The following is a 144,179-nucleotide window of genomic DNA, read 5'->3' on the forward strand; positions in this document are numbered from 1 at the left end:
ATACATTTCAAACATCTCCTACAACATTCACCTATGTTTAAAATTACCTATTTATTATTCACCAAATAGTTTCCTCCCTTGGAGCTTTGCTCAAGCTGTTTCCTCTGCCTGGAATATCCTCTCGTGTATTTGTCCATTAAAATCTTATTCATCTTTGAAGGCTCAGTTCAAATTTGAACTTCTCTATAAAGGCTTCCCTGGCCCCAGGGTCAGGATTATATTCTCTCTATGAACTCCCATAGCTCTTTAAACTTCTATTGCAGTGATTCTCAAAGCGTGTTCACTGGACCAGCAGCATAAGCATCACTTGGGAACTTGTTAGAAATGCAAATTCTCAGGCCCCATTCCAGACCTAGTGAGTTAGAAACTCTGCGTATGGTGCCCAGCAATCTGTTTTCAAACAACCCCTAGATGATTCCAATGCATCCTGAAACTTGAGATTCACTTCGCTAATGTATTCTATATTTTATTATTGCTTTATTATACATCTTAATTTCTCTACCAGAATGTAAAGTAAGTTTCATGAGAACAAAAGGAGTGTTGTCATCATTTGCATCCTTTGCAGTACCAAGCACAGTGCTTTTCACTTGGCAGAACACAGTAAGTCTTGTTGAATTAAACTGCTATTTCTTTAGAATCGAAGTCTATGTATGCAAGATGAGCAGATTGCAGTGCAACAATTTTTCATTTTAATGATGTTTAATAACCTTTAAAGGTTGCAGCATGATTGATTCAGATGCAGAAACACACCAATTGTAAAGATGACTAAAATAAAGAAACTGATTGTCCTTATTTTTCAACACAGAAACAAAGCCTCTTGGTTTTGTTTTAGGCTTCTTAAGTTTAATACTTAAGATGCCTCATAAATGTTTACTAATAATAAGAATAACAATCTTATCTAGAAGTTTCCCTTCTTCTTTACTTGTCTCTAAGGCCTTTATGCTTAAAGAAAAATTTCTAAAGTTTTTCTAAAAAATTTCCAAAAGTAAGTGGGCTTCAAGTTCACACTGTATCTATAAATAAATTAGATGATAAACATTGTTTAGAGTGCCTATATACTACTTATTAATAAATAAATTTGAGATATAATTCATTGAAAAATAAGGCAACACAGTTTTCGCTATAGTAAAAGTCAATATAACAAAGTTTTAGAATTCACCACTTTGAAAAACAAGCCGAAGGAAAGTAACAGTGTATATTGATTAGTGTTTCATTTATTGTTGTTGAGAGTTATACAACAATGGGTTCAGACAGCTATTGAATTCCTAAAAATCTCTAGTAAAACCAAACAATATTGGTGAATAATCCACACAATAAACAGATTCACTGACCTAGTGCTATTTTGCTTTCAAAGAATACCTTTATTCTTGTTAAGAAAATATAAAAATGAAATTTTAAATTGGTTCCTGTCAAAATCCAACCGAAATTCAATGAATAACCAAATAATTATTTCTAAGTGCAACTTAATTATCAACTTATGAAACAAAGCCACCATAAAAGTTACTTTTCACGAAGTTACAATATAATGGGAAAATAAACTAGTCCAAATATTTTGTTGCAAAACAGTCAACAAAGCTGATCAAATCCAAGAGAAAAAAATCTGAACAATTATGAACTAATTTTTAAAACACAGAAAACATGCTTTGTAATTAGGTGTCTTTATATTTTGTTTTATTAATATAAGAAGGTTTTTCTTGGTTTATTTTAAAAAATACCATCAAATATTCCCAGAAAAGACTTCATTTCATCAGCTTCATCATCAGGATGATACCTACTGGGGGAAAAAAGTAAATGTAAAAATAACTATTTTTTTAACAATTTATTTTAAAATACACAATAAATAATGTAATAATAAATAGAAAATGGATAAACTTGAAGATTGCTGAGAGGTTAATATATCAAATGAACTTCAATATGCATAACCTTGTAGGAAGTCTGTGGGGAAAAATTAGACTTCATAAACCGTGAAAAGGAGGGATCAAATCTCTTAGATATTTTGTTAAACTTATTGGAAAGTAATGTAATTTAATCAATGTGTAAACAGGTCTATAAACTTTGACTATTCAAGAGGGAGAGGGAAACTGCTACAGAGTTACCCATAAAAATGACCAGCAGTAGGAGCACGGATTACACTTGATCTGACTTTTTCTTTGATACTGTAAAATTGTGAAAGAACTGGTTGGCTAAAATACAACCTGAACTTTTGAAAAATTAGCTGATCTGATTTGGATTTCTCAAGTGACTTTAACTTTATATTATCAACATACTGTATTCAAATCAGTAAAAAAAAGTTTATCAACACAATGTAATGTTTTAATTAAAAGCATCAAACATATAGGTTCTCAAAAAATTGAGATATTTGATATTATGAATTATCTAAAGGAGCTTAACTCACCAGGGGTCTGAAATTTCAATGTCTTTAAGTAAATAAAATATTTAGGTTCTGATCTTTAAAATGAACCAGGAAAAAGGAATGCTGAAATTCTTTGTAAAAAGGAATGCTGAAATTTTTTAAAGAGTTCTTACCTGAACTCAATTTCCTTTTTACATTGACTGTTCCTAATAAAGAAATCCACTTTCTTAACAAAATTTGAAGAATTTGATATTTTTTCAGAGTGAGGGAAGCATAGCTTTTCAATCTCTGGTGACAGACTTTGTTGTTTTCTGTCTGGTAATTGGACCTATATTTTGAGGAAAAAAAAAAACCAGCGATCATTGAAAGTTTAACTATTCGGGCAGAATTACAAGAAAAACAAAGTGCATCTTCTTACAATATTTGCATTTCCAGCTTGTTGAGGTGACTTTGTCATGGAGGATGCATCAAACTTGAACATAGAAGAATTTGATACATGTGGCTTCCCATGTGATGAAACAAAACTAAAAATCAAAATGAATTATTTGTAAAATATGGCAAAGAAGAGAAACAAACCATTCTAATTTAGATTATTAGTGATTCTTTGGAGAATATAATTAAAGTTTGTCATATTTATTACCAAAAAAATGATGTTCTGTTTCTTGGATTCATGGAGAACTTGGTATATCTCCTTTGCTTTAGACAAAACAAAAACTTATATATTTCAAACTAAATAAGAATAATATTTTTAAGGACCTACAGAAATATCATTCAACAATTTTCTTTAAAATTGAGTCTTACGCTTAATTGTCTATCAGCTAGCAGTCTGTAAATCTTTTCTAAATCCCACTTGCTTAACTTTTAATCTCCTTTCCCTACTCTGGTCTCACTGTAGATAGATGTCTCTAGTTATCTTCCCATGTACAACTGTACACTAGAATTCACCTTTAATCTTCTGTATTAAATTCATTCATTAAAAAACATTTATCATTCACTACCATATGGCAAATATTGTTCTAGGAGCTGGGTATAAAGTGGTAAACAAATCCTCAGGGAGTTATCATCTAGTAGAGAAGCAGACAATGCAGAAACAATAAATACACATAATGATAGATCCTGAAGTGATACGAAGGAAATTAACTGAGTGATATTATAGGAAATAACAGTGTGGAGGCATAAACCCACTTTAAAAAGATAGTCATGAATGTCTTTCTGAGGAGGTGACAATTTAAGCTGACACTTAACAGGCTAAAATGTGACAGCCATGCAAGGAGCAATAAGCAGCAGGCAGGAGTAGAGGAGAATCACATGTATTGATAGAATTAATGATACAATTAAGAATGACAGAATTAAATCTTTTTGTCTTTGATTAATGGCAGGGAATTAGGAGTACAAAAGGAGAAGCAGGGCTCCCTCCCACCCCGCAGCCCCAGGTCCTGCAGGCTTTCTTCCCAGCAGCAACCTCTGGCACCAGTTTCTCAGAGGCTTCTTGATGAGATTCCTTTCTAAACTCAGTTATCTTCTGCCAGTCACTTTTAAACTCTCTCAAAATTATTTGTAGTTTTCTAAAGGTGTGGCACATAAAACCATTCCAGTGCCTTGTTATCCTCCCACTTGTATCTTCCTACTTCCTACCTATTTTTTGCTTCTCTCCACCCAAAGCTTTGTTCTACTTTGATATTTCTAAGTATCAAATAATAAAAATCTGGGGGCCAGCCCTGTGGCCTAGTGGTTAAGTTCAATGCACTCCGCCTCAGGCGCCCAGGCCCAATTCCCGGGCACAGACCAACACCACTCTTCAGCAGCCATGCTGAGGTGGTGACCCACAAACAAAATAGAGGAGGACTGGCACAGATGTTAGCTCAGGGTGAATCTTCCTCAGCAAAAATAATAATAATAAAAATCTGTTTATTCTGTATGCCTCAGAGTTAGAACCAATGAATGGAAATAAAAAAAATTTTAGGCACATATTTTTTAAAGCTATTGAATGGTCTGAGAGATCCGAACACAGAACAAGAATTTTGGAGTGAATGAGCTACTCGTCACCAGAGTTATCTTGGTAGAGATGGCATGATTACTTGTCTGTGATGTTGGATGGTGATTCAAGGATCCAGCAGTGGGAAGACTAAATGACGCTTAAATGAAGCCCCCTTCACAGCTCTGGAATACTCTGAGATCTATGATTTTGTGATGTTGATAATCAGTAGAATAACCAAATAATAGCAAAAATACCAAAAGACACCACAAATGTAGTATTTTTTTAAAGCAGGAGAAATAAATAATCCTTAAGTAAGTTGGACCCTGAATAAAAAGTTGTCAGTATTTCCTCTCTTTGGGAAAGTTTTGACTGTGGGTATAATTTTCTCCCTTGACTTCTAATCAAGTCCAACATCCAAATGCACTGTGTATTTCTGCAAAAATACTTCAAGCTGAACATTTCTAAAATGATTGTTTTCTTTTCCAAATGTCTTATGTGTCTTACATTCTCAGATAACACCTCCATCTACTCACTTGCCATTTATTTTTCCCTCTTGCTCAACTACAATATCCTATCAATTGCTAAATCTAATCTACGTTATCTATGAAATGTTTCAAAAATTCAACTCTACCTCTCAATTTCCATCCTCTGCCCTGGTTTAGGCCTCATCATATATGGCCTGCCTTTCTCACTGGCCACCATGCCTCTGTCAGTCCCACCTTCTACAATTCATTCTGCATATATCATACATATCATTATACAAATCACTAGAATGATTTTTTTTCTTGTCAAATTGTTTATCTTCTGCTCAAAAATCTTGGATGTCTCCTCACTGCCTACTATGGAGGTCAAAAACTAGAGGCCCCTAGGCTACTTCCGGCCTACAGACATTATTTTTTTGAGGGATGTGCTGCAGATTATATCACATTTTTAAAAATTAGTTGTCAAAATTTAAAAGTCAGGAGAATCACATAAAGATTTAGATTCTTAGCTTTTTTTTGAAAATGAAAAATTTGACACTTGACACTCATTTCTTTCACAGCAACAACTAGTTGGAGCTGAGTAGTGGTTGCACCCTTCAGATGGGACACTCCACAGTTGGTCCTGGCCCACTAAATCCTGAGGGGAGTTTGAGTTTGTGACCCCTGACCTACTAGACACAGTATAGGTGTCTAAATATGGCATTCAAGGCTCTTCACAATCAGACCTCAGCAATCTCAGTCTTAAAGCTGTGGCCACACAGACCATACTTTACTGACCCTTGAACATAGAATGCCTTTTCAAGCCTTATCCCTTTACACACGCTTCTACCTGTCAAATCCCTCCTCTTTTCTACCTATCAAATTCCTATGAAGTTTTTTTGTTTTTTTGGTTTTTTTGGAGAAAGATTAGCCCTAAGCTAACATCTGCTGCCAATCCTCCTCTTTTTGCTGAGGAAAATTGGCCCTGAGATAACATTCATGCCCATCTACTTTATATGTGGGATGTCTGCCACAGCATGGCTTGATAAGTGGTGCATAGGTCCGCACCCAGGATCTGAACTGGTGAACCCCGGCCACTGAAGCGGAGTGCACGAACTTACGGCTATGTCACCAGGCCGGCCCCTCCTATTAACTTTTTAAGGTTTGTGAAAAACGAAGATTCCTGGGCTCCAGCCCCAGAGACCATGGTTCAGTAAGTCTAGTGTGGGGACCAGAAATGTGCGTTATTAATATGCACCCCTAGGTGATTTTGATGCGGGTGGTCTGACAACAACCTTTTGAGAGATACACCTCTAAGATTAAAAGAGAGTTTAGGATAGCTAATACCTTACCGCTTCTCTGACATCTAATGACTTGATCCCCATCTCCAATTACATCTCAGGAGGATATAAACTTGTAAGTATTCCAAACCAAAGTTCTAAAACTTGCCTGTTTGACATTTCTCTTTGGAATTTGCTCTTTGACTCTTGGAGGGATAGCTTACTTCCCCTGGTACTTGAATTCAAAGTGTTTCCAAATCCTATGTAAAGAGAGAACATTTTGAAATAAAATGCCAGGAAATGGCTGAATGGAGCTTTTCATAAGTTCCACAAGGGCTCTCTCCAACAGATAAGATGTGGTTGAAGAAGGAATGAATAATTCTTCTCAATAATCAAAATTTAATTTGCATAGAGAAATAAGGGAGTAAAATTACAAGACACGCAGGTTAGCTTATTAGTCACTACATTAAAAGGTTCCCAACCACTATTATTTATTTATTTATTTTTAATTCATATAAATGATCAAGTCGAAGTTCATTCAATATGTTTAATGGTCTGCATGTAATTAAATTCATTTAAAGTGCTCTATACATGGGGAGAAATGGTATTTATTGAAACTGATTTTCCCAGCACCAAAGTTATGCCCTCATAGGATGAGGCTACCTCAAAGGATCAGTACAAATCGCCTCTTCACTTGCAGTACACAATGACGTTTAGTTTTGAGGTAGGGACTAGTAGTTGTCCAGTGATACAGAAAATTGTGCCTATTGACCCCATGTCACAGATTTTCCTGGCCTATTTTGTGAAGGTGGTCAAATCCTATTCCTCCTAGAAGGAGTTTTAGCTCTGTGAGAAATTCTTAGGAGCCTGAAACAACAGTATTTCATCTTCTGTTTCCCCTAAAATTATTTTTTTAAAAAGAAGATTGCGGTGGGATACATTAAGAGGCAACTATAACTCTGAGGGACTGATCAGGCCATCATGAGAGCTATCTTGTCAAATACTTACCAAGATGTGCATTTCTCTGTTTTAATGAAAGAGAATGAATTTACCAAGTTACTCAGTGAATAAGTCCCATTATTTTGGGGTTGTTATATGATTTAAATACAATATCCAATATAGGAGAAACTAATCTTTTCCTATTTGTTTATTTATACTTGAAAAGTCAGTATTTCTACGAGAAATAAAAGTTATCTTTTATTTTCTTTGCTAGCAGATGAATACTTTTAAAAATATTAAGAATATTTCTGTCCTTCATAAACATTAGCAGACCATGTGTGATCTTAGAACGGAGAGCTGGATAGTCTGTTTTATGAGGGAAAATTCAACAAACAATCTGAATTTGAATAGGGCCTTTAACAAGATAGGGCAGCAACAGAATAGAGAAAGCTCATTTGCTACATCATCATCATAGAATAACCTTCACCTCTGTCCTTAGGGGACGGAAATGCTATTTACGGAAGGGTCACATTATAATTTTAACAAATCAAAGCTAATTAAGCAAGCATATAAAAAAGGCAATAAAATTAGTCCCAGAGGCTGAACTGAAAAATATTCAAAGAATTTCTCATGAAATTACTCCATGCTAAAATACAATTTTACCTGATGTTTTTGTCTTCTCAGTATCAGCTGAAAAGTTAGTAACTTCTATTAAGTTTTCATCATCAAAATCATCCCAAACATCATTTCCCAATTCAAAGTTCACATTCAAAACTTCTGAAAATGAAGAGTTGCTTTTATCCACATCTGTCAAATTCTGGTTTCCAGATGCATTAAAATTTCTGTTGAAGAGCACTGTTTGAGGGGCTTTCTCATTTGAAATTGTAGAATAGTTCCATCTGGAAAAATCTGACATGTGTATGTATAAAAAAGCATAGACAGTTTTTAAACCATAAGCGTCATTATCTATTGCTATATCAAACACATTTTCAACTATTAAACAAACAGAGGTCTTGAGTAGTAGTTTTGAAAAGCATTGGGTCAAGCATTGTTGAATACTGTGTTCAACCAATTCTGTTTACTGAATTACATATACTGATAGTTGCACTAAATTTAATTTTCAATGGATGTTTTTAGATCAAGTTAATTTTCTCTCTTAATTCCTATATCAGAATAACACTATTCTAAGATTGGATCATAATAGCTTCTAAAATTGTCTTCCTCCTTCCTGCTCTTCTCGTTACAAGTTAATTTGGAGTATTGTTATAAAATATATTTGTCCAAAATATACCTTTTCTCCTGCTGAAAAATCCTCAGTGTTATCCATTGTTTAAAGCCTGGGCTTAGAGCCAGACTACCTCTCTCACTTACTAGTTGTATGATCTTAGACAAGTAATTTAAATTCTCTGAGCCTAGTTTTCTCCTCTGCAAAATGAAAATGATAACAGTACCTACCTTACAAGATTGTTATGGGGACTAAATGCCTTCTCTTGTGCAGTTTTCCATGGTAGTATGCTAATAAACACTTAATAACTGCTTCTCAAAAAAAAGTATGCATATATATATACATGTTTATTATATGTATTTATTATATGTAAAGGATGTATAATACAATTTACAAATAACAGTAAAATATACAGCATGCTTAATTACAAATTCTGTATATCTAATTGATTCTCACTGAATGTTCTGAGTTTTGCTAAACTCTTGTATCTATAGTCAACCTATGGTTGCAACTGACGTATGAATGTTCTCAAATAAGTATTTTTTGTTGACTTCAACAAGTAAGATGAAAGTAAAACAACAAAGACATATATTGAGACTTCACTCATTCATCCATTCCCTTAAGCAACTTCTTTGCTGAATTAGATAATAGTTTTCAAATACTAGAAGAATATTCCCTCAGGCTTTCTGTGCTATTCACAATGTAAAGGCTACAGACACAAAATACTGTTAAATTTAATCTGCAGTACTAACATTTTCTCTAACACTTTCTTAAGATTAAACAATAAACAAAACAATAAAGCAAGCCCTGATCTGTAGTGTTTGCTGATTTCCGTGGTATAAATACTCCCACTATGGTTGATTTCAAGCTACCAATGTGACATCACTGAATGCAAAGTTAAGAAGAAATGCATAGTAGGACCCCATTATATAGTATTTAGACTATACAGACATAAATATAAATGCAAATAATCTAAAGAACACAGGTAACAGTAAAATGTAGTAGAATAATTAGGAGATGACTAGCTTTGAACATTTACAGTCTTTGCTTTTAATATAATTTATTTAATTGAAAGTTTATATAATTAAACTTTTAATAATGGCCTAAAGACTCCCCAAAATTTAATAATCATCCCTCACAAGCCAGTACAACCTTGCTCCAATACAGCACTGAGTTTCCTTCACTTTAAATATCCTCTACCCTCATCTTCACTTATCTAAATCCTACCTTATCCTTCAACTGTACCTACAACTCCAATTCACATTATTCTACTTTTGTACATTGATATACATATACAACATGATATCTAATAAGAATAGAAGTAGGTATAAAGTGCAATGGGAATGCAAAGGGAAAGGACCTGCTAAACCTACAATGGAAGTCAGAGTAGACACCTCTAAGATGGTAACATGGTAAGATGGTAATATTGAAATTTGAGCTTGATAGAGCTGTGATTATGGAGCAAGCCAAGAGGGAAAGGAAAGATATTCCATGAAGGGAGAATGACATGTGAAAGGTAAAGCAGTATGAGAGACCAGACAATGTTTGGAGAACTACACGGTTTCAGGATTTCTGGAGCACAAAGTAGAAGGAGAAGGCAGAGCCCATTGAGACTACACAGGCAGTTAAGTACCAGATTATGCAGAAGTTTGTTTGCCGTGTTAAGGAGTTCACCTTTTTTACTTACAGGCAATGGATAACTATTGAAGATATTTTAGCAAGAGGTTTACATGATCAGATATGCCTGTTAGATCACTTGGAATAGATATAGATTGGAGGATAATGAAACTGGAATCAAAGAGAAAAGTAAGAAAGCTATTGCAATAAATAAGAGGCAAAGGATGCCTACGCTAGAGTATCAGCAGAAAGAACAGAGGGGGAATAAACATAAGAGATGTTCAGGAGGGAAAATAGATAGGATTCGGTGATTAATTACATATGAGGTAAGATATTTAGGATGACTCTTTTTTGCCTGTAGCAGCTTAGAAAAGAAGAGGCTTCATTCACTGAGCCAATGAAAAAAGAAAAGGAGCAGAGTGAGGTATGGAGTAGACAGAAGAAAAGAGTTCAGATGGTGATGGGTTAACTTTTAGGTGGATATGTCCAGAAAGGTAATTGTATAGATGAGTCAGAGGCTAGACGGAAAGATCTGGATGGGAGATACAGATTCAGAAATCATCCGAATATGGTTAGTAATTGAAGACATGGGCTTGAGTGACATTGTCTAAGAAAAGTTTATAAAGTGGTAAGAATAAAGAAGCAAAACCAGAATCCTTTTGAAACATCAACAGGAATAAAAGCCCAAGCAGTTCAAGAAGTAGTAGGAGAACCAATAGAATGGTGTAACTGAAACCAAAGGGGAGATTTCTAAAAAAATAGAAAGACCAGATGTGTCAAATACTATAAAGACCAAAGAAAACAAAAGTTGGCAAGAGTTTACTGAATTTAGCACTTAGGAGGTCACTAAATGGCCTGAGCAAAAGTAGTTTCAAAGGAGTGATGGAGAACCCAAATTTTAGTCAATGAAGAGTGACTAGAAGGTAAGAAAGTGAGTGTAAACTGCCCTTTCAAGAATTCTTGTTTTGATGGAAAATAAGAGATACAGGGTATAAAAACTCTGGTGAGTCTGTTTTTTGTCTGCTTGGCATGCTTCTCCTTCTTTCATTAAGAGTATCTTTCCTGTCCTTTTGGGAAACTGCCTCTACCATTCTATTGGAAAGATTAAGATTACAGGTGGAGAGATAAACCTTGAATCGAAGAAAAGACAAACAGAGAGTTAAGAATGGGTGCACAGAGAAATACATAGTTGCAGGGTGGAAAGTTGAAAGAGTTCATATACTATAGGTTCTGTTTTCAATTCTCCAATGGTAACTAAAGTCAATTTCATTTTATAGAAATGACATTGGACTGGGAATCAAGAGATGCGGAATCTACTTCAGGCCCTGCCATTAATTACATATGTGATTTTGGGTGAGTCATTTAATCTTTCAGAGTCTTGACTTCTTTTACCATAAAATGAGAAATCACACAAAGGTCCCTTACAATTTAAATTTTATGATTCAACATGCTTTCTTACGTAATTTCTAGCAGTTTTTCTTCTTCCTTTCTCAAAGTTGGAATACAGATGCCATGTTTTTCTTAAAACATTCTCAAGTGCAGTATTTGAATATATTTAAAATATGTTTTGCCACCAAAGACTAATGTGTGAAAAGTATAACGAATACATCCAATTACTAATAATAACAGTACCAGATACTATGCTAAGAGCTTCACATACATTATCTCATTTAATCCCAAAATCTCTAAAATATAACCAGATGAGGGAATTGAGACAAAGTGGGTAAGTATACCATGAAAGATTACAGAACTACTAAATGGTAGTTAGAATTTGAACCTAGACAGATTATTCCTAAATCCTGTGAGTTTAACTACCATACTATACATCGCCTTCTTTAAAAGAAAAAAAAAACAGTGGTCCATTTGGTAAAACAGAGATACAGTTATCATTGGGGGTTAAAGTATCTAAATGAGACTTTTATATCACAATATAAGTTGTATTTGGAATAGTGCGTGGGAAAGAAAAGTAGGAAAAACCATGTAAAGACAATATGGAAGTAAGCAGAGAGAAGGATAAACTCTGGTGTAGAGAAGAGCAGGGAACAGAGTGGCAGTCAAGGAGTACGTTAGATGGCTATAGGTTGAAGGGAGATAAAAATAAGAGGGTTGACAATCTTATACCTTCTGTCCATGTTGTAAAGATATTCAGGCTTTGAACAGGTTAGATAAATGCTCTGATACTGTAGGTAAGATTAGGAGACTTTTCTTGATCTTATATTGGGCCTAATGGCTGCCATGGCGTCATAAGAGATGGTGGGTACTCCAGCCCTTGCCTACTTAAGATCTTAAATTATGACTAGAGGAAGCATAAAGCGACAGCATGAAGGAAAGAGTGGTAATAGATGCCAAGGCCACACACGTGAAATCATTTTCAGAAAACCCCAAGCTTACCATTTCTACATATAGTTACTTGAATGAACAATTCACTGGCCAGGATTATTTCTCACACGTTTTAACAGACTGACTATTAATAGCATGACCCAGAGAAATGATGCTATTAATGGTAGGATCCAGAGTAATGATGAACCAGGCACAATACTGAAGAATTTATATGTATTATCTCATTAATTTAATGACAGACACAGATAAAAAGCAAATCTAAATTACGCACCAGCTATATCCCTCAAACCAGATTATTTTCTCATATTATCATAGAAATTGTAAGAATCATAGGTTTCAGAACTAGAGAGACATTAAAGGTCACCCAATTTAATACTCTAATTTTAAAAATAAGACTGAGGCCCAAAAACGTTAAATAATTTTCCCAAGGTCACATAGCTATTTTGTAAAATTGTACTAATTTTATAAACAGAAGATTATTTTAAATAATTCTAAAGATATATAAAAGTAATAGTTCAGCATTTTATTACTTTGTGTATCCAAGATCCCTTAATTCTCAGCTTTTCCTCACATTATCTTTACATAAAATTAGTCAACACCATGTAAGGAAGAGATTTTTTTTTTTTAATTTATGGCAGACATAGCAAGACCATCTGAAATAACAGACCCAAAGAATTTGAAATTGCTTCAATAACCCAAGAGAAAAATGTTGCCAAGCTAATAATCATAATTATTTCAGATGTTGGGTTTTTTCCATAATATTATTTGTCATCTGAAGTAACGATAAATCATATTCTCTCTCAAGTCAATCTCAACAGTAATTTACCTTTGTCTTGATATTCCGATGGTTCTTGTTGTTGAACTTTTGCACAGATTCCATGCTGATCTCTCTGCTCCATTATAGACAATTCAGGTATGTTTAAATATTCTGACCTTTATAAATAAAACCATAAAAGTGTTAAAAAGAAAACCCTAAAATTAATGTGACACTGAAAACTATTTCTTTGTATAATTGAAAAACTGTGGTTTATTTACTTAACAATTCTACGATAAACTGCACCAGCCTGGGCAGTAAAGGGTAAAAAAATAGGCAAACACCAATGTAAGCGACAGATACTTAGCTATCTTTTCTGCCCCCAATATGTAGCTATCTGCTGTGAATAGCCTTAAAAATCTATTGTTAATGCTACTTTCAGTTAGATTTCTTGAAGTAGTGTTGGCATGTGTTCTGATTGGCCACTGGCTGTTCTGTACTGGTTGACAAGTATATTAAACGTCACCCTGCATATAGAATGCCCTTATCTGGAAGAGAAATGACATATACTACTGCCCCCTGGGCTCATGATACAGGAAAAGAATGCTGACTTATCATCTAGGGCTTTCTTCTTATTAACTAGGGATATGAGCTTCAGTTATTTCATCTATAAAATGGGGTAATAATACCTCATTTTATGAGCCAAGTTGTTGTTAAGATCAAAAGAGATAATGCACAAAAGTGCAATTTTTAAATTATAAAATATTTTATAAATCTGAGGTGTTATTAATAGAGACTGGGCCCCTAAATGGAAAATATTAGACTTTGTACACCAACATGATTACTCTTTTTAAAGTATACTCTTGTCACCTGTTAAGTTTAGAAGGCAGAGAGTGCCTGAGGCTTGATTCATAGGACGGGTAGTTTCTCAGGAAAGAGATGATTCAATGAATGTTAACGTATTCTACGACTGTAGAGTTCTAAATAAGTTTAGGGTATGAAAGATTAAAAAAACTCTTATGATGTCATTACTTCATTATGGAACTAAACAATTACTGTGATTTGAAGGCAGCCAGTGACCATCTTTCTCTGAATAAATGATTATTTGGAGGAATAGAGAGTTTATGATGCATATTTTACCTCAGATATTAACATTATATTTATACCTTGATACGCTGGGAAGAGAAGGTTTTGCAGTAAAACCAAACTCTTTAAGGTCCACATTTTGAGATTTATTCATTTGCATCTATTAATGAAAAAAAACCAGTTTAACTATCAATTTCACATCAATGCCTTTTAAACAACGAACCAAACAGCAAAATTCCTGCTGGTACATAAAATCAAAAAACCAATGAATTATGAGAAACTCAGGATAGTTCTCAACTCAAATCTCCTTCTCAGGCCCTTCTTAAATGTTGATACTCTTCATGGTTCTTTACTAGGCCTTTTCTTCTCACTCCACAAATTCTCAATCAAATATCACATTTACTCCCACGGCTTCAATTATCATCTACATGTGAATGACTCTCAAATTTATATTTCTAGCTCAGCTCTCTTTCCTGATTTTCAGTTATATTCAACTGTCTGTAGAACATCTTTACCTAAACATCTTGCAGGCCTCTAAATCCAATATTTCCCAAATTGAACTTATCATGGCTCTACTCCTCCAAACTTGCTTTTCCTTTAGAGTTCTTACCCTACTGAGGCCCCACTTGTTTCCCAGTTGCTCAAGCCAGAAAGCTGGGCATCATCTTTTTTTTTTTTAAGGAAGATTAGCCCTGAGCTAACATCTGCTGCCAAGCCTCCTCTTTTTGCTGAGGAAGACTGGCCCTGAGCTAACATCCGTGCCCATCTTCCTCTACTTTATATTTGGGACACCTACCACAGCATGGCATGCCAAGAGGTGCCATGCCTGCACCCAGGATCCGAACTGACGAACCCCAGGCCACTGAAGGGGAAGGTGCACACTTAACCGCTGCACCACTGGGCCAGCCCCTGGGCATCATCTTTAACTACTCCTTCCACTGCTCCCCTCATAACTAATTACGTACCAAGGTAGCTGATTCTATGTCTGAAAAATATTTTAAACCCAGTCACTTCTCTCCACTGCTGCTGTCACTACACTAGACTAGGCTATCATCTTGCTTGGATTACTGCAAAACCCACCTAATGAGTCCTTGTGTTCCTTTTCTATCATCCTCTAATCCATTCTCTACATTGCATCCAGAATGAACTTTATAAAATGCAATTCTGATCATGTCACTGATTAAAGCCCTTCAGTGGCTTCCCAATACTTTCAGGATAAAGTCAAATCCTTAAAATAGCAAAAAGGTCTTTATGATCTAGCTCCTACTTTCCTCTTCAGACTCATCTCCCTCCACTTCCCTACTTGTAATAGAACTCCAGACATACTGTATTACTTCGGTATTTTAAAAGATCTCTATCTCTATGTCAGCTGTGCACCGTTGCATATTCTCTCTGTCTGGAATACTTTCTATCCGTCTCCATCACAGCTCTGGTGCCCACCTCTCCATACCTGCTTATGCCTATATATCCTTTAGGTCTCAATCATGTTTATTAGGAATCCTTTCCTGGCCTATCAAATGTGGAGTAAGTACACTTTCTATCGAAGTTCAAGTTATCTTACACTTCTGTCACAAATCACTCATTATACTATATTGAAAAGCCTATTTACTTATTTGAATCCTTGACCAAACTATAAGCTCTATGAGGACTGGAACTAAAACTGTCTTATTCATCACTGTATCTTAGCACCTATTATAGTACTTGACATATTCTTGGTCCTCGATGAATATGGAAGAAAAGAAGGAATGAAGGAAGGGAGAAAAACTTGGGTTACTAAAATGATATTATCTCAGAGAAGGTGCCTCTCCCTGTTTCCCAATATTCCCTTTGTTTTAGCCTCATGACTTAGAATCTTCATTCTTATAAAAGCTCTAGAAAAGAAACAGGCACTTCCATTTTCTTGGCTCTGTTCTGTGGCCTGATCAATTATTTTGCCCTGGAAATGATGACTCAGCCTTAAAATAAGTCTGCTAGTGACTAGCTTAACAATGAGTAGGAACTCCCATTCCTTCATCACGTGGGAGGGAGGCTCTTGCTCAGTGCTCATCTAGGTGCATGAGTCAAAATCAGCTTCAGACTTCCCAGCCCTGTGCAGCACAGATGGAGCCAGGAAAGGGCAAGAATGTCTAGTTTCAGTTGCTGAACCAAGCCAACCTACATATCCCTCTCCATTTCCTCTTCTCTAGTTAAAAAAGGAAAAAAAAAAAAAAAGCTAATGAGGGAAGGGGCTGTCTAACTAAGTCCCAAAAGCGGATTTACAGATCGATTAGTAAGAACTATAATATCTTTTCCTTTAGAAACAGCATTAGGAATAATGGTCATATTCCTAGTCAAGCCCTCAGGTAACCCTAAAGTACACTGCGGATACCCACCTAAGTGATACACAGAATAAAGGGATACTCACATACATTTAATTACAGAACAAGGGATAAATGCTATTAAAACTAACCTTGAGACGTTTAACCGGAGGAAGAGAGGAAACAGCATTCCTGTTTCTTAAATCAGATAAATACAATGAAATTGTTGTCTCTTTCATTTCTGACTTCTGTGCAACTCCAGTTTTACCTATGAAAAGAAATTCTGGATTCTTTAGTTATTGTTCATATAAAGCCAAATTTCTTCAAAATCTCTAATCTAATATTTACTTTTTTATGTTGCCCACAAAAGAAAATTATTTGTTATAAGCTGCATAATGTAAATATCATACATAGATAATTGGGAAGTCATTACTATGCATCAAAAATTGACTTTTCAATTTTTAAAACATGAAATAATTTGTTTTATGGAACTTACAGCAGTCATGTCCACAGGTTTGTTTATTTTTACAGTGATGATTACATTCTCGGTTCCCAGGTTTTTTGCAGGCAGTCATTCCTAAATTAATACAAGAAAACAAACCTATTTTTCACTACATCTATTGTTATAAATTTAATATAATTAATTTCTATCCAGTCTTTCTTTGCAGACAATACAAAAAGATTACGATTTTCACACTTCCTCAAATGTTAAACCATTTAATATGTAACTTTTAAAAACATATTTCTGATAACAGTTAGTCACATATTTCTGATAACAAAAGCCCCACCCCAGCTTTTCACAAGGAGCATCGAGCCACCTATAATCTTCTCTTAGCCTTCCTGATATAAACAGAGTCAAATATCGTAGAATATCAGCAACTCTTGTGCTGAATGAGGTAAGACTGAGGGTGGAGTTTTGAAACTTTTCTGCTGCTTTATACTTATGCCTGAAGAACCTGGAAAGAAGCATGCCTCATGGCATTTTGATGGCATCAGTGGGAACTGCTAATAGTTAGGACAGCATACATAGGTAATAAATGTTAGAAATAAGTTGTTTAGAGGTATAAGAAATTTGTTACATGAATTCATAGAAAGGAGAGATTGCTTCCAGCTTGACCCCTCTAAATTAGAATTAATATATCCAAATATCTAATTTATTCTTCATTTATTATATTTTAAGTAGGCTTTTTCTTGATCTTAGTTCTCACTAGTAACGTGGGGGAAGGGAGAGACATTTGAACTGGTCCTTCAAGGATGGATAGGATCTAGACATGAGACCAGGGAAAGATGTTTCAGGCAGAGGGCATAATACCCAAAGGCAGCAAATCACAAATGGTAGAAACGCAAATCAGTTTATTTTTACTGGAGCATAGATTTTAAGTGAACTAGAAATGTTGGAGATAGCGAAAACCTTTGAAAACCTTTAGAATTTTTCTTGGTCCTTTACTTTTCATTTTCAGAGCTGTTGCTCAAACAACCTTTTTCAAGGCATGGCACATCTAGACAAAATAGCACCCTGGGGCCAATGGATAAGGCTGCTCACCATATGAGGCAACTGGCCCGGCACTGTAAGGGCTGAGCAGATCAATGTATCGCTTACTGATAAAGTAATAAAACATCCCTGGCAGCTGGAAACTGACAGCTGAACCATAGTGTTCCCAACTGAACATAAACAACGTTGGCAGAATATAAACCACAGTCAGATAAGGCCACTCTGACTGTAGTAGAAGACAGAGATAAGACTGTGGTGTAATTATGTCTGAAACTTGGAGACAAGGACACTCAAGAACCACAAAAATAACTAAACATCCCCCTCTTCTGGCTAACACAAATGACTACTATTTCTTTAATCCTCCCATCTCCGAGATAAGATATACTAAAATATCCAAAACCACACTTTCTGAAAGCACCCAATCTAGACGTGATCTCTGCTTTTCCTAAACCCTCCTAAGCAGCACCAGTACAAGCTGAAATCCTATAAGCTCCTCCCAGCTCCCTGAGATGACCCACAGTTCTGCCAGTGCTGTGCTCTCCTTTGCTGCAAGTTAAAAAATACCTAACTTTCCTCCAATACAGGTGAACTCCAGCGATAACTGGCTGAAAGTTTTCGACCTTTTACTTTGCAAGGTATGCCATGGCTTACTAGTTGAGAAGGTTTGCCCCAGTTCATGATCTCATCTCTCACGAATCCAGTCCTTGAATCCAGTCCTACCATGCTACAATTTATTCTATATGCTGTTGCTTAATTAGTCTTCCTAAAGTTCAACTCTGATCAGATAGATCTCTTGCCCACTTGGAAATGTTAGTTACTTTCTGCTGCCAACAAAATTAATTCCACATATAACGTCTTCTATAATGTAATTCTAGCCTCCCTTTCTAGAACCCATATTAACCCTACCATCCATCAAACCACATTCACTTGTCATTATTCAGACTCTCAAGCCTTTCTATGGTTGTACGTTTGATATTACCTCTTGTCTTAGAAGACCCTCACTTGTCTATCAAAAGCCTGTCAACTTTCAAGGCCACTCAAATGGCACCTCTATCATGGAGATCTATCCTGATCACCTCACCTGGAAGTCATTTCTCTCTCCCTTGAGCCCCTATGGAATTTTCTTTGTCCCTCTTGCTTATTGTATGCTGCCTTATATTTAATGTATTTACATGAAAAACACAGTGCTGAAGTACAGGGCACCCCACCCTAGAGTAAGAAAACATGAGTCCTACTAGGAGCTCTTATCTGAAAAAAAACAAAGATTAAAAATAATACCTGTTTTTGTTTACCTCACAGAGATGAAAAGATAAAATGAAGTATGTGAAAACATTTTAAAATTAAGTGGTAAACTAATTATTAGTGTATCTCTATCTCTAGTATTATATTAATTACACAAGTAATTATAAAATGAAAATTGTTCTGAGTGCTATGAAGGAGAGGTATGCTTTATGATAACAGGGGGAACTGTCCTGGTCAGGAATGTCTTGGAAGCCTTCCCTACAGAAGTGACAACTGGGCTGAGGACTAAAGAAAGGGGAGGTAACAAGGCAAAGAGGTAGGAGAAAGTGTTTCAGACAGAGACAGCATATGCGAAAGCTCTGTGACATAGGAAAGCATGCCACATTGGAGAAATTGAAAGAAGGTCAGTGTGGCTGATGCTCAGCAAGTAGAGAGTACGAGATGAAACTGTAGTGGTAGAAAGGTCAGCCTAAGTTTGTAGGGGAACTGTTCCATCATGGCACCCTGGCAATTGCACATCTCCACATAGGCCATCTAAGGAAGGCTCAGCTATTACAGAATGCCCTCTGATCCTTATTGGGACATGTTAAGACAGGCATGTCTCCTATGAGGAGCTGTTAAAGGTCATTTCTCATCTGCCTCCTTAGCTTGCAAGACGCTCCCTATTTTGCATGAGGCTGCCATGAGGCAGTTTCTAGTAAGACATAGGACTTTCCACCCTGCCCATTTCAGGGACAGCTACAGGCTATAAAACTGCCCAGCTGTAGACAGGGTTAACTCCTCAAAAACAAAGCAACCCACCATTCGTGTCATCTGGCCCTTCCAGTTCAGTGTCATCCTGCGGGATTAGGGATACAAGGAGCTGATACCATGCCGATCGTGTTTTGCTGTTTGTTTAAGTAATAAGATGTCTAAATCTATTTGGGTCTCATGTCCTCACCAGCCAATTTTATGGAGATGAGGCAACACTACATAGCAGCTGCCACTCTACTGCTGCTTCGGGACTGACTGACCATGTGGTACTATGGAACTTTGTAGGCTATTAATGATTTGGACCTTTTATTCTAAGAGCTGTGGGGAAGTGTTTTAACCAAAGAAGGGACATAACTGAATTTTCAATTTGAAAAAACTCTATGGAGTGCAACACGGAGAATGGATTTGAGAGAAGAAAGAGTAGATGCAAGAAAACTAGTTAAGAAGCTACTGTAGGAGTCCAGGGAAGATAATTACGGTAACTCAGTCTAGAGTGGTGATAGTAGTAGTCAAAGAGAATGGACTTATTTGAGAGCTATATAAAAAGTAAAAATATTTTTAATGCAGAATCAAATGGGGTGCTTTTCTTTCTTGAAAAGCATATTGTTTTCCCTGAAGTTTTACTGCCTTCCTTTTAGTATAGCAGTATATACCTGAAGTTCAAGTTCATTCAATATTTCTAAGATAAAGGCAAATATATGGAAACACCTCACCCATTTATTCCCCCCTCATAGGTACCCTCCCCCCTTGAGCCCTCCCCGCTCCTCCTAGTGCAATCCAGGCCTGTCCTAGAGTTGTCATTCTGGAACTTTATTAAGCGCCTGGGCCGAATCCACTATTTCTAGATTCTTTGACTTCTTCTTTCTTGGTTAACTGCTTTGTTTTTTATTGGGTTCATTCTCAAGCAACTGCTTAAGAAAGGATGTGTGAGAATTAAACTTTCTGAATCTTTGAGTGTATTAAGATATTTTTATTTTACTTTCACACTTAATAGTTTGGCTGGGTACAGAATACAGGACTGAAAATCCTTTTTCCCTTGAATTTCTAAGGCCATTGCCTTCTAGCATGCAGTGTTGCTGATAAAACTCTAACACAACTTCAATTTTTGTTCCTTGGAAGCATTTATGATTTTCTATCCATGATGTTCTGAAATGTTGCAATTATGCCTCCTTTGTAGATCTTCTTTCATTTATCCTACCAGCCCTAAGTAAGCCTTTCTGATGTGCAGATTTATGTCCCACTTCAAGTCTAGAAAATTTTCTCAAATTATTTCTTCTGATTTGTTTGTTCTTTCTTTCTGGAACACTTATTAGTCAGCTACCAGACTCCTAGATTGACCCCTTTGTCCCCTACATTTTCTGTCTCCTTGTCTTTATGCTTTTATTTACATTGTATGGACTTTATCTTCTGGCCCTCAAGGTAAGCTATTTTTTTTCCAATCACAGTTTTTACTTCCCTGTACTCACTCTTGTTCTCTAATTGCCCTTTTTTCATGGCATCCTATTCTGTTTTATGGTTGCAATTTAATCTTTAATTTCTCTGAGGCTACTAATTAGCTTATATTATGTTTTGTTGCTTTCCTGAATTATCCTGTTGCTCTTTCATCCACTTACTCTTTACTTATTTGAGGCTTTATTTCACTTTTCAGATTTTCCTCAAATGTCTCTTCATCCCTGGTTGTCTGGCTATAAGGCAGTTCTATTATAGCTCCATTTCACAGGTAAGAAAATTAATTCATACACAGGTTAAGTAAAATGTTCAAGACTATGCAGATAATAAATAGCAAATTTGAGATTCTAATTCAGGTAGTCTAATTCCAGACCCTTTTCTCTCAACCACTCTGCAGTTATACTAGCTGCCTTAATTTCTCCCTAGATCATGCATTTAATTTCTTTATGGAGGGCATTTACTGTTTTAGGGGTGGGAAGACTCAGAGGAAATGTCTTGCAGGTTGTTATTTTGCCAATAAGGGATAAGGAGTTGCTTTGTCCCTTAATCCAAGGACTTCTAATAGATGCATTGCTAAACGTTACCACAAGATGGTGCACAGTGACTACATACATTTGTTCCCAGTGGCGAAAACTAACTAGAATCTGGGAGTCTAATTTTAGAGATTCTGGGGACGCCCAAAAATTTCAAAGCAGAGTTGGCAAGTCTTGTCAGGAATGAGGACTGTATACAAGTTTGTTTATAGAATACTAGCATATGGATATTACCTAAGTGACAAAAACTTTTTACTATATTTGTTAGAAATGATACTTAGAAAATATAAGTGCTCCACCACCTCCCTCCCTATGTCCTGAGAATTGTCTGAATTTGTCTTATTAACAAACATAAGCTTACAAACTGATAATTGGAAAAATATGGTCTCAGAGAAAACTGACCTAAGCTGTACTCTTAGTTATACTTTAAACAGATTCCATACTCCATCACTATCATAACCCGAAATGCATATTTTCATAATTTTGTCATATTATATTAACTTACATTTTAAAGCCTCCAGTTCCAATTACTTAAAGTAAAACAAATTTATTAATGTCAACTAGAAATGTATTTAAGGAAAATATTTAAAATTATTTTAACAGGGTCAGTAATGGCTACTGTGGCAAAGGTCAGTTGCTTAAAAAAATAATCCAGAAAAAAACTGAAATAGCAGGTTCCCCTGACACACTTAGCCTCATATCCTAATTATAAATTCAAATAATTTGGTCTGTGCATAAGCCACTAGAGTTGATATTTCTAAAAAAATATTACTTTGACTTTGCAGTTCCTGATTTATGCCAATCATAGGTTCATGTACTTTATTTTACTTTTTACAGGAGAGAGCATATCCTTTTAATTTTTTGTCAAATACTATCCTATCATTTTGTTATATATTTATCAAGAAAAGGATCACACTGGGGCCAGCCCAGTGGCCCAGGGGTTAGGTTCACACGTTCTGCTTTGGCAGCCCAGAGTTTGCCAGTTCGGATCCTGGGTGCGGACCTACGCACCACTTGTCAAGCCATGCCATGGCAGGCATCCCACATATAATGTAGAGGAAGATGGGCACCGATGTTAGCTCAGGGCCAGTCTTCCTCAGCAAAAAGAGGAAGATTGGTGGCAAATGTTAGCTCAGGACTAATCTTCCTCAAAAAGAAAAGAAAAGAAAAGAAAAGGATCACAATGATGAATTGGAGTCCTTGATTTTGCAATTTAATGCACATATATGCCAGCGAGCATAAAGAAAAGCAGACTGCCTTTTGATTAGTATTTAAAAGCGCACACTTCCAAAGTGCTCAGGCACTGTTTTTATCCTTGCATTCTTCAAGCACATTAAATTTTCATACTTAGAATGAGAGAGCAGATGCAAATGAATTTATTAATGTCAAATCAATTTTCTTCCAATTAAACAAAGCCTATACTTATTGAGAATGCATTTAAAGGATAAGTTTAAATGCCTAAACTTCATATATTAAGAGGTAATTGGCCTGAAAAAATGTTAAATTTCTTTTACAACTAAAAAAGTGTATTTTTCTCATTGCCATATCTTTAAGACAGCAAAAATATTTTTCCTTAGATTTTACAAAAATTTTATCTCTTGGACTATAACTATATATGAGAAACTGCTGTTAAGAGAATGTTTTCAAAGAGTTGTAGGAAGCATAAAAAGAATTTTTAATTATGTACACTAAGGTGCATACTTTTGTTTTTATATATGGTCCTATAATTTGACAATATACAATATTAAAATATTTGTTGAGCTTGCAAGCACATTTGAAAACGATCATTTAGCAACTATATTCTCTGAACTAAATATCAGTTTGCATCATTTAATAATATGGTCTGACAAGAGGTCAGAAAAACTGAAATTTGTATTGATTTGAAAAAGCCTAAATTTTGTTGTCACAAGCTTCGTAGTGTAAATCCATGACCCTGTCATTTTGTCAGTTACTGAGAAAGAAAATGCAGATAGTGTATGTATGTTACATCTAAAGGTATAATTGTGTATCTTTATTTGAGCATATATGAATTTGCACATAAGAATTGAATTATATAATTGGGATGTTCATAAGATTTGGGCTGACTGTGTACACACGTCTGTGAAGGGGATGTGTGAGTGTATGTATGTGCATGTGTGTAATAAAACACTATTTGTCTGATAGGAAGCATTTTTCTGTTTTCCACAGGCTTGTGCAGAATACGTGGGGAACTTTTGCCCTTATAAAAGGTTCATTCTAGTAGGAAGCATAGTAAACATCCCAACTATTTACTGCAGTTGCAAGTAACAGAAACAATGTAAGCTATTTTAAACAAAAAACAGGTGGTAGGTGGGGGGAATGTATTACATGAATACAGATATCTCACAATCCAAAAGCAGCACTGCAGCGAGGCATCAGGAAGGACTGGAAACCAAGAAATGGAACGTCATCAGAACTCTGGCTCAGGTGTTCTCACCTTTACCTCTCTCTGTACCTCTGCTTTACTCTTCTCTTCCACAGTCCACCATCTGACAGCTCTGCGTTTATATTATCTCGGTGCAGTCCTAATTCTAAACTGTCTTTCTTAAACTAAGGTACTTCCTTCCTTCTGGGAATTTGGACTTAGGCCTGAATGAAAGAAGGTCACCTTGGTTCCTGATAATTTTGCTGTCAGGAAAACAGTGGCCAGAATGGAGGTCTGAGGAGAATGTAATATAAATAGAACAAACATAGCCTACTTCCGTGATGTGGGAAGGGGGTCATTGAAAGCTAGGCAGAAACCCTTCTTCCTTTTTTATATCCAAACACAAGGAAAATGGAAAGCACTTCCCTCTAAAATACAGTATAACATCAATAATGGTAACATTTAGAATGCACTTTATTAATTTACAAAACATTTTCACATACACTTTTTTCATTTTGTTTGCTTATTAACACAACCATTTAAGCAGGTATTCCCCCAATTTTATTCACAGATACTTAATGAGGATGTACAGTGCACCACTTTCAAGATATTATATTTTGGAGGCAGAATGATAGGACATGCTGACATACTGGACAGGGAGTGAGGGAAAGGGAATAATCAAGAATGGCTCCTAGGTTACAGTCTTGAGGAACCTGGTGGATGAACAGATGGCAGTGCCACTAACTGAAATGAGGACTGGGAGAAAAATACATACAGCAGTGTAGGATGGAGAAAGGGAGAAGAGATCATAGTTTGGATATGTTGAATTTTACTGGCCTAAGAAACATGCAAATGGAGATGTTCAGTATACCTCTTGATACGTAAGTGGCATTTAAAGTCACAAAAATGGATAAGATCACCTAGGAAAAGAATGTAGACAGAAAAAGGGAGGCCTGTGACTGAGTCTTAGATAACCCCAACATTTAGAAGTCAGAGAGCGGAAAAAGGGTTAGGAAAATACTATGAAAAAACAGCCTTTGAGAAAGAAGGCAAGTCAGGAAGAGTAGCGTCATGAAACGTGTTTTCATTTGCTCATTAAACACAACTATTTAAGCACGTATTTTAAGGGCAGGCTTAAAATTTTTTAAAAAGTGATCAGTGGCATTGAATACCAAGAAATACTGCTAAGAAATACTGTTAGCCTCATATTACCAATTTGGAAACTAAAGCTCAGAGAAATTGTAATTTGCAAAGATCACAAGAGGCAGTACATATCAGAGCCAAGAGCAGAACCTACATTTCTAACTCAAATGCTTTTTGTCTAACTTTTTATTTAAGTATATGTAAAAACTAAATTTTCCTTTTTGTCTTTTTATTTAAGTATATGTAAATATAGTAAATGTACAGCACAATGAATTCTCACATACTGAACACACTCTTGTAACCAATATCTAGATCATACAACAGAAAATCATCAGCACCCCCAAAAGCCAATCTTGTGCCCCCTTTCAGTCACCTCTGCCAAGAGTATCCCTTATCCTGATCTGTTTTCTCTCTCTCTGTTTTTTGGGTGAGGAAGATTGGCCCTGAGCTAACATCTGTGCCAAACTTCCTCCATTTTGCATGTGGGATGCAGTCACACCATGGCTTGATGAGCGGTGTGTAAGTCTGCGCCCAGGATCCAAGCCCGTGAACCTCAGGTCATCGAAGCAGAGCATGCAAAGAGAAGCACTACACGACTGGGCCAGCCCCTGCTTACCCTGACTTTTAATAGCATAGATTAGTATATTGGTTTTCTAGGGCTGCCATAACAAAGCTCCATAAACTGGGTGGTTTAAAACAACAGAAATTTATTCATTTATGGTTCTGGAGGCTAAAAGTCAGAAATCAAGCTGTTGGCGTGGACATCTTCCCTCTGAAACCTCTAGGGGAGGACCCTTCCTTTCCTCTTTTGGCTTCTGATAGCTCCAGGCATTCCTTAGCCTGCGGCAGCATAACTCCACAATCTCTGCCTCTGTCTTTGCATGGCTGCTTCTCTCTGGGTCTCGGTCTTCACACTGAGTTCTCCTCTCTGTGTCTGTGTATCTTTCCTCTGCTTATAAGGGCACCAGTCATACTGGATTAGGGTCCACTCTCATCCAATATGACCTCACTTTAACTTGACTACATCCGCAAAGACCCTATTTCCAAATAAGGTCACATTCTTAGGTACCAGGGATTGGAATGTCAATGTGTGTTTTGGGGGGACACAATTCAACTCATAACAATATTACCCATTTTTGTAATTTATATAAATGGATTCATACAGTATTACCCTTTTTGTGTCTGGCTTCTTTTGCTTAGCATTATGTTAATGAAATCCATTTATATTTTTGTGTAGTCATAGGTCATTCATTCTCATTGCTCTATAGCAGGAGTTGGCAAACTATGGTCCATGGGCCAGCGACCTATGTTTTAAATAAAGTTTTATTGAAAAAAAAGTTTTATTGGAACACAGCCATGCCTATTCATCTATTTAGTGTCTATGGCTGCTTTTGAGCTACAGAGAAAGTTTCATAGTTGTGAAGGAGACCATATGGCCTACAAGCCTAAAATATTTACTATCTGGCCCTTTAAGAAAAAGTTTGCGGGGCCAGCCTGGTGGTGGTGCAGCCCTTAAGTTCACACATTCCACTTCGGCGGCCTGGTGGTTGGGATCCCGGGTGCAGACATGCCACCCCTTGGCAAGCCATGCTGTGGCAGGTGTCCTACATATAAAGTAGAGGAAGATGGGCATGGATGCTAGCTCAGGGCCAGTCTTCCTCAGCAAAAAGAGGAGGACTGACGGCAGATGTTAGCTCAGGGCTAATCTTCCTCAAAAAAAAAAAAAGAAAAAGTTTGCCAACCTCTGTAGAGTTCGAATAGGTCAATATACCACAATTTATTTGTCCATAGAACTGCTGATGTTCATTTGGCTGGTTTCTAGTTTAGGGCTAATGATAGTAGTACAATGAACATTCCACAATATGTCTTTTGGTGAACATATATGTACACTTCTGTTGGGTATACACCTAAAAGGGGAACTGTTGGCTCATAAATATGCATTCATTAAGCTTTAGTAAATAGTGCTGGTTTTTCAAAGTAGTTGCAGGAATTTATACTTATATTAGTGATGGGGAGCAATGATTGTTACACATCTTCATCTCATTGTAGATTAATTTTTATTCCTTCAATGCCTAATGAAGTTAAATACCCTTTCATATGTTCTTGACTGCTTGATATCCTCTATTTTGAAGTATCTGTTCAATCTTGTGCCCATTTTTCTAATACCTTATTTTTTAATAGACACAGGAGTTCTTTATATATTACATATAATAACTCTTTGCCAGTCTATTAGTTTGCTAAGGCTGCCATAACAAAGTACCACAGACTAAGTGGCTTAAACAACAGAAATTTATTTTCTCACAATTTTTGAGGCTACAAGTCCAAGATCCAGATGTCGGCAGGGTTGGCTTCTTCTGAGGCCCCTTTCCTTGGCTTACAGATGGCTGTCTCTCCCTGTATCTTCACATGGTCTTCCCTCTGTGTGTGTCTGTGTCCCAATTTCCTCTTCTTGTAAGGATACCAGTCATATTGGACTACAACCCACCCTAACAACCTCGCTTTAACTTAATTACCTTTTTACAGACTATCTCCAAATACAGTCACATTCTGAGGTACTAGAGGTTAGGAGTTCAACATATCAATTTTGGGAGGACACAATTCAGCCAATAACAGCTGTATTGTAATTTTTTTCTCACACTCTGTGGTTGTCTTTCTCTTTCTTAGTGGTGTCTTTTGATGAACAGAAGTTCTTAATTTTAACATAGTCAAATTCATCAAATGTTTTTATAGTTAGCATTTTTTGTGTCCTGTTTAAGAAATCTTCCCATCCAAGGTCTTGAAGATCTATTTTTTCTCCTAAAAGTTTTAATGTTTTCCTTTCACGTTTAAATAAGCCATATATTTGGAAATAAGTTTTGTGTAGAATGTGAGGTCAGGGTAAGGATACAATTTTTTCAGATGGACTCCACTTGATCTAACACCATTTTTTAAAAAGACCATCCTTTTTCCACTGCATGGCACAGTCACTTTTGTCATAAATAAATATCTGCAGGTACCCTTTTGGACTCTCATCTATTCCACTGGTTAATGCGTCTATCTTATACTTATATTACACTCTCCTAATATCTATTGTTTAATAACATCTTGCTATCTATCTAGTAAAGCAAGTTGTCCGGTTTTGTTTTTCTTCTTCAAGTTTACCGTGACTGTTCTTGTTCTTTTTAATTCTCACGTGAATTTTACCATCAGTTTGTTGTTTCAGAAAAAAGAAAAAAAAACCCTGCTGGGATTGGGATTGTATTGAATTTAAAGATTAATTTGGAGAGAACTGACACATTTACAATATTAAATCCTCTATTTGAATCCACCTTTATAATATTAACCTCCACTATTTGAAGCATCTACAGAGCTGCTTCACCCTATTTATATAGTTAATTATCAGACGTATAGTCTTGCCTCTCTGCAGGTCTCCTAATTTCTCATTGTATACAGACATGGTGTCTGTAGATTCCAGGTTATGTTACATTCCACCAGAGAGGGTTTCCTTTTTCTCTGTCAGGCAAGCATGTGAGGGGTTGATCACATAAACCCCTTTCCAGGGCGTGGCCTGCCAAGGCTTTTAAGAACCAACGGGTCTTTGACTTTTCAGCCCTAGATTGGTTCTCTCCTCTCCGGAATTTTAGTTTCTTCAATCTGCTTTCACAGATATCCTAAAAATTATCATTTTTATAACTTATATAGGCTTTTATAGTTGTTGCTGTGGGACCACTGGCCTGCCACAAACTACTGCATTTTACCCAGAAACGGAAGCTCTTCTGTGTTCTTTAAAGAGGAAGAGATGAGTGCTCACGAGCTCACAGAACAGTTCTATACGTGCTCTTGCTGCCATCCTTCACTGCAGTTACTATTTATCAGAACTACCAATACCATTCAGAGCATGACTGTCTAGGGTACTTTGGTAGGAGTTGTTGTTCTCACATTCCCCAATACCTGTTAACTGCTCCCCTTTCTGGGCCAAGGGAGTGAAAACAGAACCAAATTAATGAGGAAGAGCTGGATGATAGACTGCCTGTGCCTCAAGCATTAACATTTAGTGTTTGTTTTATAGATCTGACTATGGAATCATGTAAATATTTTAGATTACTATAAAAAAAACCTTAAAAACTATTCTAACAATATAAAATAAATTAAATATAAAACAAAAATTCAAAGAATACACGTATACACTTGGTGGCACAGCCACACATAGAAGACCTATTCCAAGCAATTTTAAAACAGAGTAATTTGATTATACATGCCTATTGAGATCCTTCTAAAAATATTTGCAAAAAAACCTTAAACTATTTTTAATAATCACATTAAGAGTGGTAGTTTGGTGTTGTTATTCTGAGACTATCTGTTGTGTGTATAAAGGGGAATAAAGAAAATTAGTGTCATTCTATCATTTTTGGAATCATTGAAAACCAAATTTCTCAGCATGGCAGAAAGGAGAAACAGATAATTAAGTTTAAGGAGAAGCCCTGTAGCCCTGAATTTGATTTCAACATTTAAGTACGAATTAATTATGTATATCTTTAAAAACAAAAAAAATCACATATTTCCTAATTCTGTACATCCAAGCAATAATGGCATCCAACTCAGTGGCAATGAGCTCCCCTAGTACACAGACTGTGATATTATAAAACTATTTATCATGAAAAGAAACAAAAGATCCTTGGAGAAAAGGCCTAGCACAGGTCTGGGGCTAGAAATCTACAAGACAAGCCTGTAACCTCATATCACCCCACACAGCAAGGAAGCTGTCAAAACTACTAGCGACGTATCAAATGGATTCAGGAGCCAATCTGGTGTTTCTAGATGGTATCAAGATGATATATCTATAACATTTATAAGATAGTTAGCAATATGAACATTAACTCACTACTAGATGATATTAGTTACTATAGATCCTTCTCAACTTATGATGGAATTATGCCCTGATAAATCCATCGTAAATTGAAAATATAAATTGAAAATGCATTTAATATACCTAACCTACCGAACATTATAACTTAGCCCGGCCTACCTTAAATGTGCTCAGAACACTTACATTACCCTACAGTTGGGCAAAATCATCTAACACAAAGCCTATTTTATAATAAAGTGTTGAATATCTCATGTAACTTATGAATACTGTACTGAAATTGAAAAACAGAATGGGTATATGAATATAGAATGGTTGTAAGGGTTTCAGTTGTTTACCCTCGTGACTGTGAGGCTGACTGCAAGTTGTGGCTCGCTGCCGCCACCCAGCATCATGAGAGTATCGGTATCGTACTGCATATCGCCAGCTCCAGAAAAGATCAAAATTAAAAATTCAAAGTATGGTTTTTACTGAATTCGTATTGCTTTCACACTATCGTAAAGTTGAAAAATCTTAAGTTGAACCATCGTAAGTCAGGGACTGCCTGTATTAGCTTTTTGTGTATAAGAGTAAAGTAGTTAGGATTTTTTTCTTAAATCTTTATCATTTACAAATAAATACTGAAACATTTACAGAGGAAATAATATATCTGATTTTCTTCAAAATATAGAAGGGGAAAACTGAAGAGAGGTATAGATGAAACAATATCAGCCATGAGTTGATAACTGTTTAAGGTGGGTGCTGAGTAGATGAGTGTTCATTATACTCTTCTGTCTACTTCTGTGTATGTCTGAAATGTCCCACAATGAAAAAAAATTTTAAGTTCATTGTCACCTGGTTTGCCTTATCGAATCTGTAAATTCTTATACATCACTTACTCTCCCTCTGACAGTGGCCCTCAGAATGGAGTAGGGGGGCCGGCTCCGTGGCCAAGTGGTTGGGTTCACACTCTCTGCTTTAGTAGCCCAGGGTTTAGCCGGTTCGGATCCTGAGCGCAGACATGGCACTGCTCATCAGGCCATGTTGAGGCGGCATCCCACATGCCACAACTAGAAGGACCCACAACTAAAGTATACAACTATGTACTGGAGGGATTTGGGGAGAAAAAGCAATTTAAAAAAAAAAAAAGATGATAAAAAAATGGAGTGGCTATGAAAAAGGGGAAATGTATATCAAAAAACTAGTCAAATCATTTCTGCTCCAAATAGCACCCTAATTTGACAAATATTAACTATAAGAGAGAATTCCTATTATATATTATTAATGCAATCATTATGAAGCCTAAACATCTAATTCTAGAGTATCCACAATCTGAGTGAAACAGGACTATAACAGTGATGCTCCTCCCTAGCCATTTCTTTGCTTTAATGCGAAATAGAAATAAATATAGCTATTTACCTTTATTGGATCCTACGACAGTAGATCCATCTGAATGTGTAGAATGGGAAATCTCTGTTTCTGATTTTTTTCGAATAATTATTTGATTTCCAAACCTCTTGGGTCCTAAATAAAAGACTGCAAATTTCTGCTGAATATCAAGTCCAACTGGAAAAACAAAAAAGTATACAGGCACTTATTTAAATCATATAATTCTATACATGAGACCATTTATTTGTTTTTATATCTCTTATATTTTTATACCTTTTTGAGCTAGAAGGGCTAACAAGTCCAGGAAATAAAAATGCAAAAAATGTATATAACAAATGAAAATTAATGCATCTATCATCATAAAAATAAAAATCAATGTTTCTACAATAATTAAAATTTAACTATCATGGAAAATAATAAATCTATAAATTAACAGATAAAATTGTAATTTTGTTATCCTAGTCCATGCTATCTTTACACACCTAAATACAAGAAGCTTCCTTTAAAATTATTCATATTACTTAAATAAATTACTTTGACACAATATCATTTATAATGTTTTTCTGATCCAGCATAAAGGAAATAACTTTTAAATTATTTTACCATATTTTTTACATTCATGTCTTCATTAATTCAATGAACTTACCATATTCAGAACTAATTAAATTTATGCTAAGATCTTCAGATTTAAGAGCTCTCTTCACATCAACCTTTTTAACCCAACTTCCAGCTTTTAGCAAAACAGAATCCCTGAAAAAGAGTAATACATTGTTTAAATAGTGATCCAAACACTAAATGAAATAATATATTAATCTTCAAGGGCTAATTAATCCTAAGATAGGTCCTATCTGATGTCTGAAATCAGTACTGAAAACTACTTTCCCCAAATTCTGAGGAGGGAGAAATGGAGTATCAGTGGAGCTACCGTGACCATAATTTTCTTAACTACTTGTTGACCCAACAGCTGATGCCAAGTTGCACTGACTCATTTCAGGCCCACCTCATCACAGAGTTGCTATCAATAACCCATAAACTTGCCCCTAAATCACACCACTTTAAAATGGCTATACATAAGTTACATGGATTTGTGAGAACTTCAATAGTATCTTTAAAATTGCTATGAAATAGTTTGCATCTAATAATATCACAAACAAACCAGCAAGCAATTTTGTGATTGAACTTATTTTATTATTTTAGTCTCATATAGTCAAGGCCGTCATTAGATTTAGTTGTCAGAGAAAGTACGGATTCATACAATGATATATTCTCTATAAGAGAGTCATGGCTGTTTGCAGGAGAGTAGTCACCAGTGAAAGGGATATCCTGTCAGTCACTGCAGTCCCTTCAGGAACCTTGTATGGGACATTTTAGGAAGGTATTTTCCAGTACACTGGCAACAATTAGGAGATTCCTATTTCAGAGGCACTGCCATTCCTGAACTTACAAGTACAGTAATATGGTTAGGAGCATAGGCTCTGGAGTCAGAATGCTTGGGTTCAAACCTAGACTTTGCTATAAACTACCTATATGACCTTGGACAAACTGATTAAACTCTTTTGGTCTCAATTTCCTCCTCTATAAAATGTAGGTAATGATAGCACCTGTCTCATGCAAGGATTAAACAGTTCAATACTTGGAATTTATGAAGTGCTCAAAAAATATTAGCTATAGCTATAACTGATATCCTTAGTTTGCTTATGACATCCTGGGAAAAAATAATAGTGTTAGAAAGAAGGCTGAAGTAAGAATTATAGAATGGATGCTAGAGAACTAGGTATAAGGGAAGGTACCTCTTATATATTTGATCTGATTGCCTGGATCCTACAATGGAGCTATAGTCATTTAGATTTTAATTTGGAAGTAGAAGATATATTTTTAAGTGACTGGGAGGAAGATTACACTCAAAGTGTTGCAAGGTCGTGGATGACTGGAGAAAAGCAACAAAATAAAGTTCAGCAATAGTGGACTTCAGTTACTTCTAAAGGTCATCTATTCATTTGTTTCAAACCATAGTGATAGATTTTACGCTGTTCATTTGAGTACTCAACATAACAATCTAAAACAACAGACCCAATGTTAATATCTTCTTTAACAGACAGCTACAGAAACTACCCCATTATAGTGTCAGGAAAATGTAATTTAACTGATCCCACAGTGATATTATTACTCTTTTGCTCAGCAAAATTTTTCTTTTATAAAATATGCTTAGAAATAAAATCAAATAGAAATTTCACACTTACATAATTTTGTGCTTAAAAACCACTTGATTATCTGCATCACCTATGATTAAGGTAACATAGTGAGAATCTGGTGCTGTCCTTTTAGTCTGTAGCTGTTCAAAGTTTCTTAATATAATGGTCACTAATATTTCTGCCATAGTATCACTATATCTTGCAATCTTTAAAAAAGGATAGGCATAAAAAGCGTTAAAAATAACCTTACTACACAGCTCCAAGTCAGCTATATTCCTGAAAAGCCAATCAAAATATATAAAAACCAGAAAACATTTACCTGTTCCACTTCAAGTTCATATTTTGGTAGATACATCACTGTTTCTTTTATCTGAGTTCCAAAAGGGGGATGTCTATTTAAAATCTAAAAATATTTATATCATTATATTCTTACCACAGTACTAAAAATTCTTTCAGTAAAATATTTTTTAGAGTCAACAGTTTTAATAATGTTTAATACCCAAAACCTTAAGTTAAAATACTTACGACTAAAAGAAGGAAGATCAATTTTTTAGCAGAAATAATGATATAAAAGCGAGGCTTTAGAATTCTTAGATAGAATTCAGATAACACTAGGAATAAGTGAATATTAAATACCAGTTCAAGTTCCCTTGCATCTGTTTCTTCTATTTTTTTAAAGGAAGTCAAACCTGCATTTACCATTGCATTCGACAATGTTATACCTGTGGAAAATTAATCAAATAGCAGTTTTTAAACAATCCATTTTAAACTATATCTATGCTTAAATATTTAATAACTACATTAGTAAAAAAGAAATTTTAAAGATCCAGACTAATAACTAATTTTTAAAGTTTTAAAAAAATGTTTTCAGTTGGATTATTTGGGCTCTGTCATTCAACTGTTCACATTTTTTTTTCAAACTGAAATAAAACATGCATTTGATTTCTAAAACAAAGAGGAACTCTTTGGTTTACATGACAACTCATCTCTTAGCTTTACCGTATGTCATCCATAGAGCAAGTACCAAGAGACACCTACTGTTATACTCAGGGTTGAAAAAAAGGCAACACGAATCGGGTATGGGAATACTGCCTTCATGGAGCTATGGCTCTCTAAGCATTTCTGTTTCAGAGATAGAATTCTCTCTATGTTTCTGTACCTGAATCAGATAGTTTTACTCTTCTGCCTAAAATTTCCACTGCCTTTCCATTACTACAGTGAAAGTTCCTTACTATGGCCAAACTCCCTTACCTATATGACTTGACCACAGCCTACTTCTCCCATTTAATTTCCTACCATTCTCCTCTTGCTGACTACTCTCCAGCTACACTGGCTTTAACTTTGTTCCTTAAATACATCAAGTTCACTTCCATCTTTGGACCTTTTCTTTTTCTTTATACTTTAAGAAACTGGAGTTTAAAATTCTTACACTCGTATGAATGAATTTAACCCAATCCTGAAATAGAAAATATTGTCAGAAGCATAAAATTCCAAAATATTACCACCTTGTCTAAGGCACATATATTACTCACTGGTAAGGGTATGACACTCCTGTTTCCTTATTCATATCTTTAATTATTATTCATTATTCACTATAATCTATACTTAAGGCGCAATTGATATTCATAATTCCTTAATGTTCGTTTTCATTTTCCCTCAAAACTTTTCCTGACTTTTAATTTTTTAGTTTATAAACATTGTTGAAAATCAATTTGTATTCATTATTTTTTTCCTTATGATCAATAAGAACTTAGATTTGCATCTTTGTTTGGATTCTCTCACTTTTCTAGTATATGAATTTTGCTGGGCAATATTTGCTTCTTTCTGTTTAGCTATACTGAGTAAGTGTGAAAAAACACACCTAGTGTGCAGCAATTTGGAACAGACAGAATGCAACAGATGCCCAGACTGACAATATTCTAGAAAGTCAGAATGACTGACTTTTTCAAGTATAATGAAACTTTTACTAGTAATCATTTAATCTAATTTCAAAATTTTCTCTAAGCTTCTATTTTCTAAATGTTGTATGACATGTCTTTCCCAATGCAGAACTCTTGTGCTTGTGGATGGGTGTGGCATTTGCTTTGCCAGGACTTCTGTAGCAAGGTGAGTCTTTACATCAGAAATCTCTCCTCCACTTTGACCTTACTTTCACCAGCCAATCCCCACCTTCACCCCAGCTCCCAGGACTGGTCAGCCCTCTGCCACTCCACTGAGTTCAAACTTAAAGGAAATAAAATGTAGGACTTCCTCACAAAATAGTTGGAGATCTTCATTCAAGGAATAATAAAACAATCCCTAATGACCCATTAGATAATTTTTTTAAAGAATTTATTTTTCTTTTTCTCCCCAAAGCCCCCCAGTACATAGCTGTATATTCTAGTTGTGAGTGCCCCTGGTTGTGCTATGTGGGATGCCACCTCAGCATGGCCTGACGAGCAGCGCTATGTCTGCACCCAGGATCTGAACCAGCGAAACACTGGGCTGCCAAAGCAGAGCACAAAAACCCAACCACCCGGCCACAGGGCTGGCCCCTAGGTAATTTTTTAACATCCCCAAGATGCATATAAAATCGTAAACCTAAAAGGCTATCAGTCATAGGATAACAACTCTCCTTTTAGAGTTCTAGCCATCTAAGAAGGAGTAGGGTCATAAAGCCAAAGGCACCAAACTGGAAAACCCCAGAGTCCTTTAGTCATATTCCAGTCTTTGTAATTGGCATCCTCTAGAGTTTTTCAGTTCAAACCCTTAGCTAAATCCCAATAGACAGGAAATATTTAGGCACAATCTTTTGTCTGTAGAATCTCGATGAAGATCATTACTAATACTCTAGTTATTGAAATAAAGAGAAAAAGTTAAGATATAAAGTGACATAATTTTCTACAATGAACTAGGAATGGCCAGGATTGCTAGCTCTGTACCTTGTCATTGAGATCAAAACAAAATAGTCATAAAAGTGGAAGAGAGAGTAACACATAGTGACCTAAGTACTAAAACAAAATTTCACTCTTGGTTTGAGAACAAATTTTAAAATAAGAGCATTAATTTTTATTAGGTTTTCCAATTGATTTCAAATGGAATCCTTTAAGCAGGAGCCAAAAAAATCAGATTTTCAAGAGAAGTACAGTACCTTATTTAGGCCTACAAACATTTTTTTCCTTAAAGAATCATATAATAATTTTCCGAACAGTGAAATAAAAAATGATTCGCAGACACTGACAAACTGCCTACCTGTATTCAGTACCTACCAATTTTCTCCAGCTGTTTGGATACATGCAGAGAGTTCTCCCAAAGTTTACATCTAAAACATTTCGTTAAAATCAAACTGTTCAACAGTACGGCAAACTTCTTTTCTTGAATAGCCACAAAATCTGACAACCCTAAAACAAAAGTTTACAGTGTTAAATCTAGTGTACTAGTTTACTGGAAAAATATTGAAAAATCCATTAATCCTGTAACATACATCTTGTAATTCGTGAGCCATTTCTGAAAATCTTTGAGGTGTCTTGTGTCAAAGCAAAGTCTTGTATGGGAATGCATCCTAGCTGAGCCTGAATAAGACTGAGGGAAAGAAGAAATTTCATTTTAAAAATTATTATCTCACAGTATTTGACATCACTGACTGAAGTGTCTCTTCTTAAAATTCCTCTCAGCTCTGATTTCTGTGACACTAGATGATTCTGTTCATTATTGTTGCAAGTCATTGTTGACTTCTTTTTCCCTACCTCTATAGGTCCAGTTCTTATTTCTCTACTCTTCTCTATTCACTCAACCTTTCTTTCTCTCAAAAATCTCATTTCTTCTCAAGATTATCATTATAATCTCTAGATTGATAAATGTCAAATGCTTACAGAGTACTTTCACTTAGACAGTTTCTTTAATCTCAACACATCTAAAATTGTCATATTCTCCTCCAAAACAGTTCTGCCTTTTGGCTCTGTATAGGTGTTATAGAAAAACAATACAATTTGTATAATCAACAAATATTTATTAAGTGCCTACTGAGTGACAAGTATAGAGTTAGGTGCTGAGGATTCTGTTCAACACATGAAGGTTGGTAGCCTATTAGTTGATTATCAGAAACCAGCAGTTGCTTGGCTGCAAAATTTGAGGGGTGGAGGGTAAGAAGGGAGAAAAGGAGTTACCATCCATCGTGCCTACTATATCCCAGGTTCTTTTCTACCTGCTTTGCCTGTTTACTCACCTAACCAGACACTGATATGCAAATCACCCTATGGATCCAAATAGAATTATTAGACATGTATTACTCTCCTGGGGGTCTCCTTATAAGACCAAAAATAGTCAGGTATACAAAAAGAAACTGTAAAATAGTTATATTTTATGGTTTAGTTTTAGCAGACGATACGTGAAAACAGAAAGAAGCAACCAACTCATTTCTCAGAATGGGTGGATATAGCTAAAACTATAGACTAACTACTTCTTTGGGCTATAGTAAATTCTTTTGAAAATTATTTTATATCATCTATTAAGACATGGTTGTAAAGTTAACACAGTTTATTAACAAAGAAGAAACTGAAGGAAAAATGTGGATGGGGTGCTTTTAGTGCTGGATAAATAAATCTCCTTGTGAAGCTATCCAAGGAAGCACAAATGCAGGGTATACACTGAATTGCTAGAGTAAAAATAAAACTTTTGAAGTAGGATTTAACAGCAATATGTCTATTAATAAACAGGACACTTTTCAACATCCTACTTCATTGTCAGAAACCCTATTACAAGCAGTAATAAAACAGGAACCGAAGGGAGGACAGGGGTTTATTCCAGCAGGTACAGAACTTTGACAGGGCTGTCTGTCTCTCCACCAGGCAAGGCCACCTGAGCTTCTCCTCAGTAGAAACAGAAGTCTCACAGCCTCAGGTGAGGTGGTATCTCTGCCACCTCAACTAATGGGGGCAGAGCTGCATGGTAGTTAAGTAATAACTAAATCAAGGTCATTGTAATAAATGAAATAAGGTATTGATTCAGTTTGGATTAGGTTTAACCATGATCAGACTATAGAGGCTTAAATACAACTGGTTTATTCTCTCTGTAAAAGGAATCCATAGTTAGGCAGTCCAGGGCTTGGTATAATGGTTCTTCAAGTCACCAGAGACCCAGAATCCTCTTATATTTCTGCTCTGCCATGTACAGTTTCCATTCTCAGGCTATCTCATGGACTAAGATGACTGCTAGAGCTCCAGTCATTACACATACACTCCACACAGCATGTAGGAGGAAGGGGGCAGGGAGACAAGAAATGATGCCCTGTTTATCACCTGGCTCCATTTCCTTTAAGCAGCCATCTAGGAAGACTAGCACAATTCTGCCTACATCTCATTAATCACAGGGCCACATCTAGTTACAAAGTTGACTAGTAAATGTAGACTTTTTCCTGTGTAGGTAAGAATAGATTCTGGGATAGTCAGCTAGCAGTTTCTGCCATAGGTATGTAAAGCATCTAATGTAGTGCCTGGAACACAGCAAAAATTCAAGAAATAGTTATTACTAATTATTATTATTACTAAAGAAGATCAAATCTATGAGAAAAACATAACTGGTTGAGCTACTTAAGATCTGATCTCAGCTCCCTCAGTTAGTAAACTAATAAAAATGGTATCAGAACTCCCCCCAAAGACTTCCATATCCTGGCCAACTTAGCAAAGGAAGGATTGTTCAGAAAAGGTCTGTGTATAGAAAGAGTAGAAATCCTTCAAATGAAGAGGAGTTAAAGGTGTACTATGAAGCTGTATAGCTTTCTCTTGAGAGGAGAATAAAGTTATTCTGAAGCCATTTTCTCTGACTAAACATAAGAATGCTCAAAGAAACAACTTAGAGAAAGGATCAAGTTGGCACATGGAGTCTTCTATATATTTATTCCTCTTCAAATTCCATGAAATGATGGACTTACATGTATGTGTGCTTATGTATGTGTGTCTCCATCCATAAAACTACAGGAAAGCAAGAAAGTATGCCATTAGTGGATCAGAAAGTTGAATGTTAGAAATCAGATCTATAAAGAAGATCAAATCTATGAGAAAAACATAACTGGAAGAGATTATCCCTAATGCATGCAGAAGAATCAAGATCAAGAAGGAGAGAGGGTCTTAAGACATTTGAGCAATTCACTGGAAGGCCATATTCTGAGCAGTTAGGTTAGTCTGCCCCTGCCACTCTCTCTCATTTGTGGAAAACATTAGGCAGCTGTGGTACGTATTGAGAGGCTAAAGCAAGGATTATAGGCACTGAGGCCAGAGAGGCAGGGCAGTGCTCCAGGTAGGTACCAAACCCCCAGGAGATAAGAAAACTTTATTCTTACATTACAAGATATTTCCACATTTTTATGGCAGCAAATTAACTAATTCTCCACAATCATTAGAGATGGTAAGTAACAGAACAGGCAGGCAAAAAGATATTTACAAATACAAAAGCAAACAATGAAGAACTACCTAACATTTGAGAAAAAACGACCACCATAAAAAAAATACAATTTAATAAATAAAATAATTGACAATTGAGGAAATGGAGGTATCAGTGCACAGAAAAAAAGTTTCCAAGTATAATCGATTTATATAATTAATATTTTCAGAAGATTAGAAATATCATGTACATTTTAGAAGTCAAGCAGAGATCAGTAAAATAAAAATTTTATCACTGAAAAAACGCAGATAAAACTGAAGAGCAAACTAGTGAGATGGATGAATAAACTAAGATATTCTCCTAAGAGCCAATAAAAAGAAAGAAGAGATAAAAAATATGAGAGAAAGTATAAAATGTGCTGGAGAGTCAGAAGTTCCAACATTTACCAATCAGAGTTCCAGAAGAGTGAACAGAGGAGAGAGAAGAAATAAATTAAATTATAGAAGAAAATTTTCCAGAGCTGAAGAAAGATACAAGTTTACATACCAAGAGAGTCCCCAGAGTGTTATGCAAAATAAAAAATAAAGACACAACAGCCAGACCTTCAGGGAAATATCGTAACACAGATAAGGATTGGATTACCAAGAATGGATGCAAGAAGAACAGTATCAGAGAAAGTTCTGAAAAAAGCTTTAGTCAAACTCATTCAAATGAGAGGGCAAAATACATTTCAGGCTTACAAAGACCCAGAAAATTACTGGAGAATGTATCCAGAAGAATAAACTATATATCTAAGGAAAAGGAAGACAGAGATCTTCAAAAAGCAGGAAGTAAGCAAAGAAAAAAATCAGTGAAAAAATCTTAGGTAAGTCTATAATTTTTAATGCACAGTAAAATATTTTAAAATTCACAACCTGGCACTTACAATCCCGGATGATATGAAAATGGAAGAGAGCAAGAGGCAGGAGGGAAGTGAAAACGTGATAAAGTTTCTGTCTCGTTTGGGGATGTTTTAAAATGTTCATTTTCTATAGACATTGGTAGAAAGATATAAATTCACATACGCAATGTAAATTTTAAAGGAAGAGCTTCCTAGAAGAACAAAAACAAAGAAAACTTGATATATCCAAAAAGAGGCAGAAAAGGCAAAAGAAAAGAATGTGAGGAAAAAAGAAAGAAATAAGCAATAATCATGCTAACCAGAAACAAACAATAAGTGTAAGTCCAAACATATTGGTAATAATAATAAATGTGTATGGACTGAATTCCTCATTTTTAAAAGAATTCTGAGATCGGATTTAAAAAGTGACAGAAATCTAGTTACATGCTACCTGTATAAATTATATTTAAAATAAGACAATAGGCAAACATTAAGAACAAAAATATATATTAAGTAAAACGAGTATTATTAATATTAGATGAAACAGAATTAAAAGCAAAAAGCATTTGATAGGACAGTTAGTTGACTCACCTAACCAGTGCCCTTCCATCTGGCAACAGAGAAGACAAGACAGAACAAAAAAGACATGGACATACGGGCCAAGAGACCTGTGGTACCTAATAAATGTCCAAAACATACAGGTTAAGTACAACTCTTTTATGTACAATCCTAAGAAGATAATTTCCATGTGATCTGTTCCTTCATTTATTGCAGAACCCCTCCCAAACTTTTATAGTCATTCCCACAAGCCACAGCTAATTAGACAATACATCACTCTTCTGTTTACTGTGTACTTGTTCCTTCTTTCTCTGCTTTTCCAAATATGCGGTGGGATATATATTCCCTTGAACTACCTGATGTCATATTTCTAGATCCATCATATAATCTTGCTATGTTTCCATACATTTTCCTCTTACAATATAATAAATTTCTCTTTTTATTATTAAACCTCTACATGAAAAATGGGTGGTATTTCACTTTGAATAACACAAATAGCAAACTCTTCTTAATGGCAAAATATACAACTTAGTACCCAAGAAACACATCATTCATTTATTCATTTACAATTCACATAGAACAACCGTAAATATTAACCATGCATTAAGCCACAAGTGAAATCACAAAAATATCATAAAGCAGAACTCTGACAGGCCACATTTTCTAATTACAATCCAACAAAATTAGAAATTAACAATAAAAGGATGACTTTTAAAAAAACTACTACTTTCAAATTTTAAAACATGATTTTAAATAATTCTTAAAGAGGAAATTTAAAGAAAAAGTATAAACTAGAAAGAATAAAAATAGACTTAGAAAATATATAGAACAATGTCAAAGTGGTACTTACTAGAAAATTTGTAGTCTTAAATATTTTTTAGAATATAAGAAAAACAAAATAAATGGAGCAAACATACACTTACAAAGACTACAAAAAGAAGAAAGTAGAAGGAATAAAATATAAAGTTAGAAATTAATGAAACAGAAAACATAGAAAGCAAAAGAAAAAACTTAAAATGAACAGAACTATTAAACATGATCAATAAGTCAAAAATAAATGGCTTGAAAATCTCAAAATATAAAAACCTCTGGCAAATCTGATTAAGAAAAAGAAGAGATGACACAAATAATATTAGAAATTAGAAAAGAGACATTACATACTCAGAATAAATTTTTCTTTTTGGTGAGAAAGATTGGCTCTGAGCTAACATTGGTTGCAAATCCTCCTCTTTTTCCTTGAGGAAGACTATCCCTGAGCTAACACCTGTGCCAATCTTCCTCCACTTTATATGTGGGACATCACCACAGCATGGCTTGATGAGCGGTGTGAAGATCCACATTTAGGACCCGAACCTGTGTACCCCAGGCTGCCGAATTGGACCACACAAACTTAACCACTTCGTCACCAGGCCGGCACCCTCAGAGTAAATTTTTAACTTATTAGAAAACAAAATACTTTATGTCATAAAAACTGACAAGCTGGATGAAATAAATGATATCTCAGGAACATACAAATAAACAAAAATTGATTCAAGAAAAGTTGGAAACCCTGCAAAGAACATAAAATAAACTGTGGAGAAACCCAACTTTCAGATCTAGTGACAATGGTGAACTAAAATAGGTTGCTGGCTCTCTACTCTGAACCCAAACCTGTTTTTACAAACAAGTGAGAAGAAGGTTGATGGATCCCAGGAATCCCTTGATGGTGAAACACTGGAAACTTCACCACTAAAAGCAGTACTAAGACAAGGATGTTTGCTCTCTCTGAAGCTAGAGACCAGTATACTAGAGGTTCTATCTACAACAAATGAAAGAAAACAGAGTTATAGCTATTAGAAATCAAAAGATAAAACTATCACTCTTTACATAATATGATTGTCTATCTAGGAAATCCCAGCAAACCAACTACTAGGACTACTAGTACTGTTAAGAGAGTTCAGCAAGATAGCCAGAGAAAACAATCAAAATTCAAAAACTAGTAGCCTTCCTATATACCACCACCAACTGATTATAAAATACGTTATGCATTGTTAAAAAAAGACTCTGTTCACAATATCAAACTCCATAAAATACTGATAAATAAACCTATCAAAAATATAAAACATAAATGGTGAATTATAAAAATCACAGAAAGACATATAAAGATCTGAATAGATGGAGAGAGATACCATATTCCTAAAGATTTCAGAATTGTAAAAACAAGAATTCTTCCCCAAACTAATCTATAAAGCCAATTTTGACAGGACTTTTTATAGATCTTGTTGAACTGATTCTAAAGTTCATAGGAAGGAAAAATGCAGGAATAACCAAAAACATTTTTTAAAGAACAATAAGGAGGGACTTGCTTTACCAGAAAACAAAATATGCAATAAAAGAATAGCAAGTAAAACAACAGTATTGTCACAGCAACAAAATAAATAGACTAACAGTAACTGTCCAGAAACAGACCCTTAGGAATTTATTTTATGAGAAGGCGGCATTTCAAATCAAAAGGCAAAGAGAAAAAGACAACATATTTATCAAACACTCTTGACTATCTTTTGGGGACAAAATATAAATAAATTCTTAACTCATACCATATACAAAAATTAATTCCAGATGCCTTCTGAAAAGTCTACAGGTAAAAATAAAATGATTTTATAGTATTAGAAGAAATGATAAGAAAAGTACTATGATCTTAGGATGTGTGGCAGGGACTGCTTTGCCTACTCAACATTCATTCTCTTTCCTTCTTAATAGCAGAATCCCAATTTTAATCTAGGCACACTATCACCAAGAAATTTCCCAGTCTCCTTTGCACTTAGGCGTAGCCATGTACCTAGGTGCAAAGTGTCCTCTGGGACTTCCAGGAAGTCTAGGTTCTAGCCAAGGAGCAAAAGTGTTATCTTGGACTTCCAAGAAGTCCACTGAAAAGACAGAGGATACTCAAACGTAATGGCTAAAGCTCTGGCAGTCATTTTGGACAATAAGGTGACCTTAAAACAGAAGTCACATGTGGGATGGCAGAACAGAAGGCAGGAACCCAAGTACTGATGACCACGAAGCCACCATATCTACCTTAGCCTATCTACTCTTGAGTTGTCTATTCTGTGAGAGAAAAGTAGCCTATCTTGTTTGAGCTATTGTTAATTCATTTCATTACTGTTTTATATAGTTGAACCTAATCCTAAGAAATACAGGATGGGAAAGACCTTACTAAACAAGACACAAAACCTAGAAGTCATAAAGAAAAGACTAATATGTATGATTTTATAACAATTTAAAACTTCTGTATAAAACCAAATACATATATTCCCTTCTAATAATCAGGGATTTACAAATTTTAAAATACAACTTTTCACTCATTACAGTGACAAAAGTTCAAAATACAAAACAAGCATGGGGGGGTGATATGTGCAAATAGTTAACCTTTTAATATTGTGGGTGGGGATTACAAATCAGAGAAACGTTTTCAAAGGCAATTTTGCATTATTTATTAAATCTCTTCAGGTATATATCCTTTCACCCAGAAATCTTCAAAAAATATGGTGTAAATACAAGGAAGTTCATTTCAGCACTATTTGTAACAGCAAAAATTTGTAAACCATCTAACTCTTCTTCAGTAAAGGAGTGGTTAAAAATTATAATATATTCATACTATAGAATACATTGCTACTAAATGAGGTTGATGTGTATGTATTGATATAGAAAGAATCTTCATGACATATCACAAGAGCAATAATTACAGTATGATCTTGTTTATCTAGTAGACATTACATATGTTTATTAGCACATATGCATGTACCAAATAAACAGAAAGGAAGTTGGAAGGATGCAAACTACTGATTATAGTTACTTCTGAGGAAGAAAGAAAGGGGGTCTAGGGAGACTCTACTTTTTGCTTTATAAATCTTATTTTTGACCCTTTAAAAACGAATCCATGTCTTACTTATATAATCTAATAACAAGAAACAAGTGTATAAGAAAATATATCCCTAATTTGGAAATATATCCTGAGTTCATTGAAAAATACGAGTTAAAGAAAACAGAGCTAACGCTGAAGATGAAAGACCTGAGAATTAAAGTTATGAAAAATAAAAAATAGCCTTAAATTAAAACGCAGAAACTTGAAGGATAAAATTTTAAAATTAAGAGGATTAACACCTACTTGAAAAAGAACAGATCTGAAATTCAGCAGAGTAACAGGGAGATGAGAGAAACACGAAAGTGGTAATTATTAGCCATTATCACCCACCAAAAGGCTGTACACTTTGGATGAAAAAAAGACCGCACACGTGTCCTCTCTTCCTGGCCATGCTCAAGTAGACACATAAAGATGGGAGGTGATAATGGGAAACTAAATTATGACATGCATAAAAACAATTATAAAGTCACTCAATTTTAAAATCTGACAGTCCCAATCAAAAGAATGTATGACACAATTTAAGTCAAGATAAATGGAGTCATTAAAACTGCAATACAGTATACCCAAAAAGATGCTTATGGAAAAATATCTTGATTTAATTTGACTCAATAGTTGATGCAATAGAATATATTTGAAAAAACACTGAGAGAATCAAGAAATCTAGGTTCTGGTTCTAGCTCAGTCCCCAGTATAGCAACGTAACCTTGGGCAAGTTACAACTCATCTGAGCATCACTTACTTCATTTGTAAAATGAGAGAACTGGGCTAGATGATCTCTAAATTCTCTGTGATCTCTAAGGATATTTGAATCTCTAGAGAAACACAGCAAAGAAACAGAATGTTAACTTCTGTGGTCCAAGCTATAGATCTGCCTGATGAGTTGTAGACAAGACTTGAAGGTATTTGTGACATAAAATTCAATGAGATGTCAGGAAGTATCCCAGAGAAACAATGACCTCCTCTAGCTAAGGAGGAAAAAAGAAGTTCTTTGACTAACTGGTTTTATTGAGCCACATAAAAAAGTGTTTTCACCTGAAATCGCATCATCTAAATCAAAAGATTTAACACTAAGACCTAAATACTCAGAAAACCAAGCACTTGGCACAGCAGAAAAGAATATCATTGTATTTGTGATTGCAAACTGGGTAAAAGTCACTAGAAGTTACAATGTAACCTTAGTTTTACTCTTCCAATGACTATTCCTCTATACAAACTTCCCATTCTTGGCAGAATAGTCATCCCACTGGTATATATGCATTCCTTCACTCATGTTTTTGCTTCTACTATTTGTCTCTCCCAGAATACCACTATCATTCATTAGACATTTATTACATGTGTTTTCATATTGTCCATTATTTTTATACACATAGTTCTCTTTCAAGCTAACTTGAAAGCTCCTGATAATGAGAAGCATATCTTCTTTCTGTCATCTACCTTGCCTCAATAGAACACACTCTCAATAAATATTTGTTGACAAAACAAATTCACAAATTATCTATTTCAATTAAATTCTGAGAGTTTTTGGAAATTAATTTCACAGGCACATTCCGATTCCTTATTTTTATGTAAATATGCTCTTTTTTGTATTAAGGAAAACAAATCAGATAAGTTTTAAAACTAAAAAAAGCTTCATAAATATGAATTCATTATCTTTACCAATTTACTTTCATTTCTCTTGTTTTAATTCTTCCTTCCATTGGAAATCTGTAAATAAAAACACAAGGTAAAACTTATTATTATTATAATTTTAACTAAATAAAACTATTTAAAAATTATTTAGAACATGCTTAATTTCTGTACCTGATAGTTATCCGATTTGGATCTTTGTTCAAAGTATTCAGTGTTTTCTTTTCACTTATCCTCAATTGCACATCAAGAAATTCCTTGCAGCTGGCTATCATTGTGACCTATAAAATTTCATCCTTTGTCCATTTAATTATGTCCACTCTTTACTTCTTTCCTCTCATTCTCTTTCTCTGTATTTATTTATTTTTAATGATGCCTTGGGACATCACAGTTTTGTCATTTAGCAGAATAGAGTTAAAAATTTGCCTTATATATTTTGCTTCTTTAAGGATTCATTCATTCATTCACTAACAAATGTTAACAAACACTTGTTATGTGCCAGACGTTGTGCTAAAAACTGGGACTATACCAATAAGACTGTAAAGATTAATAAGATAAAATTTAAAATATTCAGCCCAGTGCCTACCACATAGTAATCACTCCATAAATGTAGCTCTTGTTACTACTACTATTACTACTATTATATTATTATCTACCCTTCTATAGCTTGCAAATCACTATCCCTATTGAGGCTAGTTTTGCAATGGTAAGAATGCTTTAGGTATTTATAAAAATTTATATTCTGGAGCCTAGTTCTCCCAGATGACTTTGAGCAAAGCACTCTCTGTGGTTTGGTTTCTCACATCTGTAAAATGAAACTAACACCTTTTCTAATTCATACAGCCTTTACTTTTCATCAATTTTTGTGCAATTTTTAGCATAACAAGCCTATCACAAACAATCAACTTAAATATTTTAAGTTAAAATGAATGGTTTAAATTTGAGAATAAATATAAATATCTTGTTTCATATTCATGTCTCCAGTAAAGGGAGAAAGGACCAGTAGAGTTACCAGGTACCAACAACTTTGGCTCTATTCATTGCTGTAGCAGCAAAGCTGCCCCCAGTGTTGATATCTTAGTATAACCTGTTTTCACTCCCATTTTATCCACATTCAGTTCTTTTTTTCTGGTCTATCACCAATGCTATTCTATTTCTACTGTTATTGTTATTCTGATGCAAAAGATTTAGGGAAGACTTCCAAGTACGTAACACACATGTCCCTCATTGTCTTTCACTCATAGCAGCCTTTCCTAATATATCAGGACACATCCATCATCTTGGAATCTTTCTCAACATATTACACTTGGTAGCCACTACCAAGGTAATCGGCATTATCACATAAATTGAAAGGTAGCTGCCATCCCTACTTTGGGTATGCATATAAATTTTCTTAGTCCGGATACAGTGATACAGCTGAAAATATATTCTAAGGAGTAATATTCCATATCTCATGATCAAAGGTATATAAGGGGGGAGATACAAGCACTAAAAGAAATGCTTTCTTTTCTGTTCATTCATTCATAAATTATATGATATACAAATTAGTTGTTTCCCCAATATTATTTTATATTATTATTTATTTTCTAGTGAAAATTAATTTACCAGATCTGATAAAGTTTCTTTTCCACTTATTGTACAAAATTTCTTCACTGTCTCAAATGTAATATAATACCAAGCCATCAGTCTTCCTGCCTCTGTAGGAAAAGAAAAAATAAACATTCACCCCTTCAGCTGAAACAATTTGCTTTTTCATCAGTTTAACAAACATTTCCTTACCATCTATTCTGTGCCTGTAATGGCATCAGATACAAAAGATACACCAAAAAATCTAGAAGACAGAGTCTCTAGAACTTACAGGTTGGCTAGGGAGATAACCACATGGGAAATAGCTAGACTAGAGGACAAAATCCAGTTAATGATATTTACATACTCAACTTAAGTACAGAGGAAATAAAGCCTAAGAGAATGGTCAGTGTCAGATGGCCTAGTAGGGAAAATGGGTTTTGAGCAGGATTTAAAAGTAACTAATATGCCTTGGCAGAAAGGAAATAAAGCCATTATGACCTCAAGAACAATCAAGACTTGCTTATCAAAAAAGTAAAGCTAAACAGACTATCATTAGAATACTGTAATGAGAAATATGGCTTGATAGTGACTACAAGTTCACGTCAAATTGACCTACTTCGAATCCTTGCTCCACCACTTATTACGTAGGTGCTCATGTGCAGGCTACTTGACCACTTTCTTAATGTAATGTGTGGACAAGAGAAGTACGTATCTCATATGTTTGTTGTGAAGATTAAATGCAATAATACACATACAATACTTAGCACAGTGCCTAACATTAAATAAATATTGCCTATTTTTATTATCAAAACATGATGAATGATAGACTATGGAAGCCCTGAAAGAGTCTTGAAATGCTATTAAGGGAGTTTAGATTTTGGATTTGTTTTGTAAAATAACAGAGGACCACTTAAAATTCTTAAGCAGTATTTTAATTAAATTAGAGTTTGAAAATAAATTGTTTTGGAAATAGAACATCGAGTTGGTTGGGGGTAGGGAGATAGGTAGAGTGGAGGTAAGTAATTGATGAAATGGAATTCATTTAAAAGGTTACTAGTTTCAAATATAAGTTGTCAAAAACATCATAAAGAATTTCAAGCCTTGTGAACACACACAGAAAACATCTGGGAAAAGGAAAATGACATACTGCTTCTCAAGGGAAAGGCTAACATTTATCCTTGTGCTATAGGTTTTGTTGAAGACGGGAAGAATATGACATTCCATCAGACTTATAGGCATCAAGGACATGGTACAGTAGACAGAACTAAGAATCAGGAATAGAGAAGTAGGCAGGCCAGCTTAAAAGCCACTTTCTGAATTAGGAGGCTGGTAAATATGTTCAGCCAAAATGTGGGTAATGCAGTGGTTCATAAAAGGGAGCTTCTGAGATCAGTGTGTGAGATATCAACAATATGGTTACCAAGGGAACTAGTACGTTAACCTGTAGGGTATATTTAAAGATGCTCCTCTTAACCTAGATGTTTATAAATTAATATAGGGTATCTCCCTGCTACAGAAAATGAAAGGTTTTGAGAAAAGACTTGATACTTGCTGGTTTATTTCTAAGGACGAAGGTTTTCTAGGTAAGGTATAAAAATAACCTAGAAAGAAAGCCATGAAAAAAGTGAATCAAGATAGGAGTGGAAAGAATTTAAAAAGATTTGCAAGTGCAGAGAGGAAATAAAGAGGCAACTTACTATCAATAGAGCTGTTGAATGAAGAATATTCTCATAGTAGCAAATTCAGTATATTTCAAAGTAAAAAGTCACAGAGTTGGAGGGTGTAGGGGAGGGGGAGGTAGAGGCCATGAGAATGCACCTCTCACATCTCCTACTACAAGAAGTGTCTTTGATTGGTGGCCCCAACTGCTATGCTCAGAAGCAATCACCATGTTCACATGGAGATTACACATCTCATGAGATGCTCCAAACCAAGGACTCAGCACAGCAGAATTACTGACGTAGGACTGTAAGACAAGGGACTCCTCAGATGGGCAACTTTGACTCGAAGATTCCCCATCAGCTTTGCCAAATGGTCCTAGGACTGCATTACAGGCTTAAATTCTTCTTCCTTCCCTCCTTCCTTCCCTCCTCCCCTCTCCTTCACAGACGTAAGATCTGCATTCCAGTTTAATGACTTTCCCAGCCACTTGCAGTTACTGCCCATTTTCAGAAGGTTAAACCTTATTAAATTCACATATACTAAGACTTGGCCCTTTGAGCCTTTCTCCTACACACATTACCAAGGAGAATAGCTGAAAACTTAGGCAAGAATACAAGCATACAGACATAAATACCTAGAGACACGAGTATTATGACCACAAATTTAAAAAGCAAAAACTCTATGAAGCAGAATTATTGGAACATACAGACTAAGAATTTAAATAACAAAAAACAAATGTCCAAAGAGATAAAAGAAAATATTGGTAATATGAAGGAAAAAGAAGTCATAAAAAAAGAAGTAATTAGATACTATGCAAGCAACTTCCATCTACATTAATGGCAGGCTAAATAATTATGAACCAAGCCTTCTGCTAAAGGCAACTAAAACAGCTAACCAAAACACAAGAAGTATCTCTTATAAAGCATCAAAGAACTAACAAGATCTTTATCTGGGAGAGGGGTTAAACTCAAAGGGATAAGCACACACAAAATATTTACAAAAACTGACCACATACTGGGACATCAAACAAGTCTCAATAAATTTCAAGATTGCAATCATACAGTGTTATCTGGTCACAAAGCAACTGTATCAAATGTCAAGAACAACTACAAGAAAAAGCTAGGAAAGAAAACTCACGAGAAAATCCTATGTAGAGAAATTAAAAAATATAGTTCTAAATAATTCATAAGTCAAAGAAGAAATCATAATGGAAATTAGAAAATATAACAAACTCGTTGATAATGAAAATACTACAAATCAAAGCCAACAAAAATTCTTAGCCTTAAATAAATATATAGTACTCCCATACATTTACATAAATACTTATTTCCTGTAAATATACGGTATATGAATTTCCTATAAAATCTTGCATTTTGCAAAACTGCATACTGAAAATAACAGAGCTTATGGAAAAAAATGTTGACGCAAACAACTAAAAACATCCATGCAACCTTCTAACAAGAACACTAACCTAAATAATAGTCCTAATATAAATACTAGCACAGTTAAAAAGACATGTTAAATTCCTCTTAAAGTCATACACATATACATATATATAATACTTTGTGGTTTTTCTTAAGTAGCTTCATAGTATAGGGTGAAAAAAGAGTTGAGGCTGCTGAGTTATAAACACAAAGGACAAATGTTCAAAGACTAGGCATTGCATAATATGTATTTTCAAGTCAGAGCACATGACCAATCTGGGCCCAGAGGAAGTTCAGGTAAAAGGGCATTATGTTCACTACTGTATTCCTCTGAGAATTCAGCTAAGTTCAGTTAGATTTGTGTATTTTATGTTAAGCTGCTGTGATGGTTAATTTTACGTGTCACCTTAACTGGGCCAAAGGGTGCCCAGATATTTGGTCAAATATTATTCTGGGTGTGTCTGCGAGGACGGTTTTTGGATGAGATTAACATTTCAACTGAGTAAAGCAAATTGTCTTTCCTAATGTCAGTGGCCCCTTCCAATAAGTTGAAGGCCTGAATAAAACAAAAAGACTGACCCTAAGAAGGCATTCCTCTTGCCTGGCTGCCTTGAGCTAGGACTGGGTCTTTTCCTGCCTTCAAATTAGAACTGAATCATGGGCTCTCCCTGGGTCTCAAGACTGCCAGCTTTGGGACTGGAACTTATACCCCTGGCTCTCCTGGTTCTCAGGCCTTCAGACTCGACTGGAACTACACCATTGGTTCTCCTGGGTCTCCAAGTTGCTGATTGCAGATATATATATATATATATATACATCCCGTTGGTTCTGTTTCTCTGCAGAACCCTGACTAACAGCGCTACTATGTGAGGTGCTGGGGAAAATGGTGTAGCATCAGTACAAATTTTTTGCTGCATAGACATGAGTCTCACTTTTGCCATTTTCATATGAGCTAATTCATGTTATTGAAATATATGTTGTAGTAGATGAGATTGTATTAGAAGAGAAGTTGAAAACTAAGAGCTAAGTATCCTTTTTAACAAGTTAGGAAAAGAACAGCAAAATAAAACTAAAGAAAGCAGAAGGAAGGTTAGAGTAGAAATCAATGACATAGAAACAAATATTCCACAGAAAGGATCAGCAAAACCAGAAGTTGTTTCTTTGAAAAAACTAAAAAATTAATAAAACTCTATAAAGAATGATTAGCGAAAATGAGAGAAGGCACAAATTACAAATGTCAATTCAAAATATTTTCTTATTTTCTCTGAAATTTCCTCTTTGACCCATGATCATTTAGTAATGTGTACACCAAAAAAAAAGTTAATTTTTATCTACGTAAATTTTTAAAAATAAAGAAATGCTGTAGAAATTTTCAAATTGCCTGGAAAGCTCTTTTGCAGTCAGAGATTAGATAAGTTCTATTTTCTTCCATTTTAAAAACATCTTCATTTGTCTTCCATTTTTAAAATACCTTCATTAAATCTACTTAGTATTCATTTTAGTATATCACAACATTTCCCAAATCATGCTCTATAATGCTAGTGTTCTTTGCAGTATTAATGAATCTTCCTTTAAAAAGGTTTCGGTGGGCAAATAAAAATGTAAAAGCCCTAAGTTAACCCATTTAGGCTCTTTTTAATTGCTTTTCTTCTCAGCACATTTAATATGTTATTGAACTCCATGAATCTCCTAGAAAAGACAGAGAACATAGTTTTACCGGGTACTATTTTACTCTGGAAACTTTTCCTCCCTCAGAACATTCATTGAGATAAGCTGGTGTGTGGCATGAAGATCTAAACTGATTTTCACTATACCATTTACTGAAATGTCAATCCCAAGGCAGTGGTTCTCAATTTTAATGTGCAAAAGAAACATCTTGGAAACAGCCTTAAAATATAAATTCCTAGATTTGACTCCTAAAAATTGAGGTTTGTAGGTCTGGAATAGGATTCATTAATTTCATTTTTAACATAACAGCAACCTCAACTGATTTTGACAGCAAGTAGTCAACCCAACTGCACTCTAAGAAACATTACCCTAGTATGTGATAAGGAATATTTTCGGCTTTAAGATTGGATTGTCCTTTTAGTATCTGACAACTACCTGGACATGGGATGACTGATAAATGAAATAGAAATCAAAGATAGTAAATATTTTATAATCCTAGGCTTAGCAAAATTGTTATGCTATTGAGAATAACAGGCAAGCAGTGAAATATTTTCCTGACCTTGGACAAAAGAGAAATAACTCATGTTTACAGTAAAATGTTTTTACACTTATTATCTCACTTGATCATCACAACAACCCAATAAGGTAAGTAGGATATGTAATATATTCCTGTTTTGCAGATGAATAAACTAAGGCTCGGTAAGCATGAGGTGACAGCTAGCAAGTGGTAGGGCTGGGACTGAAATCCAGGTATTTGAAAGCCAAATTTTATGTTCATTCCATTTCACATTATTCCAGGTCAAATTAACTGTTATATGCTTCTGGGAGTCAAGTTTCATGTCATATATGTAAGTAAAAATTCCCAATAGAAAATTGAGGATGAAATTTTGGAGCAAAGGTGAGAAATCAGGATCAAAACTACAATTTTGAATTCATTTACATAATGATTAGAGCTGAAGTTGTGAAGGTAAATCATCCTTTCAAAGAAATGATCATAAACTGGGAATAAATGTCCAAGGTCTGAAACTTTAAGAAACCTACAGTAAAGCAAAAAAAGTCAGAAAAAAGAGATTAATAAAAGAAGCAGAACAAAAGAGTGTTATGAAGGGGAAAATTAATCAGGGAGTATTCACCAATGGAGAACAAGAAAAAATGTTAAACAGAACACTTCTCAGGTATGTTTAAAGGCAGAAGGAATGGCATCAGTGAATTCAAGAAGTTCCACAGTGAAGGAATGATAGTGGGAACAAGATTCTTGAGAGTGAAAGTATCTAAAGAACAGATAAATAAGGTACGTTTAGTGATTCTCATGACCCTCTACTGAGACATCCTAGAATACACAGAAGATAAACTCTTACAAACAAAATTAGGTTTACCAGAATAAGGACCGTGGGGAAAGGAAAACAACATTATAAATCTAGGGCTGAGAGAGCAGTAAATTGTCTTAAAAACTTAACCTTATATTAAATACAAATAAAAACATGATACAAAAGCATACATTTCTATAGTATGGTTGCAAGTATATAAAAAATGCATTAAAAATGGAAGAATACATGCCAAATATTAACAAACAGTCAAATGTTGATTTTTTAAAAAAACTTTTCTATACTTCCCAACTTTTATTCAGTAAAGTACTCTTTCTTAAAAGGATTAATTTAGAATAATGAAGTCAATATTTTCCCCCAAGAAACTTTCAATCAAGAGTGCTAAAAACTACAAAACATTCTTTCTCTTTTCTATTATACTCTAAATAGAATGAAAAAGAGAGGGAAGGAGTAAGGGAGAGTGAGATGGAGGGAAGGAGAGAGAGAGAAAGAGAAAAGGAGCCTAAGTAACCATCCAGATAATCAATCTGAATAATTAAGAAGTGGCAAAAGAATATCCACAAGAGTTATAAGAGGTTTGAAGCAACCCGGAAATTTGAGCATTTCAATCTTCTGCTAAAAGTCACTTAGATTTGGTGAAGACAAATTCTATGCCTATCAAAAAGAAGTTCTATGATTTTATAAATAGGACTGCTGTATAAATTTATCTTGCTAATAATGTTGATACCCTCTTGAGAACTGATATCACAATTTAATTTTACCATTATCTAAATTTTAGTAGAAAAAATTTTTTTATTTAGTCTTAAATAAGCAACCGTTAAACTTAGTAACAAGGATGGAAAATTACCAGTTGGTTTGAAATTAACATCTTCATCCATTTTTATCAAGTCCAGAGATGATAAGTCATTCAGATTCTTCAAACATAATTCTGTTCAATTAGAGAATACATCTTTATTTTAGTAAAATAAGGAAGAAGCAGAAAACAGTATTTATTATTAAATATGCTAAAGTTGTGTTTCTGTGTACATAATTGCTCTAGGAAGAACTGTAGTCCCTACTTAAGTGGTAAGAAAAAACTCATTTAAATAAAAGAACCCAACCAAATGCTAAAAAGATTTTCTAATAATAATAACACAAATAATAAAAATAATACTCAGTAAGTGATAAAATAACATTTGCAACTTGGAGCTTTTAAAATGATATATTTGTATTACCTCATTTAATTCTCAAAATAACACAATAAGGTAGGTATTAATATTATTTCATATACAAATTAGGAAACAAAATAGAGAGGCTAAGTAAGTTGCTCCTGGTTTAAGTAACCACTTTGCTATGTGACTTTCAACATGGAAGTGGTTTTCTTTTTCTTTTCTTTTTTTTTTTTTAACTTTTATCAAAGATATATATATATAAAAAGTATAAAGAGTCAAATAGTTCTACAAAGATTGTGCCAAAAACACTAGTCTTTCCCCTCCTCCGAGTTTGCCACTCTCTTGCCACTTAAGACTATTTTAGCTGATGCATTTAGCATTTACTCCAGCATCTCTGAATATGCCACTATTGCTACCTAGGAACCTCTGACTAGGAAGCAGTGCAGGTTCACTCTCACTGATTGATGGGGATAAGAGCAATTGTAGTAGCCTGCTGCTTACAGTGCTCTCTCTGTTCTGTGCCATAAAGCCAGGAGACTGGAAGTAGTTCAGAGCAGAGAGTGAGAATATCACAATCTGTTCAATCTCAGAGTAGTCGCTCACAAACACACAGTCCTTAGAAGGCAAGGTTCTTTGGGAAATAATTTAGTTTAAGCAACACTGCTTAGGCAGCTTGACATTTTTAAGTGTGTGGTTAAGTAATGCTTTTGAAGTCTTTGCTAATTTTCTTAATTACTCACTATTAAGTGAACATTCAGTAAGTTAATCAGTCGAAGAAGAATGATTACTACATGCTGAGCACTATTCTAAGTTTTAGGTTCACAGTAGTGAGCAAGACAAGGGTCACCCTCTATAGAACTAATATTTTACTGAAGAAAGCAATCAATATACAAATAAAAAGTAAATCATATAGTTTTAGGTATTAAAAGGTGCTATGAAGAAAAATAAAGTTGAGAAAGAACCTAAAGAATGATAGTTTTTTAAGTTTTTAACTAAAGCTTATGTGTATTTCTGATATAAAGCTACATAATTTCTGATATAAAGTAAGGATACAGTCATCCTAATTTTCAACATAAACACATCACCTTTTCCCAGAACAGGAAAACAGCAATAACAACATGGAAATCATTTTGCCTTCCTCTCTGTAAAGATGGGTTTAAATAAGGTAGCCCAGGAAGGTCTCTCTGAGGAGTTGATATGTGAACAAAGACCTGGATGATATGAAGGTGCAGGCCATGTAAAAATATGTGAGAAGTGTTCCAAGAATAAAGAACAGAGAACACAATGACCTGAAGTGGGAGCAAGCTTGGTGTGTTTAGGGAATAGCAAAAGGGCCAGTCTGGAGAGAGTGGAATAAAAGAGAGAGAAAGTGATAAGAGATGAAGTCAGAGAAATAGGCAGGGAAATATCAAGTCAGGGAGAACTTGGTGGGCTCTGGTGAAAGTCTGCATTTTATTCTAAGAGCGATGTGGTAGCTATTGGAGGACACTGAGCAAGAAAGGATAACCAAATTTAGGAAACAGCATATTTTATGCTAACGACCTTTCCTAAGAGCCTTAAGGCAGACCTCCAAGGATACCAAAACATTACGTTCAGTTATACAATAAATTTGGCTGTTCTTCATATGCAAAACTTAGCTACCCTATAACGACGGAAGATAAGGCAAACATGAACTGTGATCCTCCTAATTTAACAAAAATTAAATCATTACAGTTATCAGAATATAGCAAGATATCTCATGAACTGTCTGATTTATTGTGTGTATTTGATCATTATAATCAAAATATATGCTTTAAAAACTCTAATACAAAATTGGTCAATAAATAAAGGATAATACAACTATTTTATAGATCTGTTTCTCAATAGCAGCATATATGGTATTGCTTATCACCATGTTTCAACAACATATTTACTCTTTAAGCAAGACAATTTTACCACTTTATCCTTATCTCTGCATTTTTATTTGCCATATGTGTATATCCAAGTAGAGAACAAATTAAAATTGGCTAAACATTTTTAGTGGATCTAACATTTTTTCTTTTACTGGAAGAGAGTGTCAAAACAATGAAGAGGGAACAATTTCTAATTCTAACAAATGCTCAACAATCTTTTGATATTTTAAAAGATAGGTAATGAAATACTGAGTGTTAAATAAAAAATAAAGCTGAGGTTTGACAGGAATACATCATTAGCACAGATTAGGATAAGAACCCCATAATCAAGTTAGGCTTATATTTTCAAATAAAATTTAACTAGGAAATAATTAATATGTGGCAACATTTTGAAAGACCAGGGTCATTTTAAAAATAAAAACAAATAAACTGAGTTAATATATTAGACAAAGGAAGATATTCTGATAGAATTAATAAACAGATTAATTTGGAAAAAAAGTACATGTGCCAACCTCTATTTACATGTGAAAAAGAAATAATTCTATATTTTTTCTGCCAACAAAAGGTTACTTTCTAAAAAATAATTCACAAAAGAGTATTCTTACTTTCACAATAACTGACCTTTTTCATTAAATTTATAGAATATAATTTTTTAGAAGGAAATGTGTCTAACCTTGTAATTTTGCTTCGATTCCATCTTTGTTCAATCCAGATGCAAAACCTGAATAAGTTATGAAAAATTATAAAAAGTAAAATAGAATAGACTTCATTCATCTTTATAGGTTCAGTTTATACCCAAGCTACCTAGAAAAAGAGTAGTCTAATTAAATCTTAAATAGGAAAATAGCTTAATAAATTAAAACAAGGCTTAAACATCTACAGAAAATAACCACTGTTGCAAAATCCTTTTGATATCAATTGGCCTTTCCTCATTTTACTGTATAACAGTGAGCAGGAATACTGTATTTTTCCCCCCTTGGAGAGCTGAAAGTTTTGAACCTGTGTGCATTAGAATGGCATTTCAACAAGTCAGGTTATAACTGGATTTTAAGCAATCCCAAGGATTTTTATTTTATAACCCACACCACACAAAAGAAGCCTCTAGAAGCAACATAACCAGATGTGCGTTAGCTTTAGAAGCAAGATAACAATTCTAGCAGTAATAGTAGTAGTATATTCTTTGATGTGAACGCCAGTTCACACAAAATTCAAGGCTTTTTTTTTCACTTGAACTTATTTTAAATAATTTTAGGCATTTTTGTTATTTTTGAGTTAAATATTTTTGTAAAAGGTGTATTTTTAATAGTGCTGATTTTAAACCTTACTGAAAAGCTAAAATTTAAAAAGATAAAGATTTCTCACATTTGTCTACTCTTGCCTCTAAATGTATTTGTGAAAGTTGTTACTTTTGTTCATTACATATTAGTTTCTTTAATCCACTCTGTTATCTATTAGTATAAATAAAGGCCCAAATGGCTTGACAAAATTACTACTTTTCCAAATCAAAGTAACAAACCATAATGAGATGGATTTTTCAAGGCTCTAATATAAAGCAAGGTTGATCGTATCCATTCCAAAGCAATATTCACATCTGTGATGGTATGCAATACTATTTCTGCATTTAAATGCTCAATAAGATGTCTGTGCAAACTAATGGAAAAAAAATTCGCATTAGTATATGTATTTCAATGTCATAACTCTTACTTTTTTAAAGGTCGATAATATTTTCAATAATTCAATAATGTAAGTGAATATAAATGAATAATATACTTATTGCTACTTTAATAATTCATGAAAGATAACAATTTTTAAAAATCTAAGAGAAGGGGCCAGCCTGGTGGCATAGCGGTTGAGTTTGCACGCTCTACTTCAATGGCCCAGGGTTCGCGCATTTGAATCCTGGGCATGGACCTACATGCTGCTCATGAGGCCACGCTGTGGCATCCCACATACAAAACAGAGGAAGACTGGCACAGATGTTAGCTCAGGGACAATCTTCCTCAAGCAAAAAAGAGGAAGATTGGCAACAGATGTTAGCTCAGGGCAAATCTTCCTCATCAAAAAAAAATAGAGAGATGTATATATATATACACACACATATAAGAAAACCATAGTAAGTCAGTACAACTTTTAAAAAGAGTACAGATTTCTCTCTACTCCATGGCTCTAGAAGATATTATTGCTTTAAAAAAGGGTGGGGAGTGAATTATATCCTATTTTCTCCAAGAGTATTATAATCAAATACTTTACTAAAAGGTTTCAGATTGCCTCTCTATCACTAAACAAATTTTTAAAAATGTAAAGAGATGTACTAATTTGGCCTTTTATAACAAGGATACATGCTACCATATGCAAAGAAACACAGCCGAATAAAAATATTACATTGTCTTTTTTTTAACTACTAAATTTCTTGAAAGGACACAAATTTTCTAATTAAGATTATCGAAAAGTTTTAAGAAAATGGCTTTAGAAAATCCCCTAACCAAATTTCCTCTTAATATACTAAAAGAAAAAATATAGGCCATATTAATATCATCTTTTTGGAATATTTTCTGTATTACCTGCTTTCTACAGTGTCACTACAAGCTAACATCTGAATATACTTCTCTTTTGTACTCAACCGAGTCATAATAACTGCAGTAGCTGTAGTGTCAAACTGGAAAAAAACACACAGAGGGAAATTTAGTAAAGAGGGGCACATGTTGATACCAGTTCTCTTCAATAACTCAAGACCTTAATTTTATATTAAATAGTCCCCTCTCTTAAACAACAGGTCAAAAAGGCTTTAAAAATGCTTCTGAATTTGAATGTTAACTGAAAATTTAATTTAAAATCCTTCCAGGGGCTGCCGGCCTGGTGGCGCAGCAGTTAAGTGTGCACTTTCTACTTCGGCGGCCCAGGGTTCGCCGGTTCAGATCCCCAGCGCAGACAGGGCACCGCTTGGCAAACCATGCTGTGGTGGGCATCCCACATAGTAAGTAGAGGAAGATAGGCATGGATGTTAGCTCAGGGCCAGTCTTCCTCAGCAAAAAGAGAGAGGAGGATTGACAGCAGATGTTAGTTCGGGGCTAATCTTCCTCAAAAAAAAAAAATAAATAAATAAATAAAATAAAATCTTTCCAAGAGCACAGATGTAAAAAACATCATTTTGCTTTCAATATAACATAATTTTGGCAGTGTAAAATCAAAACAAACTTAAGTAACTGGATAAAAGCTGTAAGATTTGGTGTAGTTTACGTACAATCTGATTTATCCTATAAAAATTATGGATTCACTTAACATAATATTTTGACATTCTTTGAAAAGATATTTTTCCTAAATGTTCCCTTAGTACTTATACTAATGACATCTTTATCCAAGTATTTGTCAGAGTAGGCCACGTTCTATAATATGTATGAGCTGATTTTTAACTGTCAAAATACCTGGGGACCACTAAAGGTATTTTGTGCTAGGATCCAGGAATCCTACATGTTCTGCAATGCATGACAGTCCTACACAATGAAAAACTGTCCCATCCAAAATTGCCAATAGCATCCCCATTCAGAATAAAAAAAAAAACAAAACAAAAACAAAAAAACTCAAAACCAAAAAAACCTTTAACAGTGTACACATTCATAAACCCAACCATTCATCAACCAATGTGAGCTCAGTGGGAGATGGGGAGTATGTCCCCTTTGGCAAGACTTGTTTTACTTCTATTCCTCCATTAAAGTCAATTTTCTCAGTTACATTTATTTCTAAACCTAGTCTAAAGTTTAACAAAAAATATATAAAAAGAGTTTTTTGTTTTCTACCTTGTTTTTAAAATAAGTTACAAAAAGTAAAATACTGTCACTTACTTGAGGTCGACCAGCTCTACCAATCATCTGAAGAATATCTGTTTCACTGTATTCTTCGAACATTCCTCCAGCATAATGCATTGTAGATTTTATAACTACTAGGTGAGCAGGCAAATTTACTCCCATAGCTAAAGTACTGGTAGTAACTGCATCAGATGAAGGAATATTACTTTCAAGCCATATAGCGTTATTGCTTCAGGTAGACATTTTCTTATAAAAGATATATTCTTATAAATGTAGTAAAAACTCATATATAGGGAATTTAGAGAAAAAAAGAATAAAGGAACATTTCCATGTAAAATAACACATCTTAAAACCAAAAAACTACAAATTCTTACTTTTCAAATTGCACTATGTTCAGTAACATGATAAAGAACTAAAACTGTCAAAAAGTTTACTGTAGCATATATATATATATATATATACACTGTAGTTACACAATTTTAGATTCTTTGAAGAAAAGTAGAAATAAGTAAGAATACTTGAGCTTTTTTTCCTCTTAAAAATAATTTTCCAAAATATCTTAATATTCATAAGAATGTTTTACTTACAAAGAACTGGTAGATCTCCAACAGTAAAAGCTCCTTCAACTACTTTTCTATCTGACAGTTCCATACCAGCATGATGATAAGCAACACCATGTATTAAGATATCTACAACAGAAATATATCATCTGCTATGTACTGTTAATATTTCATCAATAATTGACTCCTTTTATCTATAGCTGAAAATGCTATTCAAAAATTAGCTCTAAACCTACCTCTCAGTTTTGAATCTCTTATGGAATGTGCATACTTCTGTAACCTATTTAAAAATACCATAAAATTACTGAGAGTTTTTCTGATTAACATCAAAAAATTCTTATTTTATTAATTATTTTGAAGCTTACAGATAAAATATTTTCACAATATCATTATTTGAAAACCATCTTCAAGAAGTAAAGTATATCAAACTTTCAAACTCAGAAGTCTCTAATTTTACAACTCAGCAAAAAAATAAATAATCCAACTAAAAACTGGGCAAAGGACCTGAATAGATATCTGCACTCCCATGTTCCCTGCAGCATTGTTCACAATAGCCAAGGTATGGAAACGACCTAACTGTCCATCGAGACAGGTCTAGATAAAGACCATGTGGTATATATACAATGGAATATTATTCAGTCTTAGAAAAGAAGGTAATTCTGCCTTTCATGAAAACATAGAGGAACCTGGAGGGCATTATGGAAGTGAAATTGGCCATACAGAGAAAGACAAATACAGCGTGGTATCACTTACACATGGAATTTTTTTTAAAAAAAAGGTCAAACTCACAGAAACAGTAGAAAAGTGAAGTGGTTGCAAGGGGCTGAGGCTGAGGATAGGGGGAAGTAGGGAGAGGTTGGTAAAAGAGTACAAACTTAAAAAAAAAAGTTCTTTATTTACTAGCTGTAACATCGAAGCTCACTTTTAAACCAGAAATTTGGAAAACTCGCTTTCCACAGGAAAAAAAACTTTATAAATGTTTATGTTCATTAGTCAGAACACACGCCTACTCCCATAATTTGCCTGAAAAATATTTACAAGGAATAACAATTTTTAAACCTCTACTATATCACTAGTAAGTAAACCAAAAAAGATGGAAATAAGAGAAGTTGCCTATTGTGTTCTGAGGTATGGTACTGAAAGAAAACTGGGTTAGGTTAAAAGAGAAGAGGAAGTTAAGAGAGTTTCTTGACTATTTGAAAAGGAATTCTGGGTACTTTGAAAGATTTTGGGTTGGTAGGTCCGTTCTTAATTATGTCTAAGAACCTCCAAATTTGTGTTTTTCCATTTCCTTGTTGCAGATATGACAGTATCAGGCATTATTTAATATAACATTCACTTTTTTTTTTAAGGATTTATAATGTAATGAAAACAAGGCAAGAGGAAAGGACATGTTAGTGTTAAGCACAAATTCTGTGCTACGCACTTTTAGATGCCTTTGAAATGTTGCCTTATCTAATTCTCACAATTGTATGGTGAGATAGACAGTTGATTTCCAAATATCCAACCCTGATTAAGATTGAAGCTGAGAGAAGCTAAGTAATGTGTCCAATGGTACACAGCTAGTAAAAGTGGCAGCACTACAATTCAAATCTGGGTCTCTAACTTCCTGCTGTTTCTAATAACAGCATTTTACTCCTGAAGAAACAGGAATAAAAAAGGAGCGTAAAGAAAGAAAAGAAGAGGGACAAAGAGTGAAGAAAGAAGAGAATCAAAGGAGAGAAATTTTCCTTGAGTAACTAGGTAAGAGTAGGAAATGAGAAAAGAAATTATGATAGACACCTCTGTGTAAAAAAATGATTATCTGAAACAAGATTAGCTCATTTGTATGCAGCAGAGAACAGGGGAAAACGGAGAGGATGGAATGGATATTAGTTTTAAGAGTACTTATATGTTATCTATTTCAGTTCCTTGCTTATATAGATAGGTTCAGCTCAAAAATGCTAATTAAGTATTCACATAGAAGGCTATATAGTTATTCTATGTGAATGACGCCACTATTGCCCTAAGAATTCTCCAAGTTTTTAAAAATTTCCTTCAGAGTTAGTCTATGAGCAAGAAAATAGGTCTTATTACTTAATAGCCACATCTCTTTCTGACTACAGGTCACATGGCCCAACTTGATCAACTAGTTTATTCACCCAACAAGTAGAAAGCTCCAAATTACTCATAGCTACTTATAGCCTCTTTACTCTATACTCACAATTTTTTTTAATTCCAGTTTTACCTTTACTCTATCACTAGTTTTATAGTGAGCTGGTCAATCTGTTTTTGAAACACCATCTTTATTAAAAACATTTAGAAAATTAAAAATCAAGAATGTTATAAAACCAAGTGCAGCTAGTATGAAAACTATCAATGATGCCAGCAAAATGACCTAATGGATGCATACATTCTCCCAACATGCTTGCTCACTGGCCACAAATAGCCAGGGAGTCTTCTTGATTAAAACCAGTGTCTCAGGAAGCATTCTTACTGTGAGACTACACCAATTAACTCCCGAAAGTTAACTAAGAAATGTCAAAATCTAGAAGTATTCTGTTATTTAAATGCATGATACAACAGAAAAATTATTTAATAAAAAGCTAAAAAGACCAGAGTACAAATAAGTTTGGCATGTTAGACACGTTTAGAAACCTTAGTAACAGAATCTGGGGCTTGATGGGCAAAAATAAGTCTTGTAGGAGTTGCTAGAATGAGACTGGTTCAAGAGGAACTGACATAAGCAGAGTCTCTTTCCCTAGACTACACCAACCAAAAACGGCACTCCATTCCTTTTCACTTACGCTTTTCTCAGGGAATGAAGCAAAAGCAGAACATACAAATGAGATTCTATTCAACCATTTATTGTTCCTAGTAAAAGACTGACTGCAATATATGATAAATATTCTCTGGAGTATAAAACAAAGAGGTGGGTAGAAAGAAATTTATGCTATTGTTATCTTGTTAGCATTAATTTCACTTTCTCCCTTTCTGTTTACATTTCAGACCTCATCTACTTTGAGTGGATGAAATCCATCTTTTTAATGGATAGAAAGCCAAAGAATGTCAGAAAACTAAATTGGTATCTTCTAGGTTTAGTACACATCCTTGGTTGACAAAGTGACCGGAGGAGGAAGTCACAGGATAGACTGATAATTGGAAAGCTGATCTGACCGAAAGCAGAGAAAAGTACTTCCCCAACCCCTTACAAAATGAGTCAGAAAATTCAGTATCTGCTCATATCCACATGTAATTATTCAATCCAATTTTAGTCTGAGGTCTACCACTAAATATGTTTATTGATTCCCAAAAGTTGTTATTAATAATAATAAGCTAACATTCATTAAGTAGTAAAAAGTGCTGGCACTCTGCTGAGACCTGCCAAGACGGAATGGTAAGTAAGATGACCATAAGTCTTCCTCTCCTCAAGAACTTTACAATCTAATGAATAAAATGGATATTAAAATAACAATTAAACAAAGGAGTATTTATTACAATTATAATAAGGGCTATGAAATAAAAGTGCCGGGTACCTATAAAAGTAACTAAGGGGAAACTGAGGACCATGAAAAACTTTCCAAGAAGCTGACATTAAAGGTGAGATTTGATGGAGGAATAAGAGTTAGGTAAAAACCATTCCAGGCAAAGAAAACATGATGCAGGAAAGCCCTTTATAGGGTGACAGTTGATATGTTCTCAGAACAGAGAGGCCAGTATGGCTTGACTATAGTGAGTAAAGGCGTAGCATGGTCATGATGAGTCTGCAGAATTAGCTAGACATTCTATTATACAGGGTGTTGCAGGCCTTATTAAGGATTTAGGATTTTATCCTAAAGACAACAAGAAACTATTAAAGGGTTATAAACAAATGTGAACCCAATAAAATAATTAAAAGAAACTATTAAAGGGTTTTAGGCAGAAAACTGACATATTTAGATTTGTAATTTTACACAATCACACTGCTAACTAGATAAAGTGGGATAAGAGTATATGTATGGTCATCAGATAAAAGGCAAGAGATTAATAGTGACTTGAACTAGGGAGGTGGCAGTGCTGAAGGAGATAAAAGGATATACTTGAGATATATTTAGAAGTAAGACTAAACAGGAGTTGGTAATTTATTGCCTATGGAGAGGAATGTGAGAGAGATATCAGTGATAGGTTTCTGCCATAAGAAACCAGAGCGATGATGTATAATTAAGATGGGGAACACTAAAGGAGGAGCTGGTTTGAGAGAAAGAACCAAGATTCTATTTTGGACATACTGAGTTTGAGATGCCCATAGATAAACAGTTGGCGATGTCAATTAGACAGATGGACTATAGACCTAGAGCTCAGAATGGAGGTCTGGGTTGGAGGTATAAATTTAGGAATTCACAGACATATACAAATATACATGTAGATAATATTCTTTGAACCCATGTGCTAGATACAAATACCTAGGAGAATGGAATTAGAAAGAACAAACCTTGCATAGAACCCCTAGAATGTTAACATTTAAGAGCTGGGTAGAAGAGGTGAAAAGGGGACTGGGAATGAGCAGCCAGCAAAGTAGGAAGAAACTTGGTAAGGGATGATGATGGAAGCACAGAGTCCAGAGTTTTTAAATAAGGTGGCAGTGGTCAAATGTGTTAGAGGCTCCTGAGGGATCAATTAGCAAGATCAGCTTTAGTGATAGATTATAACAGATGCTGGATTGAAAGTGGGTTAAAAAAATGAAGGCAGCAATATGAATAACCTTTAAAGAAATATGGCTGTGAAATGAAGACAGGATCATAGTTGCATTAAGATTCATTATCTCACTTAATCCTTCAAATTACTATTATCCTTATTTTGCAGATGAGGAAACTGAGGCTTGGCGAGGTCAAGTAACTTAAAAAGGTTAAGGAAGGAACCTGGTTTTCTCATCTTACCTAGAAGATCCTTAAAAGTCTTTCTACCTTCACGAATAAATGAAAAAATATACCTCTGTTTCTGTTCCACAGTCATAATAAATTTCGCATCTTTCACAAGAACAGAAGCAGCCTGTTGCACACCTTTCCTTGTTGCACAAAACTGAAAATGAATGAATAATATTTGTATTAATCATATTAAAAACTGAACATTACACTAAAAAATAAGCAACCAATAATCCATACCACAAGTGTAGGTTTCTGATCAGAGTATGTTTGTATAACAGTGGAGATTTTGTAGTTGAGGCTTAAATCAAACTTAAATTCAGTTTGGTTACTAGTGCAGGGAAATCCAAGGACCACTTTCCGAAGTTTAACAGGTCTGTGTCTCTCATCCATTTTAAGACATACAGCAGGTCTTGTATCATCTGAAAGCCATTCTGCAATCTTTACATAACACAAATATATACATTAAAAGTTTTTTCTAGTAAAGTTTACGGCTAAAAATAGCCCAATTTATAGACTACTTTAAAGTCAAGACATAAAAATATTCAATGAAGTACCATAATCTCCCCTTATCTGAGGGGGATTTGTTCCAAGACCCCCAGTGGATGTCTGAAACCACAGATAGTACGAAATCGTATATATACTATGTTTTTTCCTATACATATATACCTATAATAAAGTTTAATGTATAAATTAGGCATAGTAAGAGATTAACAATAATAAAATAGAACAATAACAGTAATAAAATAATATAGTTACAAAATAACAATATACTGTAATAAAAGTTCTTAGCCACCTCAGCATACAATTTTTTTTCTTATTAAATCAAGAACATTCACCTTTTCCCTTAAAGGAAGCATTTTATGGCTTCTCTTTGGCATATCCGAATTATCAGCATCACTATTCTCATGCTTTGGGGCCGTTACTAAACAAAATAAGGGTTACTTGATCACAAGCACTGCTATACTGCTACAGTTGATCTAATAACTGAGATGGCTACTAAGTGACTAATGGTGGGCAGCGTATACAGCATGGATACGCTGAACAAAGGGATGATTCACATCCCAGGAGGGACGGAGCGAAAGGGTGTGAGAGTTCATCATGCTACTCAGAACGGCACATAATTTAAAACTTATGAATTGTTTATTTCTGGAATTTCCTATTTAATATTTTTGAACTGAGGTTGACTGTGAGTAAGGGAAACTGCAGAAAATTAAACAACAGATAAGGGGGAGACTACTGTAGTCTTTTTCAATATTACATATTACATTGACACTGTTCTATTGATACATTGGTAAATAATGTCAACAGCAATATTTCAAGGTTATACCCACTTTTCACCTTGGTAAACTTCCAATTAATTATTCTTATTTTGTTTTATTTTCCTTTTTAAGAGTCCAAAGTAAAATTAAAGTTGATCTTAGCAGAGAAATTGAATTTCTCACTATCATTGTAATTTCTTTGCTATTTTTCAGAACCATGCCTAGAGATGGCTAACACTTCTTTTGTGTTGTCCTAAATACTGCCTGAAGAGTACCAAGAATGGTTGGCTTAGATTGGCAAGGGTTGACAATCCTTCAACAAAAAATAAACACTTGAGAGATGGCAGTGCCAAAAGCACATTTCAGACTCAATGCCAGAGTCACTAGTTAATTTCTGAACTTGTGATGAGCAATCTTTACCTTCCCATAGCCTGGTTAGTAATCAGGCTTTATGCCCTGCTATGAAACTGACCAACGCTTTGACAGGAAGATGGATTGATAAGTTTCTACTTGCACAGGAAGGAAATAACAAAACATTTTCAATGCTATCATGGGTAGGGATGAGATCACACAAGAACGTACAGTTTGAGATGAGCAAAAGGCGTAGGATGACCTTAATTTAGGGGAAAACTGAAGAAAGAGAGACAGAGAAACAGCACTCACAAAAGTAGTCATTATCACAGAGGATGAGAGTTTCAAGAATTACAGGGTGTTAATATTTAATAATTACTTACAAATCAATCAAAAAAGTTTAGTATCCCAATGTGAAAAAAGGGTAAAGGACATGACCTGGTAAGTTGCAAAAAAAGAACTTAAAGAAATTGATAGATACATTAAAAATATTTACTTTAGTAGAAATCAAAACAAAATTTTAAAATATACCATTTTACACAAGAAATTTGACAACTATTTAAAAGTAATAATAACAATAATAATTTCATTATTATACTATCCAGTGTTAGAATACAGAGAAACGGCTGATGGCAGAAGTATAAATGAATATAACATTTATTGAAAGCACTGTGTCCTTAGAGTTTAATATATCCTTTGACTCAGTTATTCTACTCTAGAAATCCATCCTATGGAAAGAATCGTGATGTTTTCAAAGATACGTTAATTTCAGTACTATTTACAAAAGCAAAAAATGGAAATAATCTCCTGTCATTAAGGTATTAAATAAATTCCAATAAAACAACAAAAACTATTAAAGAATATTTAATAACATGGAAATGTTTGTAGGTGACATGCAAGCCATAAAAGTGTATGTACGTTATGATTCCATCTACACATCTGGAAAGACAAACACTGGATTTTTGTTGTTTACATATACTTTAAAATTTTCTCTATTATTCTTGAATATGAACAAGTTGCCATTTTAAGAAGAGAAAAATGATTAATTGTGCCAAATTAAAGATAAAGCCAAAATTTTCCATTGGATTAGACAATATAGCAGTTATCTGTGAAAACAATTTCTAAGAAGTAATAGGGGAAAAAAGTCATATCATAGTAGGCTGAGAAGTAAATAGGAGTTAGAAAATAGAGTAACACTGTACTATTTTTCAAGTTTGCCAAAAAATTGAAGAAAAAATTAGGACATATTCATTATATAAAGTATAATACTGCATACAATTACTTCTTTACATGTCCATGTACACCATTAACCATGAGATCTTCCTCAAAGGCAGGGTCTATACGTTCCATTTTTGCATCTATCATTAGTGCTTACCATAATGCAAGGCACAAAGAACTGAGGGAGGAGGGTGGTAATCATCTAACTACTTTTATTCTCCATCATACTTTGCCATAAAACTAGAGCCAGCTGGTTACAATAATCATAACATATTATTAGTCAAGTTATTATGAGGCAACTGAAACCCATAAAACTAAGACTTTTAGATACTAGCAAACAACAAACTTGCACCAAAAATGTTTTATTAAACCCCATCAACCAAATTTTATGGCATTAATATTGCCATACCTATGAAATCTAACCATAACTTTCTACAACATACTTTCCTATTAAATTGGTTAGACGATTTACAGCAAAAAAAAAAAAATCCTCACTTTTCTCTAACATTGAAATAACTAAATTATTTCACTAGTCATAATAAATCTGATAGACTAAAATTCTAACTTACATCCTCAGCATTTGGAATTGTTGCAGATACAGCTACAAATCTCATTGGAATAATACTGCTGGTATTTTCTAAAGTATGAGACAAAGACTGCACAGTTTTCATTCTACTGACTACAACTTCAAGAGTTGGTCCACGATTTTCATCTTTTACAATATGCACCTAAGAAAGAAATCAAAAAAAGAATCATTAGCTATAAAAATAAAAATCTAATCAATTAAAATGTGCAGGCCAGCCCTGGTGTCCTAATGGTTAAGTTTGGCACACTAAACTTTGGCAGCCTGGGTTTGGTTCCTGGGTACGGACCTACACCACTCATCTACCTACCTACACATAGTTGCCATGCTGTGGTGGTGGCTCACATACAAAAAGGGGGAAATTGGCAGCAGATATTAGCTCAAGGAGAATCTTTCTCAGCAAAAATAAATAAATAAATAAAATGTGCAATAATATTAACACTCTTTCTTAAGAAAATAAGCATTTTTCACTTGAAGGAATAAACAAACATATAGTGTGCTTGGAAATGTCTTGTTTCTTTCCTTCTATTCTAATCATCTTTTTATGTTTATCTCTAAAAGTGAATAATATGTTCACTACCTCATCAATGAGAAACAGTCGAACCAGCTGGACCAAAGAGTTGTCTCTCCATTTCCTAGTCATGCTATCCCATTTTTCCTAGAGAAGAAATGCAAGTGGTTTAAAATGATAAGGAATTATAACAACTATTATTAGGATAACAATAAAATTTTAACACGACATGTTACAAATGGGAAATATTTTAGTTGACATCTTAAAAGTATCCTGAAAAAGATTTAACAATTAAAAAATTTTTTTAAGAATTTGACTGTCTTACAAGTGTTTAAAAAACTGAACCCTCATTTATTTTTAAGTTAAACCAAAACTACTCAAAATTATAGTTTAATTGCCCTTTTTAATCTCTACAAAGGTCCTAAACTTGGGTAAAAGAATACAAGCAATAAGTACGATTTTGAATTATTCACAATAACACATTGCCTATTCATATCTTTTGCCTATTCTTCCCATTTGGTTGTTTGTCTTTTGCTTATTGATTTGTAAGTATTCCTTATATATCCTGAACACTGGTACTTTTTATTTGTTTTTTTCCATTGCAAATATATTCTTCTACTTTGTATTTTCTTTTAACTTTTTTCCTTGGTAAAGAGAAACATATTTTCTAATAAACCAAGGAAACAATAAAGTATAAATAACACCTACTGGAGTGGTCATAATAATATGGGCATGCTGAATCTCAAATAGGTCATCCATTACTGTATCTCCTGTGAGTTCTTTACAATTCAATCCTATTGGTCCAAATTTTTCTTTCCAGTCATCGAAACGCTGACTGCACAAGGCTTTTATTGGTGCCACTATAACAATATAAGATATTTATTTTGAATGTCAGTACAATTTAAAAATTATTTTCACAAACATTAGTTAAATACACATCTAGGTGCTGCCTAATATTTATAAATTAAAAGTTAACAATATGAGCATATTATTTAGAGCTATAAAGGTAATCATCAAATAGAACTAAAAATAGAAAAAGAAGTGACTGCTCAGGGAGTTGTAACCAAGAGTGAAGAAAAGTAGGGCAGGAGATTATTGCTTTTCATCATAAGTCCTTTTGGGATAATTGATTTTTTTAATTGTGTGCATAAATTACTTGGATGAAAAATATTTTAAAAATATATACCTAAGAAAAGAGAGTAGAGGTTCCTATGGAAATTCCTAGAATTATAAAATGTTTGATTTTATTTGTTCATCTTGTCTGTCCTTTTAAAAAGAAACATGTAAAGGTCAAATTCTAAATATTACTTCTTATTTATAACTCTAGGAAAATGTGTTTTGAATTTAATGTAACAGATAAGACCAAATGTGATGTGTCTTTTTTAAAAAGCATGAAAAACCAAATAATAATTTCTAAGGCTTGAACTTGAACTTATTTCTTACTTTTGTATCAATGGCTTTTCATTATTATAATTAATTATCACTATTATAATATGTAAATACTTACTGTAAACAATTTTAATGTTCGACCATGGCAATGGTACTTCCATTAACAATCTTGTTATAGCTAGTTCAAATACTACAGTTTTCCCAGAACCAGTTGGAGCACAAATCACAAAGTTTCTATCTGTGTAAAGCAGCTAAAAAATAAAATTTAAGCAATCATGAAATATATAGAATTTTTCATTCACATTCGCAATTTGTCAGAAAATATGCCTTAGGAAGACTCTATGGAATAATAGTTCAAACATTTTTTACCTCTAAACTTATTAAAATTGTAACCATGCTCTAGATCCACCACCCTCAAAAAATAACACTATTAATAATTTACCATCTAGTTTTATTTGTCAAATATGCTAGACCTAGAAGAAAATCATTTATTCAGCTTCCAAATTTTTATAAATCTAATAAATACAAACCAACCCACATATGAAAATCACATGTAGTCACTTAACAAATATTTTTAAGCTTCTATAATGTACCAATTACTAAGAGTGGCACTGGGGACATAAAGACGAATGTGATCTAGTCCCTGCCCTTAGAGAGCACACAATCTAGTAAGAAAAGGTAGATAAGTAAGTTATTATAATAAAATACTTACATCATCAAAGGCTTTGGACTGTATATAGTTGAAATATGGAAATTCTTTGAAAATACTTCTAAATTTTGCCGCTTAGAATTACATTAAGGAGTCAAATATTTCAGAATTTTAAAAACTGGTTATTTTTAATTTAAAAATTAAGTTAAAGTAATATTAACTGACAATATTTAATGATGAGGCTTTAATATTTGTTATTTTGGCATCATAAGAAAGCACTTAACAAATAAAGTGGGAGAGACCAAGATGGTGACATAGGAAGCTTCTGAACTTCCATCTTTCCATAGATCCACAGAATATACAGCTACACACAGACAAATTCCCTCTGAGAGAAATCCCCAAACTAGCTGAGTGACTCCTACACATTGAGCAAATGAGAAAATACCCACATCGAAATGAGCAGGAAACACTGAGACAACTCTCGCCCTAAATTCCCTGGCAAGTACCACATAGTTGGGAAGAAATCCTCAACTTCCAGCTTCTCCTTGAAGAGCAAAGGGTTTGGACCAAACCTCTAGTGCCCCAACTTTGAAGGCTCCCACTCGAGGGACAGGCCCCCAAAACACCCTGTTCTGTAAGCCACTGGGGCTTCTATTCACAAGTCTCACAGGACTATACCACACAAAGAAGCAGTTTTTAGATGGGCACAGAAATGCTCCCCCACCCCAGAGGTATACATCCAGGCTCAGTGCACAGAGAGCAGGCAAAAATGCCGATCTCCAGCTTCTCCCTGGAAGGGATTTAGTGGCTTCCTGGGAGCCACTAAGAACAAAGACAGTGGCTTGGACTATCACAAAGGTTTGAGAAGCAACCAGGAGCTTGAGCCTGGCTGACTGACAATGTCTATCTCCTACATGAAACCAGTCTCTCAAGACTGGGGAGGTGCATGTTTTATTTAATGTGCAGAAACCAACAGAGAGAAGGAATCAATGAGAATGAAGAAACAAAGGAATATATTCCAAACAAAAGAACAAGATAAATCTCCAGAAACCAAACCTAATGAAACAGAGGTAAGTGGTTTACCTGACAGAGAGTTCAAAATAACACATCAAAATGCTCACTGAGGTCAGGAGAGCAATGCATGAACAAAGTGAGAATTTCAACAGTCATAGAAAATATTTAAAAAGTACCAAGCAGAAATCATAGAGCTGATGAATACAATAAGAACTGAAAAACTCAGTAGAGAGGTTCAACAGCAGAAAGATCAAGTGAAAGAAAGGATCAGTGAACTCAAAGACAGGGCAGTGAAATTAATGTAATCAGAGAAGTAAAATGAAAAAAGAATGACAAAGAGTGAAGAAGGCATAAGGGACTTATGGGACACCATCAAGAAGACTAATATACATTATAGGTGGTCCCATAAAGAGAAATCAAGAAGGAAACATTAAACTTAAATTACACATTAAACCAGATGGATCCAACAGACATACACAGAACATTCCCTCCAACAACAGCAGAATATACATTCTTCTCAAGGGCAGATGGAACATTCTCCAAGACAGATCATATGTTAGGCCATAAAACAAGTCTTAATAAATTTAAGAAGACTGAAATCACATCAAGCATTTCTCCAACCACAATGGCATGAAACTAGAAATCAATTATGAGAAGAAAACTGGAAAATTCACAAATATGTGGAGATTAAACAACATGATCCTGAACAATCATTGGATCAAAGAAGAAATCAAAAGGGAAATTCAAAACAAGTCTCGAGACAAATGAAAATGGACACAACATACCAAAACATATGGAATGCAAGAAAAGCAGTTATGGGGCTGGTGCCATAGTGTAGTGGTTAAGTTTGCGAGTTCTGCTTTGGCAGCCCGAGATTCACAGGTTCAGACCCCAGGTGCAGACCTACACATCGCTCATCAAGCCATGCTGTGGTGGCATCCCACATACAAAAAATAGAGGATGACTGGCAGAGATGTTAGCTCAGGGACGATCTTCCTCAAGCAAAAAGAGGAAGATTGGCAACAGAAGCTCAAGGCCAATCTTTCTTAACAGAAAAGAAAAGCAGTTCTAAGAGGCAAATTTATAGCAACAAATGCCTATATGAAGAAAAAAGAAAGATCACAAATAAAATACCTAACTTTATACACCTCAAGGAACTAGAAAAGGAAGAATAAAATAAGCCCAAAGTTAGCAGAATGAGTTAAAAGAGAATACAGATAGACAACTCAATGAGTTCAGGAGCTATGTCACAAAAGAGCTTGATACTATAAAGAAGAACCAATCAGAGATATTGGAGATGAAGAACACAATGGAGGAGATTAAGAAAAATCTAGAGTCTCTGAACAGTAAGGTCAATAATATGGAGGACAGAATTAGCAATTTGGAGGATAGGAATATAGAAATGCTGCAGATAGAGGAGGAGAAAGAACTAAGACTAAAAAGAAATGAAGAAACTCTCCGAGAATTATCCAACTCAATTAGGAAATGCAACATAAGGATTATAGGTATCTCAGAGGGAGAAGAGAAGGAGAAGGAGGCAGAAAGCCTGTTCAAAGAAATAATGGCTGAGAACTTTCCAAACCTGGGGAGAGAGATGGAACTCCATGTGACAGAAGCCAATAGATCTCCAAACTTTATCAATGTAAAAAGACCAACCCCAAGACATATAGTAGTGAAGCTTGCAAAAGTCAATGACAAAGAAAATACTAAGGGCAGCAAGGCAGACGAAAATAACCTACAAAGGAACCCCCATAAGGCTGTCAGCAGATTTCTCAGCAGATACCTTACAGGCTAGAAGAGAGTGGAATGATATACTCAAAACTCTGAAGGACAAAAACTTACAGCCAAGAATACTCTATCCAGCAAAAATATCCTTCAAATATGATGGAGAAATAAAAACTTTCCCAGATAAACAAAAGTTAAGGGAGTTCATTGCCACAAGACCTCCCCTACAAGAAATGCTCAGGAAGATACTCATACCTGAAAAATCAAAAAAGGGAAAGGGGTTACAAAACCTAGAGCAAAGGAGATAAGTAGAAAGACAAAATCAGAAAGTTGCAGCTCTCCATCAGAACAGGTTAGCAAAAGTTAAGTACAACATTAAAGATAAAAGGAAGGGAAACACCAAGAATAAATATAATCTTGTCATTTTAACCACAAACTCACAACACAAGAAGGAAGAGAAAAAAAAAATCTGGCAATAACAACCTAGAAGGGGAAGAGGAAAGGGATGGAACGGCTTAATCTAAGGAGATAAGAGGCTATCAGAAAATGGACTATCTCATCTACGAGATGTTTTATACAAACCACTTGGTAACCACTAAACAAATAACAAGAATAAAGACACAAATTACAAATAAGAAGAAAGTCAATATAGAAACCTATCTACCTGAATTACTAGCCCAAAAATCATGGGACGAGAAACAAAGGAAATGCAGAGAACCAGAAAACAAGTGATAAAATGGCAGCATTAGGCCCCCACATTTCAATAATCACTCTAAATGTAAATGGATTGAACTCTCCAATCAAAAGACACAGAGTGGCAGGATGGATTAAGGAACAAGACCCAACAATATGCTGCCTCCAGGAAACACACCTTAGCCCCAAAGACAAACACAGACTCAGAATGAAGGGATGGAAGATAATACTCCAAACTAATAATGAACATAAGAAAGCAGGTGTTGCCATACTTATATCACACAAAGTAGACTTCAAAGCAAAACAGACAAAGAAAGACAAAGAGTGGCAGTTTATAATGATAAAAGGGACACTCAAGCAAGACGACATAACACTTATAAATATATATGCACCCAACACAAGAGCACCAAAATTTGTAAAACAACTATTAACAAAACTAAAAGCAGACATCAACAACAATAGTAGGGGACCTCAACACCCCATTAACACCAATGGATAGATCATCCAGACAGAAAATCAACAAGGAAATTATAGAATTAAATGAAAAATTAGACCAGATGGACTTAATAGATATAAATAGAACACTCCATCCAAAAACAGCAGGTTACACATTCTTCTCAAGTGCACAAGGAACATTCTTAAGGATAGACCATATCTTGGGAAACAAAGCAAGCCTCAATAAATTCAAGAGGGTTGAAATAATATCAAGCATCTTTTCTGATGACAATGCTATGAAACTAGAAATCAACTACAAGAATAAAGCTGGGAAAGGGGCAAAAATGTGGAGACTAAACAACATGCTACTGAACAAACAATGGATTATTGAAGAAATTAAAAAAGAAATCAAATATTATCTGGAGACAAATGAAAATGAAAACACGCCATACCAACTCATTTGGGACACAGCAACAGCAGTCCTCAGAGGGAAATTCACTGCAATACAGGCTCACCTCAATAAACAAGAAAAACCTCAGATAAGCAATCTCAAACGACACCTAACAGAATTAGAAAAAGAAGAATAAACAAAGCCCAAAGTGAGTAGAAGGAGGGAAATAATAAAAATTAGAGCAGAAATAAACGATATTGAAACAAAAAAGACAGTAGAAAGGATCAATGAAACAAAGAGCTGGTTCTTCGAAAAAATAAACAAAATTGACAAAAACTTAGCCAGACTCACTAAGAAAAAAAGAGAGAAGACTCAAATAAATAAGATTAGAAATGAGAGAGGAGAAATCACAATAGATACCACAGAAATACAAAGGATCATAAGAGAATACTATGAAAAACTATATACCAACAAACTGGACAACCTAGAAGAAATAGATAAATTCTTAGACTCTTACAACCTCCCAAAACTGAAGCAGAAAGAAATAGAGAATCTAAATAGACCAATCACAAGTAAAGAAATCAAAACAGTAATCAAAAACTTCCCCAAAAATAAAAGTCCAGGACCAGACAGCTTCTCTGGAGAATTCTACCAAACAGTCAAAGAAGATTTAATACTTATCCTTCTCAAACTATTCCAGAAAATTGAGGAAGATGGAGCACTTCCTAACACATTCTATGAAGCCAACATCACCCTGATCCCAAAACCTGACAAGGACAACACAAAGAAGGAAAACTACAGGCCAACATCACTGATGAACATAGATGCAAAAATCCTCAACAAAATTTTGGCAAACCAAATATACCAATACATTAAAAAGATTATACACCATGATCAAGTGGGATTTATACCACGGACACAGGGATGGTGCAACATCCGCAAGTCAATCAATGTGATAAACTATATTAGCAAAATGAGAAACAAAAACCACATGATCATCTCAATAGATGCAGAGAAAGCATTTGACAAGTCCAACATCCATTTATGATAAAAACTCTCAATAAAGTGGGTATAGAAGGAAAGTACCTCAACATAACAAAGGCCATATATGACAAACCCACAGCCAACATCATATTCAATGGGCAAAAACTGAAAGCCATCCTTCTGAGAACAGGAACAAGACAAGGATGTCCACTCTCACCACTCTTATTCAACATAGTACTGGAGGTTTGGGCCAGAGAAATTCAGCAGGAAAAAGAAATAAAAGGAATCCAAATAGGCAATGAAGAAGTGAAACTCTCACTGTTTGCAGACGGCATGATCTTATATTTAGAAAACCCCAAAGAATCCATAGGAAAACTATTAGAAATAATCAACAGCTACAGCAAAGTTGCAGGATATAAAATCAACATACATAAATCAGTAGCATTTCTATACTCTAACAACGAACTAACAGAAAAAGAACTCAAGAACACAATACCATTCACAATCACAACAAAAAGAATAAAATACCTTGGGGTAAATTTAACCAAGAAAGTGAAAGACCTATACAACGAAAACTATAAGACTTTCCTGAAAGAAACTGATGATGACATAAAGAGATGGAAAGAATTCCATGCACATGAATTGGAAGAATAAACATAGTTAAAATGTCCATACTACCTAAAGCAATCTACAGATTCAATGCCATCCCAATCAGAACCCCAATGACATTCTTTACAGAATTAGAACAAAGAATTCTAAAATTCATATGGGGCAACAAAAGACCCCGAATTGCTAAAGCAATCCTGAGAAAGAAGAACAAAGCTAGAGGCATCACAATCCCTGACTTCAAAGCATACTACAAAGCTACAGTAATCAAAACAGCATGGCACTGGTACAAAAACAGGTGCACAGATCAATGGAACAGAATTGAAAGCCCAGAAATAAAACCACACATCTATGGACAACTAATCTTCAACAAAGAAGCTGAGGGCCTACAATGGAGAAAAGAAAGTCTCTTCAACAAATGGTGCTGGGAAAACTGGAAAGCCACATGTAAAAGAATGAAAATTGACCATTCTTTTTCACCAGTCCCAAAAATAAACTCAAAATGGATCAAAGACATAAAGATTAGACCTGAAACAATAAGTCTTCTAGAAGAGAACATAGACAGTACACTCTTTGACTCAGTATCAAAAGGATCTTTTTGGACACCATAACTCCTCAGACGAGGGAAACAACAGAAAGAATAAACAAATGGGACTTCATCAGACTAAAAAGCTTCTTCAAGGCAAGGGAAAACAGGATTGAAACAAAAAAACAACCCTCTAGTTGGGAAATAATATTTACAAGTTATTTATCTGACAAAGGGTAAATCTCCATAATATATAAAGAACTCACACAGCTCAACAACAAAAAATCAAACAACCCAATCAAAAAATGGGCAGCGGACATGAACAGACATTTCTCCAAAGAAGATATATGGATGACCAATAGACACATGAAAAGATGCTCATCATCAGGGAAATGCAAATCAAAACTACACTAAGATATCACCTTACATCTGTTAGAATGGCAAAAATATTCAAAACAAAAAGTGACAAATGTTGGAGAAGTTGTGGAGAAAACGGAACCCTCATACACTGTTGGTGGGAATGCTAACTGATGCAGCCACTATGGAAAACAGTATGGAGACTTCTCAAAATATTAAAAATAGAAATACCTTATGACCCAGCCATTCCACTACTGGGTATCTATCCAAAGAACTTGAAATCAGTAATTCCAAAAGTCCCATGCACCCCTATGTTCACTGCAGCATTATTTACAATAGCCAAGACATGGAAGCAACCTAAGTGCCCATCGACTGATGATTGGATAAAGAAGATATGGTGAATATATATACAATGGAATACTACTCAGCCATAAAAAAGGATAAAATCGTCCCATTCTCAACAAAATGGATGGACCATGAGGGTATTATATTAAGTGAAATAAGCCACATAGAGAAAGACAAACTCTGTATGACTCCACTCATAGGTGGAAGTTAAACATATAGACAAAGAGAACTGGGTCATGGTTACCAGGGAAATGGGGAGTGGGGGGAGGGCACAAAGGGTGAAGTGGTGCACCTACAACATGACTAACAATAGTGTAAAACTGAAATTTCACAAGGTTGTAAACTATCATAATCTTAATAAAAAGTTTAAAAAAAAAAGAAACCAGCCTTACAAGAAGTGCTAAAGTGACTCATTTAAGTGGAAAAGAGAAGACCACAAACAGGAATATCATTTAAAAAAAGCAGTAAAATCAGTGGTACAGGAAAATATACAATAAACATAGCAGATCAATGACCTGTGAAGCTTGATATGAGGGTCAAAAGATAAAAGCACTAAAATTATCTATTTTGATAATAAGAGGGTAATGGATATACACGCACAAAAAAAAAGGTTAGATATGATATCAAAAACAAAAAATGTGGGAGGATGGGAGTAAAAGAGTAGAGCATTTAGCAGAAGGTCAAACTAAAGAGACCATGAACTTAATACAGATTGCTATATACGTAGGTTATTATATATGAACCACATGTTAGTCAAAAACCAGAAACCTATAATAAATACACAAAAAACTAAGAGAAAGGAACTCAAACATAATACTAAAGACAGCCATCAAACCACAAGGGAAGACACTAAGAGAAGAAGAAAGGAACAGAGAACTACTAAAACACACAGAAAAAAAGCAACAAAATGACAATAAGTACATTCTTATCAATAGCTACTTTAAATGTCAATAGACTAAATGATCCAATCAAAAGGCACAGGGTGGCCAACTGGATAAAAAAACAAAACCCATATATATGCTGCATACAAGAGACACACTTCAGACCTAAAGACACTCACAAACTGAAAGTGAAGAGATGGAAAAAGATACTCCATGCAAATTACAATGCTAATAAAGCTGGGGTAGCAATACTTATATCAGACAAAATAGATTTTAAAACAAAACTGTAACAAGAGCCAAAGAAGGGCACTACATAATGATAAAGAGAACAATCCAACAAGAGGATATAACACTTGTAAATACCTATGCACCCAATAGAGGAGCATCTAAATATATAAAGCAATTATTAACAGACATAAAAGGAGAAATAGACAGCAACACAATAATGCTAAGGGACTTTAACACTCTGCTTAGACCAATGGATAGATCATCCAAACAGAAGATCAATAAGGAAACATTGGCCTTAAATGACACATTAGATCAGATGGACACAGTAGCTATACACAGAACATTCCATCCAAAAACCACAAAATACACATTCTTTTCAAATGCATGTGGAACATTCTCCAGGATAGATCAGGTACTAGGCCAAGGCCACAAAACAAGTCTCAATAAATTTAAGAAGACTGAAATAATACCAAGCATTTTTTCTGACCACAACAGTATGAAACTAGAAATCAACTACAGGAAGAAAATCGGAAAAGCCACAAATATGTGGAAACTAAACAATCTTACAGTGCACCTAAAGGAACTGGAAAAAGAACAAAAAACAAAGCCCAAAATCAGTAGAAGGAAGGAAATAATAAAAATCAGAGCAGAAATAATGAAATAGAGACTAAAAAAAAAAAACAGAAAAAATTAATGAAACTAAGAGCTGGTTCTTTGAACAGATAAACAAAATTGGCAAGCTTTTAGCTAGACTCACTAAGAAAAAAAAAGAGAAGGCTCAAATAAATAAAATCAGCAATGAAAGAGGAGAAATTATAATGGACACCTCAGAAACACAAAAGATTATTAAGAGAATACTAGGAAAAGCTATATGCCAACAAATTGGATAATCTAGAAGAAATGGATAAATTCTTAGAATCACACAACCTCCCAAAACTGAATCAAGAAGAAATAGACAATCTGAATAGACCAATTGCCAGTAAGGAAATAGAAACAGTAATCAAAAACCTCCCTGAAAATAAAAGTCCAGGACCAGAGGGCTTCCCTGGTGAATTCTACCAAACATTCAAAGAAGACTTAATACCTATCCTTTCCAAACTCTTCCAAAAAATTGAAGAGGAGGGGAAGCTTCCTAACTCATTCTATGAAGCAAACATTACCCTGATACCAAAACCAGATAAGGACAAGACAAAAAAGAAAATTACAGGCCAATATCACTAACGAACATTGATGCAGAAATCCTCAAGAAAATACTAGCAAATCGAATACAACACATTAAAAAGATCATACACCATGATCAAGTAGAATTTATTCCAAGGATGCAGGGATGGTTCAACACATGCAAATAAATCAACGTGATATACCATATTAACAAAATGTAGAATAAAAATCACATGATCATCTCCATAGTTGCAGAGAAAGCATTTGATAAGATACATCATCCATTTATGATAAAAACTCCAAATAAAATTGGTATAGAAGGAAAGTACCTCAACATAATAAAGGCCATACATGACAAACCCACAGCTAATATCATTCTCAATGGAGAAAAACTTAAAGCTATCCCTCTGAGAACAGGAAACAGACAAGGATGCCCACTTTCACCACTCTCATTCAACACAATATTGGAAGTCCTAGCTAGAGCAATCAGGCAAGAAAAATAAGTAAAAGGGACCCAAATTGGAAAGGAAGAAGTGAAACTGTCACTATTTGCAGATGACACTGATTTCATATCTAGAAAATCCTACAGAATCCACCAAGAAACTTTTAGAAATAATAAATGAATACAGTAAAGTTGCAGGATACAAAATCAATATATAAAAATCAGTTACATTTTTATTCACTAACAACAAAGTAACAGAAAGAGAAATTAAGAATATAATCCCATTTACAATTGCAAAAAGAATAAAATACCTAGGAATAAATTTAACCAAAGAGGTGAAAGATGTGTACACTGAAAATTATAAAACACTGCTGAAAGAAAAAGAAGACATAAAGAAACGGAAAGATATTCCACACTCTTGGTTGGAAGAATTAACAAAGTTAAAATGCCAATACTCCCTAAAAGCAAACTACAGATTCAATGCAATCCCCATAAATGTTCCAAGGACATTTTTCACAGAAATGCAACAAAGAATCCTAAAATTTATATAGAACAACAAAAGACTCTGAATAGCCAAAGGAATCCTGAGGAAAAAGAACAAAGCTGGAGGTATCACACTTTCAGACTTCAAAATATACTACAAAGCTATAGTAATCAAAACAGCACGGTACTGGCACAAAAACAGACGTACAGATCAATGGAACAGAATTGAGAGCCCAAAAATAAACCTACACATCTATGGACAGCTAAGTTTTGACAAGAGAGCCAAGAACATGCAATGGAGAAAGGAAAGTCTCTTCAACCAATGGTGCTGGGAAAACTGAACAGTCATATGCAAAAGAATGAAAGTAGACCATTACTTTACACCATACACAAAAATTAACTCAGAATGGATTAAAGACTTGAATGTAAGACATGAAACTCCTGGAGGAAAACATAGCCAGTACACTCCTCAACATCGGTCTTACCAGCATATTTTCAAGTACTATGTCTGACTGGGCAAGGGAAACAATAGAAAAAATAAACAAATGAGACTATATCAAACCAAACATCTTCTGCACAGCAAAGGAAATCATCAACAAAACGAAAAGACAATCTAACAATTGGGAGAAGATACCTGCAAACCATGTATCTTATAAGGGGTTAATATCCAAAATTTACAAAGAACTCATATATCTCAACAACAAAAAAACTAACAACCCAATTAAAAAATGGGCAAAAGACCTGAATAGACATTTCCCCAAAGAAGATATACAGATGGCCAACAGGCATGTGAAAAGATGTTCAACCTCACTAATTATCAGAGAGATGCAAATCAAAACTACAATGAGATATTATCTCACACCCATCAAAATGGCTACAATTAACAAGACAGGAAATAATAAGTTTTGGAGAGGATGTAGAGAAAATGGAACTCTCATACACTGCTGGTGGGAGTGCAAACTGGTGCAGCCACTACGGAAAACAGTATAAGAGAGTCCTCAAAAAATTAAGAATAGAACTACCATATGATTCACCTATTCCATTGCTGAGTATCTATCCAAAGAACATGAAAACACAAATGCATAAAGATATATGCACTCCTATGTTCACTGCAGCATTATTCACAATAGCCAAGACTTGGAAGCAAACTTGGTGCCCATCAAGGGACGAATGGATAAAGAAGATGTGGTGTATATATATATATATATATATATATATACACACACATATACACACACACACACACACACACACACACAATGGAACACTACTCAGCCACAAAAAAGGATGAAATCTGGCCATTTGTGACAACATGGATGGACCTTGAGGGTATTATGCTAAGTGAAATAAGTCAGAGGGAGAAAGTTAAATACCATATGATCTCACTCATAAACAGAAGATAAAAACAACAACAAAGAAACACATAGACAGAGATTGGATTGGTGGTTACCAGAGGCGAAGGGAAGAGGGTGAAAGGAGTGATTAGGTACATGTGTATGGTGATGGATTGTAATTAGCCTTTGGGTAGTGAACATGATGTAATCTACACACAAATCGAAATATGATGTACACCCGAAATTATAATGTTATAAGCCAATGTTACCACAGTAAAAAATAAATAAAATACTATATGACTTTTTATATACTGTTACAACTGTTCAGATCTATTCTCTTCCCCACCTCCCATCTCAACAATGTTAACTCCCCAAGGGCAAGAATTCATTGTCTGTTTTCTTAACGGACATATCCCAAATACCTAGAATAGTGCCTGGCACACAGTAAATACTCAATTGACACAGGCTTGCATTTAGTAAATCAAGCAAATAATTTACAAATCTGTTTTACTTTCAGTTGTGCAGCGTGTCAGAGTATTTGTGCCCAAACAAAAATGTAATTTTGAGTTTGACAATCCATCAGCTTTTGAAGTAATCTCATTTTTCCTTCAAAATATGTCCCTTCCTATAAAATATTTATTTGTAACAAGCCCACAAGTGGGCCATCATGCTGAGTTTTCTCTCATTAGGTAGTTTCACATCAATTTGCATTCACAGAAATGAATGTTTGATTCACAGCAGATGTAGAATCAGTTTTCTAGCTCATGAGAAAACTCAGCTACTAACAACACTTATCATCAATATCAACCCTTGATATCAAATTTTTCCTTTCATTCAACAAACTCTCAGCAGTGTCACTGCAATTATATGGAATAGCAGGGAGGAAAATGTCTATAGAACTGAAAATGACAAGAGTACTGTGGCAGAATCAATATAACCACAGTTTCATTGTCCTAAGGACTCAAATACAGTAAATTATTCAAAAAGGAACAGAAAATAAGTTGTGTCAAAGTAATCCCAAAACTCTCCAATTACCATGAACAGCATTCAATCTTCTACTTTAAATACACACCTGGTAACAAAGTGTAACAGTTCAGTGAGTTTGACAGCAAATGAACTCTTTGGACAATAAATCAATGAACACAAGAGTAGGCCCCATTTTAACTAACAAAAAGACCTAAACAATAGAACCATTTCAGCTATGCTAATATAGCATTAAAACCTTTAAAATTCTTCAAAAGTTAGTGTATATTATGGCAAGTTCCAGCAAGAGTAAGAAGAACTTCCCATCATACAGATAATGAAACGAACTTTAACTGTTTACTACTAACCAATTTCCCATGTTCCCACCCTATTTAGATCACCAGAAAGAAGGAAGTGCAGCAGGACTGAGACCTATGCTGAACAGAAGCAAGAAACTCTTTTGCCAGAATAACTTCCTCACTTAGCCTGCTTTTCAAAATGTATTTGGAGATAGGATGATAAATAAGGCATGGTCCTTGCCTTCAAGGAGTTCATAGGTCACAGGGAAATAAACAGCTGATGAATTGTAATAAAATAGAATAAGTACACTATTATAGACATATGCAGGGTATCAAAGAAGCAAAGAGGATGTTACCTCCAGAACACATATGTACTCAAAATATTGCCCAGACATGTAAATCAGATTATAGGTATAAACTGCAATTAGGTTCTTTCAAAAAATACTAAATTTGTAAAAATGTCCCTAATTCACAGAATACCCCATTCTCATTCATTTCTCCTACCCATGTTTATCCCAATATGTTGTCCTTACCCAAAGCATAAGAAATTATCTGTATTAATTTGTAAGTAAATATGCTAAGAGTTGAGCCAACAATACAAATCTCATTTCTGTACTTATCTTGCTGCAGACTGGTAACAAACAGTGCACAAACTGGCACCTGCTTGCAGACCACACTTTGAATAGCACCACCTATCACACACAGTGGGTCTCTTACATAACCCAAAAGATTCATTTTTCCCTTTTTCTTTGTCAACCAAAATAAACTAATAGAGACAATGAAACAAAATGTTTAAAACTTAGAGTTTCAAATATAAAGTTGCTGTAGTAAAATAATTTAAAGGATACGGATTTCTGTGACAGCTTTCAAGGAATCTAAACCATTTTCTGTTACTCCTAAAAAAAAAAAAAATCCTACATACTTACATGGATATATTTTAAACTTTTCCCAAAAAACTGCTTCAATAAAATGTGCATAACTTTTTGAGAGAACAGTTAAAAAACATTAGATCACAGTTAAAAAATAATGTAATAATAAAGAAATGCAGAAATTATAGATTGAGAGATAACCTACTCAAATTTACTATATTTTTGTATTCTTCCATATGCTAAGAAATACGGACTAGTTTGTACTTTTACAAAACCAACTGAAAAAGCCAGGACTTCCCTTGAAATTCATGAAGCTGAGATGCAAGTGAAAAAGATGGTGCTTTGCCTTCTCTGATTTCAGAAGCAGAAACAGCATCACTTGCTGTAAACACGTTAATGTCTGAATATTGAGGTTTCTGCCTAGCATTACATTTCCATGACTTCCCTTTGTTCATTTCTGTTTCGACAATTTTCACTGAGCCAGTATGAGAATCCAAGTTTGCACTGTCGTTAGAATAAGCACTCTCATGTATATTGTCAGATATTTTAAATAATCTGCAAAAAAAAAACAAAACAAAACATGTTTACACTTGTAACGGTTGTTTAGAATGTGAAAAACTAGCATAAAATTGGTCCCTTTAAAAATACCCATAGATTATGGTTTATCAAACACAAAAGCTAATCATTCTCCTAAAATAAGACTTGTTAAGTTTACCACTGAATTACGTCTTCACTTTCCTAAGATAGCCCCAGTGATCCTTGATTCCTTGTATTCACACCCTTTTGTAGGCTCCTACTTTGAATCAGGACTGGAGAACTGTGGAAGTACAAGTGCATGACTTCCAGGGCTGGGTCATAAAAGACACTGTTGCTTCCACAAGGTCTCTTGGATCTCTCACTCCAAGGGGAGCTAGCTACTATGTCATGAGAACACTCAAAGGCCCACGTGGACAGGTACTGAGGCCTCTTGTCAGCAACCAGCACCAGCTTCCCAGATACTATCCAATAATCATTTTAGTATAACAAATATTTCTTTGGGGCCAGCCAGTGGCATAGTGGTTAAGTTTGCACATTCCACTTTGGCAGCCCAGGGTTCACAGGTTCGGATCCCAGGCACGGACCTACATACCACTCACCAAGCTATGCTGTGGTGGCATCCCACAAACAAAATAGAGGAAGATTGGCACAGATGTTAGCTCACTGACAATCTTCCTCAAGCAAAAAGAGGAAGATTGGCAATGGATAGTAGGTCAGGGCCAATCTTCCTTACCAAGAAAGAAAGAAAGGAAAGAAGGAAGAAAGGAAGGGAGGGAGGGAGGAAGGGAGGGAGGAAGGAAGGGAGGGAGGAAGGGAGGAAGGAAGGGAGGAAGGAAGAAAGGAAAAAGAAATACTTCTTTGCAAAGTTCTGGAAAACACAGAAAGACCATCTTTATGATTGTAATTTATTATATTTAACTGATCAAAAGACAATCCATCAAAGTAATTTGTTCACAACAGCCCTAAGGTATAAAGTGACCATTAAAGTTCCTAATATAACACTCACATCTTATAGACTAAGTAATGGGAATGACAGCAGGTATCAGTCTTACAGAATTCTGTAAGGAATAACGCCCAAATAAGTATTACGCAAATAGAGAATATTTTCCAACTTATTTTACTATTAATCTTAATGACATGTTTTCATATAAGAAACAGTCTTTCAAAAAAACTAGAGAGAGAGAAACCTGTTTCAGAACAAAGAGCAGAGTTGCATCCTCCAGTGCCAGCAGTTCTATCTTTGAAGACAGAAAATTCAAAAGCAGGTAGTTAATCTTAGATAATACAGTAGAATCCCATTATGAAATACTATTGAGGACAAAGAAAACACTTATGCCATAGGATGACTCCTTGCTATACACTATGCTGTTGGTTAAAAGCACAGACTTTGGAACCAGACAAACCTGGACATAAATCCAAAGCTCTTCCACTTCCTAGCTGTGTAACTTTAAAGTTAGAGTTTGAAATAAGTTTCTCAAACTATAAAAATAGTATCCACACGCTAGTTACCTAAATTCTCTGGACCTCAGATTCTTCCTAGGTCCTCTAGAACTCCCACCTCACAAATTCCCTTATGTCCTCAACTTCTTCACTCATTGTTATATTTACTTCCTAGTCTTAAAAATATATTGCTTTACCCTGGAAAATTCTTGCTCCTTAAAAATTCAAGTGGTAACTGCTAATTCTCCCATATCCAATGTACTCGATGGTTGAGAGTCTGTGTCTTCTTTTCCACCCAAATCTAGATTACTTTTCCACTCTCTCACAGAAGTATTTGTGCTATCTAGCTATACCACCCTGTAACTCTCCTCATAGCATATATCCATCTAGTCACTTTAGAATCTTTTCCTCTCAATCCCAAATTCTGCCATCATCTGGGTTGGCATCAACATTCATGTAGACAACTCACTGAAATCCTACCCTCTCAGTTTTTTAGGCATTCATCTCCAGTGGCTTTCTCCCTCACGTGATCTGAGTCACCTACTCTCTCACCTTAGACCTTGTCATTATCCAGAACTACAAAGTTACAGCAATCAAGATATTGTGGGATATATCCTTATGCCAGGCATAAAGACACACATATCGATCAACAGAATACAATTGAGAGTCCAGAAATACACCTTTAAGTGGTATAATAGGAAATATACATTTGGTCTTTGTTCCCAGTTCCCGGCACAGAGCTCCTAAAACCATCGGAATTTCCCGTGTGATGGGACTGACAGAAGCATCTTTTGTTATTCATAACAATGGGAAAGAAATCTAATTAGAACAATGGTAGGACTGTTGGACACTATAAAGGGTCTAGTTAAGGCTGATATCCATGAATTTTTTTATAACAGCTTTATTAAGATATAATTCACATATCATAAAATTCACTCTTTTGAAGTGTATGACTGATGGTTTTTTAGAATATTCACAAAGTTGTGCAACCATCACTATTATCAAATTTTAAAACATTTTTATTGCCCTCAAGAAGAAGTACAAAATGTTTATCATGGCCTACAAGACTCTGAGTGACGTGGTCCCTCCATACCTTACCTCTCCACTTTCTCTCTTACTTTAAACTAAACGAAATTTTCTCAGGAAAGGCCAAGCTCTGCTACTTAGCACATACTTTTGCACATACTATTCCTTCTGCCCAGAACACTCTCTTTCTTTATCTGCACTTAGCTTAATTCTATTCCTCCTTAAGGTTAAGCTTAAATATCACTTTTCAGGAAAGCCTTCCTTGCTCTGCAGAGCAGATTAGGCCCCCACGTTATATGTTCTAACAGTAGTTCTTAAAGGATGGTTGATCGTCCTTCAGGGAGTTCATAAAATCAAAGCTATTTTTGTAATACTACTAAGGCATTGTTTGCCTTTTTCTCTCTCATTCTCTCACTAGTTTACATGGAGTTTTCCAGAGGCTCCAAGTCACATGATATCATAACAGACTGAATGCAAAAGTAAATATGAGAATCAAACTATCTGTTATTAAGCTAGAAATTAAAGATTTGCAAAAACATAAAACAATGCCACTCTTCTCACTAAATTATTTTCTGTTTTAGAAAATAGTTATTTTTAATAAAAATACATTATTTATATTAACAAGTAGTGGGTTTATTATTATTTTTAAATAAATTAGAAAATAAATTTTTGCTTTTTCAGTTTTAATTTCTAATATGATTAAACATTGATAGATATAACCTACATAAACAAAAGCTCTATGGGAATTCTCAATAATTTTTAAATGTAAAGAGACAACAAAAAGTTCAAGAACCTCTGCTCTAACCATATACTTCATTAAAATAATTGTTGTACTACAAAGTATCTAATCAATTATTTTTAGTTATTTACCATCTGTCTCTCCCCCATTAAACTGTAAGCTCTCTGAAGGCAAGAACCTATGACTAGAACCCCAGAGTTTACAGAGTGTCTGGTACACAGTAGACTCTTTGTTGTTGATGTTTTTCTCACTTAGATTCTACCATACTTCACACTTTATTTTTAAATAAACACATAAATTTTCAACTTTATCTCTGAATATTATTTATTTCATTTAATTAATTACCTTTTTCTGAAGGCTGGTGTACACTTTCCTTTATCTTCTGCAGAATCAACTAATTTTGTATCATCTGGAACATTTTTCTCAGGTGCTTTCTCAGTGCCAATGTGATTTTTGTATTTCTGAGAAGAACCATATGTCAGCTTGCCAGCAACATGTGATAAATCATTGTTAGCTGCCCCTCCTAAATTTAGATCATCTTCTTTGTACTTATTAGAAGGGAAGGCAAATTGGAATTTTTGTGTTGATGAAATATAATTTGTGTTTTCATTAGTTATCTTCAAATTTGATGTTAACATTTTTGACCTCTTTTCCTGACCTACAAAAATTAAATATATTAATTACGACATGTTCTCCATGAAAACAAATTTTCAAAATGATGATGGAAAAATTTAATAAAAATTTTCAAGAGTTTACTAGGTAAATATTAAAGCCAAAAGAAAAGTATTAATATAATAACAAGATGATCTGTAATACCATATTGGTTTTGAAACACAGGTAATTGTTACTCTTATGGTATATCATATTACTGAGGGGCACTCAGAAATTAAATAAGAATTACTGAAATTAAATTTGAAATTTATATAAAACCTACAATATAAAATAGGTTTAATTCCTGACCCACAGAAATAACCATAATTGTAATATTTAAGTATTTTATCTCTATGCATGATATAAATATATAGTAATTACGAAGATTTTAAAATTTATATTAAAAATTTACACAAAGAAATACAAAAACCAATCATATAAAATGTTACTGAATATGATTCAGTATTAAAATACATGATACAATGCTTTTAACTTTGTAATCCTGCTTCTAAAATCAAGATAAAGGAATGCTTTCACCAGACAGAATTTCAAAGGTTTCTTTCCAGAGACTTTACAAGCATCTTTGGGAGGTTTAGGAGGAGTTTTGAGGCCTATTAGGGCTTAAATTTGATTTACCATCTATGTGTGTATATATATAAAAATATATTCTATGCCATATACATTCTGTATATTCTATATATGATTTGGTACGTACAAGAGTATACATAATATATATTTTCATACAAAGGACATAAAATGTATGAAGCTTAATAATAAAATGTACATGTATGAACCTACCATTCAATTTACAAACCAAAATTTTTACCAACAATATCACATTAGATCGCATTATACTGTTTGAGTGTGCTTGTTTATTAGCTTTATGAAAATGGTATTAAACTATATATAACCTTCTGCATCTTGTTTTTTTCACTCAATATACTTCAGGAATGTGGTTTCCTAAACCAGCAGATCCTACCCTTAGCAAAGGGCAAGGCACAAACTAAATAGCAGCGACAGTTTTAATGGTAAGAGGAAACAAATTCACAGAACAATAGAACAACAGGTGTGTGTGATGGTGTACTGTGTGCACATAATACGCATACGTACATATTTGTATGTATGGAGAGGGAAAATGTTTTAGGTTTTAAGACTTGGTGAGCACTCTTTTGAATACCAGAAGTCTCTCTCATTTTATTCCATTAAAATAAAGGAATTAATACTGCAATGTGTTACTAGATTTTTTATGTTGACATAAGCTGCATGGGTTTGGCTTCACAACAAATATGTGATAATTTACCTAATAGTTTATGACTTTCTATTTCTTCTTCTAATGCCTGAGTATCTGGAATTTCCGAAATCAATGGAGCAGGTGGGAGAAACCAATCCAAGGATTTTTCATTGTCTGGATAGCTATATAAAATATAAAAATGTAAATATACATGTTAATAAAGATATAACATCAGAAACTATGTATTTATTAATTAAACATTACTCAACTAAAGGCTCTTAGATAAACATCCTATAAATTAACTTTCTGTGGTGACTTTGATTTATCCCCATTTAGCAGCATTTTCAAACTTTTCTCCTTGTGTGTTATAGGACTAATGACACTGCTATGTGAGAATTGCTACCTAAATAATGGCTATAACTCCATCTCCTTTTCTCCAATTAAAATGCTTGTGACTGGAATCTTAAGTCTGCCCCAGCATAAAAAAAAAGTAGTAAATCATCCTGAAACTTTAGTATCTTAACTATTACAAAGAACAAACTACTTATGATACACCTCACAACTAATCATGGGTCATCAGTGTGTACATGAGACCATTACTGGTATTCTAGAGTATTCCTAAAACATTATCACAAATTAACATCTTAACCCAGATATTCTTGGTCCAAAACCATCTACAAACCACAGAAAATCCACGAAACCAGTTGAAACTGACAGTCAACTTGTAAACCTACGGTAATTGATAAGATTTTTGACTTGCTGTTTTGACTGATTTTTGACAAGTTGACTTGTCATTAGAAATAAAAGGTAAGTGTTAGGTGACAGAAAATAAAGTTGAGAAGAATACCACATATACTGTCTATGCCAAGTCCCAAGGATTTTACAATTTGTTTCTGATCTCTTCATTTAAGGATTATTTATTTATTTAATTAATTATATATTTTTTGGTGAGGAAGATTGGCCCTGAGCTAACACCTATGCCAATCTTCCTCTTTTTCCTATGTGGAGTGCTGCCACAGCATGGCTTGATGAGCAGTGTGTATGTCCCCACCCAGAATCCAAACCTGCGAACCCCAGGCCGCTGAAGTGGTGCACACAAACCCAACCACTACACCACCAGGCCAGCCACTTCATTTAAGATTTTAAACTCTCAGAAGTGAGAGACCCAGTCTTACTTTTCTGCCTCTCATAGCACCTAACACATAGCTACTACGGCTATATTTTCCAAATAAAAAATCTACAACACATTATCTGACAGTCTCACAGATTGTCTGACAATAGGCCAAAGCTTTTGAAATTTAAGGCTATGTTGGAGAGTCCCCAAGATCACCCCCAGGGTCAATAATTCCCTAAGATGACTCACAGGACTCAGCATATAGTCCTACTCATTACTATGAGGTGAAGTCCAGGGGAAACCAGGCACAAGCTTCCAAAGGTCCTCTCTTAGTAGCATAACACAGGACATGCTTAATTCCCCCAGCAATGAGTTGTGACAACATACATGAAATGTTGCCAATAAGGGAAGTTCATTAGAGACTCAATGCCCAGGGTTTTTGGGGGGGCTAATCACGTAGGCACCCCCTCTCTGGCACAAACCTAAATTCCAGATTCCCAGAAGAAAAGCAGATGTTCAGTATAAACCATATTATTTGCATAAACAGTTTATACACAGTGAGCCGCTCTTATCAGCTAGTGGTGGGAACCTTCATAAAATCAAAGTTCCCAGACTCTAGCCAAATGTCAACCTTGCAAGCAGGCCTTTTCAAGGATAGCAGTTTAGGCCTGATATATTAACTCTTTTCTGCCCAGAGCCTATTCCAGAAAATCCAAGAAAGATGTTAACTTAAGATTCAAAAAGCATACATCTAGCTCTACTATTCAGCCTCCCCATAAAATGAAACCTTCCTTACGATTTCCCTATTTTGCAGAAACGCCATCATTCTCCCAGTCACCCAGAATCCAAACCATAATATAATCTTTTACCCACTATATCCAGATACATACCAGGTCTTAGTGCATCTTCCTTATAAAGCTTCTTGAATTCATCATTTCCTTGTATTTCCATTGTCACTATCCTAATCAACTTACGACTGATTGAGAATAACAGTGTCTTCACTGGCCTCACTGCCTCCAAGCTTTCTCTCTCTAACGTAACTTACACACTCCTATCACATTAATTTGGACTTGTCTTCAACATATTATTCCATTCAAAATCCTTCAGTGGCTTCCACATAATGTCAAACTTCCTAGTGGCCATAGGCTGCCTTACAGTTATAACTCTCCTACATGTACCTTATAGTCCAAACCAACATAAACTACTACATACTGAATAGATAATGCATTCTATCCCTCCTCCTCTTTACTCAAAAATATTTCCTTTACTCGGCTTGCCCTGTACCCGACCATACTTCCATATCCACCTATAGACAGTTTTATTCATTCATTAATCCGTTCAACAATTATTTACTGAGCACTATGTGCCAGGCATTGTTCTAGGCATTAGAGCTTATATTCATTCAAAATCCAGCTCAAATACTACTTTCATGAAATCTCCCAGGTTCCCTAAGATTCTTTCTCTTCCCTCTTCTTAAGTACTGCTTGAACCTATAATATTTATCTCAGTCCTCTTTGTATTGTGCATGTCTGTGTGTATGTCTATAGATAAATAATACAGAGATAATAGAAAGATGACAGATAGATAGGTAGATAGATCTGCTACCTCCTCCAGATTGTAAATACCTAAGGTTTTGTTTTTATTTCCATTCACATCAGTAGTACTTAGCACAGTGCATTGTATAATTAGGAATATTACGCAACAAATGTTTGTTGTTTCAATTCCACAGCTTTTAACACACATAGAGTCATGTCCAAGATACTTATTCTGGGAATTTAACATCCAACACAATCCTTCCTCAGCTTCCTCTTCTAACTTTATGTCTCATTGTTTCTCATTTGTGAATCTTTTATTTCAGGAAACTTCTCTATACAGTATCCCTTAAAAGTACCATGAATTTTCCCATCTCCATTCTTTTTCTCTTGCTGTTCCACTCTGCCTACCAGAATTACCAAAGCTTCCTGAAGTCTCCTCCTACTACCATAAAGCCTGACCCAATCACTCCGGCCCAAATCTCCCTCCAAATCTGAAATTTCACTGCATGAATATATGCTTATCATTTGCTCTGTATTTTTTCTTTTTGACTTTGCATTGTTACAAGGGCAACCATATGTTCCAATTTGCCCAGGCCAGTCCTGATTAACACCCATTGTCCCAGTTGGATGTACCCTTTCACTCTAAAAAGTGTCCCAGTCTGGGGTCTGGCCCCGTGGCTGAGTGGTTACGTTTGCGTGCTCCACTTCGGTAGCCCAGGGTTTCGCCGCTTCGGATCCTGGGCAAGGACATGGCACCACTCGTTATGCCATGCTGAGGTGGCATGCCACATGCCACAACTAGAAGGACCAACAACTAAAATATACAACTATGTACTGGGGGGATTGGGGGAGAAAAAGCAGAAAAAGAAAAAGATTGGCAACACTTGTTAGGTGGCAATCTTTAAAAAAAAAGAAAAGTGTCCCAGTCCGGATGATGAATTACATGGTCACTTTATTAATGACCTTTCCATATGTGTGTTAATCTCCTCAAGGAGATTTTCAGTTTTTTTGAAGTAAAAGTCTGTTTCATCCTTTTTATATCCCTTTCAACATTCAATAAATATTTGAATATTTGAATGAATGAAAGAACAAATGAAGCAATAAATAATATAATTAACTCAATTCTTCGTTAAAAAAGGATAACACAATAGAACAAATACATAGAAAACTTAGACTTGAGAGCAATTCACATGTGAAAATCCATAAAAGCCAGTATTTAACAGACTATCTATTCTCCATTCCTATTTCCTTTGGTGACACATCTTTATTTCCACCCCTACTCTCTGCCTGCAGTGAAGTTGCCTATCAGACTTGGCCTTTGGCACACTGCCTTTCTGTTTCCAACAGATGCCATCATCACTCCTCATCCTGAGCTACTCTCCGACCATCACTTCCAGTCTTTACCGTGCCAAAAATAATTTGAACAAACCAGAAACACAAATAAACGAAAGCCAAATAGGCAAGAATCTGCTCCTTTTAAAATTGTAAGACATTGAGTGGAAAAGGAAAATGGAGCAGAAAGTGTGCTTAACGAAATTATTGAAGAGAGCTTCCCAAATCTAGGGATTGACGGAGAAATGTGTGTGGAGGAAGTTTTCAGATCTCCTAGATTTGTCAATGTAAAAAGACCTACTACAAGGCACATGGTAGTACAATTGGCAAGAAGGAAAGATAAAGAAAGAATACTTAGGGAAGTAAGAAAAAAGCAGAGAATAACCTATAAAGGAGCCCCTATCAGACTTTCAGCAGATTTCTCTACAGAAACCTTACAAGCTAGGAGAGAATGGAGTGACATATTCAAAGCTTTAAAAGATAAAAATTTCAGCCAAGAATACTCTATCCAGCAAGAATTTCCTTCAGATATGAGGGAGAAATTAAATCTTTTCCAGACAAACAAAAGTTAAGGGAATTTGTAACTAAAGGCCCTCCACTACAAGAAATCCTCAAGAAGGCTCTCATACCTGAAAAAAGAAAAAGGGAGAAAGGGGTCACAATCCACAGACTAGGGAGACCGATGGATAGAACCAGAAGAGGATAGCAAATATTCAACTGTAGCATTAGGGTAAAGGTAAGGAAACTACCAGAGCAAGGATGATCTTATCACTCTAACTACAAATTCATAACACGAGTTGGAATAAGAAATGAAAATAATTATTTAGGAGGGGAAGAGCAAAGGGTCTAAATCAGTATTGGTCAAGTAAGTAAGAGACCACCAGAGAATAGACTATGTTATACACGAGATTCTAAATACAAACTTCAGGGTAGACACTAAAATAAAATACAGAACAGAGTCACAAATCATAAATAAGAAAAAATCTAAGAAACCCAGCATAAGAAATTGCAATATTAAATGGGTAGGATAAAGCACACAGGAAAAGAAACGCAGGAAAACAAGATAATGAGTGACAGATTGACAGCATTAAGCCCACATGCATCAATAATCACTCTCAATGTAAACGGATTGAACTCTCCAATAAAAAGACACAGAGTGGCAAAATGGATTAAAGAACAATATCCAACAATTTGTTGCCTCCAAGGAACACTTCAGCCCCAAGGACAAACACAGGCTCAGGGTGAAGGGGTAGAGGACAATACTTCAAGCTAATAGCAGGAAAAAAAAGGCAGGTGTTGCAATTCTTATATCAGACAAAATGGATTTCAAAATAAGTCAGGTAAAGAGAGACACAAAGGGACAATATATAATGATCAAAGGGACACTTCATCAAGAAGAAATAACACTTATAAATATCTATGCACCCAACACAGTAGCACCAAGATTCATAAAGCAACTATTAACAGACCTAAAGGAAGATGTTAAAAACAACACAATAATAGTAGGGGACCTCAACACCCCACTCACATCAATGGACAGATCATCCAGACAGAAAATCAACAAGGAAATAGTGGAGCTAAATGAAAAACTAAAACAATTGGACTTAATAGACATATATAGATCACTTCACCCTAAAAGAGCTGAATACACATTCTTCTCAAGTGCACATGGAACATTCTCAAGGATAGACCATATGTTGGGAAACAAGGCAAGCCTCTACAAATTTAAAAAAATTGAAATAATAACAAGCATCTTCTCTGATCATAATGCTATAAGGCTAGAAATTAATTACAAGAAAAAAGCTGAGAAAGGCACAAAGATGTGGAGACTAAACAACACACTACTGAACAAGCAATGGATCATTGAAGAAATTAAAGAAGAAATTAAAAAATACCTGGAAACAAATGAAAATGATAGCATGCCATACCTACTCATATGGGACACAGCAAAAGCTGTATTAAGAGGAAAATTCATTGCAATACAGGCACATCTGAACAAACAAGAAAAATCCCAAATAAGTAATCTTAAACTACACCTAACTGAATGAGAGAAAAAAGAACAAATAAAGCCCAAAGTCAGCAGAAGGAGAGAAATAATAAAAATCAGAGCAGAAATAAATACTATTGAAACAAAAAAGGCAGTAGAAAGGATCAATGAAACAAAGAGCTGTTTTTTTGAGAAGATAAATAAAATTGACAAACCCCTAGCCAGACTTACAAAGAAAAGAAGGGAGAAAGCTCAAATAAACAAAATCAGAAATGAAAGAGGAGAAATAACAACAGACTCTGCAGAAATACAACGGATTATAAGAGAATACTACGAAAAACTATATGCCAACAGAATGGATAACCTAGAGGAAATGGATAAATTCTTGGACTCCTACAATCTCCCAAAGCTCACTCAAGAAGAGACAGACAATTTGAACAGACCAATCACAAGGAAAGAGACAAAAACAGGAATCAAAAACATCCCAAAGAATAAAACCCCAGGACCAGATGGCTTTCCTGGGGAATTCTAGCAAACTTTCAGAGAGGATTTAATACCCATCCTTTTCAAGCTATTCCAAAAAATTAGGGAAGATGGAACACTTCCTAACACATTCTATGAGGCCAACATCATGCTGATACCAAAACCTGACAAGGACACCATGAAAAAAGAGAACTACAGGCCAATATCACTGATGAACACAGACGCAAAAATTCTAAACAAAATTTTGGCAACCAGAATTCAGCAATTCATCAAAAGGATCATACATCATGATCAGCTGGGATTCATACCAGGGACACAGGGATGGTTCAACATCCGCAAATCAATCAACGTGATACACCACATCAACAAACTGAGGAAAAAAAACCACATGATCATCTCAATAGATGCAGAGAAGGCATTTGACAATATCCAACAGCCATTTATGATAAAAACTCTGAACAAAATGGGCATAGAAGGAAACTACCTCAACATAATAAAGGCCATATATGACAAACCCATAGCCAACATCATACTCAATGGGCAAAAACTGAACGCCATCCCCCTGAAAACAGGAACGAGACAAGGATGCCCTCTATCACCACTCTTATTCAACATAGTACTGGAGGTCCTAGCCAGAGCAATCAGGCAAGAAAAAGGAATAAAAGGAATCCAAATAGGGAGGGAAGAAGTGAAACGCTCGCTGTTTGCAGACGACATGATCTTATATATAGAAAACCCCAAAGAATCCATTGGAAAACTCTTAGAAGTAATCAACAACTACAGCAAAGTTGCAGGGTATAAAATCAATTTGCATAAATCAGTAGCATTTCTATATTCTAATAACGAACTAACAGAAAAAGAACTCAAGAACACAATACCATTCACAATCACAACAAAAATAAAATCCCTCGGGGTAAATTTAACTAAGGAAGTGAAGGACCTATATAATGAAAATTACAAGGCCTTTCTGAGAGAATTGGAGGACGACATAAGGAGATAGAAAGATATTCCATGTACATGGATTGGAAGAATAAACATAGTTAAAATGTCCGTTCTACCTAAACCAATCTACAGATTCAACGCCATCCCAATCAGAATCCCAATGACATTCTTTACAGAATTAGAACAAAGAATCTTAAAATTCGTATGGGGTAACAAAAGACCCCGAATTTCTAAAGCAATCCTGAGAAAAAAGAACAAAATGGGAGGCATCACAATCCCTGACTTCAAAACATACTACAAAGCTACAGTAATCAAAACAGCATGGTACTGGTACAAAAACAGGTGCACAGATCAATGGAACAGAATTGAAAGCCCAGAAATAAAACCACACATCTATGGACAGCTTATCTTCGACAAAGGAGCTGAGGGCACACAATGGAGAAAAGAAAGTCTTTTCAACAAATGGTGCTGGGAAAACTGGAAAGCCACATGTAAAAGAATGAAAATTGACCATTCTTTTTCACCATTCACCAAAATAAACTCAAAATGGATCAAAGACCTAAAGGTGAGACCTGAAACCATAAGGCTTCTAGAAGAAAACGTAGGCAGTACACTCTTTGACATCAGTATTAAACAGATCTTTTCGGACACCATGCCTTCTCAGAGAAGGGAAACAATAGAAAGAACATTCAAATGGGATTTCATCAGACTAAAGAGCTTCTTCAAGGCAAATGAAAACAGGATTGAAACAAAAAAACAATCCACTAACTGGGAAAAAATATTTGTAAGGCATATATCTGACAAAGGCTTAATATCCATAATATATAAAGAACTCTCACAACTCAACAACAAAAAATCAAACAACCCAATCAAAACATGGGCTGGAGACACGAACAGACATTTCTCCAAAGAAGATATACGCATGGCCAATAGGCACATGAAAAGATGCTCATCATCGCTGATCATCAGGGAAATGCAAATCAAAACTACACTAAGATATCACCTTACACCCATTAGAATGGCAAAAATATCTAAAACTAATAGTAACAAATGTTGGAGAGGTTGTGGAGAAAAAGGAACCCTCATACACTGCTGGTGGGAATGCAAACTGGTGCAGCCACTATGGAAAACAGTGTGGAGATTCCTCAAAAAATTTAAAAATAGAACTACCATACGATCCAGCCATCCCATTACTGGGTATTTATCCAAAGAGCTTGAAGTCAGCAATCCCAAAAGTCCTATGTACCCCAATGTTCACTGCAGCATTATTTACAATAGCCAAGACATGGAAGCAACCTAAGTGCCCATCAACAGATGAATGGATAAAGAAGATGTGGTACATATATACAATGGAATACTACTCAGCTGCAAAACAGAACAAAATCATTCCATTTGCAATAACATGGATGGACCTTGAGGGAATTATGTTAAGTGAAAAAAGCCAGCTAGAGAAGGACAATCTCTGTATGACTCCACTCATAATGAGGAATTTAAAAATGTGGACTAAGGACAGTTTAGTGGCTACCAGGGGAAAGGTGGGGTGGGAGGGTGGGCACAAAGGGTGAAGTGGTGCACTTACAACACGAACGACAAACATTAATGTACAACTGAAATTTCACAAGATTGTAACCTATCATTAACTCAATTAAAAAAAAAAAAAAACCTCAAGGGAGGTAGCGCCCGGATCTCCCAGGTGCTGTGGGAAAGTGGTAGTCTAACTTGGCAGTGCTTCACTGCAAGTTACAAAACTCTCTCTCTCCTAACAATTGGAGAAGTTTATTTTTCCTTTAGATAAAGGCAATTAGCAAACACAGAAGGCCACCTCAGTTGCCCGTGAATCTAGGATGAACTATGTGTAATAAATGGTGTCATCAAGGCCTCTGAAAAAAAAAAAATTGTAAGACGTTGAACTTCAGTTACTCCTTTACATCTGAATTCCGTGTTTACCAAATATAGACCTTAAACATCACTCTGTTGATCTCTCAATTCTTATTTGTATATTTACCAGAGATAAAATTAAAACTGCTTAAAAATCAAAAATCCCTAAAACAATATGCTATATTATCATTCTTGAAGGCATACTTACTTTTCAGGGTCATCTAGCTTTTCAAAAAACAAATTATCCAAAGAAAACAAGGAGTCATTTGATTTCAGCATTGTTAAAAACTGGCTTCGTCATAAATCTAAAAAAACACAGAAAAAGTGGTTTATATTTTATTTACAAAGATGTAGAAAAATATTTCTGGATATATAAACTCTAATCATCAATTTCCAGAATAACCACAGACTACCTTTACACTGCATCTTCTGCAGCTTCCTCCAAAGTGCCTCAATATTCAAATACATCATTCTCTGTTCTCCATTCATTCACGCATACTCACACTTGTACCTCTCTGGATACTGCACCAATGCTCACAATATGTTTTCTTCCATTCTCCACCCGGAAGATTCCTACCCATCCTTCATGGTATAGCTCAAATGTCATTTCTTCTTCAAAGGCTTCTCTGAATTTGCCCTCTTCAAGGCAGAATTAATCATTCCTTTGGGGCTCTTATAATACTTTCTTCATACCATTATTTTTGAGTTAGGATAGTGCATTTTATTGTGAATGTTTGTGTCTCTAACAATATACCATGTAATGCAGCGATATGCTTCAAAATAAAGGGGGAGAGGCAAAGGGGTATTGATGAAACAAGCTTGGCAACGGTTGATAACTGCTAAAGCTATGTGATAGGTACACGGACTTCATTATAATGTTCTACTTTTTATATATTTTTGAACTTTTCCAAAATAATAAAATTTACAAGTTGAACATATATATGTATGTTTACGCTCATATTACATTATATATATATATAAATGTTTACTTTCCTTTTTAAAAGGTAATTTTTACATTCAGAGATGTTATTTAAATGTAAAGGATAAAAACATTCAGCATTGGCTATCTGGGAATAAAATAAAAATCTAGGGCAGAACCAAGCCTCCAGTTTGCTATGAGACAGCAGAACCATTTCTACAGACACATACATTGCTCCCCTCACATTGCAGTTCTTCCCCCTGCACATCAACACTACATCTCAATTCTTTTCTAAATTCTGAAACAGGATAGAAAATTCTCTATGACAAAACATGAAATCAGATGCACAAAGCATAAAACATAAATCACATTTCTATTTATTCTGTGACAGTTAATACATTGCAAATCTTTCCCTACGAGAGAAACTAAAATCAAAGAAACTATATGAGCGCCATCTCGTGGAGAAATCCATATCCCAAGTCAAATTATGTCCCTTCAACTTTGAGTCCTCCCAGATGTGGGGATGAGACACATGTGGGGCTACGTGGGGGAGGGAGGAACGTTTCCGCACGCACCCCTTGACAAAATCCTACTAATACCAGTGCTAAACTTGTGTAAACCTAGGACTGTTCTTACTCATCCAGAATGTTGTGGGGTTTTTCATTGTTTTAGTTACTGGGTTTTTCCCCCTTCCATGTGTTTCACTTAATTGCCCTCTTCATTTTTCTCAATTTATTAATTACTTAGTCACCAACAAAAAGAACTAGTAAAATTGAAGCAAATTAGCATGGTGCTATAAATGTCTAAAACAATTTGACTATACAAACAATAGAAGCCTAGGATAATAGGGTTGGAGGCAGAAGGGAGTCACTCAAATATGCTAATGCAGTCTTTAACATATTTGTTAAAGTAAATAATTTCAGAACTTGAAAACAATTACCTGATAGAGAATAAATAAAAACCATGCTTCTGCATTATCCAAAAAGTAACAAATAAAACATTCCCTTTCTAGGAGAACAATAGTTACAGAGAACTACATAATTTTAAACCAAAAAAATTTTCAAAATTAAACCCAGACCACTTTCATATGGCTTTGCTACCTCAGAATTTAAGTAGAAAATCTTACGACTAACATCTATGTGTTCGAATTCTTTATTCTAAAAGAAGTCGCAAACAAAACAATAAAACTATAAATTAAAAATATCTGTTTCAGGCCAGCCCCTGTGGCCTAGTGGTTAAGTTCAGTGCACTCCACTTCCGCAGCCTGGGTTTGATTCCCCAGCGTGGACCTACACCACTCTGTTAGTGGCCATGCTGTGCTGGTGGCTCACACACTAAAAAATAGAGCAAGATTGGCATGGATGTTAGCTCAGGGTGAATCTTCCTTGGCAAAAAAAAACCAAAAATCTGTTTTAGGAAAATAATATTTCATAAACTAATCAACAAAACCTCCCATATAAACAGAAAATATTTTCGAAAGAACTTTTGATTCGTTTTCTAGTTCTGGCATAAATGAGAATATGACTTGTTTGGGTTCAGAATAAAAACAATATGTATATATTTTAGTTCTGACGTACCCCTATGAAAGAAAACACTCCTTATCTAAAACCCTCCAGCTCCACATTGTGCATTACTTTTCTTCATAGCACTAACTGATAACTGGCATTACATTATATGTTGTATTATATATTATATTGTATTATATATCATATTATAGTTGTTTATCTTCTATCTCTAGAGTGAGAAGGGACTTTTTGCTCACTAATATAGTCCAATAACCCAAAAGAGTGCCTGGCACATAGTAGATGGTCCATAAGAATTCATTGTGGAATAGATGCACTAGCAATGATGGGTTATAAAAATAATTTTAAATAAAAATAACTTTCCATCAACTCTGAAATTTAAAATTTTACCCCCCAAATCTTTAACGTTCAGTTTAAAAATGTGTGAATTTTTTTCTAGTTCAGGATTCAAGTAATCAAATCATGAAGGTTCCAAAAGACAATGAATTTGGCACTTTCATTATGTAAATAAATATATATTTTTAAACAGGCCCTACAAGATATCGTGCCACATTTAACTTGCTACAATATGAGTTTGTGGTTGTACGAGATGCTAGTTTTTTTGTTGTTTTTGTTTCTGTTGGTGAGGAAGATTGGCCCTGAGCGAACATCTTTGCCAAACTTCCTCTATTTTGTATGGGGGATGCCTCCACAGCGTGGCTCGATGGGCGGTGTGCAGGTCCTCACCGAGAACCTTCCAACTCCTGTGGGGAGGCAGAACCCCAAACTTTACCACTCCACCACAGGGCCAGCCCCTAGATTTTTGAATTAATTAAATTTAAGTTTTAGGTTTAGAGTCAGATTTTCTGAGTAAGTTTCCACGTTAGATTTTTTTTTTTTTTTACAAAATTTTAGTTTCAGCATGTGGTATAAAATTATATTGAAAAAATTATTTTATTTTTTAAGTGTTTGCTTCTGCCCTAATCACTCTTAAAATCCTTAAATTGCTTCCGTGACTCCATAATTTCTCTGTCGAACAACTGAGCATTTTCTTACCTTCTATAACCCTTATTGTATGAAATGTTCAGATCTATTCGTTACTCCTTACCATTTTTACTCTTACAAATACACTCATTTCAAAAGTGCAGAAACCCAGATATAAAACACTGACTTGCCAGAAATCGGTAGTCAGTGAAGAAGCCAAGACCAACATTCTCTGGAAAGACCAACCATCACAAACGGACCGCAGGGAATTCGACAAAGATAAGAGGATAAGCACGGGAGCAAACTACCCACGGCCGGGCCCGTCTCCACCGCCCGCCCCGGGGCCTCGGGCCGGCCGGCTCCAGCGGGAGCGAAGGGCGCCTGAAGCACAGACCCCAAGGCGTTTCCCAAGGAACACGCTAAGCCCACCGCCCGCCCCACACTCGCAGGCGCGAGACCGAAGCCCCGGGCCCGGGGGCGGCCCCGCGGCGAGACACACCCGGGAGGAAACACGGCGGCCCCGGAGCCGCCAGACAAGGCGCCCTCCGCCGGCTGTGCGGCGGCCGTCCGCAGCCGGCCTCTCAGCCGAGCCCGTTCGCCCCGCCGCGGGGCCGCCTCAGGCGTCGCGGCGCTTCTGACGGGACGGCGGCTGAGGAGCCGCGCGGGCCGGGGGCCGGCTGCCCGACTGCTCGCCGCTGCCCCCGCGCGCTCCGAGGGGCCCCCTGCCCCGGGGGCAACCCCGTCCCCACCTCCGCGCGGGCACCCGTTCTCCCGGCCCCATTTCCCCGCGAGGCGTCCGCGCCCCGGGCCCCACCTTCCCCCCGGGCGTCTGGATGCGCAGGTCTCCCCTCGCGGCGGGCGGCGGGCGGGGGCCAGCTCCGCGCCGAGCGCCTATCCACCCGGCCCTCGGCGGCCCCCAGCCCGGCTCAGCCGAGTTCCAAGCAATGGATCTCCGGGCCCCCCATTTCTCCCCTCCCCCCTCTCCTTTTCGTCTCCAAAAGTTTATAATCAGTTTTTAATATATTTCTCGCAGGATACGGTGGCCTATTCTCATTAAATAAAGCTCCTAATCTTCCCCCCAGTTCCCAGTAACCTCTATTCTACTTTCCGGCTCTACAAATGTGCCTATCCAGGTACCTCACATAAGCGGAATCATACAATATTTGGCATTCTGTGGAGGACTTATTTCATTAGGCATAACGTTTCATCCATGTAGTAGCATGTATCAGAATTCCATTCTTTTTTAAGGCCAAATATCCCATTGTGTGCATATATCATACTTTATCAGTATCCGTGGATAGACACTTGTGTTGTTTCCAACCTTTTGGCTATTGTGAATAATGCTGCTGCAAACACTGGTGTACAAATATCTGCTCCAGTGCCTGCTTTTACTTCTTTAGATGTGTACCTAAGAGTGGAATTGCTGGGTCATATGGTAACTCTAAGTTTAATCTTTTGAAAAACCACCAAACTTTTCCACAGCTACTGTACCACTTTGCATTCCCACTAATAATGCAGGAGGGTTCCGATTTCTCCACATCCTTGCCAACGCTTATTTTCCATCTTTTCCAAATTATAGACATCCTAGAAGACGTGAAGTGGTATCTCCTTGTGGTTTTGATTTGCGTTTCTCTAATGACTAATGATATTGGTGTTTTTTCTTGTACTTAATGGCTATTTGAATATCTTATTTGGAGAAAAGTCTACTCAAGTCCTTTGTCAATTTTTTGTATTATTTATCTTTTTGTTATTTAGTTGTGGGAGGTTTTAAAAAATATTCTGGATGTTAATCCCTTGTCAAATATACGAGTTGCAAATATTTTCTCCCATTCAGTAGGTTGGCTTTTTGCTTTCTTGATAGTATCCTTTGATGCACAAAAGTTCTTAATTTTGATGAAATCCAAATTTCTATTTTTTCTTTTGTCACCTGTGCTTTTGGTGTCACGTCCTTGAAGTCGTTGCCAGATCCAACATCATGAAGATTTTCTCCAATGTTTTCTTTTGAGAGTTTTACGGTTTTAGCTCTTAAGTTTAGGTCTTTGATTCATTTGGGGCTTGTCATGGACCAATAAGGTGTATTTATTTCAACTGAGGGGAGGAGGGTTGGAAATATGGTTTCCAGAAAGACTGGGAGAGTTTGAAAGACAAATCATAGGTGTTCGTGACACAGGAACAAGAAAGATTTCTGCTAATACAACTGATGCCATGGGTTCTGGCTCATAAATTCAATATAACCAAAATTTTCTCTACTTTGTAACCTCGACTCTTTTTAAATTCTGATCGAGAGAAGTAGATATTGAAAAGTTAGTGCTGATGGCTCCAGAGAAGCAATAACCAAGAGATGTTGAAGTTTCAGGACCATTTTTCTCTGGGTGACAGCCAGAAATGTGCTGTGCTATTGTTAGAGTTGGAAAAGAAAAAGTAAAATCATTTGGAAGGATCTGAAAATTGTAGAATTAATGTCTGAGAATAGAAAGGAAAGAAATCTAGTCTGGTATAATGGGATTCTCGAGAGGAAAGAAAAATTTAGAGAGTTATGCAGAATTTTGTGTGGAAGAGTCCAATGCTATCTAAGCATTTAGTAGATGCTTAAATAGCAAAAGGATGAATGAATGAAAATCAAAGGATAATTGTTCTTTAGGAAAAGATTTAGTAAGTCTCTATGTAACCAAGAAAATGAAAGATATAAATTGATTGAAAAGTAATTCCTTGAGTTCCAGCTGCTAAGGACTTTGTTTAATGGTGATGCAGAAGAGACTACTACCTGTATTTTAGGTTTGTTTGTTTTTCTGGCAGAAATTGTTTGTTTTTCAGGCAGAAATTGACTCGTTTATCCAAAATGAATTTAAAATATCTTGTTCTCCAAAGCCAAGAATGTTGATTCTAATTGCACTGTCAGACACAGGGCTCCAATTAGACCCAAAACCAAAGCATCCCACAGCCACAGCCATACAGAGTGTATTAATACAAGGAATATAAACCTTCCATAGAAATCATGTGATAGAGATTCAGAAGTCAATGGCTGTTCTTTGTGCAGTTACATAATTACACATTGTATAAAATGTGGAAACACAAATCCTGAAGTAAGAAGCAAACATCCCAGAACAGAAACTTTGGAACAAAGAGCAGTATTTCACACTGGAACAGAATTATTTTCTAATTAAAAATCAATACCAGTTCCTTCAGATGGAGACTGGTAACCTGTGTATATTCTCCATGGGTAGTTGTATTTAGATTTGTATAACAAATTGTACCCACTTCTCCTTACAGAGTATACTAGGTTTAGTCATTCTCAGCAAATTCTTCGGCCGTTCTTATAAAGTCCCTGGGTAAATAGGAACTAACACATTCCTTCAGGTGGTTAGTATCTGAATGCAGTAGACTTTACCTGACTACTATAATCAAGATTCTGGCATCCAGAATCTTATATAATCTTGTATAAGACTGTCTTAAGGAAACATGGGATATATTATATCTGCAAAAAAAAAGGCTATTTGAAGAAACTTTTTCTTTTGAGGAAGATTAGCCTTGAGCTAACATCCACTGCCGATCCTCCTCTTTTTGCTGAGGAAGACTGGCCCTGAGCCAACATCTGTGCCCATCTTCCCCTGCTTTATCTGTGGGACGCCTGCCACAGCATGGCTTGAGCAGTGGAGCCTAGGTCCACGCCTGCATCTGGACCAGCAAACCCCAGGTCACCGAAGCAGAGCACGCAGACTTAACTGCTGTGCCACCTGGCCAGCCCCTGAAGGAACTTTTAAAAGCCACTGACAGACATTTTTAAAGATATTTAAACATCAGGAATCAGAGTATAAAACAGATTTTAAGAATAGGCATTCTTTAGTTTTTTATCTACATACAAAAAAATCATTGGCAAGATCTTGCAGTAATATGATTAAAGATTAATTAACATTGTTTATATGTTGTTTAGAAATAAGGTAGTTTCTAGAAGTGATACAATTTTGTGGTAAATAATAAGATTTGCACTGTTACAAGTAACCAGTTAAGATCCGGAACAGATTGGGGTATGGACAGAATAATAGAAATACGAAACACCATGAAGAAACAGGAATAATGCATCTGCCTAGAATCCTTTCCAAGAAGGCGGAGGGAGTCGTGAGAGATGCTATTGCAACTGGCAGATAATCATCCATTTGTGATACACGTTGAGTTAGCATGCATTTAAGCATGGGTTATCTCATGTTTAAACATGTCAAAGCATTGAAAAAGCACAGTACATATAACAGCATATATTTTAACATTTTTGATGATCCCTGGAACAAAGTTGGGAGTGCTGTATCCATGTCCGTCCAGAGTCTGAAGCCATCACAAAGAGAAATAGATGCGTCAGTTTTCTCAAAACAGTTGCCAGCATTAATAATCACCAGAGAAGGAAAGGGGCTAAAGCTGAAGCTGTTCTCTAGAAATTCTGGCTGTTCAGGGCTCCCGCCAGGCCTGCAAACACGAGCTAGCTTTCTGGAGGACGCGTGGGCACGTTGAAGTGCACAAGGAATAGAAGTAGCTCCGTGCTGAGGTTGAGTCCCCTCACCCGCAGTGGTATGCACCCTAAGGAAGACTCACTGGTGTCCAGGGGGCAGCAGACCCAGCAGGAAGCAGCGAGGGAAGCTGCAGGGCCCAGGCTGTGGGGGAGAGGCAGCTAAGCAAGGCTCACAGACGTTCCCAGGGCCCGGCCCCGCTAACCCTTCCAGAGTGAAAGGGCCTGCCTTGGGAGAAGTCTGCTGGCCTCAGAACGACACGCTGCCCAGGCGGAGGCAGTGATATGGGCCACAGTGGCAGCCCTAAAGCAGGAGCTGTGGAATCAGCCGGGAAAGTGAGCCTAGCTGATGAACAGTTGATGCTGTTCATGGTGGTTAATAGGACTGATTGCTGAAGCCAGGACAGTTTATAGACCCCCTTTCTCCAGCTCTCAGCTGGGAAACAGGTTGGGTGGGGGGGGGGGTGTCAGAAAAACTGGGATTCCAACAACTAGAGGGCACTGTTTCAGTAATGATTTGTTGTGTTGTCTTTGGTAGGGAAAGAGTTACCTGCATCGTTACCTTGCTTTGTCTGACTCAGATTAGTGGACTATGAGACACCAGTGTCAGAACAAAATGTATATAGCACTCTACAGTTTACAAACATTTGTTCATTTAACAGGTGGGGAAAATGTCTGAGAATTCATACAAATGGTGTGTGTGTGTGTGCCTGGGGGAGGGGGTGAGAGAGTAGATGCATTGTACGTGTGTGTTATGGGGAGAGATGGAACCGAGTGTGTGGAGAATAAATTATATATGTAAGCAGAAGGAATATTGTCCTTCCACTAGTAGGTAGAGTCATGAGGGTTAAAGCAAGTCCACGTGAAAGCATTCTGGCTAGGAACACACTCCAAAAGGTGAAGACTGTGGACTTAAGAAAGTGGATGAATATTAGGAGGGAAATAAAAACCCTGTAAGTCAGGAAACAACAAGTAAGATAAGAGAGTGATTAATATGAAAGTGAAACAAGTTCATGTGCGTTGTCAGAACTATTTCAGATAACTGTGCAGTAGACGAGCCGTCAAACTGTAAGGTCTCCCTGAACATTAGGAACTTTATTCACCTATTTTATGTGTTCCTTAATTAACAGAACACTTAAGACATGCCATCCCCAGGGGAGAAAATTACAGTGTTATCTCTAAAAAGTTCTGCTAAACCCCACAGCCTGTGTTCAGGCTTTGAATCATCCACATGTGTAGGAAGGGACACAAAACCAGTAAGAAACTTCTTTTTTCAGTAGAATGCTTTGTATCACAAGTCATTTGGGGAAGTTTTGACTAAATAAATTGTTTTGTAGGCTATGATCTATAATACTGGAGAATTAGAAATTTTTTTTCCTGGATAAAAGTTCCATTTACACAATTTAGCTGAAATATTCCCCATATCAGGAGATATCCTAGAAATTAGTATTTAATTTCTAATACAGTAATTTTGCCTGAATTTCCCTATGCCAAGTCCCTAGCTCTGTCTACAAACCATACTATTTCTCTTGAACAGCAGCTGTCACTGGTATATTCTGTTGTTGTTGTTCAAATGTTGCAATTAGAAAAAATATATTTTTAAAATCTCTACCTTTGAACAAATTCCTATTTTATTTGCAACATCTGCTGTTACCTGGAGAGGACTTAAAGTATAAAGAAGATATATCTTTCCTTAGACTTCACTCCCAAGTGACATCTTTCCCAGCGTATTCATATACACAAATCACATAAAAAATTCATATAGCAAAGCATCTTCTAAACAACTCCGAAAATTTTTAATTTTTTATTTCTCCCAATCTAACATCTGAGCTGCCATATGTTTTGAATTTTTCCAACTCACAGAGATTGTATAGCAAGTCACAAACCTGCATGATCTAAAGCACATGGCTGGAAAATCTCTAACTTCAGAAGTTAGGGGTCATTGATCCACATGCAAATGGAAAAATGTACCCTCCTCCATACACAAATCTGATACAAAACTAAATAATGTTTTCAAGTCACAAAATGTCATTTTTTTAGCCTCAGTCCTTTGTAAGCAGAATGTTTCGGTTGATTTATATTTCCTAATTGAGAAAGATTCTCAGAGGTTTCTTACCTGTGCTTTCATTTCTGGATGAATAAAATGAATGAAATCTTAGGCCAAATAAATAATTCCAGCTTCCTCATTATACTGAGAAATCTACAGTGCTTAATTTGCTTAAGATCACAAAGCTAGTCCACTCACGGGTCGAGTCAGAGAACTCAGATTTCCCTGGTCCCTTGCTCCTTCTACAAGCCATACGATCTCCCTTGAACAAGACTTCGTAGATAATGTATATAGCATATTGCATTCAGTTTTGGATGATTCATTTGATAAGAAATGTTGACAAATTCTAGTGTGTTCAAAGCTTGGAAAACAGAAAAGTTAAAGAGGCAAGGACTTAAGAAATATCTTTAAAAAGAGGCAGGGAGTTGGGGAGGGGTAATATCTAATATGGAGAAGAAAAGACTAAGAGGAATATGCTGGCTCTTTTCAAATAGTTGAGAGACTCTTGTAATGCGACAAATAATTTTTTCATGCTTTTATAGGCATGGTTTCAGAGGACAGAACCAGGACCACAGAATTAGGATTGTTACTGACTGAGAAATAGATTTCAGCTATGAAGAATAATATGAAAAAGGCCTTCTCATTTTTTCTTATCAAATGTATTGATAAATAATTTATGTACCACAAACTGCAACTATTTAAAATATACAATTCAATGAGTTATGACAGTTGCATATATCTATAAATCAATCTTAATAAAAAACACAGAACATTTCCAGCATCCCCAAGATTCCTCCTTCCCTTTATAGTCAATCCCTCCTTCTGCCCTTGGCCACAGGCAACCTCTGATCTGCTTTTTATCTTTATAGAGTAGTTTGCATTTTATATAAATGGAATCATACATCATGTACTCTTTTGTGTCTGGTTTCTTTTACTTAGTCTAATGATTCTTCAGATTCATCCCTATTGTTTTGTGTATTGGTAGTTCATTACCTTTGTGTGCTGAGTACTATTCCATTGTATGGATGCACCACATTCTGTTTATCCCTTCACCAGTTGACGGACATTTGGGTTGTTTCCAATTTTAGATGATTGTGAATAAAGCTGCTACGAACATTTGTGTAAAACTTTTTATGTTGACATGTGTCTCTATTTCTCTTGGGTGTATACCTAGGAGTAGAATTAATAGATTGTATGTTTAACTTTTTAAGAAAGTTCCATATTGTTTTTCAAAGTGGTTGCACCATTTTGCATTCCCATCAGCAGTGTATGAGAGTTCCAGTTAATCTACATCCTCACAAACATTGTTATTGGCAGTCTTTTTCATTTTATCCTCTCTAATGGGTGTCATGGTATCTTGTTGTGGTTTTACTTTGCATTTCCCTGATGACTAATGGAGTTGAACATCTTTTCATGTACACATAATAGATATCTATTTTGAGATGTTGTTGAGTTGTTTGCCTTCTTATTGCTGAGTTGAAGAAATCTTTATCTATTCTGAATACCAATCAGTCCTTTCTCAGATATATGATAGAGAATATTTTCTCCAATTTTGTGGTTTGCCCTTTCATTTTCATGGTAGTGTCTTTCAAGAGAAAATATTTCATTTTGATAAAGTCTAATTTAGAAATTTTCTTTTATGATTCATGCCTATTGTGTCCTGTCCAGGAAATCTTTGCCTACCCCAAGTCGGCAAAGATTTTCTCCTATTTTATTTTCTAATAGTTTTGGCTTTTACTTTCAGGTCTGTGATGCATTTGAGTTAATTTGGGGTATTGTGTGAAGAAAGGGTTGATGTTCTTTTTTTTCCTTTTTTCCTAAATAGATATCCAATTTTTCTAGCAGTTTGTTGATTTTTCCTTTCCCCATTAAATTGTCTTGGCAGCTTTGCTGAAAATCAACTGACCACATATGTATAGTTCTATTTTTGGACTCTGTAATTAGTGTATATATCTATATTTTTATCTTATCTGCATATTTGTATTTTAAGCACATCTTTATATTTAAAGTACATCTCTTGTAGCCAGCAGATGGTTAGCTCTGCTTTTTAACCTATTCTCATAATCTTCTTTTCTTCATTGGGGTGTTTAGTCTATGTACATTTAATGTAATTATTGATGTGGTTGGATGTAGGCCTACTATTTTATAAATATTCTGTTATCTCAGTTTTTTTGCTTCTCTGTGCTCCCTTTCTTACCTTCTTTCAGATTATTTAAATATTTATTAGATATTCATTTTAATGTGTCTCTTGGCTTTTTAACTATACCTCTTAACAATTTTTTAGTGGTTGCTTTAGGTATTACAATATACATCCTTAAACTTTCTACATCTACTTGGAGTTAATATAGCGCCTTGCAGCTCTGTAGGCCAATTTGCTCCCATCCTTGACATTCGTTATGTTACATTTATTCTAAGTATTATTTCCACATACGTTTTAAACCCCTCAAGACAGTATCCTAATTTTTACTTTTAAAAGTCATACATATTTTAAAGAAATCAACATAAAAATAGTTTTATACATTTACCCCATAGATTTAGCATTTCTCATGTGCCTCATCTCTTTCTAAAGAGCCAAGTTTCCCTCTGGTATCATTTCCTTTCAACTCGAAGACCTTCCTTTAGCATTTCTTATACTGTGGTGGGGACAAATCCTCTTAGGTTTCTTTATCTGAAAATAGCTTTATTCTACCTTCATTCTTCAAGAATATTTTCACTGGATATAGAATTCTGCGTTGACACATTTTTCTTTCAGCACTTTGAAGATGGTATTCCATTGTATTGTGGCCACCATGGTGTCTGTTAAGAAGTTTGTAATCATTTGAGTCATCGTTCCGTTATATGCAACATGTCATTTTTCTCTGGCACAAAATTTTGCCTTATCTTTGGTTTTCAGCAGTTTGCCTATGATGTGCTTAGGCTTAGATTTCTTCTAATTTATCCTCTTTGGGGTTCACCAAGGTTCTTGAATCTATAAATTTGTTTCTGTCTTCAAATTCGAGCAGTTTTCTGTCATTACTTTTTCAAATATATTTTTATGCCCCATTATTTATCTCCTCTCCTTCTAGACTCCAATTAGTGTATGTCAGACCTTTTGCTTTTGTTCCACAGGCCCATGAGAGTCTGTTAAATTTTTTCTCTCTTCTTCAGATTTAATCATTTCTGTTGACCTATCTTCTAGTTTACTGACTCTTTCCTCTGTCGTCTCCATTCTGATATACTCAGTTGTGATGGTTAATTTTATGTGTCAACTTGACTATGCCAAGGTAGGCTCAGATAACTGGTAAAACATTATTTCTGGATGTGTCTGTGAGGGTGTTTCTGGAGGAGATTAACGTTTGATTAAGTAGACTGAGTAAGGAAGATCTGTCCTCACCAATGTGAGCAGGCATCATCCAGTCTGTTGAGGGGCCAAATAGAACAAAAGGCAAAGGAAGGGTGGTTTCTCTCTCTCTTCATCCTGGGACATCCATCTTTTCCTGCCCTTGGACATTGGAGTTCCTGGCTCTGGGGACTTCAGACTCCAGGACTTACATCTGTGCCCCTCACCCAGGCCTTCAGATTTGGACTGAAGTATACTTCTGGCTTTCCTGGTCCTCCAGCTTGTAAACAGCAGATTGTTGGACTTCTCAGCCTCCATCCTCCATAAACATGTGAGCCAATTCCTATAAGAAATCTCCTCTTCTGTCTGACTGTCTGTCTGTCTGTTTCTCTTTCCTATTGGTTCTGTTTCTCTGGACAACCCTAATACACCAGTGAAATTTTATTTCAGAGATTTCATTTATGAAATTTCCCTTTTGGAGGAAAGGTTCACTTCTGGGAAGAGGGAATACGCATGCTATTCCCTATTCCTCCTACTGAGTACACCTAAAACCCTTGCCATTATATACAAAATAAACATAGGAAGACTCTGGGGGCTGGCCCTGTTGTCGAGTGGTTAAGTTCATGCGCTCTGCTTTGGCAGCCCCAGATTTCGCTGGTCCGGATCCTGGGAGCGGGACATGGCCCCACTCATCAGGCCACACTGAGGCGGCGTCCCACATGCCACAACTAGAAGGACCCACAACTAGAATATACAGCTGTGTACTGGGGGGACTTTGGGAGAAAAAGCAGAAAAAAGAAAAAAAAAAATTGGCAACAGTTGTTAGCTCAGGTGCCAATCTTTAAGAAAAAAAAAAAAAAAGAAGGCTCTGAAAGGTGGAGAGAAGAAGGTAGACCAGTTAGGGACCTCAGGATCCAAGGAGCAACACAGTGGTGAATTCCTGGGTTTTCTTTTAGCCTCTTGTATCCTAGGAATGGAGCTGAAGAGGCTGGCAAACCAGAAACATCAAGAGACACATACCAAAAAAAAAAAAAAAAAGCCTCAATAAAAGCCTATTTTCTCTAGCCAAAGGACCAAGAAATGGGCAAACTAGCAAGGGAAAAAATTTTTGACAGTAACCACCCTACCCCAGCTAAACATGACAGGAAAAACTGTGGCCTCATGCCATGCACATCAGCAAAGGCAAAGTGGGGAATCTAGATTTTCACCCTTGCCAGGCCATAACCAGGTGTCCCAACCCCCCTCCCCATGATGGTGCCAAAGAAGCCTGAGTAGGGAGCCAGGACTTTCATATCCTCCAGGTAGTAACGAATCCCCTTACCCTCCACTTTCACTGTGTCAGTGGAGACCATGTTAGGATCTTAGATTTTAGATCCCTCAACTGGCAGTGAAGAGGCATCCTTCCTCTTCCCCACTGTAATGGTATCAGAAGATGCCTAACAGAGAGTTACGACTTTCACCACCACCCAACAATTATGAGGCCACTTGCCATCATGTCATCAGTGGAGGCCATAAAGTAAGCAGTAAAAAGGCACTCTTAGCCCTCCTAGCCAAGGTATCAGTGGAGGCCTAGTGGGGAGCTGGAACTACCATCCCTACCTAGCAGTAAGGAGGTGCTCCCTGCTTTAGGTGTCAACAGAGGCCAGGTGGCTAACCTGGACTTCTACCCGACTAAGGAGGTAGCAACCTGCCCCCTCCAGAATTTTGACATAGAAAACCAGCTAAAACAGAAGCTTAAAATAAGGTCCAGAATCACATAATTTAATACCCCAAATGTCCATATTTACATAGAAAAACCACTGTTCATTTCAAGAACCAGAAAAATCTCAAACTGAATGAAAAAAAAATTAATGGGTGTCAATACTGAGATGACAGAGTTGTTCTTCTGACAAAGATTATAAAGAAGCCATCAGAAACATGCTTCTGTAAGAAATTACAAACATACGACAAATAGAAAGTATCAGCAAATAAATATTAGATTAAAAAGATCCAGTTAGACATTTTAGAACGAAACCTACAATAACTGTAATAAAAAACTCAATGTGTGGGCTAAACAGAAAAATGAATGGAATAGAGGAAAGAATTAGTGAACAGGAAGGTAGAACAACAGAAATTACCCAATCAGAGCAGAAGAGAGAAAATATACTGAGGGAAAAAAAAAGGACAGAGCCTCAGGGACCTCAGGAAGTATAACAGAACACCTAGCATTCAAGTTATCAGAGTATCAGAAAGAGAAGTGAAAGAGGGCAGAGCTGAAAAAGTAATCAAAATAATGGCTGACCTAAAACATGACAAAATCATCCCATTCACAACAACATGTACGAACCTTGAGGGTATTATGTTAAGCAAAATAAGCCAGAGAAAGACAAACTCTGTATGATTCCACTCCTATGTGGAAGATAAACAAACACATGGACAAAGAGAACAAATTAGTGGTTACCAGGGGCGTAGGGGGTGGGCACAAAGGGTTAAGGGGTGCACCTATAAGATGACTGACAAATAATAATGTACAATTGAAATTTCACAATGTTGTAAACTATCATAACCTCAACAAACATAAAATAAAAGGGGCCAGCCCGGTGGCACAGCAGTTAAGGTCGCATGTTCCACTTCAGTGGCCTGGTATTCACCAGTTCAGATACCGGGTGCAGACCTACACACCACTTGGCAAGCCATGCTGTGGCAGGCATCCTGCATATAAAGTAGAGTAAGATGGGCACAGATGTTAACTCAGGGCCAGTCTTCCTCAGCAAAAAAAAAAAAAAAAAGAAGGAGGATTGGCAGCAGATGTTAGCTAAGGACTAAAAATAAAATAAAATAAAAAATAATGGCTGAAAAATCCTCGAAGTTAGCAAAAGACATAAGCCTACATATTGAAGAAGCTGAGAAAAATTCTAAATAGGATAAACCCAAAGAAATCCACACCAAGTCAGATCATAGTCAAACTTCTGAAAACTAAAGCCAAAGAAAAAAAATCTTGAAAGCAGACAGAGAGAAACGTTACATAATCTATACGTAGAAAACAATTTGAATGACAATAGATTTCTCATCAAAAACCACGGAGGCCAAAAATAAGTGTCATAACATTTTTTCAAGTGCTGAAAGAAAAGAACTATAAGCCTGTAATTCTCTATCTAATGAGAATCTCCTTCAGTTGGAAGTAGGTATGGCAGGGGATGCAAGATGTAGCAGTTTGTCTGTCAAGCGCATCCTCATGGCTGTGACACCTCCTTTCTCTACTGCAGCCCTGGTTGCCCAGGATCCTTCCCCTGAGTCTTCTAGCCGGAAAGATGGCAGATCTTCTAATGAAGTATTAGCCATCTCTATGCTACCTGCCTCCACCATGACTGCATGGGAACAAAGCATCAGAAAGAAAAAAAGGGGTAGGGGGAGTTTATTCCAGTTCCAAATTACCAAGTTCTGGGGATCTAATGTACAGCATCATGATTATAGCTGATAATAGTGTATTATATACGTAATTGTTGCTAAGAGAGTAGATCTTAAATGTTTTCACCACAAAAAAGAAATGGTAATTATGTGACAGGATGGAGGTTTTAGCTAACGCTATGGTGGTAATCATTTTGCAATATATAAAAGTGTCAAATCAACATGTTGTACACTTTAAACTTACACAGTGTTATATGTCAATGGAACTAAATAAAGTTTGTTCTAGTCACATGGTCCAAGTATCGCCTCCAAAATTTGGCTGCCTTTGTTCAGTCTCCAGAATCCTCAGGTAGTTGTGTTTTTCTGTATTCTGCCCAGTTTTACCACTGTTATTTGTGGGAAGATACTCAGCTTCTCTATACCAAAAGCAAACCAGGACTTACCATTTTAAATCATGCATATTATTAAAATATTAGACTCAAATATGTGCTTTTCTTGCATACACCAAGATTCGTATGAAAACTTTCTTAGGATATAGTTAGTGACAACTCAAAAACAGAAAGTGAGATTATTTTTCAGTACTTAATGTACTCTAAATCACAAAAGTCTCACTTTCTGTACTAACACTCCTACACATTTGGTATGTTAATATGAATTTTCAAAACAAAATTTTCAGGATGATTACATTATACTCTAAAAATAAACAGCTACCTTCATTTTTTTAAGAGTACCTATACCTCTCCTAACATTCAGCGTTTGCTTATTTATCACTAATGATTTGACTTTGTAAAGGAGGGGACAGAAAATCTTAAACATATAGATTTAGAAATCTTGGCTATATAAAAATAAGACAGAATTTGGAATAAAACTCTGAAATTGTAGTGCACATTGGTAGTTTTAAAAAAGTTGTAATTTTCGGGGCCGGCCCCGTGGCCAAGTGGTTAAGTTCGAGTGCTCCGCTCCAGATGGCCCAGTGTTTTGTCAGTTCGAATCCTGGGCGCAGACACGGCACTGCTCATCGAGCCACGCTGAGGTGGCGTCCCACATGCCACAGCTAGAAGCACCCACAACTAAGAATAACAACTAGGTACCGGGGGGGCTTTGGGGAGAAAAAGGAAAAAATAAAAATCTTTAAAAAAAAACGTTGTAATTTTCAAAAGTTCAGAATATTTTACAACAAATGATATATACATAACTCTGATATGAACAAAGTTCACCTGTATGTTGTTTTAATAATATATGTAAAATAATTTTAATAGGTCTGTTTCACTCTCTCTTTTCTCCCTGAATGGATACAGCTAGATGCTCACCCAAATCCATTTTTCCTATCTTCCATACAAACAAAGTTATAACTAGGCCTATCTAGCTAGGGACAACATTTGTGACTCCCACTTGCAGTTAAGTGTAGCCACATGACTGAGTTCCTGCCCATAAATATGGTGCAAGTGAAGTGTGTCACTTCTGACTCAGACCTTAAGATACACTCTCTTCCCACCAACCTTTACCCATAGTGACCCAGTTTGGATCACGCCGATCGCAATAATGCTCCAGGATGATAGTGCAACATGATGGATGGAACATGGGGCTCTAAATGATCACAACCAGAAGGGCTGTCTGCCAACCTGGAACACTCATGGCAGACTATTACCTTACCTTCTTTACGAAACTGAATTAATGTCAAGTGTCTTTGTTTCAGCAGGTTAGCCTTACCCTAATTAATACGCCCTGGGTTTGGTCTCAACTCTTCTAGTACAGTCAGAGAGAACAGTCTAAACTGCAGATTCTACAAGTGCTCTGCCCCGCGTGCTTTAATGCAGGGTACCAGAAAAAAGAGGACCTGTTGTTTCAAGTATAAGATTCCTTCCAGGCAGTTACATCAGTTGATTGGACAGTGGAACATTGTAGATAGAAGTTACTGTTTACAGTAACTTTGACCAGGGTCAACATAAGAAATAACAGATACTGTATGCTTCATTCCCAGAAGCTCTCTTAAATGAGAGGGCTAAAATTAACTATCTTAAAATTACTCACATTCTTCCCCTCCCGACCTCATTCTCTGTCTCTGACACAAATCCACCCAACCTCTCTCCAGACTTCTCCCAAAGTGAAGCTAAGAGGCTCAAGAGCTCCATTTTGAACAACTCCAGAAGGTGCATTCACATCAGAGCCTCATTCCTGTTTTCTACATGTGTTTTTCCCTGTTACAATGTTATTACCATTAAGTACAGATCCCAATGCCAGAGACATTAGGAGATGGCTGTAAGTTTTAACTTTTCCTGTGAGAATTTAACTCTTCTTGATTAAGTTTGTACAAGGGCCTTGGCTTAGCTTACTCTTGAGAGCCAAAGAATGCAAAATATTCCATAGTGCTGCCTGCTTTGTCTCCCTGTCTTGTCTGTCTTGCCTTAAAGACTCATTGACCTGTGCAGTATCTCATGAATCGACTAACTTCCCATAGTCTGTTTCAAATACTTAACTTTGACACATCCCTCCCTCCAATGCAGTAGTGCCTCCATTTCAGTTTTTCTTCTGATTAATACCTTCCTCACAATAACTTCTTTCTCTCAAATCATAAAAAGACCTTTTCCAATTTCATTTTTACATCTTTGAATGCAATAGGATTTTTAAGATGCCATTGTGTAGCTCTTCCTGTTAGAAGTCCCATTCCCTAGCAGCACCTTTCTGAGTGCTTCTATAGTGACCGTGTGGTCTGTCTTGGGCTCCAAGTGTGTCAGAGATGGCTGCAGGCTGACTAAACTGGCTTCCTCTTCCTCAACATAGAGTTGACTACATTTCGCAGCCCCATGGTCTTTTATAGGACCGAGGGACTAATTCTCATTATACAATTAGAAGGGATCTTGGGTCCAAGGCAGTTGAAAGAAAGTATGCCTTCTCCACACTCTTTGTTTTGGCTCCTTGGCTGGCCAAATGAAGAGGGTCCAGGAAGAACTCAAGATCCAGAGGAAGGTAGAGCTGGAAGATAGAAGGAACCTGGGTCCTTGACACCTGCCAAGCATCTAATTAGACTGACAAGAACAAGAAATAAACTTTTGTTATTTTAAGCCACTGAAATTTAAGGGTGGAGGAAGGGAAGGGAACATTGTTACTACGTCATTGCTTAGCCTGCCCTATCACACCACGAAACTTTTCCTTAGTCACACCTGAATATTCTCTACTTGAGACTTTAAAATCAAAATAATTATGTGAACATAACTAAATCACACAAAAGGTAAATTTTAAACACTTTTTATGAAACATTTAACTTTAATAATTTCTACTACTAATTTTTCTTCATAGGTTGCTATTCAGATTGTAACCACCAATATCTTCTCACTGAGGAGAGAAAGAGATTAGGACAGTTTCCATTCTTTCTTTAAGTAAATGTTTTAATTGAATTATAACATACATACATACATACATACATACAGAAAAGTACAAAAATCCTAAGTGTACTGCTTCACAGTTTCACAAAGTGTGTTACCAACTTCTCGATGGAGAAATAAAATAATTACCTTCCTTCAAATGTAACTTCCATTGATTAGTATTGCCTGTACTAGAACTTCATATAAATTGAATCATATAATATGTACTCTCATGTGACTGACTTCTTTTGCTCAACATTATGTCTATGAGACTCATTCATGCTGTTGCATGTGGTAGATTTGTTGACTTTTATTGGTGTCTAGTATTCCACATTAAGAATATGCCAAACTTATTTAAGGATTGTTTTGCTGACGGATGTTGAACCAGGAAGTGGCCCTCACCCTCAGACAACGAACGTGCCCGCACTTTGATTTTGGACTTCCCAGCCTCCACAACTGTAAGAAATAAATGTTGTTTACAAGCCACCCAGTCTATGGTGTTTTGTTATAGTAGTCGGAACAGACTCAGACAGGCATTCTTATTGTTTCCATTCTGCAGCTATTACAAACAGTGTTTCTATGAATATTCATATACATGTCTCTTGGTGTGCTTATGAACCTCTCTCTGTTTAGTACATAACCAGGAGTGGAATCTCTAGGCCATACAATATGCACATGTTTGGTTTGAGCAGATACTGCCAAGCCATTTTTCAAAGTGATTGTACCAATTTACACTCCCTCCAATTGCTCCACATCCTAGCTAGTTCTCGATATTGTTAATTTTTTTAATGTCAACAACTCTGATAGGTGGGAAGTATTATCCCATTGTGGTTTTAATTTGTATTTCTCTTACTACTAACGAGTGTGAGCTACTTTTCGTATGTTTACTGGCCATTTATATAATGTTTTTTTCTTTTTTGCCTGTGTGAAATGCCTGTCCCAGGTTTTTAATCCCCCTTTCTTACTGATTTGTAGGCATTCTTTATATATTCCAGACAGGAGTCTTTTGTTAGCTACATATGTTGCAAATATTTTCTCCCATTCTGTGACTTGCCTTTTCATCATCTTAATAATGTCTCTTGATAAACAGACGTTCTTAATTTTAATGCCATTCAACTTATCAATATTTCTCTTTTTGGTTAGTGTCAAGTTTAAGAAATCTTGGCCTACTTCAAGTTCATAAAGATATTCTCTTGGGGCCGGCCCCATGGCCAAGTGGTTTAGTTTGTGCGCTCCACTCCAGCAGCCCAGTGTTTTGCTGGTTTCCTGGGCACGGACATGGCACCGCATCGAGCCATGTTGAGGCGGCGTCCCACATGCCACAACTAGAAAGACCCACAACTAAAAATATACAACCATGTACTGGGGGGAATTGGCGAGAAAAAGTAGGAAAAAAAAAGATATTCTCTTATGTTATCTTCTAAGAGTGTTATTACTTTGGTTTGAACAAGAACTGATTTCTGTGTATTGATTTTCTATGTGGATATTCAATTGATCTGGCACTATTTATTGAAAAGAGCATCCTTTTCCCACTGCTCTGCAGTGTTGCCTTTGCCATAGTCTAAGCGGGAGTTCATCTCTGAACTCTATTCTGTTCCATTAGGCTATTTGTCTGTCCTCGTGACTATACCACACTGTGTTAATTATCACTTTAGAATAAGTCTTGGTGTTTGGTAATAAAAGTTTTCCAACTTTATTCTTCTTTAAGATTTTCTTTTTATATGTATTTCCATATAAAGTGTAGAGCTGGTTTGTCAAGTTCTACGAAAAAACACTCCTAGGATTTTGATTAGCATTGCAGTGAATCAGGAGATTGTTTTGGAGAGCACGGAAATCTTTAAAAATTATTATCAAATGATTTCCTGTTTATTAATTAATTAATTAATTTTTTTTTTTTGGTCTCATAACTACAAGCTCCATGAGAGCAGGAAGTTTGCCTGTTTTATTTATTGCTCTAGCCCAGACCTAGAAGAATACCTGGCGCATTGTAGGTTCTCAATAAATATTTTCTGAAGCAGTTAATTAATATTCTACCTAGGTGTCTTTTTTATCCTCCTCTTCTCCTTTTCTTGGTCAATCCAACTCATCTGTCAGATCTGAAATCATATGCCATTTCCTCAGGAGAACTTGCCTGATCTCCAGACTGAGTCAAGCTCCCCTCTTATCTGTTCCTTGTTATGATATCCTGGTACTTCTCTTTTTTTGCACTTACCTATAACTATTGTATAATAATAATAGTTATTCTACAACATTATATAATTATTTGCTACCAACCTCCCATCTAGAATGTGAGCTCTGTGAGTAAAAGGACCAAGTCCATCCTAATTTCTTACTCACAGCTATACTTCCAGTACCTGGCCTGGTACCACGTACAAGACAGGTGTTAAAAAAATTATTAAATTATTTTCTAAAAGAAGCTCAGGGGCCGGCCCTGTGGCCAAGTGGCTAAGTTCACGCGCTCTGCTTTGGCTGCCCTGGGTTTTGCTGGTTCAGCTCCCGGGCGCAGACGTGGCACCGCTCAACAGGCCATGCTGAGGTGGTGTGCTACATGCCACAACCAGAAGGACCTACAATTAGAATATACAACTATGTACTGGGGCTTTCGAGGAGGAGAAGAAGAAGGAGAAGAAAAAGAAGATTGGCAACAGATGTTAGCTCAAGTGCCAATCTTTAAAAAAAATAAAAAGTGAAAAAAAATAAAAGAAGCTTAGATTCCCTCTGCTGTTTCTTAAAATCAGAAGTTATTATATTGCCAATGCTTTGCTATCCTAACATCAGAAATCTCTCTAGATGTTTTCTGCTGCTTTTATCCTCTGGACTATTTGGTGGACATTCTGGACCAGATTTCTGGGGTGCGGAGGGGATCTTTCACATCCCCTATCCCAGATTAGCTGGATCAGAAGACTCTCCTAAATTGAAAACCGGGATGCCAAGATGCTAACAGGCCCCGCAAGTAACTGTTGCAGCAGTGAGTTTGGCACTCACTTCTTTGGATTGCATTCATGACATTGCTGCTTTATCTCTTTGCACTCCATAATTTTCATGACACTGCTCTGGGTCCAGTTTCTCCCATCATCTCTGCCCATGTTGTGTTCTGTTTTTGCTCTCAAGGCTGCATTTTCTCTTTGGCCATCTGCCGTCCAACGACAGCTGGAAGGCCACCCTGACTGCCTAGTTAAGAACCTCATTAATCTCATCATTATCTTTCTGGTCCTGCTGACCACCCTGGCTACAGGGGCCACACACTGCCACAGCTCTCTGATCAAACTTCAGAAACAGTGAGAAGGAAACAGCTCAAGATTGGGGGGAATTTTGAACCAGGAAACCAGAATTTGCTGACTGCATGACCTTGAAAATGTCACTTCACTGCTCTTCACTCCAGGTATAATAGTAATACCTGCCCTCCCCACCTCAGAAATACCATGAGGATCAAATGACATGATGTATCATGTCAGAACTTTGTAAACTACAAGTGGATGTATAAGCATTAATTATAATTAATGACCTCAAACATCCAACTCTTTGCATGATGGGGGCCACTATTCACACACTGCAGTGTTTAATGGGAAAAGATGTCCTTCCCAGCACTACTTCGTTCCTTCTAAGAAATAAACCAACTGATTAATTATTCTCTTCTCTGATTTCAAAATGTCCCATACACCATAGTTCTGGCTGCACAGTAAAATCTCTTAACACTTCTGAGCCTTTCGATTTTTACTGCTTGTCTGTATGGGTTAGACAAACTTGCCTTGGAAAAAGTAATATTTTTCAGGTAATGAAAGTAGAAAAGTCTCAAGTTGTTCTTTTGAAAAGCCAAAAGTATTAACCCAGTATGTGAAATAATGATTTCTTCCTCTGTAATGAACTGTAATGATTCCTCCCCAAAGTCTACCCCAATCCTGTTGATTCTAGTCACGAGCTCTCAGTTTCTTCCTCTCCCCTTCGCCTCTACTGGCATTGTCTTATTCAAACCTTTCTCATCCTCAATGTCGACCATTATAATTCTCTCCTGACTTGATTAACTACCTTTTCCTTTTCCTTCCTTCTTTCCTTATTTATTTGTTGGTTTGTTTCTGCTCTGTGCTAAGTAAACACTGGGCATATAAATAAGCAAGGCTTTTCCTTAAAAAGTCTGGTGAGGAAACCTGAAAATGAAAAGTTAACAAATAATTAATATAGCTAAGATAAATGCTAAGAAGAACATGAACAATGGGCAGACAGAAGCCACATATAACAGAGCCCGATTAAGGAGTAACCTCATCTGATTATTTTTTAAAGATTATTCTTAGTGGGAGTAAAAGTGGCAGCAGAAACACCCATTAAGGAAGCTATTGCAATAGTTCAAGTCAGAGACGATGGTGGCTTGGATTGAGCTGGTGCAGTAAGATGGAATCAGAGCTATGAGCCATATTCCAGAGATATTTTTGAGGTAGAAACCAGGGAACTTGTTGATACATGTAGATGGGAAGATGTGGGACAAAGTGGAGTCAATCACCAACCTCTCGGTACAGGTCTTCCCTACCCCAGCCACACTAACCACGTGCTACTCTTCATACTTGCCATGAGAGCTGAAGTTCCAAGTTCTTACACTTACTGAATTCTCTGGCTAAATGCCCTTGTCTCCCCTAGTTATCTTATTGGTAAATAATCTCCCTTCAATATTCTGTTCTCTCTAATATTATTCAGTACTTCTGGGAAGCCTTCCTCTGCAATGTCTCCATGCTCCTCCCTGAGCTGGGGGGCTTTCCCTCCTTTCTGTTCCCATAGCAGCCTGTACATACTTCTACGCTAGCTCCTAGCACCCTGATTATAATGTCACCGTTTGCTTACAAATCTGTCCCTTGAAGGCATTGTGTCATATTCATAGCACAGTCCCTGGCACAGAAAGAAATAAATGAATGCTTAATTGATCAGTTCTTTACTATAGTTTCACAGAAACAGAAAAAATAATCTTCCTTATAATTTTCATATGAGAAAGCCATTATCAAAACAATCACTAGCAAATCCAAAATCTAACTGATGTCGTTCACAGTGTACTTACAACTTCTGATCTTTTGCAGGCACATTACTTTTTAAAATTTGTGATCTAAACAAGTCTCTTTTATTCTAAGATATATTTCATGGAACTCTCCATTGAGAGACATATGTAGCAGAGCCATGTTATTTGTAAAATTTCAGCCTTCATTTTTTTTAATTCCATTGCTTTTTTTAGTTTCAAGTAAGAACAGTAGTCTCCATTTCTAAACTTAAGCATCACTCAGATAAATCAATAAACTAAAGCTCCAAGTCTTGATTAATTGAAAGTTTATGTGGGAGTTACTAAACATTTGCGTATATGTGTGTGCAAGTGTGCATGTGTGTGTTTGTGTTTCAATTCCTTTTCTTTCAGAATACCGTCTTCTGTTGCATTTCAACAAAATTAGGGTATGGTTGTATAGCTTATTTAATCAGCTTGATGAGTTTTCTAAGTTTCATCAGTGTGATTATTAGGGCATTTTTCTTCTTATAAATAGAGATACTTGCCTTATATTTATTTTCGTATTAGAAACGTGCTCACAATTTGGTCATATTTTTATAAATAGTAGATGCTGCATTTCCTAAAATCAAGAGCAATTGCCAATAAGTATGTCTTGTTCAATTTTTTATAGGTTCCTTTCAAGAGTTTTCTCATAAAAAATAACCACATTCTGGTTGGTCCTGTTTTCTTGTCTAATGCAGCATATTGTCATATAAAATACTTAGAAAGCCTAGAGTTGAGATTGTACAATTGTAGCTATTTTTCAAAGCTTTTAAGACATCACAATCTTAAAAATGCTAACTAATTCTCTGAGAAGAAGCGTTCTGGAAGTCTTAACTCCAGAGTGGGGGTCAGAAAATTATGGCTTATTTCCAGACCTCAAAGACTCAAAGTTGGTCACTGAGCTTATGCAAACTATAGTTTGCTATTTATTCCTGTTAGGTATAGGATACTCTTATTTATTTTTACTTGTCACTTGAGTCAATAATACCAATTTTGACACTTAGATTTCTAGAAAGCAGGATCTAATTCTGTTGAACATACTCTATTTTGTATTTTGGATACAGATATGTGTAGATACGGATGTTTTTAAAATAGTATTTAATGATAATATGGAAACTTTCGAAAATTCCTTATGGGAAAACACTTTTTTCCTCCAGCATCATTAAACATAGATAAGATAGTTAGATGGGCCTTATCCAATTGAAAGTTCTCTTTTAAATAATCTTTCACTATTAAAGAATTCTGACCTTTGACCTTGCTTTAAGGAGAAAATTTGACCCTTATCTATGAGGGAGGGCTATCTTTCTAAAAAAGGAGTATCTTGTTCTCATTAGCTGAACAGCTAGCTGTAGCCTGGACTCTTCTTTGGGTAAGGTTCCCTGTCTCCACGATCTCCAGAGCTTAGATGGGAAGTCTTTTATTTGCATTCCATACTGGCCCTGTTCTATTTAGACTAAAGAATCAATGTCTAAGCCAATTCAATCAAAATGTTGTTGCGCTGTTATTAAAGATCTTCAGGGCAGGATAACTCACAACACCTCTAGTGATAACCATTAATATGGGAAGAAGAAGAAAAAAGGGAAGGAGGAGGAGAAGAAAGAGGAGAGGAGAGGGCGGGGGGATCCTTAGGGGAGCCTTGAAAAGGATGGCCTTTCTTATTAAAACATTTTCCCTATCTCATCAAGATTTGAGCAGAGAGGAACAGCAGAATGTCGGTTTTCTCCATTGGCCCCCTGAGTTTCCTTAGTGCCCTACCATGCCCAGATTTCACACCCCTTAGGAACTTGGCTCTGGCTGAAACATGGACAATAACCAAATCCTTTTCCCTTTTTCCCTAAACACAACTGAGAGCCTGAAATCAGATGTACATTCACCATAAAAATGAAATTGCTTAGAAAGTCTCCAGAGTAATCTCAATGAAATGAAAATATTTTGGTTACCAATTTCTAGAAACATAAAGTTAAGGCTGTGCGGTCAAGGCTGCTAGCTATTATCCAGCATCCATTCCCCACTTCTTCATTTTGTAGTGAAACCTCTGAATTTTAGCTGCTCGGAATAAAAGCTACATTTCCCAGTCTGCTTTGCAGCTAGGTATAGTCACATTACTGACTTCTGGCCCATGGAATTTGAGCAGAAATGATGTATGCCCCTCTTGGTGTACCCTTGAAAGGGAAGGGTATGCCTTCCACTAGTTTTTCCCCTTTTGTGTTAACTAGAATGCAGAAGTGATGCTGAATAGTTTTGGGCAATATATGCATGGGAAATATCTGTGGCAACAAGATAGAAGCAGCCTGGATTCCTGGGCAAACTCATGGAGCAAAGCTACCCTTCCAGTCCTGGACCACCAACTGGCAGACTGTTACACAAGAAGAAATGAAGAAATAAATGTGTGTCTTGTTTAAGCCATGTTAATTTGAGTCTCAATCTAGATGCTGAACCTACGTTTGAACAAAGACCAGCATGCCAATGAGTTAGGTAGAAGAATAGCAAAAATAACTGAGGCTGGAAAATTAAAAATGACGTCCAAAGGGATGCAAAGGAACTCAAGTGTAGTCAAAACAAACATATCACATGCTGAAGTTTAAATTTAAGTATTATAAAAAAGGCTGATACGCCATTTGAGGATTGATGACAGGAAACTGAAATTGGTAAAAGTTTGAAAAGTAGCAAATAACATTCCAAAGCTAAGCAAAAATGTTACAAGAGGGGCTGGCCCAGTGACGTAGTGGTTAAGTTTGTGAGCTCAGATTCAGCGGCACAGAGTTCAAGGTTTCAGATCCTGGGCATGAGCCTACACGCCACTCATCAAGCCACGCTGTGGTGGCATCCCACATACAAAATAGAGGAAACTTGGCACAGATGTTAGCTCAGGGCCAATCTTCCTCACCAAAAAAAAAAAAAAAAAAAAAGGAAAAAAAATCAGAAGAAATTAAAACAATCTTATAGATGAAATGTTAAATTTTAGCTTTAAAAAAAAAGCAATCAGTATTTTGGGTTGATAACAGTTTGCAGAAAGATTTGACATCCTTCTGTTCAAACTGGTGAAAAGGAAATGAAGATGTCTGGAAAAGATTATTAATTGAAACATGTTTAATATCTCAAAGTTCACACTTTTTTTCATCAATAAGAAAGTACAAGGAAAGTATGAGGGAAGAATCAAAAAAAGAAATTGAACAATTTAAAAATGCTAAAAGACTAGTAAAATGAGAAATGACAGGATCAACCACACCATGTAATAAACTTGACTATTAAATTTTAGAAATGAACGAAGTTCAAAAATTCTCTTTGAGAAACTGGTGAGAGAATGCTAAGGATTTGAAATATTGGTAAAAGAGAAACGTCATTGAAAAAATTTGAAAATAAATTAGTATATACGAATTTTTTTAAAAAACATGTACAATAGATATGGCAAAAAGAGTGAAAGTGGGCTCAGGTATAGATAAGAAAGGAGGGCATTGAGAGTAGGTGATGGCACGAGTTCTAATTTCAACCAAATGAACTTTGCCCCTGATTGGGAATGAGGGCAAAGGTGACCAGATGCCTCACATTTTATTCTTCTTGTTCAGTGGAAAGTTTTAAAAATTGGTAGTTTCTAAGCTTTTTTTTTAATGATACTAATCTATTTTCAGAAATAATCTTGTGTAAAAGCCCAAAGAAAGAAGCAAGCGCTAAGTAGAATGGCTCTGCCTAAGGATAAAGCAGAAGCAATTGCCCGGGCCCAGAATTCCAGCAGCTCAGATTCTCTGGGTTTTCTGTATCTCCCTTCCCATGTTCTGAATGATCATTCAGAAGAGATTCTTCGGAGTCTTAGAGGTTCCCTGAAGACTCACTTAACTGCCAGATTTATGTCATCACTGGTTTGCTGCCCAGCATTCATATCTAGTCACCTAAATAGTAAATATTTGTTTCCTAGTGGAAGGAAATGGTAATCTCTTTTAACTAATATTCAGTACCCTTGGTTTTGGTAAGCATCAATTTCAACTAGGTGCTATTTTTCCCAAGGTAGGTGGATTAACAGCCAGGCATTATTTATTTCCCTTTTCTGAATGCAGATACAGTATATCCTACCCACCCCCAATTTGAGAAGGATTGTTCAATAGTAACAACAAATACGTGGTTAAGTTCTGAATAAAAAGTTGTTTAAAGCTTTTAGTTCTATTTTTAAAGAAGGGACAAAAAATCCTGGGTATTTTCCTAACTTGTAGCGTTTTTTACAAAGATGTCTCTCTTTTTCTCACCTATTTTTAAAAAGTGACTATCTATAGGAGGCTAAGTTCCAAGTCACACTATATATTCAGCCACTCATTCTGATCTCTCACTGATGTCTTGGGCTTTGTCTTCTGAGGACCATTTTGAAGATGAAACTGAACACTGAGTTCTGAAGAGGCTTCTACTTCTGGCCAGACCCAGAGTCCAGTGTATATCACAAGGCAAGACTTGCTAGTAATGGAGGGAAGAAAACAATGCCTTTCTAAAAATATGTTTATTAATTCCCAGTGGAAGACAACAACTTCTTTCATATGAAAAGCATGCATGTCTTCTTTCTAATTTTTTTTTTTTTTTAGATTTTATTTTTTTCCTTTTTCTCCCCCAAAGCCCCCCAGTACATAGTTGTATATTCTTCGTTGTGGGTCCTTCTAGTTGTGGCATGTGGGACGCTGCCTCAGCGTGGTTTGATGAGCAGTGCCATGTCCGCACCCGGGATTCGAACCAACGAAACACTGGGCCGCCTGCAGCGGAGCGGGCGAACTTAACCACTCGGCCACGGGGCCAGCCCCTTCTTTCTAATTTTTATAACTCAAAATCAATATGAAATCTTATCATCATTAGGAAAAAAAGAGTAAACATAATTTCTATGCCAAATATTGAAAAGAAAAACATGCTGGATCGTACAAACTCAACTAAATGTTTCATAACAATGTGTTGGTAAATTCAAGAATTCTATGCTCCCACTTGTCCAATGTATTCAATTCAAATTAAAAACCATCAATATTGGCATCATTAATGGTGAAAGAATTTCCTTTTTCTTTTCCCCCTTTGCCTGGCCATAGTATACTATGATGTTCTCTGGAAATAGAACTTCAAGGCTGAGGAGAAATAAATAGGGTCCAAAGTTTTCTGTGATTATGTAGCCCTTTAATCAGTGTTCCTAGAACAGGGGAAGTCTGGGAATAGACTAAAACAGCTTCAGGAAACCAGCTGCTCTGGAGCGCTAGACCACAGGCCCTGAGCAAATTCTATTTTAACAATAGCCACAGCGTCCTTTCTAAAGCATTGCTTCATCTTTAATATTTTAAACCCAATGCCTTAAGTGATACGCTGGTTCTTCTCTCTCTAGGTGATTCCTGCTTTGATGAGCTGCTTTATGTCTCAGGATTTCAGAAGTACGTGGTCTGCTGGGTATGGCAAAAACCTTTCACAGTTGCCTACTGAGATTTCTGTACTCTTCTGAAAAGCTGTTGGATTTAGGGGTAAAGCAAGATTTTCTCTGAATGTGCTTCTTTGTTCTACCTTGGGGTTTAAAATAATTTTCTTATAAATCCTCAACCTTTTCTTCTTCTTGGAAGTGAGTGAAAAACAAGCAGAAACCTTATTATAGCTTTCTTTTGACCTAAGCAGTACAATAGAAGATCTTTTAGAATCCATAATCCTTGTGACTGAAAAGTTCATAGATTTTGGTTTCTTACAAATTAAAGTTAAGTAGATCCAGTTATATTACAGAAAAACTATAATTTGAAAGCGTTGTCCAAGGTTTGTGCATCGTAGGTGCTTAAATTCACGTTAATTGCTTTCTTTTGAGGCCATCAGGACGGTCTTCCTTCTTCTAGCCATAAAATTATTATGCCAAAGAAATTCTCATAGACCTGGAGTAATTATGCTTAATGAGCGTCTGATTTCCTTACTTACTATATTCTGAAATTGCTCTTTCAACGTCATCATTATACTTCTTATTGGGAGAGGGGTTGGGGGGAGCAGCAAAGACCGTGACTAGGAGCTTGGGCTTTGGCATTACCCAAACCTGTGTCGGAGCTGAGCACACCTGGATGAGTCACTGAACTTCTCTGTGCCTTTGCTTCCTCATCTATAAAGTGGAAGAAATAATACCCATTTCAGAAAGTGTTGGTGAAGAAATGAGATTATACATGCAGAGCCTGAGCCAATAACTTACACTGTGAAGTCTCGATAAGTGAGCATTGTTGTTATTATTGTCGTTGTTATCAAGTGTCTGAAATGTCAGAAGAGAAAAACAAACAATATAAATTTTAACATATTTATAAAGGTATGACTTCTGTATCTATCTATACTAAATTAGCACTTCCTACACGTGATGTGAAGAACATGAGAAACCTGTTATTGTCTAGACAATGTACTGAAGCTTTAGATTTCTTCAACACCAAATTATTAAAAATTGTTTGTTACGTATTTATGTGTGTATGGAACCGTGACAAACACGGGGGGGAAATGCAAAAACAAAAAATCCTGAGCCTTTATGTAGTATCCACTCAATCTTTCTGAGGTTTTGGGTTAAATAACAACAGTTTAATTTTTCCTCTGTCTTTCAAAATTTATCCTGAAATATATTTTCACTGTCCACCAGAGGTAATAAGTTATCTATTGGAAAGAGCCAAACGAAGTTCATATCACATTTTTTAATACTCTTTATTTTAATGATAATCTATAAACTTGGTAATTAAAGGAAATGAATCGACTTAACAGGGTTATAAAAATGAGAGTAAAGCAAAAAACAAGTTTAAAAAAGTCTTCATAAGACATACATATCAATGACAAACACTATCCCAGGTTAACCTTATAATATTATCTAGAGATTTTCATATACTGACTCTTGACTCTTTTTTTCTTACTTGTAATTAAACTTACCCCGTCCCAAGCTATCTTTTTTTTATAAAAGACTTAACCCTCACTCCTTCCCCTTCTTTTTACCATTTTGCTGCTGCCTTACTTCTAAATTTTGCCAGGTCTTCTCTGGAGCTTCTTGTCTAACATCAGTCTTGCACATCCTTGCCCTAAATCTCCCTAGTTCTCTTTCTCACTCAGATAGGCTGGCTTAATTCAATCCTCCTTTCTTTATTCCTCACAAAATATACAGCATATATTAACTCCACTATTTAAGATTTTGTCATCATAAGTAAGAAACTACAATGTAATTCTTGATATGATGAGGTTTAAATCTATCATCTTGCTATTTGCTTTCTACTTTTTCATCTATTTTTTGTTGCCTTTTTGCTCCTTTTCTGCCTTCTTTTGTATTAATTGAACATTTTATATCATAATTTCTCTCTTTTGTTCGCTAATTAGCTATGTCTTTTGCCTTGTTATTTTAGGGGTTGCTTTAGGGTTTATAGTATACATCTTTAACATGTCACATTCTACCTTCAATGATATTTTGCCATTTCACATGCAGATGGTCCATGCCTCATGATGGTTCAACTTAGAGTTTTTCGACTTTATGATGGCACGAAAGCAATACGCATTCAGTAGAAACCAGACTTCAAATTTTGAATTTTGATCTTTTCCCAGGTGAGTGATACGTGATACGATACTCTCTCGTAATGCTGGGCAGCAACAGAGAGCCGCAGCTTCGTGTCAGCCACGTGATCACGAGGGTAAACAACTGATATGGTTACGGCTCTTCTGTACCCATACACCTATTCTGTTTTTCACTTTCAGCACAGTATTCAATAAATTACAAGAGATATTCAACACTTTCTTATAAAATAGACTTTATGCTGATGCTTTTGCCCAACTACAGGCTAATGTAAGTGTTCTGAGCACGTGTCAGGTGGGCTAGGCTGAGCCGTGATGTTTGGTAGGTTAGGTGGATTAAATGCGTTTTTGACTTAGGATATTTTCAGTTTATGATATAACTCCATGCAAGTAGAGGAAGATCTGTATGGTATAAGAAACTCACAATATTGTATTTCCACTTCTCCTCTCACAGCCTTTGTGCTCTTGCTGTCGTCATTTTACTTCTATATATTTTATAATCACCACAGTGCATTATTATTTTTGTATAAACAGTCAATTATCTTTTAAAGAGATTTAAATAATTAAATAAAGTATTTTCCTGTGTAGATATCATTTCTGCTGCTCTTCATTCTTTTGTGCACATCCATATTTCCCATCTGGTGTCATTTTCCTTCTGCCTGAAGGACTTCCTTTGTCCTTTCTTGCAGTGAAGGTCTGCTGGTGATGAATACTTTCAGCTTTTCTATGTCTGAAAAAGTGTGTATTTTGCCTTTCTTTTTGAAAGATATTTTCACTGAGTATAGAATTCCAGGTGACGGTTTTTCCCCCTTCAATATTTTAAAGATGTTCCTCCACCATTTTCTCACTTGCATTGTTTCCAGTGAGAAATCCGCTGTCATCTTTATCTTTGTTCCTTTGTACATAAGTTGCCCTTTTTTCTTCTTTTGGCTGCTTTCATCATTTTTCTCTTCATCACTGGGATTGAGCAGCTTGATAATAATGCTTCTTTGTGTAATTTTCTTTATGTTTTCTTGTGCTTTGGTTTCATTGAGTTTCTTGGCTCTATGTTTATATTTTTCATCAAACTTCGAAAGTTTTTGCTATTATTTCTTCAAATATTTTTTCTTTTTTTCCTCTCTTCTCTCCTTCAGGGACTGTAACTACATGTGTATTAGACTGCTTGACTGTCTCTCTGTTTATTTTTTTAAATTCTCTTTTGTCTCTGTTTCATTTTACATTGTTTCTATTAATATCTTCAAGTTCACTAATTTTTTCTTCTGCATATCTAATCTGCTGTTAATTCCATCTATTTTTATCTCACACATTGTTGTTTCATTTCTAGAAGTTAGATTTGGGTCTTTTTTATATCTTCAATGTCTCTATTTCACTTTTACAATTATAACAGTTGTTTTAATGTCTTGTCTGCCAATTCTAACCCTGTGTCAGTTCTGGGTCAGTTTCAATTGATTCACTTTCTCCCAATTACAGGCTATATTTTCATTCTTCTCTGTATATCTAGTAATTTTTTATTGGGTGCATTATGAATTTTAATTTCTTGGGTCCTAGATATTTTTGTATTCCTATAAACATTGTTGGGCTTTGTTAAGTTGCTTGGAAACAATTTGATCCTTTTGTGTCTTGTTTACAAGATGGTTACAAGCAGAGCAGGGCCCAGTCTAGAGCTAATTATTCCCTCCTAATGAGGCAAGGAGCTTTTATGTACTCCTTAGTGCCCCATAAACCTTGAGGCTCTCTTGTCTGACTGGTGAGGAAGGGGCATTATTCCTAGCACTGTTACTTCTAATACACTTGGGTGGTTCTTTCCCAGCCAAAGGCACATGTTTCCTGGCCAAAGATAAGATTTTTTCCTCTCACAGTTGTGCTTTTCAGTACTCAGCTGAATACTTGAGAGGACCCTCTGCAGACATCTGGAGTTTTCTCTCTGGTATCTCTCTTCTCTGTGATACTCTTTCCGTGAACTCTAGCTGCCTTGGTCTCCCTGGGCTTTCAGCTCTCCCTCCTCAACTCAGAGTTTCTTCCAGACTCCATCTGGGTTCCCCCTTCCTGTGCTGTGACCTGGACATTCTCTCAGAGCATATCCCACCCCGAAGCCATGAATGGAGCACCCAAAAGAATAACTTATAGTTAATAAGTTATTATACTTATATTAGTTATTAACTAATATAATATTAGTTATTAATACTAATAGTTTCTAATATTAACTATATTCTATTAACTATATTAATACTAACAATGCTATAGTTATTAATATTAACTTATTATAATAGTTATTATAATATATTATAATAAGTTAACTTATAACTGTATCACTTATAGAGACTGGGGTGTTCATGATACAGAGAGACTGGAATCTCATTCTCCAAGTGGGCATCTTCCTAGGCAGTGGCCCTTTTGATTGTCCTCTAATTACAAAATCAGGGAAAAGACCATTGGAGGGGAGTATAGAGAAGAGGTTTTGGAGAATAGGTATAGCAAGAATGCACGAGTTCCCCATGGGTCAAATATTAGGAGAGTAGGAGGGCTTTAGCCATCTTGCTGGTGCTGCAGCTAAATGGGAATTCTGCTGGTTGAAGTGACCCCAGCAGCAGGAGGCAATGGGGGACACCATCCTTGAGGGTGTTAAGGAAGTGGCTCCTCCGAAGACTCCCACAAGAACTGCCACTAGAACCAGCAGTTGGTCGTGTGCCACACAGAGGACACAAATGCCCAGTCAACATGAACCAGATGATGTACACCAATTTCAGTAATGGGCTTAACTAAGTAAAAAGACTGGTGCCCTTTTCCTTTCATCTTTCCTCCCTGCCCTCAAGCCCAAGAGAGTTTGAAAAGGGAGAGGGAGAGGAGAGCGGTGAAAAAGCAGCTCCTGTCCCCCTGTCTTTGTCCCTTGAGCCACAATCAAGCCAGGGCTGGGGGAAGACAAAAGATCAGATTAGAGTTTCAAATTGACCAAACTGATTGTTTAACAATTGAAGGTGACTGGAAATGTATGCATTTGCCTAAGATTCTGTTGAGAGAGCAATGACTGGAAAAAATAAAACCGCTACATGTTTATGCTCCACTGAGTTCAAACTGCTAGATAAATTGGTTACATTTCTACCTTCAGCACAGAGTCTCCAGCATGTAAGAACTATTTGTCAAATTAATCAATTAATAAACCTTGATAATTTTGAATTGTAATTTTTAGATGATATGAGTACACGCTGCAAATATAAATCTGTCAGGACTAAATCTTAGCCATTAGGCAGCTGCCTAGATTTCCCAACTTAGTTTGATCAAGGAAACTCAATCATATGAAACTGATTCTTGAATACAAAAGTACTTATTTAAAAAAAATGTTTCTAGTATCAAATCAGATATTTCCTTTGTGCTGTTTTTCAATATTTGTGATGAATTTCTCTCTTTCTCTAAGTTAGGAAAAATAATATATTTTTTTACAAAATACTTTCTGGGGCTAAGATGTTTGTGTGACAGTTCTTTGTTGTAAAAAGATAAGTAACCGATTCAAAATAACCCCACTCTCGTTTAACATCAAATGTAAACCGCAGTGAATTTACCCTGCCCCATGCGACAGATAGGTCTCCTTACCACTAGATGGCCTGATCATCTCAAAAAATGAATAAGAGCAATTTAATATTGGAGATTCTGGCATGAATTGCCCTGTAAATGAATAGAATTAAGTTCAATTAAGTGTATGGGACTGATATATTTCCATTGTCATAAATAAGCTTTAATTGACTTTTCCTGATATTTTCTTAAAGGATTATTCCCACTTCTACCAATATATTTTAATTGATATCTCTCCATTTTATCTTTTCCCCATATGGTTGTATGCTACTTATTCCTATTGTTGTTTTTTTTTAATTCTCAGAACATCTTGCTATGGTAATGATAGGAATAAGCTAATTCCCATTATCACATGTCTTTACAAACCATATAGTTATAGTTTCATCATCAGAAAGATATTCATTGTCTTTGAAAAGTTTCACTAGGAAAAATAGTAGAGGAGGCTTCATGGTAAAAAAAAAGACCATTTGCCTTTCATAAAAATACTTTGGAGTTCATAAAGCATTAAAATTCTTCTAAAAATACTTTAGATATAATTTTCTTTCTCTTTACATCCATAGAACTTGCAATCATTCAGGGCCCAAGCATTAATTCTGTAGCTAATTTGGAGACTCAAATCTCTATTCCCCTCTTAAGTGCAATTTGCCTTTAGGTTATTTCCCTGCTCATTATTACCTCGACCACAGGATAGACATGGAAAACAAAAGCTCTGTTCTTTGCGAAACACTCCTGGAATACAAATGGCAGATGCTGCAATAACTCGCGTCCTTTATTTAGAAAGGAAGTAGACAGAAAAGAATTAAAGATGAGATATGTCAAGCACAGCTTTCAGTACCAAGCCCCACAGGCATAGCAAAGCTGAGACAAGTCCTGCTTTGAGAAAGCAGAAATATAAGATCTCTTGTCCGGGTTCTTGGAATTTCCCTCCATTCATATTTGTAAGCATGATTAGAACTGCCTGAACTTTAGTACTTTCTGTGATCATTCCATTTTGTGAGCCCAGAAAGGTGGCATCACGTGTACACAGGAAGTGTACATGTTTCTATAAAACCTCTATTTTATTAGATATCTGGATATGTGCATTACTTCAAAAAAAGGACATGGAAAGTGGGGTCAGCCCTCTGGCCTAGTGGTTAAGTTTGGCGTGCTCTTCTTTGGTGGCTTGAGTTCAGTTCCCAGGCACAGACCTACACCATTCATTGGCAGCCACGCTTTGATAGCAATCCACATATAAAATACAGGAAGATTAGCACAGATGTTAGCTCAGAGCTCATCTTCCTCAGCAAGAAAAGAAAAGAAAAGAAAAGGACATGGAAAGTTAAGGCTACCCTAGCTGCTTTCACAAAATAAAGCTCAGCCTTACTGAAACCGTTCAATTAATCTGCCAACCACAAATACATAAGATAGATGTAATAGCAATGCCTTGCAGTTATTAGAGGATTACAGATATGGCTAATGTACTTAACTCAATGTCTGGCACATTAATAGATCCTCAATAAATGACTGGTTTTTTCATTAAATGGGACTTCTATGCAGCAATGACAATAATCTTAATTATTTAATTACTTACATACTTACTAGCACATTTGTACCATTATTAGATAATTCAGCAGGTACCTGAGAACCTGGCAGTATCTCAGGGTCCCTGTGCCCCATATCCAATCAGTCAGCATTGTCCACAACAGCTCTGAATGCACCCAGCGGTCCAATATAACCCAGCACAAATGTGCTTCAAAACTCCACCAAAGGCCCCTTGGAATTTCTACCAAACTCAGTCTGCCCTCTCTCTACCTTCCATATCTTTTTATTTCCTTTCCATATCTTGGTTCCACACCTCCCCCACCCCATAGATTAGTAACCCGGATTTTGGTCATTTACCCTGGTTCTACCCTTGGCGTCTCTTCAGGACATAATTTCTGGAATTTCAGCAAAGATAAAGAGTACCCAACCTGCCACCTCCACCCTTGCTGGAGCCTTGCCTGACGGTGGAGGAAGTTTGGGCAACCAGACTCTACTAATTCTAGTGCAAGTCAAAGACACATTTTAGATTAGCTTCAGCAAAAGGAATTTATTGGTAACGATTCTAACTCCAACTCCAGTGTGTGTGTGTATGGGGGGTGGGGGGGTTCTCACACTACCAGGCAATTCTCCTACACCAGCTGTGTCCTATAATTCGACTCAATTCTGACACTATCTACCTGAAGATAGCATCAGGTGCCACAGGTTAAGGCCTCCCACTGGACTCCCCACTCTCAGAGGCCAGTCGCAAACCCAGGTTATCACCTGTGCTTCTGACCAACTGGCTATAGATGGGAGGTTCCAACACCCCTGCCTCGGGTTTGATTAATTTCCTAAGAGGCTCACAGAACTCAGAGAAACAGTTTACTTACTAGATTCCTGGTTTATTATAAAAGGATATAACTCAGGAACAGCCAGATGGAAGAGATGCATAGGGCAAGATGTGGGGGAAGGCTGTGGAGCTTCCACGCCCACTCCTAGGAAGCCACTCTCCCCACATCTCCACATGTTCACCAACCTGGAAGCTCTCTGAACGCCAGCCTTTTGGATTGTTACGGAGGCTTCATTACATACACATAATTGATTAAATCATTGGCCATTGGCAATTGATTTGACCTCCAGTCCCTAGCCCTTCCTTGGAGGCAGGGAGGGGGGCGGGGTGGGGGGACTGAAAGTTCCAGCTCTCTAATCATAAGGTTAACTCTCCTGGCAATCAGCCCTCATCCTTAGGTGGGGCCCAAAAGTCACCACATTAACATAACAAAAGACACCTTATGGCTCTCATCATTTAGGAAATTCCCAGGGTTTTAGGAGCTCTGTGCAAGAAAGGAGGCTGAAGACCAATACATATTTCTCATTATAACTCACAATATCACAATTGGAAAATGTGATTGTTTTACAGACTCAAAGGGCAAGAACTGAAACATGGCCTCAAGGAAGAACTGGGACCAGGGACTAGAAAGTCATCAAGAAACTATCTCTGTGTTTCCTCCAAAGCTGCTCTCACTGTTTTTACTTTTATGCGGCCAACATAACTTCCAAATTACAGCCAAATTCTAAATTCTCAAGACAGAATATGATTGGCCCAGTTTAGGTCAGGCCTCCACCTTAGTCTGATCAGCTATGGACAAAGGACAGACTGTGCAATACAAATATGGCAACCCAGGGTCCACCCTTGTGTTCTCAGACACCCTGAATGGCGTCTTCTACATGGTATCTCTCCCTCTCTTCCTTTCTTTTCCGCTCCCATTGCCACCATTCCTGGCCCTTCAAGCCAGGTAGACCTGCCCATTCACTTCTGCCCAACACTTTCCCCTTCCTTTCTCTTCCACCTCTGACTTCTTTCACTTACTTTCACCTCCCTGGTTTTAAATTCTTGGTTCATACCCTAGCGTCCATTTCTGCTCCTGGTCTCTTCCTGATTTTGTGCCCCTTGACCACTCACCTGGCAAAATGAACTTCAACTTTCCTCTATGATTAGTGACTCAGCTGACTTCTCTTCTCCCAGCAAATTCACTGACCCTCTCAGATGAAGGGTTGTGTTATAATCACTAACTCCTCAGAATCCCACTCTTTGTCCATTTCAGCTCCTCTGTCCATTTCAGCAATGGTCCCATGAAAGGGGAGAGGGAAAACACGAGCCTACAAACTGCTTCCAAATGAGTACAATATTCTTAAAGCACTAGTTTGATCATATCATTCCTTGCCTCAAAAATTCTTCCATGATTATTTAGCCTGATATTCAAAGGTCTTCCAGAGTTAGGCTCCAAACTACTTTCCCAACCTTTTCTCCCACTGTTTCCTTATATGATGATTCTAATCCACGTACTTTCCCCAAATGCTTGCATAGAATTGTATTGTGGGCTTATTTTATACCTGGCACATGGCGCTCAATAAATACATGCTACCTACGTGAATAAATGCACAGTAAATGTTGTTCTGGTGTAACTTGACTTATTTGACCCTGAACAGTTTTCACTATATAGCTGTATGGGAGATGTGAGAAATTACACTGAACCTGTACTGACCCTATGGCATATGCTGGTTTGAGTTTTTAAACCAAAATTCTGGCAAGAGCATACTTCCTATTTGTCTTTTTTCATAAAAATAGGACACAGAATAAGAAAGGAAAACATCTTAGCTATTTGCATTGGCTGGTTGTTTGGATTCCAAGATAAACAAAAGTTTACTGTATTCCTAAATCTATCCTTTACTAGATTCCAGTAACTTGGGCGTATTGTGAAGCCATCTGTAATTTTTTGCTTCTAGGATCTTTTGGCCTCTGGACAATACTCTTGCTTATCCTCTTTATCACTCTTAGCCAAGTAAAATGAGACAAAGCCTGTTTTGTATGCTATAAGAGCAACCACTTCAAGTTAAATTCTTTAGAGTCTGTTCTCACATTATTTTGTGTCACAGATACAAAATACCTTGACCTTCATTTTGGAAGGTCACAATGAATCACAAATGCTAAAAAATGATTTAAGCATAAACATTTTTTGCCAATGTATTAAGACAATCTATTGTCAAAGAGATGTTTTACTATTAAACAGACTGTATCTGTCTTAGCTCACTACATAAACCAAGCTTCAGTGTATCAATAAATATTTGTCAAATGAATAAATGAATGAATGGAAATGGAAAGTAAGAGAATTATGCATTTCTAGTCAATGACAGCTATATTAAATGGAGTTAGATATAGGTCAATTAAATTTTTTTTGGTGAGGAAATTGGCCCTAAGTTAACATCCATTGCCAACCCTCCTCTTTTTGCTCTAGGAAGATTGTCGCTGAGCTAACATCTGTGCCAATCTTCCTCCACTTTTTGTGTGTAGGATGCTGCCACAGCAAGGCTTGGTGACTGGTGTGCAGGTCCATGCCCAGGATCCGAACCCGTGAACCTTGGGCTGCTGAAGTGGAGTGCACAAACTCAACTGCTACACCACTAGGCCAGCCCCTATAGATCAATTACTTTTAAAAGTAGTTAAAGAAAATAAAATATCTAGTAGGGTTAACTAAATTTATTCTATTTTATTCATTCCATAACTGTCTTTCTCCCCTTTTCTCTTCTGTTCTCTAAAAATGAAAATTGTAGTTAAAAATGTTGGTCTTAAGAGTTTTCAGCATTTACATTACCATAGGAATTTATAGTGCTTATTTATTACTTTTATAGGGGGTTTTTAAATGTCTTTTATCATAGCATATTGATCTCTAAATTATTTTTTTCAATTTTATAACCATTATGTCTGCCAAGTGAGGTTGGGGTAGAGGAGGCAAGGGGTCTCGATCTGAGTTCCTAAAATAGATGCTGCCGCAATTTTTGGATGAAGCCTTCTGAGGTTAATTTTGTAGTGGTAAAGGGCTGTCTTATTAAAGGGCCACTCAATCTTTGCCTTTTCAAAAATCATAAAGTCTCTTTAAAGTTTCCTTAAATTTTAGAAGATTTTTATTTTATATGAGGCCCTTTGATGAAAGCTATGATTCCAATAACTCCGTTTATAATAATATTGGAAATCTTATTGCCAATTATGTTGAATTTATGATATTTTTAAGCTCTTTTAATGTATCTAATACTACCAAGAGCTAACATTTATTCAGGGTCTTTACCCTATGTCAGATGCTGTGTTGGGGCTTTCACATGAATTATTTCACTTAATCCTCACAATAACCCGATTTGTGCTCATTATACAGATAAGAAAACAAGAATCGAGAAGCAAAGCAACATGCTCAAGATCACACAGTTGGCAAATGGCAGGACCAGGATTTCAAACCAGATCTGTCTGATGCCGAAAGCTCTGGTCTTCAAATCTACAACATTATGGGGAGGTTTCACTAGAAACAGTCCTGCTGGGGGGCATTTCAGAAAGGCCAAGCATTGAGGCAGAATGGTTCCTTTGGCCTACCTTCCAGATCTTCAGTACAGATTAGCATTTGCCTACTTGCCAGAGGCAAATGGAAATTGTACCACAGCGAAATGAATCAGCAACTATTGCATTTCCAGAGTTAGTGCATTGCAGTGGCTGCTACATCCTGGTATACTGGACCCTTGTCTTTTGGAAGGTGGGTTAAAAACAGCTGTGTTTAATTATGAGATGTAGATGAGAGAGAATGTGAAGTCTGGAGAGCTATTTTAAATTGTGTGAGCATGGGGATGTGGGGATGACTGTTTAAGGAAAACCCCTCTTCCTTCTTCCTTCCCTGACCCTTTCCACCCCAAGAGAAGAAAATATCTCTACTACCCTGCTGTTCATGGAAGCAACTGGATTTCCCTCTTTACCTGGTCCTGCATGAATCAGACATCTCTGGGAATTTTTCAAAGTTAATTTGTTCCCAAAGAGAGTGCAAAGGAACAGCATGCTTTTATATCCCTGTTTGCTGGTTTAAGCCAAGAATGATGCTTCTAGATAGCAGTGGGAGTTGAGTATGTGGCTCAGTGCAGTACATGGTCCCTTAATTTTATTACAGTTCCACCC

The 144,179-nt window shown here is 35.9% G+C and overlaps 1 protein-coding gene across 3 annotated transcripts; it reads right to left on the bottom strand.

The window, feature by feature from the left end:
- Positions 1–1,257: 1,257 nt before the first annotated feature.
- On the bottom strand, positions 1,258–105,895 carry HFM1 (helicase for meiosis 1). Of its 3 annotated transcripts, none has more exons than XM_046645130.1 (39): positions 105,801–105,895; positions 101,790–101,886; positions 92,380–92,492; positions 90,774–91,086; positions 86,985–87,241; positions 86,666–86,713; positions 73,014–73,084; positions 72,420–72,552; positions 71,621–71,772; positions 70,982–71,059; positions 70,388–70,546; positions 67,228–67,428; positions 67,056–67,144; positions 62,344–62,387; positions 62,135–62,236; positions 61,584–61,729; positions 60,306–60,400; positions 59,261–59,394; positions 58,418–58,465; positions 55,549–55,629; positions 48,659–48,750; positions 47,228–47,334; positions 47,084–47,131; positions 37,192–37,289; positions 36,977–37,108; positions 34,365–34,450; positions 34,048–34,131; positions 33,777–33,934; positions 32,183–32,286; positions 31,567–31,713; positions 16,827–16,907; positions 16,483–16,598; positions 14,114–14,193; positions 13,020–13,126; positions 7,675–7,920; positions 6,242–6,332; positions 2,772–2,877; positions 2,527–2,681; positions 1,258–1,771 (listed from the first exon to the last, which is right to left on the bottom strand). In XM_046645130.1, exons 2-39 carry the CDS (start codon positions 101,858–101,860, stop codon positions 1,705–1,707), a joined length of 4,440 nt encoding a protein of 1,479 aa, XP_046501086.1. In that variant the 5' UTR covers positions 101,861–101,886; positions 105,801–105,895; the 3' UTR covers positions 1,258–1,704. The 3 variants fall into 3 exon arrangements, with proteins under 3 accessions (XP_046501086.1, XP_046501085.1, XP_046501087.1); XM_046645129.1 differs by having other exon boundaries at positions 1,258–1,774; XM_046645131.1 differs by lacking the exons at positions 37,192–37,289; positions 47,084–47,131; positions 47,228–47,334; positions 48,659–48,750 and having other exon boundaries at positions 1,258–1,774.
- Positions 105,896–144,179: the final 38,284 nt, after the last annotated feature.

This window comes from Equus quagga, chromosome 18 (genome assembly GCF_021613505.1).
Source record: "Equus quagga isolate Etosha38 chromosome 18, UCLA_HA_Equagga_1.0, whole genome shotgun sequence".
NCBI lineage: Eukaryota > Metazoa > Chordata > Mammalia > Perissodactyla > Equidae > Equus > Equus quagga.

What these genes read in the sequence shown, in the direction of transcription:
- HFM1 (XM_046645129.1), bottom strand. Translation starts at nt 101,860, where the DNA reads ATGCTGAAATCAAATGACTCCTTGTTTTCTTTGGATAATTTGTTTTTT. An exon ending in GAAAGCTGTCACAGAAATCC is followed by an intron (nt 73,085 to 86,665) that starts GTATCCTTTAAA and finishes TGTAATTCTAAG; the next exon opens with CGGCAAAATTTAGAAGTATT. An exon ending in CAAACAGCTGGAGAAAATTG is followed by an intron (nt 34,451 to 36,976) that starts GTAGGTACTGAA and finishes AATTTTCCACAG; the next exon opens with GTATAACATTGTCGAATGCA.